Here is a 102552-nt window from a genome sequence, read left to right on the forward strand (position 1 = left end):
TGATTATTTCCTTAGGATACCCTCTTAAAGGTGTAATTACTGAGTGAGAACTTTTTTAAAGCCCTTGATATGTATTGTCAAATTCTAGCCCCTTCCACCAGGTAAGGTACCTATTACATGGTAAGTACTCCATAAATTATTGTTGAATGGATAAATGCCTTTCAGAAAGGTCGGACCGATTTATGCTCCGACCAGCATTATTTGAGAAGAGTCTTGTCTTAGTCGGTCCACATCATGACAGGAATAATGATTAAAGCAGAATTTTGGTTTCTGTGATTCTGGCAATGAAATAATCCATTTACCTTAAAAAAAAAAAAAAGTGGAACTAAAAAGTTGACTCATCCCTAAATCATATCTGGTTGCCTTTTAATAGACTGCTGCTTTTAAACACGCTGAGACAAAAATGGAATGCAGGAAGAATTCTGATTATATTAGGACCGAATCATGAAGTTCTTTTTTCCCTTTTCACATGTTCAGTCTGTCGTGGCTACTTGCCCAACAATCTCTATAAGCTCAAGATTTGGAGAGGGTATTCTTTAGATACTGTGGAGGCCTTTGCTGTCATGTCCCATTGTGGTGGTGGTATGGTGGTGGTGGTGTTACCAAGAACTTTTAAGTTCTTGTCTGAAATATAGAAATGTAGGGGAGGCAAATTTAAGAGTTAGAAACTCCCCATTCTGTGAACTGTAGGGGAAGGAAGTTAACTAATATCGTTGAGCAAAATGTGCCAAGCCCCATCCTGTCTTACTGCATTCCACATCCCAACCTTTCCATACAGGTATTATTATCTCCATTTTGCAGATAGGGAGCTGAGGCACAGAGAGGTTGGGTAACTTATTCAAGGTCACACAGCTGGTAAATACCAGAGCCCTGGAGATCCTGGTCATCTGGTTCCATGTCTGTCTCCACTGTCTGGGGATGCAGCCCTGGGAAAGAGCAGTGTGGGTGGGATTTCCGGGTGGGGGAAGTGGGGGGGGGGGGGAGTGCCAGAATTGTGGTCTAGGGTTCAGAAAGACTGTGGAGACTAATTTGGAGCTGAAAAGTTGATCTCAAAGTTCTCTGGCTCTGGGTTTGAGGTTCTTGGAGCCAGTACAGTGGCACTGAAAACCCCAAGTCTACAGCATCTTGGTTGAGGGTTCTCAGGGTTGAAGGCTGCTACAAAGCCAAAATTCAGCCAAGTAAATTTGAAGTGCTAATAGGCATTATTAAGTGATTCATGAATCATGCAGCATCTCATCTAGTAAGTAGAAAGAGGCTCTCAGGAATTGTACAAAATGGATGGTTTTTATAGGAAGGATGGTGGGGCAGGAAGGTTATTAGCAAAAGAAAGGATTATTTCAGTAAGGTGACTTTCCCTTAGAGGAAGAGCAGGGGGTCTTATGCAAATTACCTTATCTTCCTTTGGGGGGATGGATTAGGTCTGTGTGACAGATTACTTCACTGGTGCTGGCCAGAAAATTCCTGACTGACGGGTTAAAACTACATTTCTGGGGGAGGTTGAAAGTGCAGTTAGGTTGGGGGGTTAGCCCTGGGTTTGGGGATGTGGTTTAGCATAAGTGACTCCATTAGGGGCCTATGGTTTTCTTTTTGATAAGGCTTTGTGGCTGGGGACAAAGGTGGAGGTTGGAGTCCTGGATGGAGGCCCAGTTTTTAGGATCCCCAGTTCAAAGAGCTCAGGTCTGAGGGTCCTGGAGTCCAAAGGCTCCAATTGTGGGGTCCAATTCTGAGGACCCAGCTCTTAGGTTCTTGGGTCTGAAAAGCTAGGATAGGTTCAGTAAAACCTGGATTTTCTGGGTTTCTGGATCTGTAGGGCTCCGACTGAGGGGCTCACCCTGAGGCCCCTTTTCTGGATCCTAGGATACTTGAGCCCGGGAGGCCTGGGTGGGAGAGGTACAGCTCTAAAGATCTCAAGTCTGGCATTCCCAGCTTCTGAGGCCCTAAAGTGAGAAGCCCAACACTGCCAGGCATGGTTTGGCAATCTTTGGCCTGAGGGTTCCTGGATCGCAGGGCTCAGGACGCGGTGTCTTCGGATCTGAGGATCTCCGGAGGTGATGGCTTAGGGGTGGAATGTCCAGGGTCTGAGGTCGGTGCTAAGGGTACTGGGTCCGCGAGCGGATGCGCGGAGCTTGAAAAACAGGGGTCGAGGGCAGAGGTGACTGTGGTAGGTTGGCGCTAGGACCCCGCGGGAGGCGGTGGCGAGAAGGGCGGCCGGTGTTGACAGCGGCGGCGGGGAGGCCGGCGCTAGGACCCCGCGGGCGCGGCGGGTGGCGGCGGCGCGTGGGGCGGCGCGTGTTGACAGCGGCGGCGGCGGCGGCGGCGGCGGCGGCGGAGCCGGGCGGGCGGCGGGAGTCGGCGCCTCTGGTTCCTGCCCCTGGTGTCGAGGTGGTGGCGGACGAGCGTCCCGGGATGGCCTTCATGGAGAAGCCGCCGGCCGGCAAGGTGCTGCTGGACGACACGGTGCCGCTGACAGCAGCCATCGAGGCGAGCCAGAGCCTGCAGTCCCACACGGTGCGCGGCCCGCCGGTTGGGCGGGCGGCGCGGGGCGGCCCCGGGCCGCGAGAGGGCTTCGGGCGCGGGCCGGACAGGGTCTCCCGGGCGGGGACCGGGGCCAGGGGTCGGCGGCCCAGGCCAGGAGGGCAGTGGCGTGGCGGCGGTTCTGGGTCAGGGGCCCCGGGGCCCAGGTGAACTCTGAGGTCTGCTGGGGTCTCGGGTGGGGGATCGCACCCCCTGGGCCAAGCTGGACGAGGGGCTCGGCGGTGCCGCTCCGAGTTGTAGGTGTTGGATTACCGGGCCCACCTTGGACTGGCGGAGTAAAGGGATCACTCGGGACCCTCTCTTCCACTTCTGCCCGCCGCCAGCCTTCTCCATGGGGCCGCTGAGTTTCTCTGGCTTCAGCTGGGGATCTGAGTGGTGAGGATGAGGATGTATGTGCCTGACCAAATGGAAGTATGACTTTAGAGCCTACTTGTTGGGATAGCAGAATATAAGTGGTTGGCGTCTGCAGCCCCAGTTTCTAGGCAGCTACTTGGCCTAAGCACCGGGAAATGGTGAGAGAGGCAGTCTGGGGTCCTGCTGAGGCAGGTGTACGAGTGTGCTGCTTCCCTCCTGTAACCTGCTCTTTAGTGGGCAGTGGTAGCATTCGTTTGAATTTAAAATCCACTGGAGTGGCATAAAGGAGTAATAGGTCCTCATAGTAAACACTATTTCTGTTACATATTCTGTCTTTTATAGGTCTTTAAAACCAGGGTTGTTTTCATTTGCCTGTACCTTTTTTTTGAAAAGCATACTGCATTATAATTTACAAGCAATAAACCTAGGAACCAGCAAGAAAACGAGCTGCTAGCCAGTGGAACTTTGGGGAATAATGGGGAGAGAGAGATTCCTTAAATTGTAATGGTTTTGTCGGGTCACCAAATCAGATTCCGGCTCAGAGGCTTGTTTGTTTACCATTGCAGTGTGTTTGGGGTTCATCATCTGGAGGCTAAAGCCCCACAATAGCCTTCTGTTTCTCTTTTTGTTCAAGCTGTTCTGGTGACTTCAAAGAGATCTTTTATTCTGTTGTATTAAAGTGGGACTTTTTGAACCTCAGTTTCCTCTTCTGACAGCCATGCTTTGTAGGGTTTGGATTGTTCAAAGTGTTTATTTCCAGTTAGTGAAATGGTTGTAGTTTTAAAAAGTGTGTTTTATTTTGTTGTGCATATCTTTAATCCTGTTTTACAGACTTGTGAGAAGGCACTGTATAGGTCAGAATTTGTACCCTCTGTAATTTATGCTGAAGGGAGTATAGGTTAAGGGTGGAAATTTAGGGCAAGTAGTCAAGAATAAATTATGCTATTAAATTAGGTTTTTCACTTGACTCTTGGCAAGTAAAGCTTATAAACTTTCAGGGAGTAGGGTTAGTGTTTTATGTTTATTTTGTGCTGAAAGTAAAGAGATGCTTATATAAATGCTCACAGATCACTTCTTCCAGGAAGCATTCCATGAGGGCCACTGCCCCAAGCCCTGTGCTCCCCTACACCTTACCCTAGATCAGTTTATTCTGTAATTACTTTTTTAGTTTTCCTCTCCTCCAGGTTATGAGAGGAGGGATACTTGCTTATTTTTGGGTCCCAGTCCCCGGTGTCTGATAGGATTTCGTATGTGTTTGTTGAATGGATAAATAAATGAATTGCAACATTACTTTGCCTCTTTTTTGTTTGTGTAAAATGCTAGTGGTGAAAATTGGAACAACATGGCATCTGAGGTGCTAAGTTAAGGGGTCAGTGCTTCAGCAAGGTGAAAGATGTAATAGGATTCCATTTTTATTGCAGAGCTTTGCTTTAAGAAATAAAATAATTTAGAGAATGGGAGTTCCTATAATGATGACTGAACACAAAAGACAATGACTCACAGGAGACCCATAGAGGCAGATGTGGTGGAGTAAAAAAAAACTGTAACATTGTCTTGCGTAATTTTTGACTGTTCTGTGTTCTTGTCCTTTTAGCTGTAGAATTGCAGACTGAGAAATGTTGCATCAGCCCTGAACTTTATTGAGAAAATCATATGCTGATGCAGACTTTCTGGATCATTATGAGTAAGGCCCTTTAAAGCAGGAACTGTTGGAAATTATGTTGGAAAGTAGTTGTTAATGGTGGTATATGAGAGAAAAGAGCATTGTTTTCTATTGGGAAAGTTGAAGGTGGCTTTCCTGCTTGTTAGCTGAAGGGAGATGGTGTCCCAGAAGCCAGAGGGCTATCCTCTCTTTGAAATGCTGAATATCTAGGAAGTAGCTCCTTGGCTGTAGGATAGAAACACACAGAGAGTATATAGTAGATGGCCTTTGAGTTGGAAGAGGCAAGACCTTAATATGGTTTTGGGCAGATACTAGTTGGTCTGTGACACTGGTTGGGCAAGTCAGAAAAGTAAACTTCTTGATGTTTAGTTTATTGTTCTAAAGGGGGTAATAAATGCCTGTTCTGCCTGCCTTCCAAGGTTATTACAAAGATTAAATGAAATAGTTTTTATGAAGTATTTGTGCATTTCTTTTCTTCTGTCTATTTACTCCTTGGCAAAATAATATCCAAAGGGTTAAACACATTAAAATGTTATTGTTGTAAATCAGCTAATTTCTGTCCATAGTTCCTTTCATTTATCAAGGTTGTTTAACTTTGGGAAACAGAATTTATAGCAGAAAATTTTAGGTTGCATATGATTTAAAATTTATGGACTTGGGAGGGGAAAATTCTGTGGATTAGAAAATAGAGATGCCAGGATGAAAGGAACACAAGGTCACCATCAGAAAGTCATATTGGGATGAGAAATTGGCAGAAAGGGCACCACAGACTGGTAGATGATTCTGTTCCTGACTGTGGTTTGAATGATTTTATCTTCACTTTTATGGAGCACAATGAATTTGGCTTCAGGAAATAGACCAGGCCTCTGCTGCAAGGAAATGAAACTTACATAAAATCAGAAGGGGTTTTACTTAGGGAGGATGCTTTCCGCCTGGGATAGGAGGAAAGGGAAGGATTTTCCAAACAAAAGGAATTCGAATAAAAAGCCACACAGGTGAATTATGGGAAAGTTTGCAGGGACTAAGAGAAGACAAGGGAAATGTAGAAGTTCTTGGCTATGGGAAAGGGAAAACTTTTAAAATCAATGGACTGAAAAACTGCTTACCTAGCTGAAATAGAAACCAGAGGAACCCGACAGTTTTGGAGAGGGTTGTTATCAAATATGCTGGTCAATATGCTGTAGTGTGATAGTGCGTCATCTCAGTTTTCTCCTTTTAAAATACTCTCTGTGAGGTTCATCTGAATCAGGGCCCATTTCCTCCACAGTTGGTGCACTTTGTTCTTCAGAAACAAAAGATAATTTTAGTGATATTTGAGGCATAACATTTTAAAAAACCTGTGGGAAAGATAATATTACATGTTGAGCTCTTTACTGAGAATCTTTACTCTCCTTGACCCTTTGACTTTTGGAAACTATTCCTGAAGAGTTTATTTATTCAACAGTACTCATTAATACAACAAAAATGTGCTGAGTGCCTACTGCGTGCCAGGCACATGCTGGAGATCTGGTGTTCAGCTAGACAGCTCCTGCTTTCACGGAGCTTTTGTTCTATAGGATTCTGAGGTCTTCCGTTTTCCAAGGTATAGACAAGTCAGAGTCATAACACAGATGGTTTTGAAGTTCCTTTTGTGACTTGCATTATTGAGCCTCAGCTTTTTAAGCAGTGACCTATTTTATAGTCTTTTAAACTCTATTCATACATCATCAGAATACCTATTCAAATGTGATGCCAAATTAGCAGACCTCATTGCTTTCTGAGCTTGACATTTTAAGGCAGTCCAGTGCTCAGTATCAGGATCTATCTGGGCTTCCTTTTGGAATACTATTTGGATGTTTCTTTACAATTCCAAGTTATACTGAATACTTAAAAATTCCTTGAAGGTACTCGCATAGGTAAATGCAGACTACATGGTAGTTAACTTGTAGCACCTTTTCATATTATAATAAGATAATAAGAGTTATTTTCTTGGAATCTAATCACTTGTCTTCTACTTGGTTATATATTTTTCACCACTTGTCTTTGAAACTTGTGATAGATGCAGTTGCAAAAGTCTGAGTTGGAACCTTTTAGATAATGGTAATTAGTTAATTTAGAGATTGTAAGTAAACTGTTCCTATTGAAGAAGTCAATTTTTTGCAGCGTGATTTAGGGGCTGGTAATACTTAATCCCCATTTATCATCTCTTTTGAGAATTATCCCCCTAGCAAGATTTCTTGTAGTAGGAATACAAATAAGAAGCCAGCTATAGTTATTTGGAAGAAACATAGGATTCTGGGGCTGAAATTTATTTTATGAGAAAAGAGCTTATGTGTTTTGTTCCTTAGGGGATTATTGTAACTATCCACCCCTGTGTACACAGCTTCCATGTGAATTGTGATCTTAAGATTGTTCAAAATAAAGAGGCCTCTGGGTAGCTCAGTCGGTTAAGCGTCCAACTTCGGCTCAGGTCATGATTCTGTGGTTTTGGGTTCGAGCCCCATGTTGGGTTCTGTGCTGACCAGCTCAGAGCCAGGAGTCTGCTTCTGATTCTGTGTCTCCCTCTCTCTCTGCCCCTCCCCACTCAGGCTCTGTCTCTCTCTCTCTCTCTCTCAAAGATAAATAATAAAAACATTTAAAAAAGAGTTCAAAATAATAGATTTTTTTGTTTTCTTTTTTCTAAGTTTATTTTTACTTATTTTGAGAAAGATACAGAGAGCAAGCAGGGGAGGGTCAGAGAGAGAAGGAGATGATTCCAAGCAGGCTCCATGCTGTCAGCACAGAGCCTGATGCAGGGCTCGAACTCATGAAACCATGAGATCATGGCTTAAGCCAAGACCAAGAAGATTTTGACGCTCAACCGACTAAGCCACCCAGGTGCTCCAAAATATAGATTGTTGATTGATGATCTAAATGGGTTCATTTGGGCCAACTAAAACAAAACCTGTTTTCTACTGCAAGCAGGTAGTGGTTCCTTTTCAAGCTCATAGAGGTTTCTAAGCAGCTTCCCATGAAATGAGACTTCTTTATGTTCTAGCTTTTGGCATCCTGGAGACAGGAGAGCTGGGGTCGAGCATGGTTTTAGAACTCAGAAGTGCTTGAGTGTGTGGGAGTATTGTAGAAGGGAGGGTAATAGATTTTTTCCATTGCTTTTTCACCTTAACTGGAAGTCATCCTTGTCAGTGACTTCTCTCACGCGTAATATGCACATAGTAAGGGAAATTAAGGTATGGCTGTCTTCAGAGGAGAAGACAGGGCCCTTCATTTTCAGCTTGAAACTTTTGACTAAGGACTAAGGGGCAAGCATTTGGGGGTAAACACTTGGACTTCTAGAGGGGAAGATTTGTGCAGATTGACCATTTAGTCTCCAGCTGATCTTGCTAACTACCAAATTTGGGATGAGCCTGGTCATTTCCCACTGAAGAGTAAGCTATCAAGTGTTTCTTCTTCCTAAAAGAGTACAGAGTAAGGGGAACTGCATTGCTACTGCTACTGTTGTCTTCAAATAACGAGTAGTTATTTTTTGGTGGCTAAGAGGGTGCTTCTATTAACATAGTGTTAGTTTGAGGAATCCATTGCAACAGGAGTGTTCCAGAAAAAATTTTTTTTCTTTTTAAGTAGGCTTCATACTCAGCATGGGGCCCAATGCAGGGCCTAAACTCACGACTCTGAGATCAAGACCTGAGCTGAGGTCAAGAGTTGTACAGTTAACCAACTGACCCACCCAGGTGCCCCAATTTTTTTAAAATTTTATTTATTTTGAGGGGGGGGGGGTGCAGAGAGAGAAAGAGAGAATGAATCCCAAGCAGGCTCCGTGCTGTAAGCTCAGAGCCCAACATGGAGCTTGAATCCATGAGCCATGAGATCATGACCTGAGCCAAAACCATGAGTCAGATGCTTAACTGATTGAGCCACTCAGGCAGCCCCCCATTTTCTTTTTTTTTTAGTAACTGCTTTATATAATTCACATACCATACAATTTACCCACTGAATACACAACTCAATATAAGTATATTCACAGAGTTGTATATCTCCATAATTAATTTTAGAACATTTTCATTACCCCAAAAGGAAGCCCCAAACCGTTCAGCAGTCACCCTGGGAAGTCTTAATAACATTGCAGGATGCTAAACTGAGGACATATTCTTAGTACAAGGTCTTTACCTCTTTGGGTTTAACTCCTTTCACGATGTTATCAGAGGGACAAATTCTCCATAAATGTGCATATACATGCTTAGATAACCTCCCAGAACCTCACTGAAGCCTGAAGCCTGCTCTTAGGCAATGAATCTTAGGGTAAGAATTCCTAAGCTGCAAACTTGGAGAATTAGCATACATCTAAACATTGCACCTTGCTTTAAGGAACCCTGGGTTTAGAACAATAGATGAATTATGTCCTGCTGGTGTGACAGAAATTGCTCTGGGTTGCACCTTGCCTCGTGCATTTAGTTGTAGGTGCCCAGATGACTTATTAGAGTAGCGCAAGGGAAGGGCAAAGGGCTCTGTGCTGGAAAGCAGGGCGTTTGTGCCCTGGCCAGCTCTCTGTTTATGACATCTAAACAAAGCTGCTTTCTTTTGTGTGGCTCATCAGAAACTGGTCATTTCTCCTCAGTTCAGTTGAGGCTGGTTTAGGGTGGGAAAAGGGAATGAATAGAGTGTTGGTATGAGGTAATCCTGGATCTAAAACATCAGAACCACCTGTAGAGGTGAAAAGGGAAAGCAGCGTCATTCATCAGGTCTTCCTTTGAGCCTGCCCCTCCCCCAGGTGACAGGTGACTGGTGCACTTTAGTCCCACAGAGGGAAATGGAGCCTGAAGCGGGCCTGCTCACACCAGACCTCTAGTCAGGCCAAGGGTCTGGCAGGCATGACAGTACCCACTGTTCCACCAGAGCACAGGGAATGGCTGGGTGACACCTTGCCATGTTCGAGGCATCCCTGCGTGTGACCATGTAGGTCACCACGTCTGCTAGCAGCCTTCTGCTTGTTAATTCGTGGTACTTCGAGAGCTCCGGCCCTCCAATGGGCACTGTGGTCAGCGCTCGGATGCAGTGGTGAGCAGGCCCTACTTAGGAGCTCCTAGGCCGCTGAGCATCTGTGAGAGGAGGACACACCTGTGCCCCTTCCCACTCCTTAGATGGTAAGGGTCAGACGGGCAGCTTGTTCTGCGTCTGTCCATGTCTTTCTCTTTGAGGTTTTTTTTTTTTTTCCTTCCCTCTAAATCCAGCCTTTCGTGTCTATGTATCGTTATTTTGATTCTATTTCAAACTAGCACATTCCCTAGCATATAGATAGTAAGCATTCAATAAATATCTGTTGAATAAATGAATTTGTTGTATGATTGCAGTTATCTGGGCTGTAGCTTCCTTCCTCTGAAATGCCCATTCAGCTTTATTGGTCCCCAAAGTGCCAGCATTTTACATACCTGTTATTTCTTACTACTTTGTTTTCTGTTTATATCATCTCCCTCCCACACATGTGAAAGTGTAAGGCAGGAGCAAAGAGACAAAACCTGAACAACCTCGGACAGATTGCTTTATCTCCTCAGCCTGTTTCTTTGTAAAGTGGGGATAGGAAGAGTATGTCAGTGCTGCTGTGAGGATTCACTGAGCTCACACATGGAACATTCCGAACAGAACTCAGCACTGAAGTATCAGCTGTTTTGATGTAGTGTATTACCTCTGTATTTGCCAGAGCACTAGTAAGTTTTTAGGTACCAGTACTTGTTAGGCGCTCAAGTATGTTGAATGGAAAAAGGCGAATTCTTCATTTGAAAGTTTTTCTCACTGTTCACCGGGACTCCTTTGCTAACAAATTGCAAGAGAGACCAGTGGCGTGTCAAAGAGCAACTCCCCTGCCTCTTTTTTCTTTTTCATTCTGAAGGGACACGTTTTGATAGCCAGGCTCGGGGGATGCGGCACTGGGTCCCCTGAGGGCGGCTGCCTGGCAGCAGAGCTGGCTGCTGGTGTTCAGAGGTGGAAGAGGCAAATGGGCAGGCCACAGGGCCTGGCCACTGAACTGGCAGATGTGTTCCCAGAGGCCAGGCCTGAAGGGAAGGGGACCCGGGCAAATGCCCATTTCAGCTCTTCACTTCCCAGCTTTTGTTCATCACCAGCATCAGCGCGCACACATTTGACCTTTGGCAGCGGGGTGACAAAATAAAATAGAAAGCCCTCTGCTTTGTTCTTTCCCCTGCCACTTACTCTGCCAAGTGACCATGCCAGCTGACATTTGTGAGGGGGTGGGGGGCAGCTGACATCTTCAGAACACTGCTTCCTGAGAAATGCAGTTATATTCTGTAGAGCCCTGCCAACTTCCTTTCCCCTAAGTGCCACGCACCAGCAGTCAGGCTGTGGGCACATACATCAGGTATGGGTGCATTTCACTCTCTGAAGCACGCAGTTTCTTTGTTGGAAAGCCACTAAGGTGTTGGGGATGCCAGCAAGCACCCACGAGGAGTCTTCTGCGAGCCGGGCACTGGGTCGTGTATTAAGATAAAAAGATGAATGAAGCACGGAGCTTACTCCTGCTAGAAGGGGACATAAGGTACTGAAAGTGCCAGTGTGCCCGGGAGCAGTGAGGGTGCGGTGTGAGTGCCTCCATCCACTTGGGTCCCCCTGGGAGTTTGGGCTTCACAGCGTTCCAGAGAATGGCTTCTAAATCTGCACTCCCCAGGCATTTGAACTTGCAGACTCCTTTCACAGTAATCCTGAATTGTAAAAAACAAAAAACAAAAAAACAAACCTCTGGATGTGATTTTGAATTAAAAATATATTTTATTCAGATCGTTACATTATTAAAAATTAACATAATTTTGTGATCTGAATTACACTGTTTTTTTTTGAAACAGCAGCGGTGAGAATCGTGATAAGGTGAATATAGATTAAGGCACTGATAATGAGCATCTTCAGACAATTTGCAGAATCACCAATTTTGTGATGATTCTCACTTCTCATATTTCTCACTAACTTCTCACTTAACTCATATTTTACCATTGGCACTCCTAAAGCCTGCCTTTAGTCATGGTCCATTAATAGGTGTAAATGAAACCAAGTATGACTCAGAGCAAAATCAATTAAAAAGCTATGTAGTGGGGGCGCCTGGGTGGCGCAGTTGGTTAAGCGTCTGACTTCAGCCAGGTCACGATCTCGCAGTCCGTGAGTTCGAGCCCCACGTCAGGCTCTGGGCTGATGGCTCGGAGCCTGGAGCCTGTTTCCGATTCTGTGTCTCCCTCTCTCTCTGCCCCTCCCCCGTTCATGCTCTGTCTCTCTCTGTCCCAAAAATAAATAAAAAACGTTGAAAAAAAAAGTTTAAAAAAAAAAAAAAAAAGCTATGTAGTGGCCCAAACCATGCTAAACGAAAGAAACCACGAACACACTCATCTCTATGACTGCCCCCATGCTTTCTGCGTGTACACTTGGAAGCTCTTAGTCTGTTCGGGGTTAAAGGGAGAAAATATTTAAATAAATTGTTTTGTTGATGTATTTTTTAAAAAGTAGAACTAGGGGTGCCTGGGTGGCGCAGTCGGTTAAGCGTCCGACTTCAGCCAGGTCACGATCTCGCGGTCCGTGAGTTCGAGCCCCGCGTCAGGCTCTGGGCTGATGGCTCGGAGCCTGGAGCCTGTTTCCGATTCTGTGTCTCCCTCTCTCTCTGCCCCTCCCCCATTCATGCTCTCTCTCTGTCCCAAAAATAAATAAAAACGTTGAAAAAAAAAATTAAAAAAAAAAAAAAGTAGAACTAGACACAGAAGCCTTTAACACGTAAATCCTTCTAGAGACCCTAGTTGTTCATCCTGTTCTAAACTGTTACTAATCCACCAGAAAGATCTTAGTTTAAAAACTAAAGCAGGGGCGCCTGGGTGGCTCAGTCAGTTAAGCGGCAGACTCTTGATTTCAGCTCAGGTCATGATCTCAACTGTTCGTGAGTTCAAGCCCTGCATTGGGCTCTGCTCCGAGCTCAGATCCTGCTTTGGATTCTCTGTCTCCCTCTCTTGGCCCTTCTCCCACTCTTGCTCGCTCTCTCTCAAAAAATGAATAAATGTGAAGAAAAAAAACCACAGAAAAACCTGAAGCATGACTAGCTGTGTTCTCTGAGGCCAGGTTGTATTTGCAGACTTCAGGAGTTCATTCAGCAGATACTGCTGTAAGTATGGCCCTTGTTGCTGGCACCAGTCTAGGCACTGGGGGTGCAGGTTGAAAGACAGACACGTTCCCTGCCTTTGTTCATTCCCAAAGGGTCTATTATGGTGGATTCTGGTGTGGGGTAAAAGATGGGAAGGGGAGACTGGCACCCGTTGTGGGGCTCCTTGGAGGTTAGGCTAAGGGGTCCAAACAGCAGTGAGAGACTTGAGCAGGTCTGTAGCATGTGGAAGAGGTATTTTAGGAAGCCTAGTTTGCTGGCAGTGAGTAGGAGTCTATGAGAAGAGTGAAGGAAGGGGAGAGGAGAGTCCAGGGAGGTAATGAAGCAGTGGGGTTAAAAAGGCCACATGAGATCAGTGGCAGGAGGGAGAGAAGGACTGGAGAGAGAGAGGAACACAACAGAGAGGTCTACTAGGTAGAGGCCATGAGGGAAACAGAGGCACCAGAAATGATTAGAGAAATAGTCCACGGTAAGTGAACAGTAGCTAGTCTTACCAGGAAGATCATGAGTCTGAGTTTGGTTCTAGAAAGTTTGAGTAGTACTGAAAAGGCAGCTGCACTTGCCATGTTAACAACCAGCATTGTTTAAGTACTTACTAGGTGCACAACCCTGTGGTCAGCTCTTTATGTTAACTTATCTCATTTCCTAAGTTGGACCAATGCTGCACCCAGGCAACCACTGTAACATATTCATCACGTATTGCCTTGATGCCTCTTTGCAGTCAGTATCCTTCCTCTGATTCCTGGCAGCTACTGATCTGCTTTCCATTATTGCCGTTTCACCTTTTCTAGAATGTTATATGTAAATACATATTATAGGGTGTAATGTTTTGTGTCTGGCTTCTTTCACTTAGCATAAAGCTCTGAGATTCTCTCATGATGTTGCATGTTTCTCCTTACCGCTCAGTAGTTGTTATGCATTCATTAGCTGGTTGACATTTGGGTCATTTCTACTTTGGGGCTATTGTGAATAGTGATCTTATGACCATTGGGTACAAGTCTGTGTGGACATATTTTCATTTCTCCTGGGCCAGTATCTAGGAATGGAGTTGCTTAGTCTTATGATAAGTGTATATTTAACTTAATAAGGAATTGCCAAACTCTTCTAGATTCTTATTTGATCCTCATAACAATTCTGAATTGAGTTCACTATTATCCCCATTTTTTAGTTGGGAGAAAATGAATGCATAGAGGGTCAGTAACTTCCTCCAGGCCATAGGGCTGGGGGTGGCAGAATGGTTTATAGGCCAGTGGACTTTGAGCCATCCCCAACCTGATCTGTTATTAGGACCTTCAGAGCAGTGGACCTGTTTGATGGCTCCACTAAGCCCAGGCCTAGGTGAGGAGGAGTTAGGGGTCCTCCCTTGAGCCGCAGAACCAGACACTGATTTGGATTACCATTTTCTCAGTTCTCCTATCCTGGTTACCGAGGCGTGGAGTTAGTTCATTACATGCGGTGGAGGTTTTAAGGAAGAGCTGTCCAATGGAAATGTAATGCAAACCACGTGTGTAATTTTAAGTTTTCTAGTAGCCACATTAGAAAAGCAAAAAGGAACAGGTGAAATTAATTTATATAATCTGTTCCTAACCCAATGTATCCAGAGTAATACTATTTCAATAGATAATCAATATAAAAACTAATAATATGTTTTATGTTTTTTATGTCATACAAAGTTTTTGAAACCTGGTGTGCATTTTACAATTACAACATACCTCAATTTGGACTAGCTACATTTCAGGTTATCAATAGCTACCTACAGCTTGTGGCTACTATATTGAACAGCCCAGATACAGACATTAAAAACAACATCCAGATGTATGGTTACTAATATGGAAAGAGATTCATATTATGTTAAATTAGAAAAAAGCAAGTCATATATGTTTCGTATGCTTATATTTTCACAAGTCTCTAATGTTTATATCTGCAAATAGTTTAAACTGTCCAGTGGCCATAGGTAGCTACTTAGACTACTTAAATTTAATAAAATTAAATAAAATTAAAAATGCAGTCCCTTAGCCACATGTGCACAGCAGCCACTGTATTGGATGTCACAGACTTAGGTCAGTACTGTCTCCAAACTGCTGAACCAAGTAAGAAAAGCTGAGCTAGAGCATAGAACCTGCTAGCCCTGTGACCAGTAGGGCTTTGTGACCATTGAGACCCAGAGCCTTCATAGTTTTTAATAGTAAAGCACAGGAAAGAAGTGCAGCTGTTGTTAGAGTTTAGTAGGAGCATAGTGCGGAAACATAAACAGCCCTTGTCAAAGACTCTGTTCCATTTTGGTACAACGGAAATTAACCACCACTCACATTGCTGGGGACTCACTCCATAAACCTGACATCCACATTAGGTATGTTCATATAAAAATGTTCCTCTCTGCTTCTTCAGAACCTGCCTGATGTCCATGGTGGGGCTTATGTAGCATCGGGAAGGTAAAATAATTTTTTCATATTTGTACACAGCTTCTGTGCGGTGCCCAGATTACGTTCAGCTCAGATTTACACAGACTGCAGTTTGTGAACGTGCAGGAGGAGGTGGGTTGCTTAGCGCAGAGGTAGTAAAGTCAGGAGACTAGGCCAGGAGGTATTTTGAGAGCTCTGCAGCTATTTTCAACTGCTATTACCCAGGCCTGAGTTCCCGTACTTAATCTGCCCCTCTTTCCGGGCTTCTTCCTCACTTGAGGGACTGGTTCTGCCTGTTTAGCTGATCTCTATCCATCAAAATGAGGGGTGTGTGATGTGTAAGCATCCTGCCTAAGGCCATAGAAGGAGGTAGGAACTGCTGTGTCTCTGGGTCAGACAGGCCTAGGGTGGAGTCCAGTCTCATGACTTCCTAGCTGAGTGCCCTTGTTTAAGGCATGTGTCCCTCTCAGAGAGGTGAGGTTCTTGTGAAAGAGAGGTAGCTGCAGGTACCTCCAGGCAATCCTGGGAGATGGGATAAGCTGAGGGACAGAAGAATAAGTGTCCCCTAAACATAGCGGTTACTACCTTCAGCTCTGAAGAGATTGATGGTGGCGTAGTGTGTATAGTCACCTACGTGGTTATGATTGGAACTAGCATCTCAGGAGAATACGATGATGTTTTCAGGCGAGGTAGAATAAATTTATGTGCAGTCAACCCTCCCTCATCCTTGGTGGTAGTGATCAGTTCTACTCTGTGGAAACCAGTAGGGACTTTCCTGCCTTGATTCCCCGTAGTTTCAAGCTCCTCTCCCACCAAATATTTTACCACTCCTGATTCTAGTAGAATAATTAACTTATTTGACTTTCATCTTCTGTTTTTCCACTCTCTTCAGTACAGTAAAGATGCTAGTGAGTCATAAAATGACTGAAAGTTCCCTTGCCAAAGGAAAAAAAGATGATAGCTTGCATTTATCATTGATAACATACTGTGTCCTTATCCGAGCTCAGACAATTTCAATCCTTACCACTCAGGCTTCTTTATTTGAAAGTAGCATGTTTTAAATTACATGTGTAGCAAACCAAGGAACTTTTAGAAAAATTATTTTTCCTGATTAGGAAAGTAATATATGTGCTCATTGAGGATAACCTGAAAAATATGAAAAAAATAGCTAAGAGAATTTAAACCACACATAATTTCACTCCAGAGACAACTACCGTTAACATTTGTTATAGTTCTGTCTTCCTATCAATGTTATCACAGTTTTCTATGCTTTTTAAATATTTAACATTATAATGTACACCTTGCCCTGTGTAATGAAAATTTATTTTAATATACCCTTTTAAAGGCGTGTAGATTCTTCCACTATATAGTTAAGCCATAAATAGCTTATCCATTGTCTTATTGCTAGTATCTAGGCTCTTTAAGGGGAAGGCTTTTTACTTAGCCCCTTTAAAAGTGGGCAAATGGGCACCTGGGTGGCTCAGTCAGTTGAGCGTCTGACTTTTGATTTTGGCTCAGGTCATGGTCTTAAAGTTTGTGGGATCGAACCCTGTGTCAGGCTCTGCGATGACAGCATGGAACCTGCTTCGGATTCTCTCTCCCTCTCTCTCTCTGCCCCTCCCCCACTTTCTCTCTCTGTCTTTCTCTCTCTGTCTCACAAATAAATTAATAAACATTAAAAGAAAAAGGCCTAGAAGGGGTGCCTGGCTGGCTCTGTCAGTGGCGCATGTGACTCTTAATCATGGGATTCTGGGTTCAAGCCCCACATTGGGTATAGAGATTACTTAAAATCTTAAAAATAAATAAATCTAAAAAAATAATAAAAGTGGGCATAGAAGGTGGGACAAGAGAGGCTGGAGTAATGGCATTCGCTGTCAGAGATCAGAGACTGATAACATTGTTTCCTATGTTCAAAGAGAAGGGCTCCTTTATGCTGTTCCCTTGGTGCCCTTCACAGAGCTTTGGCCATCTCCTGTGCTTACTGAGTCGGGCCATGGTGTAGTCACCTGCACACACCTTATTATGCTTGCTATTTCTTAGCAGAAAAGAAAACTAAGTTACAAAGCTGGCCTCTGCTGGATGCTGTAAGTGTACAACCTCATCTAATATTTACTGCCATCCTGTTGGAAAGGTACGATTTTGTAGATAATAAACTGAGGCCCAGAGATGCAGCAAAGTTAGGTCACAAAACTAGTAAGGGCCATTTGGGCTTTGAATTGGGTCTCTGTGACTGGGAAGCCAGGCCCTTTCCCCTGGGAGACTAGTGGTTGTGGCATGGGGAAAGATGGGGGAGGAGCACACAGTGTGGCTAGTCATCAGTCGCATCAACCTCGAGAAGGACTCCAGCAGCCTGACTTTGGGGCAGTAGCACGTGGGGGCAGGCAGAGAAGGGGCCCCAGGAGGAGGAACACTTCACTCCCAGCAAGTACTCAGGTCGTTACCAGCTTAGGGCGTGAGGGTTGAGGAGGAGGCCTCCCTCGGATACCAGAGCCCACATAAAAATCATTATTTCCAACCAGATCAGAGTTTGCGTGTTTTCTGTCTTTTCTAGCCAGTGAAATATGTGGTGATTAGTTCTCTGAGGTTATGTTCACTGCATCTGTTTCTACACTTTTAGGGCGTCCGCCCAAGAAATGTGAGGATTACTGGAGGTCATATTTCATTTTTAATTACTACTTAATTGAGCCCCGGATTTTTGAGTTTTTTTCCCCTTTGCTTTGACTTAAATGGAATTCATGGGTTCCCATTTTAGCAAATTATGTAAATTTGCTTTGGTGCCATTTAAGGGTCATTGTACTATAGAATGCTATAGGAACTGCTGTTTAAAATGTATCCATTCTGTAGTCATGTCTGAGGCCAAAAGGATTTTTGAGTGCTTCTTTGCAGTGTTTCTCCTTGCTGGAACATCAGCTGTCTTTGAAGTTGGGTGTGGCGAGCAGCTCCCCTGGCTGGGCAGGAGACTGTCCCGCAGAGGAGACCATGGACTTCAAAAGGCCTGCAGCAGGGAGAAGCATATGCTAAATAAGGCGGTGGCTCTCACTGCAGGCATCAAAGCAAGTTTATGATGTGTTCCTTGTCCCTTCTGTGAACACAGAATAGAAACCGGAGAACTTGTTTTGCATAAAGGTAAAGCGTGCAGTTCTATGATTCAGTTAGATTTATTTATTTATTTATTTATTTATTTATTTATTTATTTAGAGAGCATGCGCTCACACGCGCAAGTTGGGGAGGGGCAGAGAGAGAGAGTCCCAGGTAGGCTGTGCACTCTCAGCACAGAGCCCAACATGGGGCTCCATCTCACAAACTGTGAGATCATGACTTGAGCTGAAATCAAGAGTCGGATGTCTAACTGACTGACCCACCCTGGTGCCCTGATTCAGTTAGATTTTAAATGAACTTTATTTCACTTGGTTGAAAAGGAGATACAGTTGGCTTCACTCACCTGCACAAATTTAGGTTAAGATAGTGGAGATTCATCAAATGCCTTTAAAAACCCTAATGCTTTCATTTGTTTTGGGGCAGGTTTTGCACATTATATAATAAAACAAAGGTACATTTCAGCACTGGAAATCTACAAATGAAACAATAAATAATGAATACTTAGCAGAGTAAGGAGTAATCATTAATTCTAAGTGAAATATTAAGAATTGTAAGCAGCCAGGCAGGTGGCTGGTAAGCTGAGCAGAAGTCCTGCGACTGAGAATTTCCCCAGAAACCTGGCTGTCCCTTCAGGGTGATGTTGCCCTCTGCCCATGAGCTGCAGCTGTTGTGCTGTGTGATACCATGGGGTTGAATATTGAGTCCACTGAAGGGATAATAAATCAGGGCTTGGGAGATCCACAGAGACTTTCTTTTTTAAAAATATTTTTCTTGGGGCGCCTGGGTGGCGCAGTCGGTTAAGCGTCCGACTTCAGCCAGGTCACGATCTCGCAGTCCGTGAGTTCGAGCCCCGCGTCAGGCTCTGGGCTGATGGCTCAGAGCCTGGAGCCTGTTTCCGATTCTGTGTCTCCCTCTCTCTCTGACCCTCCCCCGTTCATGCTCTGTCTCTCTCTGTCCAAAAATAAATAAACGTTGAAAAAAAAAAAAATTTAAAAAAAAATAAAAAAAATAAAATAAAAATATTTTTCTTTTTTATTATTTAAGGATAGTTGACATACAATGGTATATTAGTTGCAAGGATACAACATAGTGATCCAACGTGTCTATACGTTACTTAGCGCTTATCAGGGTAAGCATAGTCATCATACAATGTTATTATAATATTATTGACTATAGTCCCTATACTGTACTTTTCATCTTTGTGACTTATAACTGGAAGTTTGTACGTCTTAATCCCCTTCACCTATTTGCCCATACCCGCAGCCGCATGGAGATTTTCTTGAGCATGCTTTTTAACTTTTCCTTGATGTACATGCACGTGAAAAAGAGCAACATGCTTCTTCCTTCCCAAAGGAGCAATCAATCAGTTAACAAATGCCCACCAACTGGTATTTGCTGCACTTCTTATTGGCCTGACCTTGTGGTGGGTGCTGTTTGCAATACAAAGAAATGTGTGATCCTAGCCCTTGAAGAATTTAATTCAGTTGGAGAGATCCTCCCCCCCCCCCCCCCCCCCCACCTACCCGCCTTCCCCAGACACAGGTAGATATAGGACAAAAATAGCAGTAATGTGATTAAACAGCCAACCTTCCCAGGTGTTGACCTGCGAAGAGGGGAGTAGATAGGGGTGTTTAGGGTACCCAGAGTCTGACTGAGTAGAGGAAGGTTTGAGTAGAAGGAACAGGTTAGGACACTGTGGTTAGGTGATAGCAGAACATGGAAGCTAGGCTAAGGAGTTGGGTTTTATTCTGTGGCCAGTGGAGCCTGAAAGGTTCCCGAGCAGGGAAAGGATAGTGTTGGATGTTTAGCGAGCTCACATGTGCTCAGCATTCTTTGCGGGCCTTCCTTTGAAGGGAAAGTGCCAGGAGGAAGCGGATTTGGGGATGAATACAGGGGAGCGATACGGCTAGTGGGTAGTGGAGATGTGGCCTCCTATCCCAGATCTATAACTTTCTAGTCAAGGCATTTATCCCTTCAGAGACTCATTGCCCCCAGCTGCAAAGTGAGGGTAATGGTTCTTCCTTACTTGTTTCAAAGGGCCATCTCCAGATGGTTCGATGGTTCTACCACTACAGGGCCCAGTGTGGGGACCCCCGCAGGGCTCAAGTTAGGTACATACTGTACCCTTGAAGAGGCGAGGAGGGTGGGGAAAGAGGAGGCTGTGAGGTTTGGTGGGTGCTTGGTTCATTAGTTTCCTTCCTCTCTTGAGAGGGTTTTTATTTTTGCAGTGTGAAGCTGCTTCCTATTTAAGAAGTTTTAGAACCATGGTTCTCACCCCTGGCTGCACATTACAATCACCCGGGAACTTTTAGGCCCTACTAATGCCTGTGCTTCCTCTCAGAGAAGCTAAATTAGAGTCTCTGGGAGGTAGGGCTGAACCATGGGTATGGTTTTTTGTTTGTTTGTTTGTTTGTTTGTTTGTTTAAGTTCTCTAGGTGATTTGGGGTGCCTGGGTGTCTCGGTTGAGTGTCCAACTCTTGATTGCAGCTCAGGTCATGATCCCAAGGAGCCTGCTTGTGATTCTCTCTTTCCCTTCCTCCCTCCCTCTCTCCCTCTCCCCTAATGCTGTGCTGTCTCTCTCTCCCAAAAAAAAAAAAAAAAAAAAAAAAATGGTGTAAGTTCTCTAGGTGATTTTAGAATGCAGCAAGCAGGGTTGGGACCCTCTGTTTCAGATATAGTGATGTGGGGACACTGACATGTAAAATACCTCCAAACAGCTGCCTTTGTCTCTCTGTACTTTGAGTCTCTGAGTAAACCTGATTATCTATGCCAAAAGGGAAGGGAGAAGAATTAACTGGGTTAATCTGGTTTGAAGGTTTGCTGAAGTTTTGGTTTTAGCTCCTTTAACACTTTTTTTTTTTTTTTTCAAAATGAACTGTGTTTATAGTCTCAGTAAGGTCATTTGGGGCCAGACAGATTCAAAATAAGTTTTCTTCCTCAGTGTTTCCTAAAATGTCATCCAACCAAGGCATCTTTGGATATCAGCTATTGTGCAGGGAAATAAATCTTCAGTACTTTTTTGGGAACTCAGAAAACAAAATGCCAGTGGGGATGCTTGCTTGGAAAATGGCCTATGTAGGAAGCGTTAATCAACAGTTGTGGAACCAACAGCCCCAACCCTGCCCCTGCCCCCCTCAGGATAGGAGTCAATAGATCGACATCACTAGAAATGAACCACCTGAGTTCCACCAACTAGTGAGGACCCCCATCTTTCAGGGCTGCAGGAAAAACTCAGGGCACCCCCCCCCCCCCCGCCCCCCGCCAGGTCACTGAGCACTGCTGGCCATGCCTGGCAGGTTGGAAGGTCTTGGGAATCAGGTATTTGGGTCACACTCCCAGTCAGCTGCTTCCAGTTGTGCGACCTTGGACAGCTCACTTAATTTGCTGAGCTGGACTGAGATCTCCCCTCTAGGCAGCTGTGAGGATGGAATGAGAAGTATGGAGTAAGGGGCTTAGCAAGGTTCCTAGAACCAGATCGGTCCTCATTTTGTTACATCTCTCTTCTCTAACCTCACTTAAGTCAGAAATTACGTGGTCCTGATGCCTTTCCAGTTTGAAGAACACACCAGACCACACTGACCAGCGCAATGCTCACATGCCAGGGCTTGACAAGGTAGCCACCCTGCCCCGCCAAGATAAAGGGTGTGGTATTGTGAGGAGGGGCAAGAAGAGGGCCCTTTGGGGGAAGTGGCAGCAGATGGCAGGGTTTGGTGGCAGGCCGAGATCTGTGTGACTCAGGGCCGCACCCCGCAGCTCCTAGCTCTCCCTTTGTTGCCTGATGGGCCTTGGCGGTTTATTGTCTCTTTTATACATGCTGCAGTTTCCGTTCCACATCAGAGACGGTGGTAAAGATGGGAATGATTCACTGGAAGATTCTGGGCTGCTGACTCCAGCTCGGGAGGAGGAGGCCTGACTTCAAATGTTGGGTTTCTATTAGTCTCCAGGGCACTCTCCTCTCTGCTTTAATAAGAGCTACAGCCTGGTTGCAAGCAGTGGACAGCTGTGCTGTGTTTAGTTTACAAATTGGAGATTTGAGGTGAAAGTACTTCCTTTTGGTCAAGTGGATGGTGGTACCAGGCAAGCTAAAAAAATTCAAATGTTTTTTTTTTTTTTTTTTTTTTTTTTTTAATTTTTTTTCAACGTTTATTTATTTTTGGGACAGAGAGAGACAGAGCATGAACGGGGGAGGGGCAGAGAGAGAGGGAGACACAGAATCGGAAACAGGCTCCAGGCTCTGAGCCATCAGCCCAGAGCCTGACGCGGGGCTCGAACTCACGGACCGCGAGATCGTGACCTGGCTGAAGTCGGACGCTTAACCGACTGCGCCACCCAGGCGCCCCTCAAATGTTTTGTAGTTAGGGACCACCTTGTTTCACTAAAGTGGAATAAAAATATTTCTGAGCAGAGGCACCTGGCTGGCTCAGTCAGTAGAGCAACACTTGATCTTGGGGTTGTGAGATCGAGCCCCAGACAGGGGGTAGAATTTACTTAAAAAAATATGGATATATATATATATACATATATATATACATATATATATATATATACATATATATACATATATATATACATATATATATATATACATATATATATACATATATATATATATATATACACACACACACACATACACACACACATATATATATATACACATATACACACATATACATATATATACATATATACATGTATACATATATATACATACATATATACACGTATATATACATACATATATACACACATATATATATATATTCTGAGCAAAATCACCTCATATTGCCCACTGTCTTTCTTTAAAAAAAAATTTTAACGTTTTATTTATTTTTGAGACAGGGAGAGACAGAGCATGAACAGGGGAGGGTCAGAGAGAGGGAGACACAAAATCTGAAACAGGCTCCAGGCTCTGAGCTGTCAGCACAGAGCCTGACGTGGGGCTCGAACCCATGGACCTCGAGATCATGACCTGAGCCAAAGTCGGCTGCTTAACCGACTGAGCCACCCAGGCACCCCACCCACTGTCTTTCTGTATCTATTACCACATGGCAGGTGGGACCTGGGGGCTACAGTGGAACCTGAATGTGCCTTAATGTGTTTTTACACAATGGGTGGTGCTTTGAGGCTGCCAGTAACTAAGCAAACTCTAGGTGGACATGTGTGTATTACAAATGGTGTTGTATGTGAGGTACCAGTGGGCCAGGGGCTATGGCCAAGGGTAGATGATGGCAGAAGTAACCCTAGCACCATCCTGCATCCCAGGCCTTCATGGACTGGGATTACTGGTTTATCAATACACCTGAATCCAGGCTTCTCAATCTTGGCACTATTGACATTTGGGGCCAGGTGGTCCTTGGGTGGGAGTGGGTGTGGGGGTGGGAGTAGGCTGTCCTGTACGTTGTAGGTGTTTAGTAGCATCTCTGACCTCTATCTACTAGATGCTAGTAGCACTCCCCCATCCCCTGCGACAACTAAAGATGTCTCTAGACATTGCTAAATGTCATTTGAGTCAGAAGAATCACCTTCTTTGGAGATCACGGACCTAAATATAAAGAATGTCTTGGCAGGAACATTAATGAGGATATCATTTTGGCTACCACAGTCTGACACCATGACCCAGGCATTATCTTTTAGTTACTGCTTCCCTTCTGCCAAATGCTTTTCCCAATCATTATTATGTGCCATTTTATAAACAAGTTTTTTTTTTAAGACAATATAGTAATCTTAATCACAATAATAGACAAATTTATAGAGTATCAGTAAAGAGGCTTCAGGAATACCTTAGCGAGGATACTATTAGCCTGAGCTCACACTCTCTTTCTCAAAAATAAATAAATAAACTTAACAAAAAAAATAAAGGCACATGGAAGACTAGAACACATAATTGTTACTGTCAATTTGAGGGAGAGGGAAGAGGAATAAAGGGCAGGGAACATATATAAAGGAGTACAATAGGAAGATGTTTGCCAGTTGAATGGTATATAACCTATTCTGGCACAAATATATGTTAAGGAAATTCTGAATTTTATTTGTTCTATTCTATTCTGTTCTATTTTATTCTACTCTACTTTTTAAGTAACTCTACCCTCAGTGTAGGTCTCAAGCTCCTGACCCCAAAATCAAGTATTTTGAGACATGTATTTAGAGACAAGATACACTTGTCACATATTTAGAGACAAGTTAAAAAAAAAAAATCTAAATTGTGTTTCTTCAGAAGGAAGGAATGGAGGGGCGCGAGGCTGGCTTGGTTGTTGGAGCATGTGACCCTCCAACACATGTTGGAGCATGTGATCTTGGGTTTGTGAGTTCGATCTATCTCCATGTTGGGTGTGGAGATTGCTGAAAAATGGGATCTTAGAAGAAGAAGAAAGCAAGAAATGGGGTCAAACTGTACATTTCTTTTTTTTTTTTTAACATTTATTTATTATTTTTTTTAATGTTCATTTATTTTTGAGATAGAGAGCACAAGCTGGGGAGGGGCAGAGAGAGAGGGTGACAAAGGATCTGAAGCTGGCTATGTGCTGTCAGCAGAGAGCCCCATGGGGGGCTCGAGCTCATAAACTGTGAGATCATGAGCTGAGCTGAAGTCAGACACTTAACCAGCTGAGCCATCCAGACACCCCAGAACTGTATGTTCCTTGTTCAGACTTACACCCCAGCATGGAAGAAGCACAGGCACTGGAACACTGTGGGTGCTTAGTTGATGTTTGCAATTGGCAGCAACATCTTTGTAAAGCGCAGGTCTGAACTTCAAACTCAAAGAATATAAAGCAAGACATCGGTGTTTACTTAGCACCTACCAAGTGCCCAACATTGAACTGGAATTTTTAAAATTACTATTATTCCTCTGGTAAATCATAGTGAAATAATAAATGTTAGAAGTATTTTTGAGAATTAACATTTTGCCTCAATTTTAGACCTGAAAAGAGCTTGCCTATGATGTAGTTGTTTGGAAGTATTCAGTTATATGTGCTAATTTCAGCTTTACTCTAAGAATGTTAAAAGCTCAGAAAATTTGCCAGTAAGACAATTCTGGAAAAAATGAAAATTTCCAAGCTAAAGGATTGATCCCCAAAATGTAAGAATGTCGTATGGTTTCAGCATTTTCTCTTTATGTATTCAGAAATAATTGCATTAGCATGTTGCTTAAGAGATTTGTCACACCACACAAATAACTCTTAAAACATTTATTTTATATCCCCATATGAAACCAGCTAAACATAGATTCCAGATACACAGTTGATTCACTCATAATTGAGTGGATATTGTTGAATTACCATGTTTTATATATTCCTGAGAAGACAGGAATTTCTGCTATGTGAACTTCATCAACCTTTGCTAAATAAACAGAATGGAAATGAATGATAGTGTAATATGATCTGTCTTAAAATCCACTTACCAGGTTAACAATGCTTACTTGGCTTTGTTTTATAAATAACCTATTTAAATGAAAATTAATTTGGTAGAAAGGATTTACCGAATACTGTGTTGATAAGCATTTGTTGAGTAGTGACTACAAGTAAATCATACCATCCAAGGATGTTAAAATGATTCTGAATATTTGAGGAAAAAATGTTAACATTTTTTATATGATTTAATCTATACCTTCATCATGATTCCCTGTGTATATAAGCAGAAGGCTGGACTAGGTCTGTGTTTCCTGCTTACTTATTAGTAAGAATTACTGGGGAGGCTGTAAAAACATCTAATTCCTAGGTTTCTAGCCTAGAGATTCTGATTTAGTATGTCTGGTGCAAAGCCTGGGAATGTGTATTTTTAATACCCTCTCTTCTCCCTGCTCCAGAGCAGGGAGATAGATGTTAATAATCAGGCTGGTCTGGGGGTCACTGGACCTGGAATGCCATCACTGCATCTCTATTCCACCTTTCACCTGTTTTCTTAATCATGGCCTTCTCTATCTGACGAAGCATATAAAATGGAAACTCTGAACACTGAAACTCATGGATCTTAGTCTTCTTTTTTCTTTTTTTAAATTTATTTTGAGAGAGAAAGAGCACACATGGGAGGGGCAGAGAGAGACGGAGAGAGAGAATCCTAGCAGGCTCCACTCTAACATGGCTCCAGTGTGGGGCAGGAACCTATGAACTTTGAGATCATGACTTGAGCCCTGAGCTGAAATCAAGAGTCAGATCTTAACCAACTGAGCCACCCAGGTGCCCCTGGATCTTGGTCTTCCGATTGCTACCACAGCTAGTTTTGAATGCCTAAGGTTAAACTTTTTATTTTAGATAATTGTGGATTTACATGCAGTTGTAAGAAATAATGCAGAGAGATCCCATGTATCCATTACCCAATTTGTTTCAATGGTAATGTGTTATAAAACTGTAGTACAGTATGGCAATCAGTACATTAGCATTGATACAGTCAAGATATCGATTTAAATATCTCTCATATCTTAGTGTGTTCAGGCTACTATAACAAAACACTATGAACTGTGCGGCTTATACACTACAGAAATTTATTTCTCATAGTTCTGGATGTTGGAAGTCTGATATCCGCGTGGTTGCCTTCTGGTGAGGGTCCTCTTCCTGGTTCATAGCTGACACCTTCTCAAAGTATCCTCATGGTGGAAGGAGCAAAGAACCCTTCTGGAGCCTCCTCAATATGGCACTAATCCCATTCATGAAGGCTTCACTCTCACAACCTAAGAACTTTCCTCAGGTCCTGTCTCTTAATACCATCATTTTGGGGGGCATTTCAACATGAATTCTGGGGGGACACAATCATTCAAACCATAGCACCTCACTTTCTATAGCCACACCTGCTTCCCTCCTCCACACACCCTACTACCCCAGCCTTAACTCTTAGCAGCCACTAATCTGTTCCCCATTTCTATAATTTTGTCATTTCATGAATGTTATATAAATGGAGTCATGTAGTTTATAATCTTTGGGGATTGGCTTTTTCACTCAGCATAACTCTGGCAGTTCATCCAAGTTGTGTGAACCACACCTTTTTGTTTCTAAGTGGTTTTCCATGATATAGATGTAACAAAGTTTAACCATTCCCCTGTTTAAGGACATTTGACTTTTTTTTCCTAATTTTGGGCTGTTACTAATAAAGCTGCTCTGATCCTTCGTGTACAATCTTTGTATGAACACAAATGTTCATTTCTCTCAGATAAATGCCCTGGAGTACAATTGCTTGGTCATATGATATTTGCACGTTTAATCTTTCAAGAAACTGCTAAATTGTGTTCCAGAGTGACTGTGCCATTTTACATTCCCACTGGCAATGCATGTGTGGTCCACTTTCTCTGGATCCTAGTCAGCATTTGGTATTATTTTTTGTGTGTTTGAGTCATTTTGGTTGGTGTATGGTAATATTTCATTCTGGTCTTAATATGCATCTACTTGATGACTAGTGATATTGAATATCTTTTCATGTACTTATTTGCCATCTATATATCCTCTTGAAAAGAATGTGTATTCTGCTGTTGTTGGATGGAGTGTCCAACAATGCTAATTAAATCTGCTGGTTTGATGTATTGTTGTGGTGTTGTTGAGTTCTATATTGTTCCTGGTTTTCTAATTGTTCTATCAATTGCTGAGAGAGGGGTATTGAAGTTTCCAACTATTATCATGGATTTGTCTATTTCTTCTTTCAGTTCCATCAGTTTGTACTAATTCTGGCGTTGGGTACATACACATTTAAGATTTCTATGTCTTGCTGGTGGATAACTGTTTTATCTTGATGTAATATCCTTCTCTGTCTCTAGTAATTTTCTTTGTTCTGAAGTGTACTTTATCTGATATTTCCACTTATATTTTTGATCCTCTGATTTGGGTGTTTTATAACTGAGGCTCTTTCCCCCCTCTTTTTTAGGAATATATCATTCGGGTGCAAAGAGGAATTTCTGTAGAAAACAGCTGGCAGGTAAGCTTTTTGCTTTTTTTTTTTTTTTTTCTTTTGTCATTAGAAAAATGTTTATATGTTTAAAAGTCTGACTCGGGGCATCTAAAAATCTGGAAAAACCAAAACATGGTTAAGTATGAATCCTGTTTCTTTTAGATATAAACCTTCAGCTTTAAGATAAGTATTATAATATAAAAGGCTTTTCTGTTTCCAGTTGTTTGGTTTAATTTGTGTGTGATGTTACCACAGAGAGCATCTATGAATTTGTTCCCCAGTTTAGCCCAGAGTAGGATAGATAGATAGTAGGCAGATTCCTGGTTTTGTTCTTAGTAATTCACACCTCCTCCCCTGCAGCCATGGTGTGGGTGGGGAAGGTTAGAGTTAAGTCCATCAGGTAGAAAGGCTAGATAGCACCTTGGATATTGTACAGCTTGGACACTGCATTTCATGGACTCCCAAGTCTGCTCATGGGCAAATGCTAGTGCCAGTTCCCTCACTGTGTGTAGGTGAGGGTTACCTTACAGCCCCAGGGTCTGCTCTCCTCAGGGGTGGCCTCAGAAAGAAAAGAAAAACTTCCTACCTAGATCCGGGTGTCCTTACTATGTCAGTTGACTTTCAGAGGGTGGCTGACTTCTGTATAGGGGCCATTTCTGTGCAGCCTAGTAGGTAATTATAATGACCCTCCTCCTCTCTCATCTACAAAAAAAAATGTTACCTTGTGCTTCAGGCTTGAACTTTCTCTCACCCTAAGCAGTCTTGGACCACAGTGGCCCACACTTGATCTTTCCCCTTTGCCTGAAATTTCAAATGCTTTTTGTTTCAATAATTATACTATTTAACATCTAGTGAGCATTTCTTCTAGGCACTGGTTCAAGCACATCGATTCACCTAACCTTTAAAAACAGTTCTATACGATTGTATTACCCCATTTTACATTCAAGAGGTAAGTAACTAGTCCAAGGTCATACTCAGATCAGTGACAGAACAGGGTTGGGATTTGCATATTCTCTGTGATTAACCGCTGTGCTACCTTTTGCTCCTTTGTATTTGTCAGGGATGGCCTTGTATTTAACTCTCTGATGTATATTCAACAAGCAGGGCAACAGCATTGTCCTACCAGAAGAATGAATCCTTGAGGCAGTTTTCTAGATGCAATGCATTAGATTCCTTGGGATACTTAACAAAAATGTAGACTCTTGGGCCCCACCCTGGACCTACTGCAAGAGATTCTCTGAGGGTGGAGTCCTAGATGATCAGCAGGTAATTCTGCTCACTAGTATTTGAGAATCATCAATAAAAGTTGAAGTCATACCATTCAAAAGCAAAATAATTTCCTTGCCCAGAGCCTGAAGAACTAGTGGAATTTGATTCTGGCCCAAGCAATGGCATCAAGCAGAACTAAGAAAGAATGTATAGACAATGGAAGGTGGACGTCTGCTGGGAGGGAAATGCAGAGAATCTGGGAGAGGTATGGCCTCTCTTCCTGCAGATGCAGTCCTGTCTCTAGAATGGTGGGATCTTAACTGGGGGAAGTTTTATCCAGGGCAAGGATGAAATGGCCTCAAAGCTATCCATTTCCTTTTACTTTGATTTCATGTTCAGTAAAACTTTTTTTGGGTAAATCATTAATTCATCTTTCCAGATGCCTGGTTAATGAGAAGGATATTGAAAGGACTATTCACTCTGAAAACAAAATCATTCTCTCTTACCTGTTGGCATCTTGTGTGTTTGACTGGCATTAACCAGTTTTGTATGACCCGGCCAACTCTGGGTCTGTTTTCTGGGCCTGTCTAGTTAAGCAAGTTAAGCACCAGGTATGAGCCCTCCTACGCTTAGTGCAAATGCCTGAGCTCTAGAATGTCAATAAATATTAAATAAGGAAATGAAAAGAGATGGTCTTTGCCAAATGAAAACACCACTGTCTTGTCTTACAGATTGTGAGGAGATACAGTGACTTTGATTTGCTGAACAACAGCTTGCAGGTAAATATTTGAAAACATTAATGACACACGTTCATTGCTTGGGCTGTCTTAGAAATTAGTTGGAAATGACAATATCAGGAACAAGAAATCAGCAAATTTCCCTGGCAGAGGAGATAGACTTATAATTTAAACAGATGATGTGTGGCTCTAAAAATAAACTTTTGGTAACATGTGATTTATGATAGTCACCTTGCAAGTGAGTACCTTTATGCAAGACTGCATCCTTACCACAGCCATGGATGCTGTGTATCATCTCCTTTGCACAGATTGGGAATGACTAACTAAATTGCTGGACTTGTTCACTTAGAGCTGGGACTGTCTCAGACTCTCTCCACTGAACTAGGCTACATAGTCAGTTGCAGATCAATACTCAGTAGTAAATAGAGACTCAGTCTTTTTCAATGTAATTTTTTCTCTCTCTTTTTTTTAAATGTTTATTTTGAGAGATAAAGAGCATGAGCAGGGTAGGTGCAGAGAGAGAGAGAGAGAGAGAGAGAGAGAGAGAGAGAGAGAGAGAGAATCCCAAGCAGGCTCTGTGCTGTCAGAGCAGAGCTGAACTTGGGACCCCATCCCATGAACTACGAGATATGACCTGAGCTGAAACCAAGAGTCACATGCTTAACCAACTGACTGAGCCACGCAGGTTCCCCGTAACTTTTTTCTCTTAAATACATATTTCTAAATCCCTCTGGTTTAAATATTCCCACTTTGGTGGCCATAATGGACAGAGAAATGAGCTGCAGAGCCTTTTTCTGGAAACAGATGTGCTTGAAGGGTCCTAGAGGGGCTTAAGCACCGTAGTGAGTAGTGGCAATAGCACTCGTGTCTCCATTCAGCAGATTTGTCTTCAAGTGCCGTGGGTTACTGCAGACCATTGGGCTTGTGTCATATCTCAGATTTGATTGGTAATAGAAATCTGAGCCAGAGCACGTGGCTTGTGGCCAGCTCAGCTGGGAGGTGAAGCACTGCTCCCTTCATCGGTGAACAAGCCATCACATATTATTCTGAGTGACCTCTGATCCTGCCCACAAAAGTCAGTCAGACTGCAGGCTGGCAGGGAGCAAAATGCTTCCTTTCCTTCAAAAGGCTGTGGTCATTGATAAGATTCTCGAAAGTAGCAAATGTAGTATCCAAACTTTACCATTATTTACAGCCCTGCTGAAAACATGAATGCTTAACTTTCTCTCTGGTAGAATTGGCCTGAGTTGTCTACAGACCTTTATGTAATTGGCAGATGGTTATGCATTTGCCAAATGTTGTCTTTTTAAATTTTAATTATAGTATGACCAATTTAAATCTCCAGATAAAATATTGGAAGAGATCAGATTCTACTCATTGATGGGTTTAATTGGTTTATGGATTTTTATAGCATAGCCTTTCCACTTAGACAAAAGCTGGGTCTGTGGTGGCACTGTAGATGAGGCACCGAAATACAGTGTATTCCAACAGTGGATTTTCTCCACAAGTCTCTCTAGACATTTCCATGCAACATTTCCACCTGGCATGAGCTTCTGGGAGCCAACTTTGGGCCTACTGTGTGTTTTCACCACAATGCACAAGTGAACCTTTGCCCAGTGATCTTCGTACAGTGTCATTCAGCCAGGAGTAAGTCTTATGGGAGGAAGGATTCTGAACTTGAAATTGCCTAGGCCCAGCCCCCAAAAATGGGGATGGGAGGAAAGGGTTTTATCTCATATTTGTTCTTGCTTAGGGGATGTAAGGTTGAATCTCTATGACTATTCAATGATGGCCTTTTTAATAGAATTTTATTTTTGCTTCAGTGTAATTTTCCCTTTTAAAATAGGCACTTTCAGTGTGCATTTTATTTCAAATGCAAATATCCACATGTATTGATGTTGGCTTATGCTGGGCAGGATATGGCCAGACATCATTTCAGTGGGAGGTTTTTCTAGATCCAAGTAAACAAACAGAAGAAAGTACACACAGCTTTTTGGCAAGAAAATAATTTCAAAACAACCTTCATAAAACAGACCAAAAAGACTCTCAAAACCACAGAATAAAACTGTGACTGTGATTTTTAGTGTCTGATTACCCTTCTGACGGATAAATGAGTTCCTGCTGAAGAAAGAGAAATATAATACACATATGTGGAGTTGTCTGACTCCAATAGGAAAAATGCCAAAATGAAAAAAAAAACAGGATGTAAAATTATACATGCAATATAATATAATTACATGAAATGTTTAGAAAAAACGATTGGAGGGAAATATGCCAAACTATTAACAATGGTGATCCCCAGGTGGCAGGATTATGGCTTATGTTTTTTTTCTGGCTCTTTATACTGTTTTGTACTTTCCAAGTTCTTTATAAACAAGCTCATATAAGCTATATAAGCAAAACATTTTTAAAAAGCTTCATTTCCCCAACTTTTTATAGTGAACGTATTTTGTGGTAATAGTGAAGAAGAATCACTACCTTATTTTTTTTTAATGTTTATTTATTTTTGAAAGAGAGAGAGAGGGAGGTGCCTGGGTGGCTCAGTCGGTTAAACATCTAACTTCGGCTCAGGTCATGATCTCACAGTTGGTGGGTTCAAGCCCCACATCAGGTTCTGTGCTGACAGCTCTGAGCCTGGAGCCTGTTTCAGATTCTGTGTCTCCCTCTCTCTTTGCCCCTCCTCCACTTGTGCTCTGTCTCTGTCTCAAAAATAAATAAACATTAAATTTTTTTTTTTAAAAAAAGAGCACACAAGTGCACAGGGGAGGGCAGAGATAGAGAGGGAGAGAGAGAATCCCAGGCAGGCTCTGCACTGTCAGCACAGAGTCCAACACGGGGCCACAACTCATGAACTGTGAGATCATGACCTGAGTCGAAATCAAGAGCTGGACGCTTAACTGACTGAACTACTCAGGTGCCCCTCACTAGCTTCTTTTAAAGGCAACATCAAATTAGTAACCATCTGGGGAAACCACACACAACAACATAAAGGAAAGGAGCAGGAATTGAAATGATGGGAACTGAGCCCAGATTGGGAAGGAGTCCAGACTCTGCTCCTTATGGCAGGGAGACCTTGGGTCAGTTATTTCCCCTCTCCATCCTCACCGTCCCCATCTGAAACAAGGGGTTGAACCAGATGACTTCTCAGGTCTGTGGTAGCATAAATGTTTTGTGATTTGAATTTTACTTCCCATTGTTGACATAGGAGAGAGAGAGACTCTACTGTGTTCCCTGGTGGAGGGGGTTAGGGGGGAGTGTTGGAACAAGTTAAGAGTCTGTTGAGAGCTCAGAACTCCCTAGAACACTCACTGGAATATGATTGAAGGCAATTTGCAGACCACTGAGATCTGATATTGAAAGTGAGAAATTGACAGATTCAAAGTTTGAAGGTCACTCCTCCAGACAAAAGCTAGTTTTGTTAAAATTGCCACATAGTTTGTCATATAATTTGGAGGCTTCTACTTATGGGCCAGATTATGGGATCTAGACTTCACTTTGGTGATCATTCCCCCTTTGCCTTGTCACTCTGCAGGTGTTATGGATGGAACTTTGGGGACTTCTCCACTGGCTTTCTTTCTTTTTTTTTTATTCTAAATTTATTTATTTATTTTGAAAGAGAGCACAAGCAGGGGAGGGACACAGAGAGAGGATCCCAAGCAGACTCCGTGCTGCTAGCACAGAGCCCAACAGAGGGCCCGAACCCACAAACTATGGGATCATGACCTGAGCCGAAATCAAGAGTTGGATGCTCAACTGACTGAGCCACCCAGGCGCCCCTCTACTGGCTTTCTTGTTCTCTTCCCCATATACAAGAAACTCAAGAATGAAATGCATAGGGCACGTTAAAGAGGAAAGCTATCGAAAATGGGATGGTGAAGTGTCATGGCTTGAAGCTATCAATGTTGGAGGTGTGTAGGAAATCACTAGATTAGTGACTCAGTTGCTCTCTGTGCTAGTATTCTCTTTCCCTCCCTTTTTAATTTTTATATTTTAGAGAGAGAGAGAGCATATGCAGGCAGAGGGGCTGAGGTGGGGGGGGTGGAAAGAGGGAGAATCCTAAGGAGGCTCTATGCCCAGCACGGAGCCCGATGCGGGGCTCAATCCCACGACCCTGGAATTATGACCTGAGCTGAAATCAAGAGTCAGATGCTCAACCAACTGAGCTACCTAGGCACCTCTCTTTCCCTCCCTTCTAATGAGTCATTGGACTTCTAAATTTTATATTCTGTAATTGTCAAGCATTTTAGAAATCCTGGGAGAAAGCTGAAAGACAAATAAGTGTCTCTTGAATTGAAAGGCAAGATTTTAAAATAACACACATATTGCATACTTCTAATGCTTGTAGAAATAGTTATTGTGAGATGTTAAGGAAGAGTAGGAAAAAACCTCTAGTCTATCCAGCAGACTGGCATAGCAGGGATACTGTAATTCCAACTGTTGGCAAATAACACTTTGTTTCACCTGATGATTTGGAAGAGTTGATGGGATGTCTGGGGCAGATCAATACATTTTCTTTCCTAAAATGAAATTAAGCTTGAACAAATATATTGGTGGAAGCTTGAAGGCCAAAAAGTTCAAAACAAATACTTTATCAAACTCATTTTCATATCCCCACCATGAATGAAAAATAGCTCTGTTGGTGTTTGAATCTGATGATGTCAGATGTGACTCTTCCTGTCATGAGTCATGTGAGATTCAGCTGGATAGATGTTGGGCAGGTAGTGCAAGGGAAGGGGCAGATATTGGTTTATGGTAATTTTTAAGAATCCTTGCTGTATATGTGGTCAGCTTTATAAGCAAGAGTTTTTCTTTTTTTTTTAATTGAAAAAAATAGTAAATGAGAAATGTAAACATTTCATAGTATAGAAAACATTGGTTGTCCAACCCAATCTGAGTTAGCTGTTCTCAAGGTGGTAGTGGCAGTCCTTTTAGACATTTTTTTGGTGCCTGCATAATCCATATCCCTGGACTTACACATGCACACACACACACGCACGCACACATACACACGCTGTTGAGATTATATTCTGCAACTTAATAAAAGTTTTTAAAAGAAAAAGTTATGTTTTTAGTAGTACCTTTGATTATATTACTCAATGCTCTAGAACAAAAATAATAATAACAGTAATAATAAGGTGATTCACTTGGATGTGTACTAGCTGAGTGATGTGCTTTCTTCTTAAGTATGCTTTAATAAAGAAACTGCTATTAGGTAAAGCTGAATTGTATGAATGAGGAAAATGACCTGAAATATATGTGTCTTAGCTGGCAGCTAATTATGCCATGATAGAAAATTCATTCTAAGTATGCTCTGACACATTTTCATAATTATGTTGGAGAAATAGGCAATTTATGATTGTCAGCCAACCTTTTCATCTTGTCTAATATCAAGTTCAAGGTCTTCAGTGTTGTTTGAAAAATACACAGGCTAAGTTAGGTTTGCCCACATGGGTGGTTTACATTGCATCCTTGTCTGAATTCAAGATGCTCTTCTCTTTAGACTTTCCCCTCAATCAATATGCATGTCACTTGGGCTGCTCTAATCTAAGCACAAGTATAGAATACCACTGCTCTTTGAAAGTGATTTTGCTCATTAAATTAAGATACCGATGTGATGCTTTGTTAACTTTCAAAAATAGACTTAATGGGGCACCTGGGTGGCTCAGTTGGTTAAGTGCCTAACTTCAGCTCAGGTCATGATCTCACGGCTCATGAGTTCAAACTTCACATCAGGCTCTGTGCTGACAGCTCAGAGCCTGATGCCTGCTTCAGATTCTGTCTCCTTGCGCCACCCCCACCCCCACCCCTGACCCCAACCCCACGTGTGCTCTGTCTCTCTCTCAAAAATAAACGTTAAAAAATAAAATAAAAAATAGACTTGTAAAGTTTTAAGGGATCTGGAAAATGATAGATTGAGCACCTATATTTACTTTTCCTTCCTTCTGAAGCCACTCTAAAACAGCAGTAAGTTGATCTTACACACACACGCACACACACACACACACACACACACACACACACACACAGTCAAGGACAAATAGAATAGGAAAGGATAAAGCTACAACAAAACATTTGAAGCTGAAAATCCAGTGGATGAGAGCTAATTAAGTAGATATGGGAAGGCAGAATTCTGAGCTGGGAGGCAGATGGATAACCTCATTTTGTCTCAGTTTACACCGCAGAACCTCCAAAAAGTTTAGCACAAGGTGCTGCCTCCAGTGGGGGGCAAGGTCAAGCTGAAATCAGAAGTTGAGAGTATGTTTAAGAAACAGATCTCCAGATCTTCCCCCATCTAGCAACTTACACCTGCTGTCCTTCTCCCTCCAGCAGAAGATTGGAAGTTTATTATCTGGAAAGGGTAGAACATTGGACTGGGGGATGCAGGCACAGTTAAAAATAATTACACAGTACATGTCAGCACTGCCTCTCACCCGCAACTTTGCCCCCTTCCAAAAACTTTCTTCCTTTTAGCTCACAGAACATTACTGGTCAGACCTAGACCCTCCAGGCAGGGGACTGGAAGATTTGGGAGGAGGGGGATCTGCCCAACCTAAGAAAGTATTAAAGGTATGGAGATCACAGGTTCTCCCAATGAAACAGCTGAATGAGGTCACGTGCTAAAATAAAGCCCACAGCAGTTAAGTCCCAGCCACTCACTGAGCCCTTCTAGTCAGCTTTTGTTGCTGTGCTCTTCAGTATAAGCAGGCATCCAGGATCGCCAGGTTCCTAAGGAACACTTTTAACTTGAAAGATAACAATGAAAACAAACAGGAAAAAAAGAAAAAAAAAAAACTTTTGTAGGCAGAATATATACAGCAAGAGGAACATTACAGCTACTTCAGAAAAAAATTTATTTTTTATAATCTCAGAGAGATAAGAAATTGCATTATATTCAGGATACTGTTAAACAAAAGAGTACTTAAAAAAAGATAATAGTAGAAATGAAAACTCTTTAGAAGAGCCGCAAGATACAGGAAATATCCCCCAAAATTTGTTCAGTAGGGAAAAAAAAGGTGGTTTAACAAAAGTGGAAAATAGGAGTGAAGAGATAAGAATAGAGGACCAGTCCAGAATGTCTAACACTGGAATAAGAGTTCCAGAAAAAGAAAGCAAAGGGCATGGAGGGGAAGAAATAATGACCTAATACAAGAAAATACCAAAGATATTCATAAGGATATTCGTTTCCAGATAGAAAGGGCTACATACTCAGCACAGAGGCTAGAAATAGGCCTGCAGAGAGGCACGTGCATGTCACAAACTGAAGTCAAAGAGAAAAGCCTAAAAGCTTCCAGGGAAACAAAACAAAACAAAACAAAACAAAAATGGCAGCAAGAATCTACTGTTAACAGCAGCACTGGAAGCTAGAAGACAATGAAGTAGTTCTTAGAAATCCTGAAGAACAAATATTTCCAACTTAGAATTCCACATCAAGATTCTCTGTCATTCAAGTGTGAGGGTAGTATAAAGACATTTATACATGCAACTTTTCCAAAATAATTGACCTCTGCAGCACCATTTTTAGGAAGCTGACGGAGAGTATCTCCACCAAAAATCAGGGATTCTCTACAAAAAAAGAAGGTATGGATATAGTAATGGGGTTCACGGGAGAAAGGCAAAAGCATCCCTAGCATGATGTCCCAGGATGCCAGTTCTGCAGCAGAAGTGGGGACCACCAGTCCTGCCTGGAGCAGGGACTCTTCAAGAAGATGAATTGATGCATTTTTGTATCTGAGTATGTTGAGAAGATGCTTAGATGGAGAGCTTGGAGTTGAATAGAAAACTAAAACAAACAAACAAACAAACAGAAATGACCAGTTGATAAAAAGGAATAGTAAGCATGGCTCTCTGGCTCAGAGGTGAATATCACTTAACCTAAAGTAAGCAGGGATATTGCACTAAGTAAAAATTATAACTATATTGGAGGGATTAGGAATAGGTTGTGCAGGGGATGAGATTAGGACTGTGAAAGAGAACTTAATCCATAATGGGAAATTAATAGATATGCCTAAAAATGAAAATTCCTAGTGAATGTTCCCCTGTAGCAAAAAGATTGGCTCAGAGAATTGGATGCGGCTGTCTCGGGGAACGGGGAATGGCTAGGTCACCTGTTGGCAGAGGTGTTTGTCAGGGGAGAGTGTCATGGGACTGCTAACAATAAAAAAAAAACTATTTGACTCTTGAAATTACATTCATGTATATGTTTGGTAAAAAGAAAACACTTTTTTTAAAGTTTTAAAGTTTCTATGGTTAATATAGCATTTTATCAATTCTCAGTTGCAGTTTTTCACATTTTGTCATCCCTCTGAAATTAGGATACATCTTAATGAAATATGGCGGCTCAGGATTCTGATATTGCATCTTCTTTGGGGATGGCATGAGTATAATACTTTTTCTCTTTTAATTAAAGATTGCAGGCCTAAGTCTACCTCTTCCTCCCAAAAAATTGATTGGTAACATGGATCGTGAATTCATAGCTGAGAGGCAGAAAGGTCTTCAGAACTATCTCAACGTTATCACCACAAATCATGTCTTGTCTAATTGTGAGCTGGTTAAGAAGTTTTTAGATCCAAACAACTATTCCGCAAACTACACTGGTAAGCAAAGGGGTCTCCGAGCTACGGTTGCATGACTAAAGAGGCACTGTTCTTTGCTGGAGAAGACATGTGGGAGAAACTCTCCTTCCAAACGGGGACACGTGTACATTTGTTATAGGGCATTATTCCTTTACTAATACTTGCCTGATTGTAATTTACTGTAAGAGTATAAGAAGAAAATAATTACTTTTAAAATGTGTGTAATGTGTGCACAGAAGAATATGAAAGAGAAGTTATTGTGTGTGTGTACTTGGAGTCTTTTATTATCTTCCCTGGCAGAACAGAAAGTAAATAATCCACAGTAACCTAATTTGATTTTTAATTTGGCTCTCCTTTCGTACTTACAGTATATAGCATGTCTACTTTCCTGGGAATTACTTTATTTTTTTTTAAGTTTATTTATTTTATTTTGAGAGAGAGTGTGCTCAAGTAAGGGAGGGGCAGAAAGAGGGAGGCAGAGGATCCCAAGCAGGTTCTGCACCGTCAGCACAGAGCCCGATGGGCGGCTCGAACCCATGAACCGTGAGATCATGACCTGAGCTGAAGTCGGATGCTTAACTGACTGAGCCAGTCAGTCAGGCGCCCTATCTGGGAATTACTTTAAACTGAGTGGTTCAGAAGGGTCCTCTCTGTGTCTTCCCAGTTGTTCCCAGAGACCCGCTCAGTGCAAAGCCTAAGGAGCTCTTCCAAATTTTCCCCAAATCAACCAGGGGACTGAGGTGGAGAGGGTGCCAGTTATACACAAAGCTAACGTCAATAACCTAAGCCTGTTGTCAGCAGAAGGAGTGATTAAATATTCAATATGCCTTGGGGTGGCCTTGAAGAGACCCATGGAAACTGTTGTAGAACCAAGCCAGAAACTAGAATTTGACTGAGCTGTTAAAGCTGACCCATGCTTAGAGTCTCAATGGAACTCTGGGTATTTTTAATAAGCTGATTTCCTTGCTAAGAGAATAGATTGTTCACACATTACATTTCATGTCCTCAAGACACTGCTTTTGAAGTCATTAGAAGGAGGCACTTTTATTCCTGTTTCAGAGAGGGAAATAGAGGGCTGCCTGTCAGGTACCAAACTTTTCTACATAATAAACTCAATCCAGGGAGCTTTAAAAAAAATCCTGATGCCTAGGCTGCCCTCATGCCAATTAAATCAAAATCTCTACAGATGGGGGTGGGGGCTCCTGGTTTGGAAAGCTCCCCAAGAAATTCCAATGTGCAGCTGAGTTTGAAAACCACAGCCCTTGGGCCTTGCTACTCACAGTGTGGTCCTCTGACCCACAGCACTGGCATCACTGGGACCTTGTCAGAAATGCTGAATTCAGGCCCCATGCCAAACCTACAGATCAGGATATGATTTTAACAAGGTCCCCAGGTTATTTGCATGCACATTAAAGTCTGAGAAGCCTCTGATGTACCTCCTTTCTTCTCATGGAAGTACCTGCAGAGGTAAAAATGCCTTTCTAGAATGCAGCCAATAAAGGAAAGTTTAGTTCAAACTCACGTTTACTCTAAGTTACAAAATTGAGCATTAAGTTATTACAAGGCTTTTATTCTTCCCCCAGTTGTTTTTTGGTTCATACAGGAGAAAAGACATCACAGGATGGGGCTCCCAGGACAGCTTAGATTCTTTCAGTGTGGCATCTCTCATGGCTTTCAGTCACCATGCTTCACCTCGATCATTCCCAAAATTGTCAGATGGCAAACCATCTGGATTGACTGCTATCAAATCAGCCTTCACCTAGCCCTGTTCATTGGTTAGTCTACTTAGTTCCTGAGAGTGTCTGCCAATGTGCTCCTGAGGGCAAGCATCAAGGTGCAGTGCCTACATGATGATGCCGTTCATCCCATAGGCTCTCACTGTCTGCTCTGCCTGTGCTGTGTGCTGGGTGCAGGTCCGGGTGTCGGGGATGCAGGTGCAAGGAAGATGCACTCCCTACAAGCAGGGAGCTTGTACCAGGAGTACATTGAATTACCTGGGGTCAGAGCTAGAAAAGATTTGGAGCAGGCATGTCAAGACCAACCCTTTCATTTCATAGATGAGAGATCACCTGAGAGGAAAGGCCTTACCTAGGGCTGCACATTCGTATGACTGTACAAGCATACAACGTCTGTTTTCCAGTTAAGATGCTGCTTTGCCCCTGGAAGATGATCTGATCCCTGTATTTCCTACTACTGTACCCCTCACATGCTACTGTTTTTCTTGATCTTTCTCCTTTCCCCCTGTATGGCAGAACAGTCAGGAGTCCAAAGGAAATGTGGGCAGAGGTATAATAAGGTTGCCAGAGACTCCCACCGGAACCCAAGTGCTCAAGAAGGCGGCACAGTCCTGGAATGAAACAGTAGGGGATGGAGGCTGTTTGCAGAGCATATGCTGATTTATTGCCCCTTTTGAATGAAACTGTCAGAACTTGTCTCTAGGCTGACCCACTAGCAGCCTCGAAAGGGAAGCCCAGGCAGCCTCCTCTGTACCAGCTTGACAGCCAGTCCCTGGAAAGCCAGGTGGACTGGTCCAGGCTTCCTGAAACTCAAAGCATGGCCTGTGGTTCCTGAGGGTACTCTGCATACCTCCACCATGTGGCACCTCTCGAAGCAGGGCCACTTCCCCCTTTCATTTGGGTAATGTCTCCACCTCTTACCTTTTCCAAATGGTCTGTGGTCACCACCCCTTTCCACTTCAGCAGGATGTGCATGCTGCATTCATGTGGCCAAAGTCACCAACGCCACTCTTGCTGTCTCTTGCTCTGAGGTTGAAGATGCCTTGTTGGAGTGGGGACTCTGATGCCACAACAGTGTCCAGGTGGTAGGTAACTAGGAGCTTCAGGGCACCAGCGGCTGCTCCTCTCTTGCTGGGTCTCCAGCCTGGGATTGCTGATCTTTTCCTTCTTTTCCTGGTGTTCTCCAGATGACCAAGGAAATACAGGTCCTTAGTGCTCTTGTGGGGGAGTTATGAGATGTCCATTTGTATTTTGTTTCAGTTTTTTTTTAAGTTTATTTAATTTTTGACAGAGAAAGTGTGAGTAGGGGAGGGGCAGAGGGTGAGGGAAAGAAAATCCCAAGCAGGTTCCACACTGTCAGTGCAGCGCCTTATGCAGGGCTTGAACCCATGAACTGTGAGATCATGACCCGAGCCAAAATTGGACACTTAACCATCTGAGCCACCAAGGTGCCCCTGTTGACTTTTTATTTAAATTCCAAAGGTGTCCATTTGTGTTACTACCAAGTCTAATTGAGGGCCAGCCAATGTATAGGGAAAACAGGTGTTTCCCAGTCACTAGGGGCTTGTATTGGAAAACGCACACACACATGCCCCACCCCACACAAACCTCACCTTATTCATCTAACAAGATGCTTCTTTCCTTTTTCTTTCTTTCTTTCTTTCTTTCTTTCTTTCTTTCTTTCTTTCTTTCTTTCTTTCTTCTTTTTGATGCTTCTATCATTTAAAAACCTGTCTGAGTGGCTCAGTCAGTTAAGCATCTAACTTCAGCTCAGGTCATGATTGCGAGTTTGAGCCCCGTGTAGGGTGCCTGGTACCTGCTTTGAAGTCTGTGTCTCTCTCTCTGCCCCTTCCTTGCTCGTGCTTTGTCTCTGTCTCTCTCTCAAAAATAAATAAACATTAAAAAACATTTTTTAAAGCCTCAGTGCAGTGTAGCCATCTTCCTGCTTCAGACCTCAAACCTCAGAATAGGGGATTTTTAATGTCCATTTTTAATGTCAATGCAAAAGTCACTTGTACCAGAGATGAGGAGCTTGGATCCCGGTGACAGCTTTATAGCATTTCCCCTCTGTGAACCTCAGGTCCTGATCTATAAAACAAGAAGAGGGGAAAGGGGAGTGGACAGGAAGTGGACAGGCCCTCTTCTACCCAGGAACCCTGTGAGTAGGTCAGGCAGTAGTGGACTCAAGTGGGGGTGTGGATTGTGTTCAGAACGAGAGCAGGATGCTTTGGGAAGTTGTAGGCCGCAGTCCGCTGTGCAGACCTCCACACATCTACTCCTTCTGTAGACCTCCTCTACTACTCCTGCTGTAGTAGATGGGGGATCTGGAGCCCAGCTGCTGGGCTGGAGGAGGCTGTTCCCTGTAATCATCATGGAGCTGGGATCTAGGAGCTCAGAGATTGCACATACTAGGGGCAACTGGTATATTCTGAGCTGAGAAGTCAGAGCTCTGTGGGAAGCACAGGATGGGCCTGAAGGCATTGCTGTGCATTTCCTGCCTGGGGCTGGTTTATCAGCATTTCCTGAGCATGCAGTTTTTCCCCAGGTGTCAGTCAGTGTTCAAGAAATAAGAGAGCAGATGCCTTTCGTTTCGTGGATTTCGTGTTCTAATGGGAGAGAGCATCCACATCCATTGAACACATGTTGAACCCTTAGTTCTTGCTTTATCAAATATTTATTGAGTGCCTACTCTGTGTCAGGTGCTACAAATACAGCATTGAGGAAAATATAGTCCCCTACCCGCACCCCAAGGCACTTCTGCAGGGAGATTGACAGGTGAAGGCTGTGGCAGAGTAGACATGGAGCAGCACCTTGAGGGTAGGGGTAGAGGGGCAGATGATCCAGATCTGAAGGTGGAGGAAGGCTTCCAGAAAAGTTGATACCTACGTGGAGATCTAAGGATAAGTAGAAGTTTGCCAGGCCAGAGGCAAGGGCCAGTGCTCCAGGAGAGAAAAAAATATTTCCATGTAGCTGTGGGCTTTTGCCCACACTAAGACATAGCCTTCCAGCTGGAGTTCACAGTCTAATGGAAGAGAGTAGCCATACCTCAGGACAGTCCACGGTGAATCCCATAGGAGAAGGACACTTGTAGCTCTGGGAATGTACAGAGGATGGAGGGCCCAGGGAGACCTGGCTAGGGGAGCAGCAGATTTGGGTTGACCCTTGAAGGACAGGAATGGAAAATGCAGAGGGGTGGGGTCAGGCCAATCTTCTGGGGGTCAAGGCAGGCAAATCTAGGTACCACATGTTGTGGAGGGGTAAAGACAGAAAGATAAGTTAAAGCCAGAGCTGAGTTAACATTAGATTTAGAAGCTTGGCCTTGATTTTGTTAGGAAATGGTGTGCTAGTAAATGTTTCTAAGCAGAGGAGTAGATGCTTACGATTGAAGTGTGTTGGCTGAATCTGGGGAGGGAGGGGATTCATACTGAAAGTGTAGGTATGTGATTTGCTTCACAATAAGTCATAGTTCAAGGGAAAGAAAATGTCCTTTCTGCAATTTCCTGATTCTCTAAGGTAAAAAAAAAAAAAAAATCAGTTTTCCAGTCCTCAATTTATCAGTAACAAATTCAGCACGTTGTTTGTTGACAGCTATTTCCCCCATTCCTAGAACAACATGTGGTACGTAGTAGCATACGATAAATGTTGAATAAGGATTTTGCGGGAAGTTATGAGTCACTGTTGGTTGTGAATGAACTGTCCTTTACAGCTCTTAGAATCACATTGTACTGCATTTAGAAAATTATTTTTCATGATCCTTCTCAAAGTTGATAATGATTTTCACTGAAAACAGTGTGTTTTTAAGTTATGTTGAAGTTGTTTTAATGATTGTTTACATTCAAGTTGTTTTGGAAATGCTAAAACATTTTTATCAACATTAATTATAGAGGAGGTACAGAGGTCCCAGTGTTGATTATGAAAATTTTATATGCTTCTGCCATACTCGGTCCCTCCAGATGGTTTGTCGCTTTGGGGTAGTTAGAACAAATGTAGGTGGAGTCAGTTTTGTATTTGATCATGTCTTGTTTTCTTCTGTGTGGATAGCATCAACACTTTATGTATCGAGTCACTAAACGAGTCGATTGTTTTCTTCCCCGAATCTCTTAACTCATAATGTGCCGTAAAATATATGACATTGTTTGCCAAGTGCTTGGCATGGTAATTCCAGACTAGGTCATTCTGACATATGGAGAGCATTTTTGCCGAATCTCTCATTCCTCACCAGTGTGCCTGGAATGTCATTCATGCCAGGTGGAGTTGAAATTCCACAGTGAACTTGCAGTGTTGCTGTTTGCTTTCAGGGATCTAGAGTGGCTTCATTTTCTCATTGCATTGAGGGAAAATAGCAAATTACAGATGTTGCTTTTTGCAGGAAATGTAAAAAGGCACAGTTCTGATAATTTCTTAATACAGTGAACGTTAAAGAACTTCCTCTTCTCATTGTCTTCTTAAAAGGGGGAAACGTTCTTACGATACATGAACACAAAAGAAGGATGGATTATTTTTCCAGTAAACAGGGGTATGGTAACTTCCCACAATAGAACTGTGTTGTTGCTGTACGTAGATGTTTTTCTAAAACACTGGCTTTTATTTCCAATATATATTTAAGGCTAATCGCTTCTTTGTTGGTGAAAGCTGTAATTCCATGAGGAATGAAGACAGGATAAATATCACTTGGAGCAACATAAAGACTGTTCTGAGCTGACCTCAGATCACATTTTGAATTTTGTGCTTGGGTTGTGGCTTGGTGCATATAATGAAGTCCTGGCTTATGCCAACTAGTTTAGGTATTTTAGATCTTTCAGTTTAAAAAATATCTATGTATTTTTTTATATCATTAATAATTACTCTTTTTAATAAACTTTTTACTTTGGAATAATTTTAGACTTATAGAGTACAGAGAGTTTATATATACCACCCCTCACCGAATTTCCCCTAATGTTAGCATCTTACGTGACCATGGCACAGTTATCAAAACTAAGAAATCAACATTGGTGCATTACTATTAACTACAGATTCTATGCAGATTTCACTAGTTTTTCCACTAATGTCCTTTTTCTGTTCCAGGATCCAATCTAGAATCCTACATTGCAGTTATATCTGCAGATTTTTTTTTTAATTAAGTTTTTGAAGAAGGTCATAGACCATAAGGATTTCATTTGCTAGAATAAGATCTTAAGCATATGGTACTTTCATGACAGGTTTGCCTGATGAGTTTCTAAAATGTCTTTGCAGAGATTGCCTTACAGCAAGTTTCCATGTTCTTCCGATCAGAACCAAAGTGGGAGGTGGTAGAACCGTTGAAAGACATAGGTGAGAAACTGGCATATGTCTAGTCTGTTAATACAGGTCATAGAACTGGACTCTTTGTCACACTTTCCTATCTGTATCCTGAGAAAGCTCTTAAATGCAGGTGATTTCTTTTTCTTTTTGCTTTCTGACTGCCTGGAGGTGCAGCCCATAATTTTTATACTTCATGAATCTTGGGTAAAGCACTACCTGAGGGTTCGGAGGGTAGTACTGTGTACTTTTAGGGCCCTCATTCATTTGCCGTCACTCTTTCTCACTAAACTTTAACTGAAGTTTTCCTATTCCTGTGAATAGAATAGTTTCTTTGCCGTTGTTTTTGGTGTTTTTTTGGTGGGGTTTCTGGACTTTTTGTTTTGTTTTGCTTTTCTTAAGTACAGTCTTTCCCATGTCAACATTACCAAATGGTCATTTTGCTGGTGCCTGTGTTACTGTGGATAGTATTACCAAACTTAAGTTTTATTATTCTTTAGTTGATAATATTTCTGTTGGTGTAAAAATGATATGCTATAAATACATCTCTGCTTTTATGGCAGGTTGGAGAATAAGGAAGAAATATTTCTTGATGAAGATTAAAAATCAGCCAAAGGAACGGCTAGTGTTAAGCTGGGTAAGCTGGTTTTTTGCTTCAGTCTCATTTCAGGGACTTTAGCTGGGTTTATGAAAGCAGATATTGGAAAAGAGAATTAAGAAACTGTTCTGTGCTCCTGAATGATGTACAAGGCCTCTTCAGTCCCACAACAAAAGAGAGTCATTTTGAGTCACTTTGCTTATTCATTTGGTTATATGGATGTGATATTATCTGATCAACTAGTAAACATCTGGAAAGAAACAGGAACAGCTTAAAATATTTCTGGAGCCTCTTTAGGATTGGCAATTTTGCAGTTTGTTTGAAGGAAGACATACTTGAACATTACTTTATGTTACATCTCTCACTTTGGGAGTTCTAGTGATTTGGTTAATGGAATTTGATAAGAGTGTAGTTAAATCCTGGTACATATATGTTTATATTCTACCTCTCCAGAAAAGCCTTGAGGCAACAAGACTTAGTGTGGTTTTCATCTTTGGTTTACAGTCATATATTTGGGCAAATGAAAAAAGGGAAAGAGTAACAAGGAATTTTTCTTTTGATTACTAAGGCAACACCCTAATATTTCCCCCCATGTTTTCAGGCTGACCTTGGTCCCGACAAGTATCTGTCAGATAAAGATTTTCAGTGTCTAATCAAACTTCTGCCTTCCTGTTTGGTGAGTACAAGCCCTTCTATTATTCTATGTACTGATGACAGATTCACAGTGTTTTCTTGTAGGTGACCATGGACAGACGAGCTGGAAATACTCTGTAGGCTCAACGGAATGGAGAGGTAGAGTGGATTTTAGTTCAGACTGAAATTGTTCAGGGCTACTCCCATAGTTCAGAGGCCATTTAAATGGCATTCGTGACATCTACACAAACCATGAAACATGATAATTTAAATGGTTATGTGTTTTAAACAAATGTCAGAGTAGGAAAGCACCCACTTTGTTCTTGATGAGGATGTTTATATCCATGGAATTGAAAGATCTGTTTCTAGCCTGAGAAAACAGAACTAATATAGATTTAGATAGGCTGGGTATGGGGAAGCACAAGAGCTCTTTTGCTGTCTGAGTCACTATTCTCACAGGCCAAATAGTTGGCCTTTAGGAGTGCCTGGTATTGTTTATGCTAATGTACATTTTGATCCAAGGCCTTTAGTGGAAAAAAACACATCAATATGTTTCAGAATATATGCAGAATGTCTTCAGGAAAAGACTAATCTGGCCAGAAAATTGAGTTAGTATTGATGTTCTTTATCTGTGGTCTGCATGAGGATGTAGGACCCTAGACTGAGTCATTCATGAGCACAATTATGCTGACCTGTCTAGTTGGGTTGGCAAGTTCGTTTTTGAAGATAGAAGGTCTTGTCAGGCTAGCAAAACCAAGCTTTTAATGAAGTGTGATATGTAGCCAAGAAAAATGCTGTGGTCTTTGAGTGCGATTAGTTGTGTGACACAAGCTCTCAGCATTCAATTCCATTTTTTTTTTTAATTTTGGTTTTCAACATACATTTATTTATTTATTTATTTATTTATTTAGAGAATGAGTACACGAACAGGGGAGGGGCAGAGGGAGAGATGGAGTCACAGAATCCGAAGCAGGCTCTAGGTTCTGAGCTGTCAGCACAGAGCCTCAGGCAGGGCTTGAACCCATGAACTGTGAGATCACGACGACTTGAGCCGAAGTTGGACACTTAACCAACTGAGCCACCCAGACGCCCCTCCAAATTTCTTTTAATGGTTGTGGTTTTTTAAAAGGAGGTAGTACAGATAAGTGGTGCATATTAAAATTGTGGAAAGTCAGAAAACATGGAAAAGCAAAAATAAAATAAAACTCACTTGTAATCCCAACCAACCAGAAGCATGGACCAAAATGTGTAGTTGTTGCTTTTCTAGAGCTTTATATGGGTTTTTTTTTGAAAAATTATACACATATTATTTTAAAACCTGATTTTTTGGTTAATGGTATATACCATGTGCATCTTTTATGTTGAATACATATAGTATAACATCATTATTCTGGCTCCATAGAATTGTCGTTGGCTTTACTTCAGTTTATTCAGCTAATCTTATACTAGACATTTGGACCACTTCCAGTTTTTTGTTCTTATTTAAAAAAAAAAAAAAGCCACAGTGAACAATTCAGGCTAAACATTTGTACCCATCCTTAATTATTTTCATAAGATGATAAGAATTAATAAAGGAGATATTTTGAGACTGTATAAATATCCTGTTGTTACCAAATCCACTAGTTTTAGCCTCATTGAGATTTTCCAACTTCATCATTCTTCTTAGGTTTATGAGTTGGCACTTTAAGGAAGAGCTTCCTATTCTCCCCTCTGTTTATATCGTATGGACTCAAAGATTTTTATTTTATTCATTGGGTTCCTTTTTGGGGTGATGAAAATGTTCTAAAATTAGGTTGTGTGGTAGTTTGTACAGCTCTGAATCTACTGAAAACCATTGACTTGTGCACTGTAAATAGATGAATTTTAATGGTATGTGTGGTTATATTTCAATAAAGCTGTTAGAGTGTCAACATCAATCATTTTGATGTGATGATCAGGAGAAACTTCATGATCAGTTACTGTATTTTTTTGGACGCACCCTTCCATCCCCACCCCACTCAACCCCTGCCTCCCAATTCCTTGCACAGCTCAGCTCCTAAGGGTTTAAATTTTAATGTTATTCCTTTGAGCTAATGGATATTGTAATATCTGTCTGAAGCCACTTTGTTCATGTAACCAAAATTCCAGGTCATACGAGGACTTTCCTTTCAGTCATTAAATAATTTGTCTCACTCTTCACCCCACTTGGTTGACTCAGTGTCCCCATCTCAGGAATACCCTGTGAATCGTCATATTGCACACTCCAGTAGAAGGATCGGAAGATTCTTGCAAGCTGCTTTTGATAAGGGCTTAAGATGCCAAAGGATGCTGCTTTTGCTTGTTTTCTGGCTTTTACATTCCCTGGCGTGGTACCGAACAGCAGTGTGAAATGTTAGGCAAAGCTGTGAATAAAGACACATTTACCCTGGTCCTCACTTGGCTGTTCTAGGATTTGGCTATAGTCTTTACCAGTTTACAGCAGCAGACCCCATTGTCCCCCAAACTCAGACTTTCTCTTTCTTCCACCCTTTTGCCTGGGTTCTGAGAATGTGCATACCCAGGCAGATACCTTCACATGTAGAGCTCACCGTGCCGGTTAGCCACCTCCCTTTGTTTATGTTCCTTCTCTCATCTAAAGAACCAGGTGCACCCAGGTGGCTCAGTCGCTTAAGCGTCTGACTCTTGATTTCGGCTTGGGGTGAGATCGAGCCCTGCATGGGACTCCGTGCTGACAGCGGGGAGCCTGCTTGGGATTTTCACTCTCCCCCTCTCTCTGCCCCTCTCCCCTCACGCTCTGTCTCTCTCCAAATAAATAAACATTTAAAAAAATAAAGAACGAGGTGCTAGTTGGTCATCTTGTAAGAAAATGCCATGTATTCAGGGACATCCCCACATTTATGTGCAACTACACAGGTGAAATGGTACTTGTCTCTATGTAACCAGATTCTTATCTCAAAGGACCTAGACACTGATGTGAATAATCGTGAATTTCTTTCTTGTTTTGGCAGCACCCTTACATCTATCGGGTCACCTTTGCCACAGCTAATGAATCCTCAGCATTGCTTATTAGGATGTTTAATGAAAAAGGAACTTTGAAGGACCTGATCTACAAGGTACTTGTGCAAGTTCATGGTCATAAGGACTTTCTCAAGTCCCTTCAGAACCTGTTGTTGATACTTGAGCTTTAAGTTTCCAGAAGTTAGGCCCTGGGGGCTTTATTTTAATTTTGATTTTATTTGGAATCTATTTTGACTTTAGCAATAAAACTACCCAGTCTGGTTAAAGAGCATTCCTTTCCCCACATGGAAGAAGGTTGGACACACAATGCTTAGGTCCATTACATTGTAGGCTGTTTTCTTAGGTCAGTTTTGAAGTTTGTGTCTTTCACTTAAGAAAGCAATACTGCAGTATCTCAGGAAAGTTGGAAAATAGGACTTTGGGGTCTGCCAAGGTCAAGACCTGTTTGATCTTTACTGGACTAGAGAAGGGATGGAACCCAGGTCAGCTTCTTTCTATCAACTGTACAGACCCTTGTATTTTAAAAAACCACCTCCTGTGAGCTGATCTCATCAGGCACCACCAGATGCTCAGACTCCTCCCTGTTCCAGGAGGCTGTGTGCAGAATGTAAACCCTCTGCTGCTTTCTTATGTGCTCTTTGTTCTTTTCCAAAGGCAAAACCAAAAGACCCATTCCTAAAGAAGTACTGCAACCCTAAGAAGATCCAGGGCCTTGAACTCCAGCAAATAAAAACATATGGGCGGCAAATATTAGAGGTAAGAGGTATTTAATATTTGTTTAAGCTGCATTGGAATTTCATCCAGTTTACTGTATTCTTTTGGGAAAGTTCTTAGGCAACATCCAAAATAGTTTAAGTTGTCTGATCACTTATAAACTGATGGCATTGTCCCATTTTATCCCAAAAAGCAAATATTTCAGACCTAAGACAGCAGTTTAGATCTACAAAATTACCAAAGCTTAGCTATTGGAATTTAGTGTCTGATTTTTAAGAACTTTACTGTGCTGATACCAACTTTTGTGTTATGTTTGGTTGATCTTTATCTTTGTGCCAATATTGTTGGTTTTGTTTTGTCAATATGTAACCGTATGGCTCCCTTGCATAAGTGTAACTAGCATGAAAAGGCTTTCCCGTTTTCTTTCTACATCAGTGTTCTCCAGGCTCCTTGGATTGTGAGACCCTATCAGTGAAAATAATTTAAACATAACCCCACCCCACCCCCCGCCGATGTTACATACATTTAACTATTATATGCGTACCCTACTACTAATATATGTTGTACATTATAAGTTAGGAAAGAAGGAGATTAAAAACAAAACAAGAAGAAGGAGAAGTTAAAGTGGCACCTGAGTGGCTCAGTGGTCCGACTCTTGATTTTGGCTCGGGTCATGATCTCACAGTTTGTGGGTTTGAACCCTGTGTCAGGCTCCATGGTGACAGTACAGAGCCTGCTTGGGATTCTTTCTCTCTCCCTCTCTCTGCCCCAACCCTGCTGACATGCGTGCGTGCTCCAAAGGAAGGAAGGAAGGAAGGAAGGAAGGAAGGAAGGAAGGAAGAGAAAAGGGAGAAGTTGTATCATTTTCTTCCAGTCCTCAGTAGATTGCCCTGGGCACCCCCTTTGGCTAGCACTGCTCTAGTTCACAAGGTCTTTGTGGGGGTTTATCTAGGGATCTGGATTACTGGATGAGCCACTGTTTATTAAATGGCAGGAAAAGTTTGCTTCTTTCTGTGGGAGCCGGTCATATGTTTCTGTTAATAAACAGCCCAGTATATTCTGAGAAGAGATTGGTCTAGAGATGTCTTCAGCTCAACCTCTTTTCCTGAATAACTTTGGCCGATGCCCTGACATGATAGCTTTACTCATCTGTGCAGGAGGATCAAGACTGTGGCCTGAAAAGAGCTGGCCCGTTGAGATCAGAAAGTGCTTAAAGTAGAGCTTTTTGGCACCAAAGGTGTTAACCCCAAGTACATGCAGACTGCTCCTCTGTTGTTTGGAAATGAGGGAGCTTATTGTTGTGTCTCATAGCTGGATAGTATTCAGCATCATCCCCGTCTCCAAAGAAATGGATGGAAGTGGCATTTTTCTTTAGGAATCTCCTCAGTGACCTCTTTGGTTTTGTTTCACAACGTATTGACTTAAAATACAAATTTAACCTGTCTCACAGCTGAATGAATTGGGGGAGAAAATGTAACCTATACATATTTTTTAATAGGTACTAAAGTTTCTACATGACAAGGGATTCCCTTATGGGCATCTGCATGCCTCCAATGTGATGCTAGATGGTGACACTTGCCGGCTGCTAGACCTTGAGAATTCTTTATTGGGCCTTCCTTCCTTCTACCGATCCTATTTCTCACAGTTCAGGAAAATCAATGTAAGTTGCTAAAAGTAACAAAATAGCAAGTTCATTTTTTGGTATAAATTGCCCCCATGCAGGACCCATGATCTGCCCATGTAAGAAATATGCACTAAGCAGTGAGAGGTACAGGCAGGGTAGGCCATGCTTCTTAGCCCTCTTCCTCCTACAGAGCATCACTGTACCTCCAAGAGCCTTGTTGAAATGGTAGATGGGACATGGAGAGATGTAGAATCACTGACTGGAAAACAGTGGAGTAGGACCAAGATCTTGAGTCAAAGTAATGCCTTGTGAGCTTTTGCAAAAGGCTTTGGAGTTGTGTTTTCACTACCAGTTGTGGGTGGAGTTGCCCCTGGGCCATGTTTCTCAGTGGAAGTGTAGGAAAGGAGCATTGGAATTCACAAACCCAAACTGAAGGATGACCACACTGCTTCTGTCTTGTCTTCCACAGACATTGGAAAGTGTGGACGTCCACTGCTTTGGCCACTTACTGTATGAAATGACTTATGGACGACCGCCAGACTCAGTGCCTGTAGACTCCTTCCCTCCTGCGCCGTCTATGGCTGTGGGTTAGTATGGGGTTTGAAGGAGTCTTCTGGGCCCTGGTAGTCTGCAGAGTTACTCACCCCCTTTCCAGAGTCCAGGAAGGACCCAGAGGAAGTTGGCATTCTCCACAGTCAATCAAATCCAATTTAAAAGTCAACAAAGTCTGAGCAATTTATTTACATGCACTTCACTAAAAATTCAGATGGCTTGTCCATTTGTCAGGCTATCTAAAACCTCAGGAGATGTTTTGTAACTGTTTTTAGAATTTTGAAAGTAGGTTGTAAAAAGAAGTATGGCTGGACTGATTCTGATAGAAAAGCAGAAACCAGGAGCAGGCAAATTGAAGGCAGCCTTTCGACTAGGGCAGGTGTTGGGAGCCAGACTGAGGCCGAAGTGGGACCTGCAGGGAACAAGAGAACCAGGGGCTGGGCCTCTTATAAATAAAAGCCTGGCAGGACGAGCATGAGGAGGGGTAGGCAGGTAGACAGATGCCTGGAAAATTGGATCCAGGAGTTCTTCCAGAATTACTGAGGGGACCGAGGAGAGTCCGAGGCCAGGTGGGAGACACCTTTGGGAGAGGGATGTAGGAACTGATGCACACTCATCCAGGGACCCTTTCATGCCCTCCACAGCCAGCTCAGAACTCACTGCTAGAGCACTGAGAAGGGAGGGCAGGGTAGCTCCTGGACCCCCAAGTCTTCAAGATCTGCAAGCTAAGCCTCCACCAAGTGCTAGTTCTGTGTCAAATGAGGTGGTTCAAAAGAACAGGCCCTGAGACTACTTTGTGTTGAGTTTGAACAGCTGAAACTCAACAGTGACCTGTGAGTGGAAAAGTCTGGCTGCTTTTGTTTATATATCATCCAAGGTGTTGGATGATGAGGTATCAACAGTTGGCATTTTGTGTGCTGGTTTTGATTAAAGGCACACAAGCAGCAAAATGTCTTTCAAGTTCAGAACTTTCTGTGTGGTGTTTACTTCTCTTTTAAGAGAGCAAACACTTTTATGAATGATATCTTGAGTCCTTCCTCCAATTATCTTTGAGATATATTTAGCTTTCTGTCAGCATGTGGTTTCTGAACCATTTATTTTGAGTCATCGGTAACATCCATGGTGCCAACATCCCCCTCCCCCGTGTATGCCATCTGTCTGTGCGTGAAGAGTTTTGACACCATCCTGATCAGCCTGCAGACAGTTGTTGCGAAGTGGTGTCAAACTTTTCATCACCAAGTGGATTTGCCAGCATGTTCTGTGGAACTAAAATGTGTATCTGTTCATTTCAAGTGGCCGTGTTGGAGTCTACGCTGTCTTGTGAAGCCTGTAAAAATGGCATGCCTACCGTCTCCCGGCTCTTACAGATGCCGTAAGTCAATCATATGCCTTGGTTGTAATCTTCATAACTATGTCAAACGCCAGCCTACTAACCCAGGTGCTTGGTACCATAGTAAATACCCAATCGTGGTCCTTGCAGAGTTAGAGTGACCTGCTTGCTGTTGGTCACTTGCAGCATGATATCATGACCTTTCCTCGTGACCTCTCTGCTACCGTAGTCTGATGGCTCTGCTTTGATGTCCACACTCTCACACGTGTCTCTCCCTGTTGGTGTTAGCATTGTGTGTGTGTACCCATGGCATCCCCCACCTAGGAAATCCTGACAGAGGGCTTGCTCAAGCGCTGTCCTTTATGGCCCTGTTTCAGCACACCAGTTGGCCCTCAGCTGTGACTGGTTCACAAGTCATAGGCCTCAGTGGATCCAACTCTAAGAGGAGGGTAGCACGTTTCTTGCCTCCCATGCACTTGTTTGTTCCTTTGCTCCCTGAGTAACATTTATTAAACATCTGACATGTACCAGGCCTTGTGCTAGGGGCTTAGAGCTCAGAAGGCATTCTCCCTTAAACTGGGTTATGAATAGTTAAGCAAGACAATTGAAATAGTACTTTGGGGCCTTGCCTCTCAGTATATTTTCTATTCCTTCTTAGAGAGGCAGCAGGTGGTTAAGTAGAATGTGTCTGAGGCTTAGACATAACCTCTAAGGGTTATGGGGGTGGACCTAGCTTCACCACTTCTACCTGGGTGACCTTTGGCAGGTTTCCTGTCTAGAAGCTGAGTTTCCTTATCTGTAAAATGAGGATGATAATAGGACCCACCTCAGAAGGTTATTGGGAGGATTTAATGAGATGATTCCTAATAAAGTGCCAGGTACTTAATAAGTGCTTTTTATTTTATTTTTAAAGGAGTTCTCTCTCTCTTTTTTTTTTTTAAAGTTGATTTATTTATTTTGAGAGTGAAAGAGAGAGAACATGTGAGTAGGAGAGGGGCAGAGAAAGAGAGAGAGAATCCCAAGCAGGTTCAACCTTGTCAGCTCAGAGCCCGACTTGGGGCTTGAACCCACGAACTGTGAGGTCATGTCCTGAGCTGAAATCAAGAGTCGGACATTTAACTGACTGAGCCTCCCAGGCACCCCAATAAGTGCTTTTCAAATGTTCATTATGATTAATACTCGTTCAGCTTATCTTTTGTGAACATGACATGCCATGCAGTGTGCCCAGTGCTTTGTCTGTACCAGCTTGCTGTAGAACACATGTACTCAGGAAACAACAATGTGGGGAACAGGGCAGGACTTAGCTGGAAGTGCATACAGCCAGAACTCAGAGGAGGTTGTGGTAAGTTCAGCTTCCTCGTGTTTAGAGAGGGTCTGCTATAGCCCAGGTGCCATCCTAGGCCCCAAGGAAGCTGGTGCTGAGGCAAGCAGCCCAAGCCCTTGCCCTGAGGATGTGACATATTAAAGTTCTGCTGACACTGGCATGTGTCTCTCCCAAGCATCCTCCTTTAACAGCAATGTGAATACAGAAGAATAGATCCAGTTAGGGAAATAAAATAATTTTCACACAAACTGGTAGAGGAAAATGCATTTGTGGTTAGGGAACAGCCCGTATCCATGTTGATTTACTTGGGTTTGCATTTGCAGCCCCCCTTCCGCCCCCCGAAGCTCTTCCATTCTCCACCCCGTCTTCCAGTGCTAAAGTGAATCCAAATTGCTTTTTCCTCACTTAAGTCTTTCTACCGTGTGGCCTTCAGCCTTGCGAAGGATACTTGAATATATGAAGAGGCGTGAGCTATGTTCAGTTAAAACATGTTTTCTGGAAGTAAATGGACCTGTGGCCTGGACAGGAGAGTTATGTCTCCACCTCTAGAGCCACCCCAGGAGCACTGTGGGGAAAAGTTAACGGTGTCATTTCTACTTGTGACATACTTCCTGTTTTTTAGAAAAGGGGAGACTCCTCAAGGAAAGAATCACGTACAGCCATTTGGGCACTGTCCAAGCAGCCATTTAAATTCTCCCAACTGTTTTAGTCAAAGCAGTTCAGAATTCCTCATGCTGTTGTTTTTAGTAACACAATATTTTAAAAAGACTTATTTATTTTATTTTTAGGGAGAGAGTAAACAGGGGAAAGAAGGAAAGGGGGAGAGAGAAAGAGTTTTATCCTCCTCTGGTGTTTAAAAAAAGGTGGGGGCGGGGGTGGGAAATTGGTTCTTCTGTTTAGCAATATCTACTGTGTACATTATTTGCAATATAATAAATATAGTAATATAATGAAATAATAATATAAGGATTGGCAAAACTGATTTTTTTTAAAGCATTATTGCTTTGCTATATAGCAGGAGACGTCTTCTATCCCACAGGCGGGGAAATAACCTTCAGTACAGGGCTGACCCAGTCTCTTCCTGGTATAGCCCCTCTAATATTAGGGAATAGGGGCAGCGGGGGTGGGGGAGGAGGTTCTGAGGTTTTTCCGAGGTCAGCCTGGGTGGCCTGTAAACTCCTTTGAGTTTGTTGATAAGCATGAACAAACTGGTAGATTGGGCCAGGGCTGAGAGATGTGGTGGGAACCTCATGGGCTAAAGATGTCTCATTCCATTTTGATCTGAGAGGACACCTGGCTTATGAAAACTTTTTTTTATTTCTTTTCTTTACAGGTTATTCAGTGATGTTTTACTAACCACTTCTGAAAAGCCACAGTTTAAGGTAAAGCAAATCGTATCGTTTTTTTGGTTTGTGACATATATGAGTTGATTTTGAAACTTCGTGCTTTTAAAAAAATTATTGAGGTAGAACATGATGATTCGATATTTGTGTACATTATGAAATGATCACCAACCCTAGTTAACATCTATCGCTATATATAGTTTTCTTGTGGTGAGAACTTTTAAGATTTAGTCTCAGCAACTCTCAACTATACAATGCATTAATAATAGTCACCATGCTATACATTATATCCCATGACTTACTCATTCTGGAACTGGAAATTTGTACCTTTTGGCCGCTTCACCCATTTCATCTGCCCCCTTCCCCCTCCCCAGCCCTGGCAAGTCTATTCTTTGTCAACAATCTGTCCTTTATGAGTTTGGGTTTTGTTTTGTTTTGTTTTGTTTTTAGATTCCACATATAGGTGAGATCATATGGTATTTGTCTTTCTCTGACTTATTTCACTTAGCATAATACCACAAAGCTCCATTCATGTTGTTGTAGATAGAAGGATTTCTTTCTTCTTTTTTATGGTTGAGTAATATTCCATTGTATACACCCCCATTTTCTTTATCCATGCACCCATTGATGGACGCTTAGATTGTTTCCATATGTTGGCTATTGTAAATAATGCTGCAGTGAACATGGGAGTGTATATCTTTTCAATTTAGTGTTTTCATTTCCTTCAGATATATACCCAGGAGGGGAATTGCTGGATCATATGGTAGTTCTATTTTTAATTTTTTGACAAACTCCATACTATTTTGCCTAGTGGCTGTACCAATTTACATCTCCACCACTAATGTACAAGGTTTCTCTTTTCTGCACATCCTCATCAAAAGTTGTTATTTCTCAGGGCGCCTAGGCGACTCAGTTGAGCGTCCGACTTTGGCTCAGGTCATGATCTTGTGGTTCATGAGTTTGAACCCTGCGTCAGTTCTGTGCTGACAGCGCAGAGCCTGGAGTCTGCTTCAGATTCTGTGTCTCCCTCTCTCTCTGCCTCTCCCCTGCTTGTACTCTGTCTCTCTCTCAAAAATAAATCAACATTAAAATTTTTTTAAAAGTTTTTTCTCATCTTTTTGATAATAGCCATTGTAACAGATGTGAAGTGATACCTCTTGTGGTTTTGATTTGCATTTGCAGGATGATTAGTGATGCTGAGCACCTTTTCATTACCTGTTAGCCATTTGTGTGTCAAGTTAGTGCTTTTTTAAAGCGAACAAAAGAAGGTACAATATTTTTTTATTGGCATATAGTTAACATACATATCCTCTTATTTTGCATACGTCAAAGTGATTTGATATTTTTACTTTTTTTTTTCCTTTTTTCTTTAAAGAGAGTGTGAGCAGGGGAGAGGGACAGAGGGAGAATGTTTTTTTTTTTTTTAATGTTTATTATTTTGAGAGAGGGAGAGAGAGAGTGTACATGTGCACAAGCCAGGGGAGGACAGAGGGAGAGGGAGAGACAGAATCCTGAGCAAAATCCATGGTCAGCATGGTACCCAATGCAGAGCTTGATGTCACAACTGTGAGATCATGACCTGAGCCAAAAGAGTCAAGCTTAACTGACTGAGCCACCTAGGCGCCCGATATTTTTATACGTTATGAAATGATCCCCATGATAAGTCTAGTTGCCATCTTTTACCACACAAAGGTATTAAAATATTATTGACTGTATTCCCTATGCTGTATATTATATACCCATGACTTACTTATTTTACCTAAACTTACTTAGTTTAGGTACAGTATTTATAATAGTGAATATTTGAAAACAATCATAATGTTTTACAATTAGGGAATAGTTTAATAATTATGGTACATCTGTTTAATAAAATGTTTTTTATCTAATAAGTAAATTTTATTTATTTATTTACTGTTTATTTATTTTTGAGAGAGAGAGTGTGAGCAGGGGAGGGGCAGAGAGAGAGGGAAACACAGTATCTGAAGCAGGCTCCAGGTTCTGGGCTGTCAGCACAGAACCCAGTGTGGGGGCCTGAACCCATGAGCTGTGAGATCATGACCTGAGCCAAAGCCAGTCACTTAACTGACTGAGCCATCTAGGTACCCCCAAAAGTCAAACTTATAAAGACATGTAGTAGCACGAAAAATGATTATTTCGGCTTAGGGGGAAAAAGCAGGATATAAAATACAATGTGTGAAAACCTGTGTCAAAAAAAAAAAAAAAAAGGAATACTTGTGTCTAGAGAAAGGCAGGAAGGAAATATCCTGGGAAGTAGCAGTGTTGTGTAGTATCATGGAGAGAAAAAGCTCAGGTTGATGCCTTACTGTGCTTTTTTCATACCAGCCATTAATCTGAGGCTGGTTTTCTCAGACATGACATTTGACATTTTGGGCCAGATGGTTGTTTGCTGTGGGGGGCTGTCCTGTGCATTGTCGGAGGTTAAGCAACATCGCTGGCCTGTACCCACTAGATGTGAGCAGTACTTCCACCCCACACATTGTGACAATAAAAAAGGTCTCCAAAAATTGTCCAGTGTCCCCTGGAGAGAGGAGGGGGCAAGACTACCCCCATTTGAGATCCAGTCATCTATGGGCCTAATCTTTGAGTTGATGTTTACTCAGTGTGTACAGTTGATGAGTAACACCTGTTTATTGTCCTTGGTCAACTGAGATGATCTATGTGAGCGCCTGGTTCAGGGCCTGGCTCTCCTCAGTGCTCATGGTTGAGTTTGCTTTGGGCAGTAGAATGAAGGCTGATTCTTTCTCCTCTCCATATTCTAAAAGAAAATGTAATACTATTATTAAATTCAATTTAGGAAAAACAATGGGATCAGGAGATTGTACAGGAGAGGAAGAAGCTTTCCTCTGTCCTGTTTTTTGCCAGTCCGAGGAGTAGCAACAAAAACAGCTTATTTGGATCTGAAGTAGGAAAGAAAAACTCTTAAGTTCTTCTCTTCTTCACTGAAACTCCTCAGGAAATATATTCAGCCTTGTAAATAAACATGTTCTTCCAAGCCCTGAAAGTCCAGCCCAGGATTATTATTAGACCTTGTTCTTTCTCTGAATCAGAGCATCTGTGCAGCAATGACAACGTGATTTTAAAAACCAAGGTTAATTTCTTGTATGTGCACTTTTTTTCTGGAAAGAGACACAAGAAACTGGTGACATCGGTTGCCTCCATAAAGGAGAACTAGGTGGCAGACTTCTTACTGTGTATGTACCCTTTCATATCTTTGAATTTTGAACCCTATTACCTACTCAAACGTTTTTTAAAAGAATAATAGAGACAAAAAAGTTCAATGTGATCCAGGTGTCTTGTTTCCCAGGCCTGAGCTCCTTGTGGCTTGAGAAACTAATAAATTAAGAGATGACAGGCTCAGAAGCATACCAGGCACCAGGCTATAGTTAAGAGCATCTTCTGGCAGGAAAAAGCTTACTCTTGGGAAATTTAGAAAGTAAATCTTTCACAGAGAAAATTCCTCTGAAGTTACAAAATAGTAAAATATTATAATTACTTGAATTTGTGTGTGTGTTCGTTCCAATAAGCTGTATATGTTTTTTATTTTTTATTATAAGTGTACAGTTGAGTAGTGTTAACTGTATTTACATTTGTTGTGTAACATATCCCTGGAATGTTTTTATCTTGTTAACTGAAACCCAAGACCCATCAAACAACTCCCCGTTAACCCATCCCCAGCCCTTGGCAAATACAATTCTACTTTCGGCTTCTAGGACTTTGACTATTTCAGATAACTCATATGAAATGGAAGCACACAGTATTTGTTCTTTTGTGACTGGCTTATTTCAGTCATGTCCTTTAGGTTCATCAATGTTGTAGCATGTGACAGGATTTCCTTCTATTTAAAGGCTGAATACTATTCCACTGTGTGTCTTAACCACATTTTGTTTAGCCATTCCTCTGTTGGTGGACATTTAGGCATTTTTTACCTCTTGGCTATTGTGGATAATGCTGCATTGCACTTGGGTGTGCAAGTATCTCTTTTAAGATCCTGCTTTCAATTCTTTTGGATATGTATACCGAGAAGAGGCATTGCTGGATCGTATGGTAATTCCGTTTTTAGTTTTTTGGGAACTTCCATGCTGTCTTCCACAGCAGCTGCACCATTTTACATTCCTACCATCAGTGTGGTGGGACTCCGGTTTTTCCACATCCTTGCCAACACTCGGTATTTTCTGTTGGTTTTGGTGGTGACCATCCTATGTGTATGAGGTGAGATCTCATCATGGTTTTCTTTTGCAGCCCTCTAATGATGAGAGGTGTTGATTAATCTTTTCGTATACTTGTTGGCCATTTGTAAACCTTTGGAGAAATGTCTCTTCAGGCCCTTGACCCATTTTTTTCCCCTTAGATTTTCTGATCTTTTTTTTTTTTTTTCAGCTTTATTCTAGTATAATCTATTTTTTTGTGACAAATCCATTTTTTAGTTGGGTTGCTTTTGTTGTTGTTGAGTTTTAAGAGTTCTTTATATATTTTGGCTCTTAATCCCTTATGAAATATAGGATTTCCAGTGATTTTCTCCCATTCCATAGGTTCCTTTTTACTCTGTTGATTGTTTCCTTTGATGTGCAGAAGTTTCTAAAAAGTTCCATCTGTCTGTCTCTGCTTTTCTTGCCTTTGCTCTTGGTGTCTCGTCCAAAATCACTGTCAAATCCAGTGTCATGAAGCTTTTGTTTTGTTCTAGGACTTTTATACTTTTAGGTCGTTAGTCCAATTTTGAGTTAATTTTTGCATATAGTATAAGGTAGGGGTCCAGGTTCATTCTTTTACATGTAGATATTCAATTTTCCCAGCAGCATTTATTGAAGACACTGTCTTTTCTCTACTATGCCCCTTCTGGCACCCTAGTCAAAGATCATTTGACTGTACACATGAGGGTTTATTTCTAGGCTATTCTGTCTCTTTGGTTTGTGTATCTGTCTTTAAGCCTGTATAACATTATTTTGATTTGTCTAGTTTTGTATTATATTTTGAAATCAAGAAATGTGGTGCCTCCAATTTTGGTCTTTTTTTTTCAAGATGGTTTTGGCAATTTGGAGTCCCTTGAGTATTACTTGAATTACTTGAAACATGTTTTTTTATGCATTTTATATATTGCTTAAAAATGGTAATGAGGTAAGCATGATGGGGATGCCAGAGGTGTTCAGGATAGTATTCAAGTGGGTATTTTGTAACTGATTTTATTCCAGATGCCCTCCTTCATGATAACCAACTGCTCCTTTATCAAAACCAGGACTTGAGAACATCTCTGGCCATTTAACTCAGTGGATTATGTACTTTTTCTTCTTTCAGATTCCCACAAAGTTAAAAGAGGCATTGAGAATTGCCAAAGAATGTATAGAAAAAAGACTAATTGAAGAACAGAAGCAGGTAAATTGCTAGTAGTTCCTTATTGTTTTTTCATCTTTCAGTTTTCACATCCTGTGCCATAGTATTCACAGTGACTTACTTTTGACTGGCTGTTCATTCCATAAACATTTCTTGCATCCTCACTCTGAACTGGACTCCATGCTCAATGCTGTGAGAGAGCCAGATGCTTCACAGTCCTTCCCTCAAGGTGCTCAGCTTATGGGGAAAACAAACATGCCTATAAAGGGTGGTGAGCATTTCTGATTGGGGCAGGTAGTATGGTGGTGGGGCACATGTGGTCCTTACTCTAAAAGTGCTAGGAGCCACACTTGTCTTCTATAGAAGAGGGAAAGGCAGGAAGGAACGGGGAAAAATAGAAAAGGTCTTCATCTTCTGGCATACTCTTTTCCCAGACATCCAGACCCGAGCTTGGAGGCAGACAGGCTGAGCAAGGAAAGAATTTTCATCCAAATAATTTGATTTGGCAAAACATGTTAGAGATTTTCATTAACATAGGATATACTTACTTTGTGGTGAATTGTGGTCTCTTAAAGATTCACCAGCATCGAAGACTGACAAGAGCCCAGTCTCACCATGGATCTGAAGAAGAGAGGAAAAAGAGAAAGATTTTAGCTCGAAAGGTAAGCCTGATGTCTCTGAATTCTCTCTGTGAATTCTTGACTACATGTGAAGAAAGTTCTTAGGTTAATAGTGCATGTTTAGTTAAAGACAAGATTTTGTGCTATGTCTCCTTGAAAGCTAAAACTAGTTCCAGATGACTGGTTTGCAGCTTTTAAAAAAGAGCCATATAATATCAGCAGAGAAATGGACCATATAGTTTCCTGGCTTGCTGGGCTGATTACAGCCTAATGTAATTGAGGAGAATGACTGGCTTGAGAAAGTACACTCAGCTTTCTTGGTTTTGTTCCCCCTTTGTTTGTGGCTTGTGGCTTCTTAACTGTATTAAGTTATGACCTTGTATGTAGCTAGTTTAACTTTGTGCCTGGAAAATATTTGTATTCTAACTCTCAGCTTCAGTGTGTTTATGCTTTACTTTTCCCCATCTCTCTTTTATTTTTAAAGAAGTCAAAACGGTCTGCTGTTGAAAACAGTGAAGAGTATTCAGCAAAATATAGCAACTCCAATAATTCAGGTAACTGGTTAAAGATTATCGTGGGGCCCTAGGACCCAAAGGTCAGGACTTGGAGTTGTTTTCGGTTTCTGGTGGCCAGAGACTGGGCAGTGTAGGGAACAGAAGAACCTTGCCCCTAGTGAAGGATTGTGACAACATGCAAGGGCTCACAGGACTCAAGTGCTGGAAGAATCCTCTGAGGTTATGAGGTAACACAGCCTCCTCATTGATAGTGAGACTTGATCAACCAAAGATGAGCATTAGCCATGGTTGAAAAACCAATCCAACTTACAATACAAGGCCTCCTGTTTGTCAGTAGAACCTGCATGAACAGAAACAACCCTGAATCCTGCCCTGTACTTCAGTCCCCACATGGTAGGAGGATGTGCCCTCATATGTGGGTTAAGGAATGGACTCAACAGTGTGTGGGGATGGCAAGAAGCATCCTTCCAGAAGGACTGTGGTGGTACAAAGAGGACTATCCTGGACTGGCAGTCCTAGCTGTCACTCCTGGTGACCCCTTGCCCAGCCCTGCTGGCCTTGGGCCTTAATGTCTCCATCTTTGGAAATCAGAGCCAGATTAAATGATCCCTTGGAGACTGCCAGTTCTTCCACCTTATGCACTTTTTGAATCTTTTTTTTTCCCCCTTCCACCTTATGCATGTATCCGAGGTAGAGTTCCACATAGAGAAGGAAAGGCTTCATCTAACCCGAAGCAGCTTTGGCTTAGCCCGGAGGGCCAAGGAAAGGGGAGGTTTTGTTAGGTTCAGGGATAGCTGCATATACTTTCAGGCTGGAGAAGGGCCAAGCAGAGAGAGAGAGAAGCTGAAGTTGTATGAGAGAATGGTAGGGCGCTGGAAGGCCAAGAGGTTAGCCGCAGGACCCCAACTGTCAGTCTCACCAGGGAGGAAGCCCATCCATGTCTTCTGGGATGTAGGAGCCAGGAGGGCTGGGTGAAGAGGCAGAGACATTTAAAAGTAGAAGGAAGGGAGGACATCGAGGGTGTTCCCAACTCATGCCTTCTCAGGTCTCTGCACAGTCAGTGAGGAGATGGCTGCCAGGGAGCACAGGACCTGAAGGCCGGACCAGCCGAAGCCAGAGATACAGGCAGTGTGGGAGGGGCTGGAAGTTGGGAGAGTTGGGCTGGAAGTCACCCACTCCAGGAAGAGGGAAGAATGTGCTGATACCACTGCCTGTAGCGTTCAGCCGCCACAGAAGGGAAGAGAGGCGGGAAGCCCCAGTGAGGATGAAGGCCTGCTTCTCAGATACAGCAGCTGCTGTGGCTGGCGGGTAATTCCAGAGCTGGAGGTCTCTTTTCTCCATGGTTGATGCAACGGACATGGGCCAGTCTTTGTCATCATTAGGCTGAAACTCATGTCTCCAACCAGCATGTCTGACAGACATTCTGTCCGGCAACTAATTTTTTCCAAGCAGAGAAAGCCTGGCTCAGGGTCCTCCACCTTCCCGAGGCCCGGCCTGCCTGCAAGGTTCTGGGCCGGATGCAGCCAGATGAGATTCCAAGGACTCCAAGACCCCACCGCACCCTCAAGGTGTTCAGGAAAGCCAAGTAGCAGTTGGCAGAAATGTAAACATTATCTCCAGACCCCACCGGAATCACAGATTCGGTCTTTTCCCCTTTAAAATCTATGTTAGCACAACAAAGCAGTGGGAAGACAGGATGGGTTGGGTTTTGCCTCCTTTTTCAGTAAAACGCCTCTCATATTTAAACAGGGTGGTGAGAGCATATTGTGAATAGTGAAAAGCCACTCGGCTTGAGGGAGGTGTGGTTTAATTCAGACATTTTTCCTCATGCCCAGCGCCCATGCCATGTCCAACCTGTCCTGTGGGCAGTGGGTGAGGTGATGGTTGGAGGCTTCTCAGGGACATGATCACAGCCACCCCTGGAGCCTCGGTTAACCCTTCCATAGGACCTCTGTGTCAGGGGGCAGCCTTCATGTTGCCACAGAAGGGCTTATGTAGGAGCCTCTATCTGCTTATTGGGCCACTTCTATGTCAGGCCAGGAGGATATTCTCTGGAGACTTCTGAGCAATGGGGAGATGCTGAGAACTTGAGAATATGGGGAATATGCATATTGTTTTAATGTAAATAATGGTATTTGCTGGATTTCAGCTAAGAAGAGGCCTGGGAGACCCACACACTGAATAGGCTGACCCTACCTAATTGATAAAATGGAACTTCTACAGAGAGCATTGCTAGGTGGATGCTGTGGGGAACTCTCACTTCCTTTGGAGAGGCCTCCACTGGACTGCTCTGTCCCTCTCTGTCTCTCTCTGTCCCCTGTATTGCTTGTGGCCATTGTCATTTGGCGTTCATTATCCAGGGACAGAAGCTGGGTCAGGAAAAGATACTACAACCAACTGCACAAGTCGTTGACAGCTCAAAGTTGTTTTCAACCAGGCAGAGTGTGGGGAGCAGTGGGTGGCAAGGAGCCTTCAGTGGCCTGGGGAGGAAGCATGCCCTACACAGCAGTGATAGCCTGTGGTCACTGAGTCCAGCCTCTGAATTCCCTGTCCCCCCTCATCTTTTACCATAAGGCCCACCCACTAAGCCACGTGCAGATTCTCAGGCAATGGTGGGTCCCAGCTCAGGCCAGATTCCAGGTGTCTGTCTTTGTCCCCATGAGGGTTTCTCTGTGTTTTCTCTTAGCAGGATCTGGGGCCAGCTCACCTCTCACATCCCCGTCATCACCGACTCCACCCTCTACAGCAGGTGAGTGATGGAGGCAAAGTAACCCTCTGCTATCCTCTGACCCAGCAGGAGGAGGAATGGGGCCCTTTCTCTTCCTGCCTGGGCCCAAGCGTGTCAGGGGTCAGACAGTACCTGCCTCCTCCAGAGAAAGCAGTGGGACTGCAAATTGGAAGAGCTGAGGGTCTAGATTTCCAAATTCAGACTTCACAGGGAGTGGAATAGTTGATTTCAGAGGCAGTAGCCACCCTCTGCTTCCAGCCAGTTCTCTTGCTGAAAAGCCTCACGCAGGGCTCCTCAGATCAGAGCTCGCCTCGGTACATGCTGAGCTGAACAAAACAGTTGCTCTGCTTCCCAGGCGCCTTGTTCTGCCAGAGCTGTCTCTTCAGGGAGCCCAGCCACAATGTCTGTGTGGTCACAGAGCAGAACTGGTGAGATGCCCAGGTGTGGGAGTGACCTAACCACCGAACTTCTGATTTCCCGATAACTGTTGGTGCTCTGTTCTGCTCTGTAACACGTTTAGTCCTGGGAATATTTTTGTGGCCTTTGTTTTGCCTTTGTGAATTAAATCAGATTACGATGAGTTTTGTTTGAAAAATGTAGAAAGAATTTATCTTGGGAAATATTTATAAAAATAATCTCCAATTTCGTGGAATAGTCTCATGATGCTCTTTCCCTCTTTCCTATTTGAACTAATATCTCTTCCCTGACCATTTTGCTAGCCTCATAAAAACACATTGGGAAACCAGTCATATTTCTTTTCACTTCTTAAAGGAACCAGATGTTTTCGATGTCAGAGGAGCTGGTTCTGCCATTCAGAGCTTGTCAGCTGTGCATGGAAGAGTTGCTGCAGCTGTCTGAAGGGAGGGTCATTGCCTGGGCTTGATTTATGAGCTGACAGTTCCATGTTCATCAAGGATTAAGGCAGCACCCAGGAGCTATCAAGAGCATTACCCATCTGCTCTCAAATACTTCTAATTGACCTTCTTAGGAAAATGACAAGCAAGCATAAAGGGAATAGTTTACAAACTTCTGCTATAAGAGTGTACAAACTTCTTACTCAGCTTACTTCTGGCTGGTGGGTCTCTCCTCTTGCTGACCGAGGATGGTTACTGGTGGTTTGCTGGGGAATGCTCTGGGCCAGGACCCGTTTTGAGGAGCCAAGTACCTGGCTCGTGGGAATGATCATTCTTTTCCCTGGCTGACTTTGTCAGCAGATTTTACAAGAAAGCCCCCAAATATTGATCAAGGGAGAATCTCGTCTTTTCCGTCTTGTGTAGGGGTGAGTTGTATAGGCTGGTCAGAAATTTCTGGAGCTCCACTGCCCAGATCATGTTGAACCATTTTCTGGAAGAAAGGATATTAATTTCATACCCCTTAGACATTTGAAGGAAATTGGAGAGAATGAATAGTGAGAACCCATAAACCCTTTAACATATAAGGTGCCTCTTTAATCATATTGAACATCTACTGTATGCATTAGGTATAGTCCTGGGAAGTTAACTGCCAGTTCTCATTTTTAAATGCCTCAGGGAATTCTCCATCTATATGGATTTTTTTTTTTCATGAATCCTCTGATTTACCTGTGTTTTGAATGGGAGCTGTCTCATACTGTAGCAGATTTGCATGAGATGAGGGAATTTTCAGAAGGAGAGAAGAAAAAGGGGGAATTTTTGGTAATGAGAGTCAATGTTGGAAAAACTTTGAGGTGAGTGGGAGTGGTAGGGGGCGTTACTGTGAATTTTGATCATACCTATTCTGAAAGGGAGTTGTGAGGATCGAGAGGGAAAAATATGTGAGGCCCCAAGCACAAAGCCTGGCACAAGTGATAAGTTCCCAGCAAATACTGGCTCCTTCTTTCCTTTATCTCCTTTAACGTTTTGTTGATGAAATTAGCAACTCAGCCCTAAAGACTGTACTCTGACCTCTGCTGGGCATTTATTGTAATGCATCTCTTAAAAATAAGAACTAGCTTTTGCCTGTCAACCCAGCGTTTCTGGCCTTGAACAATGAATTTATTCATTATTTATGATGTATTTAGTGAGAGGCTGAAATGTGCTGGGCGCTGTGGTTGTCCCTGGCTTACAGACACGAATAGACAGGGACCTAGCTCATGTGGAGTCGCATTTCTAGAGTCTCTCAAGAGCTCCAAAATGATAGACATAATTAAGCAAATGCTTTCCTTGAGGTCCAACCATGGTAATTTTCTTTTTTTTTCTCCCAATATTTACCCTCCTTCAATAGAGAATCTCCCCCCGAAAATCTAGTCCTCCAGCAAGCAGCGTCCCAAGCTTCTGTGCTGTGTGAGGCATGAGGGAGCCACAAACACGTAGTAGCTTCATGCAGCTGTGCCCATGGCTGATGCTCCATAAATCCTTGTTGCTGGATTTGCTTGGGCTTGCTCTGCCTTCAGGGCCTCTGCTGGGACAGAGCAGACTCCCAGCCTAGGGTGGCATCTTCTGGCTGGTCAGCCCCCTGCTTAGACTGGCCCCTCCTTCCAGGACAGGAGGCCAGGCTTCTCCAGTGGGCTCATCTTTCTCATTGCCTCTCTGCACTGTCTATCTTGTGCTGGAATCACATTTGCTCTAATCTATATGGCTTTACTTCTAGGCTAAGGTAATGGTTAAAAAAAAAATGGCATGCTTACCTGGGAACCAAGTCAAGAATAGGTCTTCTAGCTTTATGATCAAATGCAATTTTCTCAAGAAAGGAAGGAAAAATCTTCACTTTCAAGGGCTAGTATTAAAAAAAGTATTCTTGCTCAAGGTAGCATCTCAAAAACACAATCTGGGAGCCCCTTGGGAAGGAACTACACCTCAGGCCGGGGAACCTAAACTCAAGGGCGAACACTTGCTAGTTCTGGGACCTTGAACCAGACTGTTGGCCCCCCTGCACTTTAGGTGTTCCCATGTGTGAGTGAGGATAATGACAGTGCCTGCCTATGGGAGTTATTACAAAGTTCCAGAGCATTTCCTGGGTATGGGGTTAGAACAGCACTGGGTGTATAGTAATCCCTCGGTACACTGTTCCTTACTGGGACGCCTTGAATGAGTCATTTTCCATGTCTAGGTATTGTTTACCTCATCTGTCAAAGGCAAAAAATGTGGGAATTAAGAGGAGACCATCTCACGGTGCCTTCTAATCAAGCATAGTGTAAATCTACTGGGGGCCCTGTGTGCTCAACAATAGGTCAGCGTAGGCAAGTTCAGTTTGACCGCATTGCCTTCCTTCCTGAAAGTATCAGTTTTAAGCACATACATGACAGCTTAGGGTATTCTTAAGCCTTGTTACTTTTAGTATGGAGCAGAAGTGACAGATGTTTCTAAGCGAAGGAGTGTCACCCTCATGAGCTCTTTCCAACAATTGCGTAAGTATGGGGCCTCTCCCATTTCTTACTGCACCTGCCTGCCATGGAGCCTCTTGAGGGATAAATATGTCCCTGAGTTTGGTGGTGATTCCATTGGGAGGGGTGGGATTCTCTAAAACTCTTGTGTTGGATCCTTATATTTTCGGTGAGAACATTCCTTTCTTTTCTGCTAAAGGTTATGCTCCCTACCTCTGGACAGTCACTCTTTCAAGAGCTTTAAAATTCTTTATCCTGACTTTTTTTCATGGTAAATATCACCAACTCGTGTTTACACTCTGTATTCATAGAAATGAGTGGTTTAGAATATCCAAATCTCCATACACACCAGGTTTAGGAAAGCTAAGTAAAGCAGGAGACTCTACATTATTGTTGTTTTTAATAATTGTATCTAACATATTGTAGGCACTTATTTTGTGCTAGGCACTGTTCTAAGTGATTTACAGTCGTTGTTTTAATCCTTATGAATACCTTCCTATCCATTGAGAGTAGTTTCTACTATAGCTCCATTTTAAAGACACTGAAGCAGAGGCTCTAGTGAGGTGACAGACTTTGACCAAGGTCACACAAGCGGCGGGTGCTAGAGCCAGGATCCAAACTTGCTTCTGTCTTTGCTCTTTTACCCCTACCAATTTTCATCAGGTGCCTGTTCCCTTGGGTGCACTGCAGGGTACTGTTAAATATTGACCAGTGGCAGGAAAAGAACCCTGAAAGTGGAGTCGGAAAACCCTGGCTGTGGGTCTGCCACTTCCCAGCTGTGACCTTGGACAAGTAATTTCCATTCTTTGAAGCTGTCTTTTAAAGGAATTCCTAATCTGTATTAGGTAACGTGCAAAAACAAAGCTTTATAAGCAGTAAAGTACTACCAAGCATAAGCTATAAATGCCCTGCAAGAGAATTCTAGCCCTTCATGCTTGCAGCTTATAATTTAAAGTAATAATTTTGAGGAGAGAGCTGGCAATTTATAGAAAACTCAGTGTGGAAGAAAGAGTGGAGAGAGAGAAGTTTCATATCTGGAGATCTGGAGGAGGGAAAAGAGAGCCTTATGGGCACAAAGTGACCAGAAGCTTAAATAATAGGAAGGATGGTTAAGAATAAATGAGGCACACACACAAAAAATGTATTTATTGAGAATGTTGGAATTTCCAGAATTTGTCTGGCCAGGTTAAAGTCTGAAACCCAATCTAGGCTCAGAATCCATGTCTCTGGCCATAAGAATTGCCCCCTTTTCTTTTCTTTCTTTCTTTTTTTTTTTTTTTAATTTTTTAAATGTTTATTTATTTTTGAGACAGAGGGAGACAGAGCGCGAGTGGGGGAGGGGCAGAGAGAGAGAGGGAGACACAGAATCTGAAACAGGCTCCAGGCTCCGAGCTGTCGGCACAGAGCGTGATGTGGGGCTCAAACCCACAAGCCGTGAGATGATGACCTGAGCCGAAGTCGGATGCTTAACTGACTGAGCCACCCAGGCACCCCACGAATTGCCCCCTTTTCTAAAGACCTACACATACACAAAGCAGTTCCCATCTTTGGGATGAACAGCTCTGCCTGCAGCGTTTCTCTGAAGAGTGTGTTGGCTCTGCTCTCCCGCCCCCCACTTCCCAGCCCAAGCATGTAAGCTCCTCCCTTGAGCCGTGGGCTGGTTCGGGTGGAAGTGGCACAGGACAGTATCCCCGGCGTCCTCCCGGAGCTGTCCCACGTGAGTGGTCAGTCTTCCCAGCCCCTCATGGGCCTCATTTCTCAGCCCCTCCACAGACAAAGGGATTTTCCTCTGGACAGTAGGGCACATTGGTTCATCAGGAACTCTGGGATTCCCTGTCAGGGATGGCATTATCCTTCACATTTTGCCAGGAATCCAGTCAGTCAAAAGGAAGACAAGAACGTTTGCCTTGCTTTTTTTCTTTTTAATGGTTTCATGGCCTAAAGTAAGCAAATGCCACTCACTGACCAGTTCAGCCTGTAGAGTACAGCTGCCTTCGGGGAGGGGCCTCTCATCCCTGGCCTGGAGCTCGCCTTAGACCTGCCCTGTGCTCCTGCTCTTCCCAACTTTAAAAAGACAGGTCTCCATTTTAGACTATGGAAGGCTTGATTGGAAGAAAGTGGTAGACTTCTTGGTAGACTGTCCTTGTTTAGCAATAGAACTAATTGCATTTCCAGTACCCATTCCACTTTTCAGGCCGGGTAGAACCTTCACAGGTCTTCTGAAGTGAGTGTTGTAAACAAAAACAGCACCTAAGTGGCTCAGAAAAACAGAACAAAGAGTAGGAAGAGGAAAATGACTCCCTGGTTGCTCTATTAGCATGTTTGCCATGTTCTAAAAAAGTCACAATCATGCTTACGAACCAGTGCGTTTTGCAGTTAAATATAGCCTAGTTTGGCAGTGAGAATAATAAGCATGTGATTCAAACTAATATTTTACTGTCTCTTACTATTTGATTAAATGACACTAAAAGCTGAATAATGACTTGTGTCCCCCTCTCTCTCCCTCTTTCTCTCTGTCTCTGTCTCTGTCTTTGCTGTTTTCAGTAGAGCATGCACCATTTTGAACGTGAATTTTCGGTAAAGTAAGCTATACTGATTTCTCTAACTTTAAAGATGCTCTGTTTCTGGATATGAAATGGGACCCAATGTATCTAGATCACTGAAGTGATGAACAAATGGGAAAGCAGATTTGAGATGATTTCCTTCTCTGAACACTTAAATGAAATGCAGCATCTTTAAAAACCACCCAAGTGACTTCATTATTCATTTCATTTTCACCCTGACCTTCAAAATCTTCATTTCCCCTCTGATGGTAGTTTTAAAACACAGCCCTAAAACCTAAAAATCAACTGCATGGCGTTTTGGCATATTTTAATTTCACAAAGCAGGGTCCCAAAGTCCTTGTGCAGCAAAAATATCGGTTCCTTATCACTCTGATGAAGGGAAAGAGTGTTAGCTGGTTGAGTTCTTGGTTACAGGAAGACAACTCACTGGCTTTTATAACTGGCAGTAGGGAAAAGTTCTTTTTTAAGCATCCCTAATAATTCTTGAGTTGAGACACGAGTGCAGCCTCCTCATCTATCTGAGGCAGAAGACAAAGGCAGTTGCCAAGAGCTGGGGGCTGCCTGCTTCCAGGGGGTCACTGCTGTCTGTTCTCTCTCGAGGGTAGCCAGCAGCTGTGGTGTTGGTCTGGTGGCCACGTGGCCTCCCCACTTCTATTCGTGGATCACAAAGGAATTCAGACCTACCAAGACCTGTAGACTGCCCACTGCTAAAACTGACCCCAAAGAAAGGGGATCCCCAGATATCCTTCCCACGAGGCTGGTGAGGATGTTTCTGGCAAGACATTCTTTTCTGGGCCTAACATATGCTCTTCCTGCAACGGTCCATGGCCTGTTCCAGGGCCTCTGCTGGATTGCCGGGTTCCCATTAGTTTGGTGGATAGGATTCTGGGGAGGATAGAGTAGTTGATTTTTGGTCTTTTTGCCCAAGAGTAGGTAAGGTGGGAGAGAACTGGATATAATTATAGATCAGCTGTTTTGGAGCATCCCTTATTCTGGGTTTTTGCAGGCCAGTATTTTTCAAAGCTTGGTGAATTCAGTTAGCAACCAATCCAACATGGAATCTGCCTGGTCTTGTCTATGGCCTGGGGACAAGGGCTATCAGATAACCCGTGGTGGGGAGAGCTTGTTCACATCTGAGGAGTCAGTGGCATTCAGGCATTAGGCAGTTGTTTCCAGGTTTGCCACAGGCCAAATAGCCAACTCTGAATTTGGCCCTTATTAATACTGCTAATTGTTAGAATGTATTATAGCTTAAGCCCCAACAAACCTTTAAAGGAAGCTTGTGAACTATAGAGAAGGCAAAAAGAAAAAGCCAAAAACCATGGTAGGGCTTACAGTCAGAGACTGAGTCCCTGGTCTGTGTTCCTGCTTCCTCCAGCGTTGGCCTTCTGACTCCCAGACCTCCTCCCCACTTCCAGAGTGTTCTGATCTGGCAAGTTGAGGTCTGGCGTTGCCCTGATAGTACACGTCAAGATCTGCCCTGGTTGTTGCAGGCCCAGTGAGGAAAAGTGGGCCTCGTGGGACATTAGGCCCTTTGGGATTGGTCCGGCCCTCCATGACCCTGCTCTTTACCATTGGATGAGTAGGTCATTTGCTTTACAAGCATGGGTTACTCTGTGGCACTTGGGACTATGTATTTGTTTATGCTGCCTACATATTCTGAGAGATTCATTTAAAGTCCTAACAATCTCAGCCTTTACTTGGAAAATGAAGATCCATGTACTGAACATCACCTGCAACTCCCAAACTCTGGGATAGTGAATTTGCACTTTTAATTTTGAGTGCCTGGTGATGAAGCCAAAGTCAAGGGTTGGCTCCTTGTGAAGACCAGGCAGATTTGTTCTGTGCCAAGAGGCAACCCATATCCAAGTCCAGCTGCTGAGGCCTGCCTCTAGCCTCCCAGAATCCTGGGCTAGAGGGGTAACTGGTCTCTGGATGGCCAGCTCTATGCCTTTATTAGCAAGAACTCAAGTGCTGTTGCAGCCCAGAGCCTGCCTTCTTTCTTGTAACCTGCAGTGACTCTTCTCCAGGGTCAAAGCACAAAGCTGGCAGGCAGAAACCCTGGAGCTCCTTGACATCAGGCCCTGAATGTCAAGTCCAGATTCTGCCACCCTTTGCCGGTCATTGGGTAGTGCTGGGGGTTACTGTTGCCCGCTGACTCCTCCAGGCTCTCTCGGTGCTGCAGTTGAGTTCCAAGAGCCTTCAGAGACCATTTCCTCTCCTCCTGGTGTTTCATCAGCCACTATCCAAAAACCCCCTTCAGAGGAATGCTTCTGTCACACACCGTCGCTGCTCTTCTCACCTCAGCAATCATTTGTGCGTTTAAAGTCCTTTTTATCTTTGTAGCCCGGTAACATAAAGCTGGGAATATTTGTCCACAATCCACCCTGGCAGAGCACATAATAGAACTTCATTCATTAGTTGTTATTGTATGGAACCAAGGAGAATTACATTTTGTTCATTTGTCTGTATTTAATATTTATTTGTATTGCTGTACTTCCATTATTTGAGAATTCTAAGATTGCAGAGCATGAATGTGTGTATCTGTGTGATTCTTTTAATTTCAGCTGCCTTAGGTTTGGGCAAAAGATATAAGGAAGGTAAGTGGTTTTCTATGAAATACAAGACTTTAACTGTTATGTGTCACATTTGGTAAAAAGGATGCTCTTACCCAAGTATTTTATTGGTGATCCTGAAACACTCACCCATATAAATTCAAGTGGCAATTGGTATATTTATTTACCATCACAGCTCAGTAGCAGGGGGGAAAACTACCTACCAGAATGTCTGGCTGGTGTAGCCCTAGGAGGGGCTGAGGGTAAGCCCAGAAAAAGATAGTGGAGTTACCGAGAGCTGCAAGGGTCACAGGAAATGGGCAACCAACTGTGTGGCACAAGCAAGTGCTTTAAGGAAGGTCTTTGGCTGTACTCCGTTTTTATTTTGTCCTAGGAGAATAATTCATTCATTGATTCAGAACTATAAAATTAAACTGCCAAATGTTCACATGCTTGGAAGCTAAGGGGAAGTTTCAGATACGCTTCCAGTTTCCTTCTCCTTGCCCACTAGGGTAGAGTCTTTCCTGCTGCTTCAGCAAAGATGTAGGGTTAGTGCAGCTCCATCCTGGCCCTGGGTTAGGCCACAGTGGAAGGAAGGGCGCTGAGGAAGATGCCTCCCTGAAAATACCATTGCCAGGGAGAGAGCCTGCTGCCCCCTGCTTCACTGTTATCGGCTACTCGCATTTTATATTTCTTTAATGCAGCCTAATAGGAAATGACTATTGGAGACAGATGGCCCTGGGGAGCCCATAACTCAGCCCCTCCTTGCCGAGAATCCAGTTTGTCATTTTACATTAAATCACATCCTTCAAATATTGTGTGTGCTGGCGCAGCTAAAGAAATGTTCATCCTTTATTAGTCACTGTTACTCAGGTAACCCAACTCTGTGCATACAAATGTCTATCTTTACTTGCTAGCTCAGAGGTGGTGCTGCCCAGGACCTGGCTAAAGTAGCTAATGGAGCTTTTCTCTTGGGACCATTGCTAGAATTTGGAAATGGAGTTAGAGCCTCATCTACCCAGAGAAAATGTCACTCTGCAGAGTTTCGTGTAATCTGTGATATTTGTTCAGTTTTTTCCCACATAACTATTACTGGGAGAAACGGCAACCTTTAATTACTTCCCCTTTGATGCTTGTAGATTCCTTGTTCGGTATTTGAAAAAAAAACATACAGCACTGGGTAATCTTGGTCCCTCTGAGGGAGAAACATTTGCAGTCTCCTCAAAGCTCGTTGCACCCAGGACCGAGCAGGAGCCTGTGTGCAGGGTGTTTGGAGATGATACTGACTGCGCGTTCTTTCCTCCGTAGGGATGTCCGCATTACCTCCACCGCCTCCGCCTCCGCCACCAGCAGCTCCCTTGCTTCCTGCGAGCACAGAGGCGCCTACACAGCTTCCGCCCCAGGCTGTGAATGGTGTGAGCCGAGGGGCCTTACTCAGCTCCATCCAGAATTTCCAAAAGGGAACTTTGAGGAAAGCTGAAACCTGTGATCACAGTGCTCCTAAGATCGGCTGAAGATTCGTGTTTACACTTGGAGGGAAAAGTTCTTTGTTTTTTCCTCCCACCTCCAGCCCCTAAAGCACTCTTTTTCCGGATGAACAATTGCTGAGCCAGTAAAGCCACATACTGTTTTGCAGATGCTCATCTAAGAGGCTTCTCAAGAGGGAAATATCCAAGTAGAATAAAGTCAGGCTGGCGTTTCTGCCTTAAGAAATAATTCGCTCCTTTATTACCATTTTAAAGGAGTCTTGTTCATCCTCTAATGGGCATCTTTTGGGGGCAGCAGCATATTGGAGTCAACATTTGCACCAACTTAAGGAAATGGACAAAAAAACAATGACAATATTCACTCCCAGCAGTGAATGACCTTTGTGTTGCGATCCCTCCCATCCCATCAGACACTCCCAGAAATGTTCCCCTCATAGTTCATTTCTCTATATAAAGCATTTTCTGGTTATTTCTTAGATTAATTCCCATTCTTGCTACTTTATTTCCTCTTAGACATTAACACCGTAGTCCACAGCATAGTTACGTCATGGAGTCAGAGAAGCAACTGAGTTCATTTTCCACTCAAATAGATGGGGCCAAGTCAAGTCCATAACATTCTCTAGGTTCTAACAGGAATACTGCTGTGGTTACAGAACTCAGGGCTGCTAAGGCAACCACTCTAGACTCACGGTTCCTTTGAGTTTGAGTGTATTGAGACAGATGTTAACATCAGGAAAAGCTCTTGCCAATTAGAGGACCTTCTTAATCCTCAGCAATAAAGTTAAGTTTGTGGTTTGGGGGGAGGGGGTTACTATTACAACAAAGAAAATTTGGCATCCATAGAAATCAGTTCTGATTTTTGAAAGATTTGTCCAAATATATCATTTTTTTAACGTTACTCATTAGATCCTTTATCCTACAATTTGCTTAAACCCTTAAATAAATTGCACTTTAAAGGATTATAAGTAATCCATTTAAAAATTCAAATACACACATCAGTGTTGGTTACTATGCAGAGAGAATGTCATTGTGTATAGTTTCATTTAATCTGTGACAAATGTTCAGCTGTATTTTTTATTAAAATAAACTATGTCAAGAAAATGTGTTGTCTATAGCTTGGCTAGATATTGTAAGTGGGAATTTTTTGTGGGAGCTTTTAGAAACATAGATCCACACAGTATTTCTAGTTTCCTTCCCACCTATCCTATGTCTCTTTCTTTTGTGTGCTATTTTCCCTCTTAATTACTAAAAGCTAACAATCCTGTCTTGCTATCTAAATTAGACACCACTTCTATGTTTCTAGAACTAACTTAAACCTGTCTTTTCTGTCTCAACTTCTAAAGAGGACAGCAGATGGCAAATGTCTGGTTTTGGGCCATGGGAAGAATACCTGACAGGAATTTTGGTTTAATTTTGATGGGAACCCTAATAGAATTGGACATGTGAAGGGTCTGGGGACAAGTTCCTGTTGCAAGTGTGATAGCAGTTTAGGTGATTAGAATCGCTAATTTTTTACCAGAATTTTAAGACTCTTCCCATCCCACATTTATTACTTCAAGAATATAAAAATATAATTAGTCATAGGAATTCCTTTATTCCTTATCAAAACAACCTAACAGCAAATGTACATAATATGCCTTTATTTTTACATATAAGTTGTCATTTTTGGATACATCTTTCAGCAGAACTCTGCCACATTCATACGTTGTCTTTGTGAGAGGGTAAAATTTTACATCAGCCTTATTCAAAGACCATGGTAATTGTAACACACACACAAAAAAAACACCCTGGAGTCTAGGGTGGGAGAGAAGAGTTTTTCCACATACAAGCACATTTAAACTTATTCCAAGTACAAAAACATCTGTGTTGTTGCTTTAGACATAACTTTATGAATCATAAGGTCTTACAGTATAATCCAGGTGAAGTATCAGGACGTACTTTAGTAAATCCCAATGACTTGAAATTCAAGTCCAAACTAGATATTTAATGTTTTCTTTATTGCAAATATGATGTCTTTAACCTGAGGTACCGAGTTGTCTTCTAGAATCTTTGCATAAGGCATAGGGACATCAGCACCAGTGACACGAACTGCAGGAGCATCCAGGAAATTGAATGCAGGGCCTAGGAGAGAAGGATGCTCAACTGAGAGAGGCAAGAAAAGCCACTGAGGACCAACACCTTCGCACAGGAAGTGTGGCTCTCCAAAGAAGAGAAAATCTAAAGGAATACTAATTACGGGGATTGTTTCTGGCTTTGTTTTTTTAAACATTCACCCAAAGGAAAAATGCCAAGGTGACAAGGTGAAAGTTGAGGCATTTGGTCACCCCTAGCCTCTGATCTCTATCCAGTATCCAGGTACACACTTGACTATTTTAGTCAATAGCTGAACCATTCTAGAACCAGTTTCTCTGAAGTAAGTACCTTCCATGATCCTGGCACAAATTTCAGCTCCTACTCCAAACTGTGGCCAGCCTCCTTCCACAGTTATGAGATGATTGGTCTTCATGACACTGGCTTCTATTGTTTCAATGTCCATTGGTCTGATGGTTCGCATATTTATCACCTAAACAAAGATACACCTTATGGAGCCACTGCGCCACAGATAGTCTCACTCCCATAATGGCACTCCCTGTTTGGTTTCCTGTTAATCTCGGGGTCTAGGAAAATCTAATCTGCCTATTCAAGAACAAAATGGTAAAAAATAAATTGTAATTAAAACAAAAGTCTTTCTACCACAAGGAGCCCTGTTAACTTAAGAATTCACTTACCCTCAGGGTGCCTGGGTTAAACCTCCGACTCTTGATTTCAGTTCAGGTCATAATCTCACAGTTTGTGAGTTCGAGCCCTGCATCAGGCCACTGTTGACCACGCAGAGCCTGTTTAGGATTCTCTCTCTTTCTCTCTCTCTGTCCCTACCCCTCTCTCTCCCTCTCTCACAAAATAAACTTAAAAAAAAAAAAAATTCACTTATCCTCCTGTACTTTAACTTCCTTCTCATCAAAACAACTAATAACTAACAACTGACTGCTCACCATGTGCCAGGCGCCACACTAAGTGTGATTCTCACAACCACCCTGATGGGACAGTAAATGTGCTCTCCTCAGTTTACCGCTGACAGGGCTGAGATTCAGAGTATGTATCTTGTTCAAGTAGAACTAGCAAGTGGTAGGTCCTGGATGTGAAAGGGTAAGACACCGATTTCTAAGTTTCCCCTTCTCCCAACCTCCAGCTCCAAGGCTGGCTCCCCACTTGAGAAAGCAGGTACTCTTCTAAAAAGATCCAACCTATGTGGTAAAAAGCTAGATATCTGAAAAGCAAGGGGGTTCCCAGCTTCGCGCAGAGGCAGAACTGAGTGACAAACCAAGAGTTTTACACTTAGGGGAGTTGGAATTCTGTAGCAGGTTAACTTAAAACTAAAAGGAAACTTTCTGATTCTTTAAGAATAAATGAATGTCCATATACCTCACATTCAATTCCTTCTTTGGATAGCACCGTTGCAGCTTCTAAGCAGTGGCCCACGGGTCTTGAATGGGAAACTACAGTTATGTGTGTCCCTGAAACAGAGCGGTCACAGATCAGAGGCCGGGTTGGCACGAAAGCTGCCGTACTGCTCTGCGGCCACTGCAGCTCTTGTTCACGTGTAAAATCTTCAGCTCCACTCCATTCCGGTGGGATGAGGAATGTGGCGGCCTCCCTAAAGATGAAATACAAATCTACTGGGCTGAGATTTAGGAAAGCACAAGCGTATGAGCAACTCATGACACATTCTTAACTTGAACTCATCCTGTAATTTCCTGATCAAAGTAAAAAGCAATAACTTAAGACCGAATCTGACCAACATAAGTAGAGTGGCTGAATTACAAATAATGTTTAAATGTACTAAGTTCTCTTACCTTGCCTTTCTATTTTGGCTTTTCCAATGGGAATCAGAAAATCTTTTGATTGAGCTTCTGAGGGAAATTCAAAAGGAACTCCATACATCAGTTCATTCTCTAGCACCACCACTGCAAGATAAAAAAAAAAAAAAAAAAAGAGAGAGAATGAAAGTAAGCACAAGAAGGGAGAGACAGAGGAAATGGGAGGGAGAGAAAAAAAAATATTTTTTAAGTTTATTTTGAGAGAGAGAGCACGTGTCACTAGGGTAGGGGCAGAGAGAGGAGGAGAGAGAATCCCAAGCAGGCTCCACACTATCAGTGCAAAGCCCAATGCGGGGCTCGATCCCGTGAACCATGAGATCATGACCTGAGCCAAAATCAAGAGTTGGACGCTTAACTGAATGAGCCACCCAGGTGCCCCATGGAGGGAGAGAATCTTAAGCGGCTCCACACTCAGCACAGAGCCTGACTCAGGGCTCAATCTCATGACTGTGCGATCATGACCTGAGCTGAAATCAAGAGCTGGACACTCAACCACTCAATTCATTGAGCCTCCAGGCACCACGCAAAATACAGATATTTAACAAAAGTAACTACGTGACTAAATGTATTTTCAACACTAACAATCATTATGTGAAAAGTGTCACTGTGCTGATTAGGAAGCTTCATATCTGTCATGTCCAGTAGCCCTGAATGGATGGTTTAGGTACTGGCATTTACAGCCTGGCCAATCCTAATTTTACCTGTTGCAATTAAACCAGTGTTGTAGGTACCTAACAGGCTCCCTTATAGTAGGAAAACAAAAATAAAACAACTTTTAAACTGTGTTTATTGTCTCTGTAAATTATTAATATTTTATATGATCTAAGCCTAACTAGAAGCCTATAAGGGTTCCTTCCAGGCAAAGATTTCAATTTAGTTCTTTAATGATCAAAAGAGACCCAAGGGTCACTCTACTAACCTGGGTTGTTATCCCGAATGGCTGATTTAATAAGTCCTTTTGCATCCTCTGAATTCCAGGGGCTGACCACCTTTAAGCCTGGGCAGTGCCCATACCAGGCAGCAAAGCACTGTGAGTGCTGGGCAGCCACGCCTGCTGAGGCGCCATTGGGCCCCCTGAAGACTATGGGCACAGACTGAAAGCCCCCTGACATGTAGTAGGTCTTGGCAGCTGAGTTTATAACCTGGTCAATGGCTTGCATAGAGAAATTGAAGGTCATAAATTCACAAATGGGCCTCAACCCAGCCTGTCAAATCAAAAACAAAGATCTTAAAAAAATGAGAAACAGCAGTAAAGAGTGGCAATCACTCCAAAATTCAAACAATGTTTTCAAAAGGTCACGTGAAAAGAAATTTCTTTGGATGAGATTCATAAAGAGGATTACATACCATGGCCGCACCCACGGCAATTCCAGCAAAGCCCATCTATAAGTAAAACACAAACACAAGTGAAAATCCATAAAAATTAGAACAGTGTACACGTGAACAGACACGCCCTGAAAGGTCTGCTTCCTGATGGAAGCCTTACCTCAGATATGGGAGTGTCTATGATCCTCTTATCTCCGTATTTCTTCCACAGGCCTCGACTAACCTAAAATTACACATTGATTTCATTACTTTTAAGTGTATCTGGGGGCAAATGGCTACCTTAATTCATATTGATTTTAGGTATCTTGATTACCTTATATGCCCCATCATACTGGGCAACTTCTTCCCCAAGCAGAAACACTTTCTCATCTCTTTCCAGCTCCTCATCCATACCTTGGTTTATAGCTTCACGAACTGTCACCTGTCACAGGGATGGGAAAAACAGTTAATAAACTATAGGATCATTTTGGATACGACTCAGATTCTCTTATAATTACCTAGGCTGCATACAGCAGAGAATATAAAAACTATCACTAGAACAGGCTTCTCTTTAAAAGTTCAAAAAATTCTTGGGGTGTGTGGGTGGCTCAGTAAGTGAAGTATCCAACTCCAGCTCAGGTCATGATCTTGTGGTCTGTGAGTTCAAGTCCCACGTCAGGCTCTCTGCTGACAGCTCAGAGCGTGGAGCCTGCTTCGGATCTGTGTCTCCCTTTCTCTCTTTCTGCCCATCCCTGCCCGCCTCTCTCAAAAATAAACATGAAAAAAAATTTTTTAAATAAAAGTTAAAAAAATTCTAAAAATCTGTTTACTGGCCAGACCAGCTCATGGGTAGTTTCCTAAGTAGAAAATACACTGGGTTGTTTTATTTCCACATTTGGTATAGTGTAGGGCAGAGAACTATTAAGGAAGCCTAAATAAAACTATGTTTTGAGCACTTACTACGTGCCAGGCACTACCTTCAAAATCTACAAGTTATTTTACTAAACAGCTTGGTAGAATCCTCTAGTAAAAAAAAAAGGGGGGGGTGGGGAATTCCTCAAAGAGGAATGATCCAACAATTCCACTTCTAAATATGCTCAAAAGAAAAAAAAAAAAAAAAAAAAAAGCAGGGACTGAGATACTTGCACACCAATGTTCTTAGCAGCACCATTCACAAATCCATATTTCACAATCACATGTGAAAACACCCACATGTCCATCAAAAGATGCATGGATAAATAAGAGGTGGTATATGCATAAGATGGAATATTATTCAGCCTTAAAAAAGGAATGAAATTCTGACACATGCTACAACATGGATGAACCTTGAAAACATCATGCTAAGTGAAATAAGCCAGTCGTAAAAGGACAACCATTGTATGATTCTCCTTACAGGAGGTACCAAAAATAGATAAATTCACAGACACAGAAAGCGCAATAGAGGTTACCAGGAGCCAGGGGGAAATGAGAAGTTAGTGTTTAAGGGGGTAAAGAGTGTCTGTTTGTGAGGATGATAAAGTTCTAAACACGGATGGTGGTGATGGTCTCACAACATAGTAAATGAACTTAGTGCCGCTGAACATACACTTTAAGATGGTAAATTTGGTTACGTATATTTTATTACAAATAAAACATTTTAAAGGGGGATGAGGGAAGAAGCGTCTAGTTTACTCAGGTCGCCCACAGATTCTAATGAGCCTGGAGGGGGTGACATGCTGGTGTGCTTGGCGATGGGTCACAAAACGGGAACCACGAGTCCCACGCAGGACGTGGGAACCCGCAGACCATAGGGCCCGCTGCCGCCCCCCTCTCTGCACAGCGCAGGCGCGTCCCCGGTCTCCTCCCCGGGGCTGAGGGACCCCCTCCCTCCCCCGGCTAGCGTCCAGGCGACTTACCTGCAGCGCCGCCGGCGCCGTTCGGTGGAAGCGCCTCCTCAGCAGCCCGGAGACCTGGAGGGGAGAGAGAGCACGCTGAGAGGGGGCACAAGGTGGGCAGGAATCACGCGGAGGCACGCGTGCCGCTGCCTACCTGTTCAAGGGGTCTCCGCACCAGCCCAGACACCGCCGCCATCTTGACCGTGTCCTCTAGCCGCCGCCAAATGACAACACAGCGCGGCCGCAGTCCTGTCAGGCCCCGCCTCCCCCGCCAGCTCTAGCCAATGGCAGGGAGCCGCGCCTGCGTGCCCCGCCCATCCCCCCTGGGGTGAGGGGCCGAAGGGCGGGACCAAAGTGGCGCGTGGGGTGGTTCTACAGCTCTTTACGCGGCCTGACTCCAATCGACTTCGTCCGGAGTGGCGGCTGCTGGCATGCTGGCCGCACGTCGGGGACACGTCCCTAAGTGGTGCTCCTTGAAGCACGGGACCGAAAGTCAGACTCTGAGGAACATAACTGAAGGCTGGAGGGACCTTAAGAGTTAGGTCAGCCTTTGAGGCACTGAAACCCTTAGGGCACCAAGTAACGCTTGCGCACAGTCTAGTGTAGGAACTTTTTCCCTTGTGAATGAGCCCGGTCTTCCCTGGACTGCGCTGTCTGTTCCCGTAGAACGCGAACGAGAGCTTTCATAGGTGCGTTAAGCGGCCTCTTGTGCGTCAGTCATTATGGTAAGAATTGTACAGTTCATTTAATTTTCACAGGAACCCTCTCAGGTAATTACTGTTACCATCCCTTTTTGTCCTCAAGTCACTTTGGGTTGTCAGTCATCAGAAAGTCCTAAAAGTCCTTTATCCAACACTTTCAGTCTCTGTGAGCTTGACCAACCTTTTTTTTTTTTTTTTTTTTTGTCATTTCAAGCGAGATTTATTAAAAAGGGCCCCCTCCCACCTTTTTAGGTGTAACTTAAACAGTAAAATGCACATATCCACCACCTCAGAAAGTTCCCTCATGTTTCTCCCAATCATTCCCCATACATCACTCCATAGGCAATCACAGTTTCGATTTCCATCATGATAACTCAATTTGCCCTTTTTAGAATTTGAAAAAAAAAAAAGGGAACTATACAAAGTGTACTGTTGTGTCTGACTTCTTTAGCTCAGAAAATGTTTTTGAGATTCATCCATGTTAAGTGCATCAATAGTTTATTCCTTTTTTTTTTTTAAGTAATCTTTACACCCAACAGTGGGGCTCAAATTCATAACCTCAAAATCAAGAGTCACGTGTGCTTCTGACGGAGCCAGCTAGGTGCCCCTCCTCTTTTCTTTCTTACAGTTGTTTTTGAAAGACTAAGTCTCGCAAGAAAGAGTTTCCATGTACCCCTCACCTATCTTTGCCTGATATCTTGTATAACCATAGTACATTGTCAGATTCCCCAAACCGACATTGGTACAATGCTGTTAACTCAGGTAGAGATTTTATTCAACTTTCATCAGTTTTTATATGCATTCTTGGGGAAAGCATAATAATCCTGTAGAACTGCATCGCATGTACAGATTCACGTAACTGCCACCACTATCACAATACAGAATTATTCCATCACCACAAAGCAGCTTCTTCATGTTACCTCATAGTCACACCTTCCTCCACCCCTATCTACTGGCAACCAGTAATCTGTTCTCAGTGACTATAATTTGTTACTTCAAGAGTGTTTTTATACATTGAATTGTACAATATGTAACTCTTGGAGTTACTATTGTCACTCAGACTAATGCTCTTGAGATCCATTCAAATTGTTGCACGTGTCAACATTTTGAACCCTTTTATTGCCCAGTAGTTGTATGATTATCCATTCACCCTTTGAAGGACCTTTGGGTTGTATCCATTTTCAGCTATTACCAGTAAAGCTGCGATGAACATTGGCTCATAGGTTTTTGTGTAAACCTTAGTTTTCATTTCTTCAGGTAAATACTGAGAAGGATATCAAAGTGTTTTTCCAAAGTGGCTATACCATTTTATGTTACCTCCAACAAGGTATGAGACATCCAGTTGCTCTGGATCTATGCCCGTGTGTGATATTATCTATATTTTCTATTTTAGCCATTCTAATAGATGTGTAGCAATGTCCCTCATGACTTAAATTTGCATTTCTTTAATGGTTAATGATTATTGAACATCTTTTCACATGCTTACTTGCCATCCATCCTTGGTAAAATGTCTGTTCAAGTCTTTTGCTCATATTCTAATTAGATTGTTTTTTATTGTGGTAAAATATGCATCACATAAAATTCACCATTTTAAGTATTGTTCAGTCGCTACCACGGTTAATCTCCAAAACTTTTTCATTTTCCCAAAAGGAAACTCTGTATTCATTAAACAGTAACTCTCCATTCTTGTCTTCCCTTAGCTCCTGGCAACTACCATTCTATCCCTATAAATTGGACTACTCTACCTCATGTAAGTGAAATCAGACAGTGTGTGTGTGTGTGTGTGTGTGTGTGTGTGTGTGTGTGTGTGATTTCAGCTAGCATAATGTCTTCAAGGCTCATCCATACTGTAGCATGTATCAGAATTTCATTCTTTTCTAAGGCTAAGTAATATTCCATTATATGCATGTACCACATTTTGTTTATCCATTCTTGTGATGGACATTTGGGTTGTTTTCAACCTTTAGATTTGTGAATGATGCCGCTATGAACATTAGTGTACAAATACCTATTTGCGTCCCTGCTTTCAATTCTTTGGGGTATATACCTAGAAGTGGTGTTGCTGGATTATATGTTAATTCTATGATTAATTTTTTGAGGAATGGCGATTCTGTTTTCCATAGTAGATACACCAGTTTATATTCCCACCGGCAATGCACAAGGGTTCTCCATGTTCTCACCAACATTTATTATTTTTTTTTGCCTTATTGCTAATAGCCATCCTCATCTGTATGAAGTGGTATCTCATCATGATTTTTATTTTCATTTCCCTAATGATTAGTGATATTGATCATCTTTTCATGTGTTTGTTGTCCATCTGTATGTCTTTCTTAGAGAAATGGGTATTCAAGTCTTTTGCCTATTTCTCAACTGAATTGTTGTTGTTGTTGAGTTATAGGAGTTCCTTTTTTAAAGATTTATTTAAGTAATTTCTGCACCCAACGTGGGGTTCAAACTCATGACCCCAAGATCAAGAATCGCATGCTCTTCCAACTCAGCCAGCCAGGTGCCCCAGTCATAGGAGTTCTGTATATATCCTGGATATTAATCCCTTATCAGATAAACGATTTGCAAATATTTTCTCCCATTCCTTGGGTTGCCTTCTCACTCTGTTGATAGTGTCCTTTGTTACATAAAAGTTTTTAATTTTGAAGTCCAATGTATCTATTTTTTCTCTTATTGCCTGTACTTTTGGTATTATGTCCTATGTCAAAGATTCAAAATAGCCCAAGTAACACCAATTAATCACTGAAGTAGTAATTAGTAAAAACTTACTATGCACACACCAAAAAGACCATTTGTAAACCAGGAGCACTCAAACCAAAGCTTGAAATGAGGCTCATGGGTATATTGTTATAAAGCAGTTTATATAGTGAGAAAGCAGTGAGTTTATTCTTTGCAGTGATTGGTTACAATTTTCAGTGGTTACTTCACGTTAACCTTAGGAAAGAGTTCAGGTTTTGCTTTTCATTTTTATGGGCACAAGTAAGAAATGATCCAGATCAAGTTAGTCTTGCAAAGTAAGTTAAGCTTTGTGCGACTAAACTGGTTTTGTCTGTTTGGGGAATTTTTAAGGTTGGTCTCCGTTTATTTCTGATTTAACATATCTAAGAAATCATTGTTAAATTTAATACCATGAAGCATTTCTCCTATATTTTTTTCTAAGAGTTTTACAGTATTAGCTCTTATGTTTAGGTCTTTGATAAATTTTGAGTTAATTTTTATATGTGGTGTAAAGTAGGGGTCCAGTTTCATTCTTTTCCATGTGGATATCCAAATGGTATTCCAATATCATTTGTTGAAAAGACTATCCTTGTTGCCTGTCTTGGCACTCTTGTTGAAAATCATTTGATCATATATGGCAGAGTTCATTTTTGAGCTTTCTAGTCTATTTCTTGATCTCCATGCCTATATTTATGCCTGTATCACACTGGTTTTGATTAATGTAGTTTTGCAGTAAGTTTTGAAATCAGAAGTTGAGTCCTCACCTTTGTTATTCTTTCCTTTTCTTTGTAGGCTGCACGCCCAGTGTGGAGCTTTAACTCACAACCCTGAGGTCAAGAGTTGGATGCTCTACTGACTGAGTCAAACAGCCACCCCTGTTATTCTTTTTCAAGGTTGCTTTTGTTATTTGGGATTCTTTGAGATTCCATATGAATTTTAGGATGGGTTTTACTGATTCTACAAACACTGTTGTTGGGATTTTGATAGGGACTGCTTTGGATCTGGAGGTTGCTCCAGGTGGTACTGACACCTTAACAGTATTAAGCCTTCTAGTTTATGAATACAGGATGTCTTTTTATTTATTTTTGTCTTTTTTTCATTTATTTACATCTTTTCATTTATTATCTATAGCAATGTTTTATAGTTTTCAGTGTTTAAATCTTTAACCTCCTTGGTTAAGTTAATTCCTAATTATTCTTTTTGATGCTATTATGAATGGAATGGTTTTCTTAATTTCCTTTTCAGATTGTCCATTCTCAGTGAATGCAACTGATTTTTGAGTGCTGATTTCATATCCTACAAATTTGCTGAATTTATTAGTTGTAATAGGTGTGTGTGTGTGTGTGTGTGTGTGTGCGTGTGTGTGTGTGTGATCTTTAGCATTTTCTATGTATAAGATAATGCCATCTGTAAAAACAAATAATTTTACGTCTTCCTTTCCCAATTTGGACACCTTTTTTTTTTTCTTGCCTAATTGCTCTGGCTAGAGCTTCCAAAACTATGCTGAGTACAAGTGGTAAAAGCAGGCATCTTTGTCTTCTTTCTGATCTTAGAGGAAAAGTTTTCAGTTTTTCACCATTGAGCTAGCTGATGTTAATTGTAGGTTTTTCATATATAACCTTTATTATGTTGAGGTTGTTTCCTTCTATTCTAGTTTGTCAAATGTTTTTAACATGAAAGGGCATTGGATTTTGCCATATATTTTTTCTGTATCCATTGAATTGATCATGCAGTTTTCCCTTCATTCAGTTTATGTGGTGTATTTCATTGATTGATTTGTGCATGTTGAGATTGTTTTCTTACGTTGTGTTCAGAGCACTGTTTGTGGATTCTGTATGCAAGTCTTTTGTCAGTTATGTGATTTGCAAATATGTTTCTGTTTATGGTTGTCTTTTCATCCTGTGAAGATATTTCACAGAGCACAAGTTTTTAATTTTGACAAAGTCTAATCTTTCAATTTTTTCTTTTATGGATTATGCTTTTTGGTATCATATCTGAGAAATTTTCACCTAACACTGGCATACAAAGATTTTTTCCTTTTTAATAAAAGTGTTATGGTTTTATATTTTCCACTTAAGTCTATGATCCAATTGGAGTTAATTTTTGTATAAGACACGAGTTTTAGGTTGAGGTTTTGGGCTTTGTCCTTAAGAATGTCCAATTATTCCAATACCTTTTGTTGAGAAGACTACTTTCTCCATTGAATTATTTTTGCATGTTTGTCAAAAATCATTTGGCCAGGGTTGTGTAGATGTATTTCTGTACTCTATTCTGTTTCATTGATCTATATCTCTGTCCCTCCTCCTCCAATACCATTTTGTCTTGATAACTGTAGCTATATTGTAATTCTTAAGAGCAGGTAGTGGGATTCCTATAACATTATTCTTTTTTTTTTTAATGTTTATTTATTTTTGAGTCAGAGAGAGACAGCATGAACGGGGGAGGGTCAGAGAGAGAGGGAGACACAGAATCTGAAGCAGGCTCCAGGCTCTGAGCTGTCAGCACAGAGCCCGATGCGGAGCTCGAACTCACGGACCGTGAGATCATGACCTGAGCCGAAGTCGGACGCTTAACCAACTGAGCCACCCAGGCGCCCCACATTATTCTTTTTCAAAATCATTTTGGTTATTTTAGTTCTTTTACCTTACTACATACATTTTAGAATCAGTTTGTCTGCAGTTCACTCCTTTTTGTTGTTGTTCACCCATCTCATTGGCAGACACCTGGACTGTTTAAAGTTTGAGGCTACTATGAATAAAGCTGCTATGAATATACAGATAAAAGTCATTATGTAGACCCATGTTTCTCTTTCTCTTGGAGTGAAATTCTGGGTCATAGATCAGGTATATGTTTAACTTTACAAGAAATGCCAAACAATTCTCCAAAGTGGTGATACCATTTTATTTTCCTTCTGCCAAGATGAGCAAGTTTCAGTTGCTCCAGATCTTTACCAACATTTGGTAATACCAGTTTTTAAAATTTTGCTATCCTGCTTGGTGTGTTTTTATATTTCATGTGGTTTTAATTTTTATTTCCTTGAATATCAATCACATTGAGCACTTTCCATGTGCTTATTGTCTGTCAACTTCTTTTAAGAAAGTGATCATGACAGAATTCAAACTTCCCATGTAAAGTCTCAGTAATGAAGCTTTCCTTCTGTTCCCTATAGGTAGAAGCAGAGAAGACATGCTTTTTCTCCAGGGACTGGTGACATAATAATTATTTTATCAACAACAATGTCTCCAGTTTCTATGGTATCTTACAAATACATTTTTATCTTCCTCACACATTACAAAAAGTGGGAAGCCCTATACCAAAATATAATATACAAATGAATAGTGGATAAAGAAAGTTTAAAAAAAACTAGAAGTAGTGAAAAACTGGAAGCATTCATATATCCATCAGTTGGGAACTGGTTTAACAAAGCATATTACACCTCCATGGAATGTCATTCTTCTGTTAAAAGAATAAAAATATGAGAGTGAGGCAGATCTACATTTACAGATCCATGCACATATACAATATGTACTTATTGGAAACAATCTCCAAGCAAGGGGAGATATGAACTAAAAAATGGAATCCCATTTGTGTAAATAAAATGCAGAAATAAATATATATACTCATAAAGAAGTGTTTTGAAAGAATTCATAAGAAACTGTGAACAAAGACTAAATAGTGTAGGGGTAAGATTTGACTAATAGAGGTCAAGAAACATTTTACTTTTCTTTTTATACCTTTTATGTAGTATGATTTTTTTATAATTAGCATATATTTCTTTAATTGATTGTTAATTAACATACACAATTTATAAAATTACAAGCCAAATAATATACTGGGAAATCTTTGCCACAAATATGGCAATATATTTATATAAATATTTAATACATTAAGAATTTCTAAAGAGTAATGAGAAAATTCTAAAATCCCAATGGAAAATGAACAAAGGGTGTGAATACACACTTCACAAAATAGTAGAAAGGACTAGCAAACATGTACTATGTCTGACTTCAGTCATATCCAATGGAATAGAAATCAAAGCATCAATGTGACCTGTTTCTTGGCCCTTCAATTACTAACAGTTTAACAAAGTTCATTCAGTACTGGTAAAGGTTTATGGAAATGGACACTCATACATGGTATTAATTGTTCCACTGTTTCTGGAAAGCAGTTTGTTGGTAGATCTCAAGAACCTTTAAAAATAGGTTTATACATATAAATAAATGTGTTTGCACATTATATACATATTTCTTTGGTCAAGTTATCTACTTGTAGGGATTTATCCTCTTAAATCTTGGTTGTTACTGATTAACTTATGTGAAATATAATATATAATATATATAATATATAATATTATATATATTCCTACTATAATATATAGTAGGAAAAATTGTCAACTATTTAGATAAATTAGGATATGTCCAGATGTTGAAATATTACATAATAACAAATTATTTTTTAAAGAATATCAAATAATATGCAAAAATGTTTATAAAATAATAGTAAGTGAAAAAGCAGATAAAAATAGTTTGAAATATAATCCTAATTTTATTTAAAACTATATATGCACAGAAAAACACTTAGAAAGGACAATGTAGTAGCTTAACATGAGGTTTAAAAATAAGTGGCTCAGTCAGTTGAGAGTCTGACTTCGGCTCAGGTCATGATCTCACTGTTCTTGGGTTCAAGCCCTGCATCGGGCTTTGTGCTGACAGCTCAGAGCCTGGAGCCTGTTTCAGATTCTGTGTCTCCTTCTCTCTCTCTGCCCCTCCCTCCCTCTTTCCTTCCCTCCCTCGTTCGCACTCTCTTTCTGTTTCAAAAATAAATAAACATTAAAAAAATTTAAAAATAAAAGAAAGATTTATAATAAATCTCAATTGTGATTGAAATATTGCTTATGATTTCTACATGTTCCTTCCCCATGTATCCATATGCACTTATGTTTTATGTTTTATTTTGAATTTTAAAAATACTTTTGAGTAGGACATTTATTTCATTGTAGTAAAAATAATTCAAGTACTAAAAGGTATAAAGTAATTGCCCTTCCCTCATCCCACCTCACCCCACTTTGCCTCCTTTCCCTGCCTCAGCAGCCACTATGACTCATTTCTTCTCTGTATTTACAGAGAAGGACTGTTTGTATATAAGCATGTATGTCTGTATCTGCCTTTCTTTACACAAAAGTTAGCTTTTTAAAAAATATATATTTTTAAGTGAGTATACAGTAAAATTGTGTGTGTGTGTATGTGTGTGTGTGTGTGTGTGGTATGTGTGTGTCTGTCCAGCTCTGTGAGTTTTGAAGCTGACAACCACTATCAGGATACAGAAAAATTCTATGACCCCAAAAACTGCTTCCTACTGTCTTTATGAAGCCTACTCCCTCCTTCCATCCCTGATAACCACTAATCATTGTTTCTATTGCCATACTATTGTCTTTTCCAGAATGTTATATAAATGAAATCATACAGTATATAACTTTTTGAGACTGCTTCTTTCACTCAACATAATATCTTTTAATTTTTTTTTAAATTAATGTTTATTTGTGAGAGAGAGGGAGGGTGAGGCAGAGAAAGAGGGAGACACAGAATCTGAAGCAGGCTTCAGCTCCAAAATGTCAACACAGAGCCCCATGTGGGGCTCAAACTCATGAATCGTGAGATCATGACCTGAGCCAAAGTCAGATGCTTAACTGACTGAGCCACCCAAGCTCCCCTCAACATAATACCTTTGAGATTCATTCAAGTTGTCATGTGTATCAATAGTTCATTCTTTGTTCTTGCTGAATAGCACTCTATTGTATGCATGTACTACAGTTGGTTTCTCCATTCACTTGTTGAAGGACATTTGAAGTGTTCTCAGTTTTTGGCAATGATGAATAGAGATAATACAAAAAAAATTTTTACAGAGTTTTGTGTAAGCATATGTTTTTATTTGTCTCTGGTGTGGGATAGAGATTGCTGGGTCATATGGTGTGTATATTTAACTGTTTTCTGGAGTGGCTATACCATTTTGTATTCTCACCAACAGTGTTTCAGCTGCTCCATATCCTCACCAATGCTTGGTATTATCATTTGTTTGTTCTTTTTGCTTTTTTTTCCTTTCTGTTAGGTGTGTAGTGATATCATCATGGTTTTAATTTTCATTTCCCTAATGGCTAATGATGTTTAACATCCCTTCAAGTACTCATTGGCCATTCGTATATCATCTTTGTGAAATGTCTGTTTAAATCTTTTGCCCATTTTTTATTAGGTCATTTGAAATTTTCATACAGTTGAGTTATCTATGTATTCTGGATACAAGTTCTATGTTGGATATTTAATTTTCAAATATTTTCTCACAGTCTGTGGCATATCTCTTCATTTTCTTAACAGTGTCTTTTGTAGAGAAAAAGGTTTAAATTTTGGTGAAATTCAGTTTACCACATTTTTCTTTTATGGATTATGTTTTGGTATCATATCTAAGAACTCTTTGCCTCACACCAGGTTGCAAAGGTCTTCCTTGATGTTTTTTTCTAAAGTTTTGTAGTTTTACATTTAGATCTATGGTCCACTTTGAGTTAATTTTTGTATAAGGTGTGAGGTTTAGGTCCCGAGTTTTCTTGTTTTGCATATGGTGTCCATTAGTTTCAACATCATGTGATAAAAAGACCATCTTTTCTCCATTGAATTGCCTTTGCACCTTTGCACAGAAATCAACTGGCTGTTTTGAGTGGGTCTATAGTTGGACTCTCTATTCTGTTCCATTGATCTCTGTGTTTATCCCTTCAATATTATTCTGTCATAATTACTGTAGCTGTGTAATAGTTTTTAAAATCAGATAATGTAAGGGCGCCTGGGTGGCTCAGTCAGTTAAGCATCCGATTGTTGATTTCATCTCAGGTCACAATGTCAAGGTTCTTGAGCTGGAGCCCCAGTTTGGGCTCTGTGCTGACAGAATGGAGCCTGCTTGGGATTCTCTCTCTCCCTCTCTCTCTCTCTCTCTCTCTGCCCCTCCCTGCTTGTACTCTCTCTCTCAAAATAAATAAATAAACATTAAAAAATAAATAAAATAGTGTAAGTTTTCCAGCATTACTCTTCTTCTTCTTCTTTCTTTAATGTTTATTTATTCTTGAGAGAGAGGGCAACAGCGCATGAGCAGGGGAGGGGCAGAGAGGGAGGGAGACACGGAATCCAAAGCAGGCTCCAGGCTCCGAGCTGCCAGCACAGAGCCTGAAGTGGGGCCCAAACCCATGAACCGCGAGATCGTGACCTGAGCCAAAGTAGAACACTTAACAGACTGAACCACCCAGGCACCCCTTCTTTTTCTTTTTAAAGATTTTATTTTTAAGTAGTCTGTACACAACCAGTGCAGGCTGGAACTCATAACCTGAGATCAAGAGTTGTATGCTCCACTGACAAATGAGCCAGCCCTGCCTCTAGTCTTCTTTTTCAAAATTGTTTTACAATCAGCTTATCTGAGTCTCCAAAAAAAATTCTTGACAGAATTTCTATTGGAATAGTGTTGAATCTATAGAACATTTTGGGAAGAACTGGTATCCTGACTATACTGAGTCTCGCAACCACATTCACAGGATGTCTCTCTGTTTACATCCATCTTCTTTTCTTCATTGGCCTTTTGTATGTTTTGGCATTCACATCTTGCACATCTTTTATTAGAGTTATGTCTTAGTGTTTCTGTCCTTTTTAAGCTACTAAATGCTATTTTAATAATTTTCAGTTTCCAATCATTTACTGCTAGTATATTGAAATACAATGGATTTTCAGGTGTTGACATAATGTCTGCAACCTTGCTAAACTCATTTTTTATTTGTAGAAGGTTTTTTTGTAGGTTCCGTGGGATTGTCCACATAGACAATTTTTTATGTGGGTCTCCAATTATATAATCCAGGCAAAATAATATATAGATAAAGCAAATATGGCAAATGACAACAGCTGTGGAATCTTGAGTGTGGTGAGTATGTGGAAATTCATGGCGGTATTTCAACTTCTCTGTATGTTTGAAAGTTTTTCAGAAGTTTGTGGGGAGGGAAAGTGAGTGTCCCACATACCTGTCTGCCTTGTTACGTTCCCCTTCTGGAAGGTGTGCACTGTTATTAATGCCCCGCTTCTCTTTTATGGGTTTTAAAGGGGATTTTATGGGTGTGTACGCATGCACGCACGCACAGGCACACACATCGGTCCATCGGGTTATTTCCGGTACCGCATTTATAGAATTTAGTTTCTGGAAGCTTTACAAGGGTAGCTGTTGTGGAAAAGCCATCCAGGTGAATTCGCCCAGTCCCTTTCCCAGGTGTTGGTAGCTATTTTATTCCCGCGGTTCAGCCCTAGAGGGCGCCCGCTCCACTTGACTGGCGGCAGCAAGCGGCAGAAGGCGCGGAAGCCACAGTGTCAGGGCGGCCACGTGACTCATGAAAAGTGGGGCCTCCAGAAGTATAAATACGTCTGTTCTCTGGCCTTAGCCACATTTTCTGTGGGTTGCAAAACTTAGACTAAGAGCCCACATTTTGGCTTCGCAGCAGGAAAGACTGAAAGAGTGAAAGGTTGCCCAGAAACCTTCACCCACACGCTGTACCGTGAACTTTTGAAGGATGGATACAACACCCCATTTCCAGGCACTGCATAGCATCCCAAACGTTTTGCTGCTGATTATGGGACTACATTAAAAAATGGTTTTTGGCTAAAGGAAAGCCATTTTATTTAATACGTTAGAACCTGTTTATAACGCTGGGGTTGGAAGATGTCTCTGAATTAATGACACCAGTCTTATTCTATGTGTAGTTGTTATATTTAGGTAGACAAGATTTCACATTTTCTCTGGATCTGTGTAAGAAGAGCTGTATTGTAATAGTGGGTGTATAGCTTTAAAAACGTATTTAAGTCGACACCAATGGATAAATGACTAGCTTAAGTTAGTCAGATAGAAATGTTTTATTATTAATGTTGAATATGTACAGCAACTTGCAGTAGACTAAAAATTTTTGCCATTAAGAATGTGTACATAAATATCTGTTTTCAGAAATGAGTCTCTTTGGAAAATTTATATTTTTCTTAAAATACAGACTAAATATAGCAATACAGCATAGTTGTTAGGAAAACCAGCTTTGCTACTTCAAAGAATTTGAGCTGCAAACATAGTCATAAAAGAAATGGGTGAAATGATTTATGTATAAGATGATTTGTGGTAACTATTCATAATAATATTTATAATGACTTGACAATAGCAAAAAAATGGAAATAAATATTCAGGTTTTAGATGAAAAAAATATGTGGCACAGACATGAAATGGAATATTATGAAGATACAAAAGGAGTAAAGAAGACTTTTGTATATGAGAGTCATATCCATCTTTCCACTTGACTACAATTTCTTCAGAGTGGTGTTAAAGGGAAATTTGAGAAATCAGGTGATGTTTCAACCACAATTTTCTTTTCTTTTTTTGAACTTTCTATTTTGAAATAATTATATATCCCCAGAAAGTTGCAAAGATAGCACAGAGAGGTCCTTGTACCCTTCATCTAGTTTCCCCCAATGGTTATGGCTCAGGGAACATAATACAATATCAAAACCAGGAAATTAATATCACTACAATGTGCATGTCTGCTATTTTATCACCTAGGTAGTATTGACTAACCACCAGAACTGTTCTGTCACTGCAGAGATCTCCCTGGTGCTACCTTGTTAGTACCTACCCTTCCCTACCCCTGGTAACTACTAGTTAGGTTTCCATTTCTAAAATGTTGTCATTTTGAGAACTTTGTATAAATAGAATCACATAGCAGGAGATTGTGGGGTTTTTTTCCACTTAGCACAATGCCCTTGAGATCCATCCAAGTTGCTTCCTCTATCAGTGGTTTGTTCTTTTTATAGTTTAATATTATTCCATGTAGTATGAGTGTACCACGGTTTTGTTTAATCATTCACCTGTTGTAGGACATTTTGACTGTTTCCAGTTGGGGGTTATTGCAAATAAAGCTACTGTGAACAATCATGTACAGGTTTTTGTGTGAACATAAGTTTTCACTCCTCTGGGATAAATGCCCAGGACTGCAACTGCTGGGTTGTAGGATAAGTGTATGCTTAGTTTTCTAGAAACTGCCAAATTATTTTCCAGAGTGCTGTACCATTTTACATTCCCAAACACAGTTTTCTTTTTATACAAAATGTTATTGACTACTGTTAGCACATGGCATTAGGCCAAAGGCACATGAGAATCGAAGATACTTTTAGTTTCTAGAAAAAATAAATTTTATATATATTAAGTGAAGAGAAAAATACAGGTCAAAAGTAATCTCTGCTGGGCCATAGTCCTATGTTTATTGTGTCAGGTTTTCAAAATGAGTCTTCCCTTACCATCAAGCTAAGCTTTTGTTGGAAAGCTACAACACTTTGCACAGGCCACCTGGGTTTTCCCCGGATCTCTGACCCTTGCTTAGGCTTATTCTGGAATGTTCTACCCCCAATAATAGTCATGTAGAGACCTTAGAGAGTCATTTCGGAACCATACCCTCCCAGAGACCTCTGTATCTATACAACCTATCCCCGGTTCCCCAGCACTAAACATCATTAAAACTCTATTGAATAGTCTGTCTACCCTCACCCCACCCTTTAAGCTTTAGTTGTTAGAATACACAGGTGAGGTCACATTCCTCTGTGTTAGAAGCGCAGGCTCCAGGGTCATTCTGCCCTTCCTGGTGTCCTTGGACAAGTAACAACTCCTGAGCCTGAATTTCCTCACCTTTACATTTGAGGGGATAAAAATGGTACCAGCTAACAGGGCCATTGTGTTATCTGCAGATAGTCACAGAGTGTCTGCTATGGGCTGGCTGAGGATACAGTTAACAAAGGGAAGCCCTGACCTCAAGGATCATAACTAAAAGAGCAAATACAAGTACAGTGTTCAGGTATCAGTTAGGAAGGATGTTGGATGTCACTACCATGACTTCTAGTGCTTTGATTAAACCTCAGAGGTGAGGCCTTCTGGCCAAGTGTCTGCGATTTCATATTGTTAGAACATTCACTGTATCCCTGGGGGTTGCAGCTTTCTATATGTTTGCTATGGCCGAACCAAGAAAGAGGGCATATGCAGACTTCTACAGAAATTATGATTCCACAAAAGATTTTGAGGAGATGAAGAAGGCTGGTATCTTTCAGAGTGCAAGGTGATTTGGGGAATGTAAAGAATTTCTTTGGGTTGAGTTCCATGGAAGTTTCTTACTGACCTGTGTTCCTGAACTATGAAACATGAATACTGGGTTATGGAATAGTTTCTCTTGATTAATAAACAACTAATAAATACTGTGGACAGTAAAAAAAAAAAAAAAAAAAAAAGTACAGTGTTCAGCCTGGCTTTTGGCCTGTTGTTGGCCTCTGAGAAATGTTAGTTGTTTTATTATCATAGCCAAACTTAACACTTATTTATGTATTAAATAAGTATTTAATGGACTTGAATGGAATATGAACCCAGTATTACACATTTGCTCTAGTATATTTGTATTCATTGTAGTCAGACATTAATCACCTTTAATTGTAGGAGCTGTGCTTGTCTCATGCCCTTGCTAACGTCAAATCAATTGCTGATCAAGGGACTCCATTTTGTGCTTAAAATTTAGGATTATTCTGAATTTAATACCTGGAATATCAGATTCAATAAGGGTCTCTTGCTGCACACAACTTTGAAGGAAGAGTCTTTTTTTTTTTTTCCAACGTTTTATTTTATTTTTGGGACAGAGAGAGACAGAGCATGAACGGGGGAGGGGCAGAGAGAGAGGGAGACACAGAATCGGAAACAGGCTCCAGGCTCCGAGCCATCAGCCCAGAGCCCGACGCGGGGCTCGAACTCACGGACCGTGAGATCGAGACCTGGTTGAAGTCGGACGCTTAACCGACTGCGCCACCCAGGCGCCCCTTTTTTTTTTTTTTTTAATTCAAGTTAGTTAACATGAAGGAAGAGTCTTTATACAAACTTGTAAAAAAGTCCCTTACAGTGTGTTTGGAAGGTTCATACACTATTAAAAGACTCCAACAACAATAAAGAACACTCTTATTGTTTATAAAAGGTGGCCCATTTCATAAATACTTAATCAGAAATACAAATTTTATGGAGTGCCTGGCTGGCTCAGCTGGTAGAGCATGTGACTCAATCTTGGGGTCGTGAGTTCAAGCCCCACATTGGGTGTAGAGCTCACACACACACACACACACACACACACACACACACACACAATTTAGCAGAGGAAAAAGAAACTCTTAGAGGAAATTTTCATTTTTAAATCTGTAAAAATGCCAAATAATGTGGCCAAAAAAACCTCCAAAAACATGGCAGCCAATTGAATGCAAAAATAGTCCAAAGAACCTTGAATTTTAGGTAAACTGTGCATAATGCAAATTGGTAAATGAGTGAACTGGTCACCAGGTAAGTTTATCAATAAAACACATGGCTCTGCTCAGTCTGTTCCTAGGGCAGAACCAACATGGTGGCCACAGGCAGGTTGAACATTATGATAGTGCTGGATGAGAGTGTCCTGTTGGCTGAGCTTAGGTTATATCCCTGCTTCCAGGAAGTGGAAAGAGGGATTTGGGGCCTCTCTGACTTATAGGGAAAGTTGAGGCCCTGTTCCCCACTGTGACCCACACAACCACAGCGGTCTCCAAATACAGTTGACCCTTGAACAACATGAGTATGAACTACATGCACAGGTTCCGTGTTGCTTATGCACGGATTTTTTTTATAAATGTGGTACAATGCTGTAAATGTAATTTCTTTTATAATTTTCTTAACATTTTCTTTTCTGTAGCTTACTTTAAGAATACAGTTATATATATAAATATATTATAAAATATGTATCATATATTTATATATTTATAATGTGTTGATTTACTTTATGTTACCAGTAATGCTTCTGTCAACAGTAGGCTATTGTAGTTAAATTTAGGGAGAGACAAAAGTTATACTCAACTGTGCGGGAGTCAGCACCCCCAACTGCTGCATTGTTCAAGGGTCAAATATAGTAACCAATAGATGTTCATTATAGTGAATGAATAGTCAGGTAACATGAATTCCAGCCGCAGTTCAATGACCATCCAGTAATGTGACTTTGCAAAAGTTCTGTAACCTCTCCTCAGCTTGAGTTTACTCATGCATAAAGTGTCAGAGTGAACTTAAGATGGTCACTACCGTCCTGTAAGCACTAAGATTTCCTGAGATTTCCTGCTGTTAGAGCTCCCCTCATGTTGTGACCTTTCCAGTAGACTCGAGGCTAGGATGGAGATAAGGAGTACCATTTTTTGTTAGAGGCTTAAGACAGCCAAGACTTCCTATAGCAAAGGTTAATGTTCTGTCTCAAAGATCCATTTCCCCAGGCTCTCTGAATGTAAATGTCAAGGCAATGAAAACAGTGAAATCTAGGCTCTGGTTCCTGTAGAGTCAGAGGCACTCACCTCACACGGTGCAGCCCTAGAGCGAAGGGCTGCCTCTGTGGCCTAAAGCTTCGTAAACTCAGGTTTAGGCTGTCAGCCCTGATTTAAAGAGATTTGGTGGTTCAATTTGCTTCTGGGAGAGAACTGACATTCACAGCAGGGCTTGGGGGGTGGGCTAATAGTGAAACCTGAGCTGGCTTCTTCCCTCTCTGGAGGGGCAGGCAGAGTGAGTCACCTGTTTGCACAGAAGGCTGTGGTAATCAAATCCACAAATTCACAGGCCTTATGCCTTCACCACTTTAAACCATAAAGGTGTCGCAACATAACAGTTTTAATTGCTAAACCATAGCTGCAAACCCAAATTTCTGGATTTAATCAGAGCTGGGTGTGAAAGGCTGTGTGAATGGTGCTGTTTTTCTGCCAGGTGCATTTATTTGTTCCTCCTCTCCTTTGCTTCCTTGTTTGTCCTCAAGCTCAGACCAAAGGCCTCTGGACATTTGCCATCAGCCTGCTTTCCAACAGATGATGGGCCTATAGTGGCCATGACAGGTTTGCCTTCTTTTCTATTCCTTGCTGGAATCTGTGGACCTTGTATCCACCCCAACCTCCTGGGAACAAGCAACTCTGAATTCTTCTTGCCATAGTGGGTATGAATCTCAGTCTACAACTTGAGTGGAAAAGAAATAAGGCTTTCTTTCCTAGAACTCCATTCAGTGCATGCCTTCCCCCTCCTTAGCTGGTATAAAACCTCTATCTGCAGTCTTTTCTAGGCGTATATTCCCCACTTCTCAGCAATACAACCATACTGAGCATCACACTGCGCTGAGGGTTTAAGGAAGGCCAAGATAAGGGAGAGGGATGACTCTGGCTCTGAGTCATCAGTCACATGGTTGATGGAGGGATCTGTTGGCCCTGCCCACGTGGTCCCTTTGGCAGGGTCCTCTGCTCCTTTGTTGACATTATCAGTCCCCGGGAATCGTTCTGAGGTTGTCCCAGTGGCTGGCTGTTACCACCTTCCACAGGCTTTCAGGTTCAGTCAGTATTCCTAGAATCCGTTCCTTTCTTGAATAGGAGGAAGGGAGAAAGGAAAATATAGGAAGAACCAACAGTGTGGTTTAACACCCTCCTGCATAATCCAGGCTGGCAGCCAGCTCTCCCTTTGTTCCAGCTCTGTGTTTGTACATGATGTTATACAAAATATAGATAGTTTTTCAAAAGGAATAGTAAAATAATAAAAACTTAATATTCTGTAACCTCAACTGAGTAAGTTCTGAACCCAGCACCATCTGATTTAATCAGCACACTTGCCTTTTGAATGAAGTACTATTATTATTTCCATTTGACAGATCAGAAAACTGAGGCTCAATGAGATAGGAAACTTGTTCAAGGTGACACAGCAAGTTGTAGGAGAGCTGGGATTTGAACTTCAGTCTTTTGACACTAGAATCCAAATCCTTATTTATAAGCAGTGCATATTAGATGGGGTTATTTTTAATGCCTATTTTTGAGAGAGAGGGAGAGAGAGAGAGCAAACGGGAGGGGCAGAGAGAGAGGGAGACAGAGGATCCATAGCCGGCTTCATGCTGACAGCAGACAGCAGACAGCAGACAGCAGACAACCCTATGTGGGGCTCAAACTCACTAACCATGCGATTATGCCCTGAGCAGAAGTCAGATGCATAACCAACTGAGCCAGCCAGGTGCCCCATCTTAGATGCTTTAAAAGAAAATGTCAGACCTGTGACCCTAGTGTGGCATTAGAAAATTCTGTTTTCATGCAGTTTGTACCATAGTCCAGCCCTTCTCTCAGTGGGACTATAAAACAGCACCCAGCAGTTATTGTAGCTCAATAAATACTTGCTTGAATTGTATATCTCATAAGCATTTGCATTTTCAAATACTTTTGTGTTTGGTTCAGATGTGGCAAAAAAAATTGAGAGGTCACTGGCAGCATTGTCGTATCTAAAAAAAATAAGAAAAACCCTTCTGGGGCTTCTGGCTGGCTTGGTTGGTATAGAGCATGTGACTCTTGATCTTGGGGTGGTGAGTTCAAGCCCCATGTTAGGGGTAGAGTTTACTAATAAAAAAAAAGAAAAGAAAAGAGAAAAAAACCCCTTCTAGTTCTGCTTAAATTTTTGTTTGCCTACTGAGACTTCTTCAACTCTTCCTTTGACTTCCCAGCTCCCATCCAAACTCACTGAGGATAGGATGCCCTGTAGGGTTTTGGGATGTCTGACCTGGCTTTTAAATCCTGGCTCAGACACTTGCCGTTTGTGTGACCTGACCTGGTTTTCATGCCTCTCTGAGTCTCCACAAAATGTCCATAAAATGAGAGCAATAATACAAGTCTATGAAAAGTAGGCATTCAATGTCTACTTCCTATCTCTGTTAATTATATCAACCACATCAGAGTATTCTATCAATTTAAACTTATACTTAAGGTCCTTCTGAAAACTCTTAAAGGATGCCATTCCTTTATTTATTTATTTATTTATTTATTTATTTATTTATTTATTTTAGAGAGTGTGAGCAGGGGAGAGGGACAGAGGCAGAGAGAGAGAGAATCCTAAGTGAGTTCTATGCTTAGTGTAGAGCCCAACATGGGGCTTGATCCTATGATCCTGGGATCATGACCTGAGCCAAAACTAAGAGTGGGATGCCCCATCAGACACCCCTATCATTATTATTTTTTTTTTAATGTTTGTTTTTGAGAGGGAGAGAAAGAGACACAGAGCACGAGTTGGGGAGGGGCAGAGAGAAAGGGAGACAGAATCCA

General features: G+C 41.9%; 2 protein-coding genes across 6 annotated transcripts; one reads left to right on the forward strand and one right to left on the reverse strand.

Annotated features, from left to right (window-relative positions):
- Positions 1 to 2325: 2325 nt before the first annotated feature.
- PXK (PX domain containing serine/threonine kinase like) lies at positions 2326 to 76945 on the forward strand. Of its 5 annotated transcripts, none has more exons than XM_047826040.1 (18): positions 2326 to 2508; positions 28019 to 28069; positions 29983 to 30030; positions 38396 to 38582; positions 45530 to 45607; positions 46138 to 46211; positions 46774 to 46848; positions 49793 to 49897; positions 50457 to 50558; positions 52015 to 52176; positions 52610 to 52727; positions 53986 to 54064; positions 56680 to 56728; positions 62000 to 62077; positions 62611 to 62697; positions 63140 to 63209; positions 65857 to 65919; positions 75666 to 76945. In XM_047826040.1, the coding sequence occupies exons 1-18, from the start codon at positions 2407 to 2409 to the stop codon at positions 75869 to 75871; spliced, it is 1734 nt and encodes a 577-aa protein (XP_047681996.1). In that variant the 5' UTR covers positions 2326 to 2406; the 3' UTR covers positions 75872 to 76945. The 5 variants fall into 5 exon arrangements, with proteins under 5 accessions (XP_047681996.1, XP_047682004.1, XP_047682011.1 ...); XM_047826048.1 differs by having other exon boundaries at positions 65860 to 65919; XM_047826065.1 differs by lacking the exon at positions 2326 to 2508 and adding an exon at positions 14970 to 15018.
- A 473-nt stretch (positions 76946 to 77418) lies between these two features.
- PDHB (pyruvate dehydrogenase E1 subunit beta) lies at positions 77419 to 83194 on the reverse strand. The gene is made up of 10 exons (XM_047850919.1): positions 83095 to 83194; positions 82962 to 83015; positions 81401 to 81508; positions 81248 to 81310; positions 81109 to 81144; positions 80681 to 80966; positions 79738 to 79848; positions 79307 to 79398; positions 78266 to 78407; positions 77419 to 77965 (listed from the first exon to the last, which is right to left on the reverse strand). The coding sequence occupies exons 1-10, from the start codon at positions 83134 to 83136 to the stop codon at positions 77820 to 77822; spliced, it is 1080 nt and encodes a 359-aa protein (XP_047706875.1). The 5' UTR covers positions 83137 to 83194; the 3' UTR covers positions 77419 to 77819.
- Between the last annotated feature and the right edge of the window lie 19358 nt (positions 83195 to 102552).

Source organism: Prionailurus viverrinus, chromosome A2, assembly GCF_022837055.1.
Source record: "Prionailurus viverrinus isolate Anna chromosome A2, UM_Priviv_1.0, whole genome shotgun sequence".
In the NCBI taxonomy this organism is placed as follows: Eukaryota; Metazoa; Chordata; class Mammalia; order Carnivora; family Felidae; genus Prionailurus; species Prionailurus viverrinus.

What these genes read in the sequence shown, in the direction of transcription:
- PXK (XM_047826040.1), top strand. Translation starts at nt 2,407, where the DNA reads ATGGCCTTCATGGAGAAGCCGCCGGCCGGCAAGGTGCTGCTGGACGAC. An exon ending in TGCGCCGTCTATGGCTGTGG is followed by an intron (nt 52,728 to 53,985) that starts GTTAGTATGGGG and finishes GTTCATTTCAAG; the next exon opens with TGGCCGTGTTGGAGTCTACG. An exon ending in GACTCCACCCTCTACAGCAG is followed by an intron (nt 65,920 to 75,665) that starts GTGAGTGATGGA and finishes TTTCCTCCGTAG; the next exon opens with GGATGTCCGCATTACCTCCA.
- PDHB (XM_047850919.1), bottom strand. Translation starts at nt 83,136, where the DNA reads ATGGCGGCGGTGTCTGGGCTGGTGCGGAGACCCCTTGAACAG. An exon ending in CGGCGCCGGCGGCGCTGCAG is followed by an intron (nt 81,509 to 82,961) that starts GTAAGTCGCCTG and finishes TCCCTGTGACAG; the next exon opens with GTGACAGTTCGTGAAGCTAT. An exon ending in TAGACACTCCCATATCTGAG is followed by an intron (nt 81,145 to 81,247) that starts GTAAGGCTTCCA and finishes TTTTACTTATAG; the next exon opens with ATGGGCTTTGCTGGAATTGC.